At 45.5% G+C, this 144,179-nt stretch overlaps 3 protein-coding genes across 4 annotated transcripts; 1 reads left to right on the plus strand and 2 right to left on the minus strand.

Moving 5' to 3' along the window:
- Nucleotides 1–9,602: 9,602 nt before the first annotated feature.
- Nucleotides 9,603–74,432, minus strand: FAM234A (family with sequence similarity 234 member A). 2 transcript variants are annotated; one of them, XM_040441302.1, is made up of 12 exons: nucleotides 74,325–74,432; nucleotides 66,525–66,816; nucleotides 45,378–45,491; nucleotides 36,140–36,331; nucleotides 35,027–35,157; nucleotides 33,581–33,713; nucleotides 33,301–33,448; nucleotides 30,137–30,277; nucleotides 28,535–28,613; nucleotides 27,539–27,691; nucleotides 25,731–25,824; nucleotides 9,603–10,646 (listed from the first exon to the last, which is right to left on the minus strand). In XM_040441302.1, the coding sequence occupies exons 2-12, from the start codon at nucleotides 66,790–66,792 to the stop codon at nucleotides 10,441–10,443; spliced, it is 1,659 nt and encodes a 552-aa protein (XP_040297236.1). In that variant the 5' UTR covers nucleotides 66,793–66,816; nucleotides 74,325–74,432; the 3' UTR covers nucleotides 9,603–10,440. The 2 variants fall into 2 exon arrangements, with proteins under 2 accessions (XP_040297236.1, XP_040297238.1); XM_040441304.1 differs by having other exon boundaries at nucleotides 66,525–66,812; nucleotides 74,325–74,405.
- A 15-nt stretch (nucleotides 74,433–74,447) lies between these two features.
- LUC7L (LUC7 like) lies at nucleotides 74,448–91,849 on the plus strand. Its single transcript, XM_040441305.1, has 9 exons — nucleotides 74,448–74,612; nucleotides 77,354–77,448; nucleotides 81,572–81,670; nucleotides 83,632–83,742; nucleotides 86,027–86,170; nucleotides 87,454–87,630; nucleotides 88,108–88,205; nucleotides 88,808–88,993; nucleotides 91,557–91,849. Exons 1-8 carry the CDS (start codon nucleotides 74,552–74,554, stop codon nucleotides 88,968–88,970), a joined length of 948 nt encoding a protein of 315 aa, XP_040297239.1. The 5' UTR covers nucleotides 74,448–74,551; the 3' UTR covers nucleotides 88,971–88,993; nucleotides 91,557–91,849.
- Nucleotides 91,850–106,901: 15,052 nt separating this feature from the next.
- On the minus strand, nucleotides 106,902–108,718 carry LOC121008069 (hemoglobin subunit beta-2-like). Its single transcript, XM_040440359.1, has 3 exons — nucleotides 108,627–108,718; nucleotides 108,212–108,434; nucleotides 106,902–107,030 (listed from the first exon to the last, which is right to left on the minus strand). The coding sequence occupies exons 1-3, from the start codon at nucleotides 108,716–108,718 to the stop codon at nucleotides 106,902–106,904; spliced, it is 444 nt and encodes a 147-aa protein (XP_040296293.1).
- Between the last annotated feature and the right edge of the window lie 35,461 nt (nucleotides 108,719–144,179).

Below are 144,179 nucleotides of genomic sequence, written 5' to 3' on the forward strand. Positions count from 1 at the left end.
GGTACCACTCATCTCCACTACAAATAGGAAAAAGAGGCTACAATTTCCACGAGCTCACCAAAATTGGACTGTTGAAGACTGGAAAAATGTTGCCTGGTCTGATGAGTCTCGATTTCTGTTGAGACATTCAAATGGTAGAGTCCGAATTTGGCGTAAACAGAATGAGAACATGTATCCATCCTCTGATGGCTACTTCCAGCAGGATAATGCACTATGTCACAAAGCTCGAATCATTTCTAATTGGTTTCTTGAACATGACAATGAGTTCACTGTACTAAAATGGCCCCCACAGTCACCAGATCTCAACCCAATAGAGCATCTTTGGGATGTGGTGGAACGGGAGCTTCGTGCCCTGGATGTGCATCCCTCAAATCTCCATCAACTGCAAGATGCTATCCTATCAATATGGGCCAACATTTCTAAAGAATGCTATCAGCATCTTGTTGAATCAATGCCACGTAGAATGAAGGCAAAAGGGGGTCCAACACCGTATTAGTATGGTGTTCCTAATAATTCTTTAGGTGAGTGTAGTTCTGGCAATGTGCGGATCCGCAAAATGCGGAAAGCACATTGCCGGTGTCCGTGTTTTGCGGATCCGCAAAACACATACGGACGTCTGAATGGAGCCTTACAGGGGGGTGATCAATGACAGGGGGGTGATCAGGGAGTCTATATGCGGTAATCAGGGGTTAATAAGGGGTTAATAAGTGACAGGGGGGGGAGTAGTGTGCTTGGTGCTACTTACAGAGCTGCCTGTGTCCTCTGGTGGTCGATCCAAGCAAAAGGGACCACCAGAGGACCAGGTAGCAGGTATATCAGACGCTGTTAACAAAACAGCGTCTGATATACCTTTCTGGGGTTAAAAAAATCGCATCTACAGCCTGCCAGCGAATGATCGCCGCTGGCAGGCTGTAGATCAACTCGTTTACCTCCCGATCCTGTGAACGCGCGCTCCTGTGTGCGCGCGTTCACAGGAAATCTCGCATCTCGCGAGATGACGCGCATATGCGTCTAGGAGGAATAACCCGGCCGCCGGCAGGACGCGTCCCTGCGTTAGGCGGTCGGGAGGTGGTTAATCAATTTTTTCCAGTTACAAAGCAAGGGTTACCAGCCAAACAAAACTTAATATTTATGGCCCTGATTCTGTAGTTTACAGAAACACCCCATATGTGGTCGTAAACTGCTGTACGGGCACACGGCATTGCGCAGAAGGAAAGGAACGCCATACGGTTTTTGGAAGGCAGATTTTGCTGGACTGTTTTTTTGACACCATGTCCCATTTGAAGCCCCCCTGATGCACCCCTAGAGCAAAAACTCCAAAAAAAAGTGACTCAGTTTTGGAAACTACGGGATAAGATGGCAGTTTTGTTGGTACTATTTTAGGGTACATATGAATTTTGGTTGCTCTACATTACACTTTTTGAGAGGCAAGGTAACAAGAAATAGCTTATAATAAAACTTTATAGGGGTTATCCAACTCCATATAGTCCTTTTTTTTTTAAATGCTCTACTGCTACCCAGTGGGACCTGTCCTTCTCCATGGTTCCACCAGTGTCCTGACTGCATCCTGGTCCCCGCATGCAAACCTCCGGCATGGATGGTTTCACATATGCTGCTGTAGCCAATGACTTTTTGCAGTGGTGACATGTCCTTAAGTGGCACACCACTGAGGCCAGCAGTGGTACACGTGCCCCTGCCCATGCCAGATGTTTACATGCAGAGACCAATTCACAGTGAAGACAGTGGCCAACCCAGGGAGCCGAAATGAAGTTTTTGGAAGAAAGTATGTATGCTTCCATTGGCCGTTCCCACTGGATGTTGGGAGGGGGGGGGGGGGGGGAAACCCCCCTAAGCTTGTGACCTTATTTAATTAAATGAGTTGCCCAATCAAAAATCTAATTTAACCTAGTAGTAGTAATGCATTTTATCCCCCTGTACTTCCAGCACCACTGTTCTAGTTTTCTGCATTGGGCTTTGATTGTTTTATTTGACTGCAGTGGTGATGCGCTCGTATAATCCATGTGACCGTGGCAGCAAATAATTGACTTCAGAGGTCCTATGGACTATATAATGGTGCGGAGAGTAATTGGGGAGTAAATGGGTGAGTAACTTCTTTTATCATTTTTATTTTATTTTTTGTAAATACTTTATTTTATTTTCAATATTTTTATCAAATTTGATAAACTTTTCAAATACAATCTGATAATGTTCATAAAATCGACATAGGGCTAAGGTAGCCGTAAATAACAGTTGTTACACAATAAATATGATGTACAGATATGTTGAAGAGGAGATCTCTTTTAGCTACAAACGTACATGTATTCTATCTTTTAACATCAGATATAATAAACTGGGTTGGCCCAGATGTCGAGCTTATTGTTGCCCAATAGAATCAGAACCTTGAGAGGGAACAAGGGGGGGTAATGTAGAAGGGGGGGAGGAAGGCCAGCCAAATCTTCTTAATCTTTTATAGATATCTATAACCTGCTTTTCAGTTATTTTTAACTTGATTTCATACTTCTCACGTTGAGTCAGTAAATTACATCCAACTTACTCCTCTGTGAATTCCTATTCGTCTGTTTTGACAATTTTCCAGAATCTCCAGACTTTTAGGAAGTTATCATGGCTTCTATTTATCCAGCTAGTCATTTCCTCAAAGTTGTAGATTTGCTCTACCTTTGCTTTCCATTCTTGGAAGGTGGGAGATTCTGTGTCTAACCAATGTAGTGGTATGATAGTCTTAGCTATTGCTATCAGGTGGGTTATTAGGTTCTTCTTTTTGGGAGTGTATTGGCTAGAGGGTTTTGATAGAACTACTATCTCAAGGGAGATGTTAAAGTCTGGTAAGGCTATTTTCTTGACTGCTCTGTTTACCTCTTCCCAAAACTTTGTGATCCGGCGGCATGCCCACCATATGTGTGATAGAGAGCCCACTCCTTCACCACATCTCCAGCACCGCTGGGAATCAGATAGACCTCTTTTGAATAGGAACTCCGGTGTTCTGTACCATCTAGAGAGAAGTTTAAAATTGTTCTCTTGTAGGCGGACACATTGTGAAAACCCGTGTGAAGTTGCTAGTATCTTTTTTGTCTCTTGTTCTGATAGCTCTATATTTAGCTCCTTTTCCCATGCCAATAAGTACGGTGGTTTTGTAGCCTCACCTCGACCTCCCAGCACCAAGCAGACCTCGGAGATCTTTCTTTGCTTTGCATGAGTTGTTGTCAAAAGAGTCTCTAGATCGGTAAGGGGTCTTTGAAACAGGAATTTCCCTGCCGCTCTCCTGCACACAGTGTTTATATGTGAGTTGGCCAAGAAGAATGTTGGAGATTCTCTAATTGTTTCAGTAAGCTTTTCTTTTAGGTAATGATCTACGTCTCCCATAAAATCTCCTACTCTAATCTTTGCTAAGGTAGCCCATAGATCTGGGAACATTTTTATCGGGATTTCTAGCAGGTCTGGGACAAGATTCGTTGGCATCAGAGGAGATGGAGGAGGAGCTAAAGTACCCCTCTCAGAGCTCCATGTCATATATACTCCCTTAAACAAAGGATCCATATCTTCTATTGGATCTTTCTTTATTTTTGGGAGCCAAAGGTATTTTTGAAAAGAAGGCCCAACACTATATTCACAAAGGTCTCTGACCTCTTTCTGTCTTAGTGGGTGCGCTAACTCAAGCCATCTTTGTATCTGTATTGCTTTATAGTATGTACCTACGTCAGGTATTCCTAGTCCACCACTCTCTCTGCTTTTTATTAGGACTTTATATGATATACGCGGCCTCCTCCCTGACCATAGAAAGCTGGAAAACAGACGCTTAATATCAGTAAAGAATCGCGATGTAATGTGTATGGGCACCATTTGCATAGTATACAGGATCTTGGGCATTACGTATGCTTTTAAGATATTTTTCCTGCCCATCCATGACAGAAATGGTATGTTATATTTTTGAAGCAGATGTTTAATGGTGTCCCTTAGTGGTATATAGTTGTGTTTGAATAGCTCTCCCAGTTTCTGCGGAATTTTCATTCCTAGGTATTTAATGGGTCCATTGGACCAACAGAATGGGGATACTCTTTTTAGTTGTGTTACCTCGTCCTCTGAGAGTGTGATGGTAAGGATCTCCGATTTAGTGGTGTTTACTTTAAAGTCTGAGAGTTTCTCGAATTGCTCCAGTCTCTTTTCTAAGTTATTTAATCCCACAGTAGGGTTTGTTACAAGAAACAGTGCTGTGCATTTTAGTTCTCTCTCTCCAAATTTGATTCCTGCTATATCTGGGTCCTGTCTGACCACTTGTAAAAGTGTCTCAGCTACCAGGATAAACAGGGACGGGGACAGGGGGCAGCCCTGTCTAGTGCCATTCGTGATTTTGAATGTTGGTGAGAGTGTGCCGTTAACTTTCAACCTGGCATTTGGTTGTTCATATAAAGTGAATATAGCGTCAAAAGGCTCTGGAAGGGCAAATTTATTAAGGGTTGCTCGCATGTAACTCCAATTCACTCTGTCAAACGCTTTTTCAGCATCAATTCCTAGCAATATTAATGGCAGTTTTCTTGTTTGAGCAATATGGATGGAGTGAAACACTCGGTGAGAGTTGTCCCTACCCTCTCTCCCCTTTACGAACCCCGCCTGTTCAGGGCCTCTGTGCAGGAAAGTTAACTGCAGAGAAAGTCTCTAAGTGAGACCTAACCTGATCCGAATTCTGCTTGCTGTTTAGAAGTGATTCATTCAGCCTCCAATTCCAATCTCTCTTGGGCAGGGAGGCCAAGGAGAGGCTCGCCGTACATGGAGCATGGTCTGAGATCGTGATGCTTCCTATCCCAGCGGCGCTAAAGAGGGGCAAAAGAGAGGCAGAGGTTAGTATGTAGTCAAGTCTCTGATAGGATTTGTGCGGATTTGAGTAGAAAGAGAAATCTTTAACTGTGGGATTAAGACATCTCCACACGTCTACTATATGTAACTCTTGCAATTTTTTATGCACTTTACCTATATGTTTTTGCGAAATGTGTGTTTTTGTGGTGGAGGAGTCTACAAGAGGATTAAGGGTCAGATTAAGATCTGCCCCTAAGATTATCTGTCCTTCTGCAAAAGTTTTATTCGTGTCTAGACTTTTTATTAGCCATGGGACTGTGGATGTGTTAGGGGCATATAGGTTGGCAAGTGTGAATCTGTGATTGCCTATGTCTCCTTTGAGTATCAGCAACCTGCCTTCTGCATCTGATAGTTGTTGTTTTATGATGAACGGAATAGTATGAGGTATGGCTATCGACACTCCTTTTGAGGCAGAGTGTGTGCCATGAAACCATTGTTTATATGGATGAGTATGCATTTTTGGTATTTTGCCCTGGCGAAAGTGTGTTTCTTGAAGGAATATGATGTGTGTATGTAGTTTCCAAAGTGTGAGCATCAACTGACTACGTTTGGCTGGGGAGTTTAACCCTTTGATGTTGAATGTTGTGACTTTCATTTCACTCAGTGTGCTGCGCCTGAAAAGTTGGTAGAATAAATCCTATATAGGACGAAGTCTGGCTGGTAGGAATAAGGAATTAGGAATGGATGGGAAGGAGAACAAATACAAACATTGAAACAAATTATGAACAGCAATGTAAAAGTAAATTAAATATAGCAGTGGAAATAAACCAACTACGTAGTTCTTTGCCAGAGATTATATTGGTGTCTCTACGCAGCCGGCCTCAATAGACACAACTATGCCTATTTGAGTAAAAGAAACCCCTATATATGTTATATATTAATTGTTAGGGGGAGGGCCTGTCAGAAAGTAAGTCAGCTTCTAATACTGACTCCTAATATTGGATGAGTAACTGTCATACAGTTACCTGATGTGTCTCCGGGAGGTAATCTGAAGCAATCTAGCCATTATAAAAATATAATTAAGCTACGTAAATATCACATTTTCTGAGGGGAAATAAGATTTTTTTAATTTATTTTTTTAGGTTGGTGATGAGTCTTGAGGTAATACAGAATGTTACCTCATGTTAACCTATCAAACCCTGGGCCTGTCGCTAAATCCCTACCCTGAGCAAGTCAGGGGGAATGAGCATAACCAGGTGACCACTTCTAACTGGAGCACTGAAGAACCTCTATTTCTTTAGCTTGTCACGGCGGAGGTGAAGAAGGTTGGCTCATGCTTCTCATCGTTTTGTTCACTTTGTTCATGGGAACCTTCTTCCAGGACTCGATTTTCGGTAGGCGTGGTAGTGATGTAGATTGTACGATGGGCATCCAGGTGGGTACCTCCACAGGTTGAAGACCTAGGACCGACCACGCTTTGTTTAAGTCCTCCGGTGTATGGATTATTATTCTTTTCCCGTTCTTAAGGATAGAAAGTCCAAATGGGTACATCCAGGAGTATGGTATTTTCTGTCTCCTTAGAACGTCTAGCAGCGGTTTCATGATACGGCGTTTTGCTAGTGTGGAAGGTGCTATGTCCTGGTAGATAGCTATTTCTGCACCCTCATATGAGATTTGATCTTTTTCTCTCGCTGCAACTAGAATGCGGGCTGTGTCGACGTATGATAAAATGCCACATACTACGTCTCTAGGCCTCTCTGAGGGTTTTGGAGCTGGCTTTAGGGCCCTGTGAACTCGCTCAATTACAATGAATGAGGCTGCTTCCAGGCCAACTAGATCAGCAAAAATTTCCATTGTTACCTTGTGCAGCGATTCATTCGCCCAAGTTTCTGGTAAGCCCTTTATGCGCACATTTCTCCTCCTGCTGCGGTTCTCTTGATCTTCAATTAGGATCATGACTCTGTTGAGCTCCGCTGTGTGCAGCTCCACATGTTCCGCCATTCCTGCTGAGTGCGCTACTACTTCTTGGGCCATTGTTTCTAGTGCCTCCACCCTGTGGCCTATTTGCTTGAGCTCTGTTTTAATATCGGACAGTTCATTGAGGACAGGTTTAATAGCTCGTTCGAGCGCTTGACCCAGTACCTTAGTGAGGAAGGTTTTTAAAAAGGGGGAGCGGTCTTGGGTCTCTGTGTCCTCTCCTCTTGTGCTGTCTGCCTCCGATTCTTCTTCCTCTTCAGCCCGCGCTGCAGCCGCCGCCATCTTGGCACTTAAGCCCGGTGAGTGTGTGGATTTCTTGAAAAATCTCTGCATTTCCTGCTGCCCCTTATGCGATCTTGGCGTGTCGGAAGGGTCAGTGCCCCTGTCTCTACCATATTTAACCATTTTCGTTCAGGTAGTGCTTCTTTTCTGGCTTTCTTATGCCTAAGTGTGGAGGAGCTAAAGCTTCACGTAGGTAGGGTATGATTTTTGCCGGATGAGGTGACGGTTTGATTGGCACTATTTTGGGGGTGCATATGACTTTTTGATCGCTTGCTATTACCCTTTTTGTGATGTAAGGTGACAGAAAAATAGCTTTTTTTACACCCTTTTTTTTACGGTGGTCATCTGAGGGGTTAGGTCATGTAGTATTTTTATACAGCAGGTTGTTACAGATGCGGCAATACCTAATACGTATACTTTTATTTATTTAAGTTTCACACAATAACAGCATTTTTAAAACAAAAAAAACAATGTTTTAGTGTCTCCATATTCTGAGCCATAGTTTTTTTTTTTTTTGGTCGATTTTTCACAATTTTCCCCCCCTTTATTTTGCCAAAAGGATTTTCTTTTACTTGAAACTTTTAATTTTTGGGGGGAAAACTTTATTTTTTAACTTTTTTTTCACTTTATTTTTTGTCCTACTCTGGGACTTCAACTTTTGGGGGTCTGCTCTCCTTTACAATGCATGACAATACTTCTGTATTGTAATGCATTGGCTGTAAGTGTATTACACAGTGTAATACACTTACAGCTTCCTGCCTGTGAGATCCAGGGGGCTGGATATCACAGGCTCTCCCGGAAGGCAGCCACATGCTTAAGGAAGGCATCAGGCTGCCTTCCATGCCATCGGGTTCCCGTCACAGCAGCACGGGGACCCGATGGGTGCAGGGGTTAATGCGCCGGCATTGGTGATTTTACCGATGGCGGCGCGTGCAGCAGGGGTCCGGCTATCAGTGACTGCCGGACCCCTGTCGCTGATCGGGCAGGCGCAGCTCCTGCACCCGCCCGATCACCATGACGTACATGTACTTCTCTGGTCCTTAAGTCACGGCCAGAGATGCCATGGGTCCTTAAGGGGTTTATTCTTTCCTTTTTACACATACACAGTAGGTCAGATCCCTCTGACTAGTAGCCAAAACAACACAAAGAGATATGCTCTGCTTAATACCATGGAAAATCATGAATACCAGGTGTTACCATTTGGGGGGGGGGGGTCCCTTCACAGTCTGATCCTCTTCAATCAGTGCTGCCAGTGTCAGACTGCGCAGGGACAGATCTCCATTTGGTAAGACCTAGTTGTACATTTATTCATAAACTTCTAGTAGGAATAACACAACATAGATTCATAAGAATAAATGCTCAACACTTGTTTTTGCGTGGGGAGGGCAAGCAGTTACTAAAACAGACATGTCCTCTTTAAAAACAGAAACCTTTCAACTTCCTTTACTCTCAGGAATGCCCTCTATTCAACATTAGCCTGCCAGTGCGTTCTGCACATTGTTGGTTTGCCAACTGCAAAAATTAGACAATGTAAGTTTCCTTGGGAACTGATTCTTCTCATGTGAACACATCTCAAAATGAATATATTGTTGGCCCTTGGTCCTACCCCTTTCTGGTTATCCAGCTTTAGCTCAGACAGTACTGGAGTAGAAATCACACACATGAAGATGTACAGTCACAATCATTTATTATACACAGCAGATGTACAGTAGTCTTGTAAATCCTCAGGATTATGTGCCCCCAGGATTGTTCAGCAATCATCCTCAAATAGCCTTTCTTCTGCTCATTTCCTCAATCATGTCATAGTCACATAAAATATGTCAATTTCTTAGCTTATTAATTATACAATAGCTTGTCAAATGTCTTCAAATTGCATAAAGGAATTAAAGGGGTTGGACACTTTGCTGGTAAATTACAGTAACGTGTGCTAATTGGCCTCTGGGCTTACCTTCGCCCTGATGGAGATGCCTCCCCTCAGTGTCCAGGGTAGCGGTGCTGTCCATATTATTTTCAGGCTTTCTTCTTCTTGTGCACCTGCTCTGAAAGCCAGCAGCGCAGGCGCAAATACAGGGCATCAGAGATGCACCAGGCAGGGGCTGCCCACTTTCAGTGCAGAATAAAATGCTCCATCTTGGAAACAATATGGATGGTGGTAATTGTTAACACCACTACCATGGACACCAAGGGGCAGGGGGCACCTCCATGCGGGCTGAGGTAAACTGAGAGGCCAAACAGCATCTGCTGCTGTCATCACGAGCTAGTGAATGGCATTACTGTCACTTAGCAGGAAAGTGGTCATCTCCTGGAAAAACAGAGAGTCATCTTCTTTGGATAGATGTGTAATAACTGGCAACAAAATCACTTAAATAAAAATAATTAAAACCCGTACCTGCCATCGCTGCCCATCTAACTGGAAATACTAACTAACTGTTTGTTGGCAGCACACATAAAGATGAGATCAACGAACAAATAAAAATTGATAAAATGCCATTTGCATGATAAAGTCACTTGCATTTCCCCTTTTTTACAGATAGTTAAGACTGATATTAAGTTAACGTCTGATGTACAGTTTATGTTTAGAGTCAGTCCTAACATGGTTTATCCAGCTGTCAGAAAGCAGGCATAGTGCTACATCGATGGCTCGGCGCAGCATCCTTTTCAAGGATCCTCTATCACTGGATACAACCACAATGCTGTTACATAATTTACCTGGTAGGGTCAACAATCATTAAGAAAACAATTAGTATACGATAGGATTAGATTGTACCTAGTTCTGGAGAGTGGTGTTTGGAATTATGAAGCACAGCAGATATAAGATTCACCTTGTCAACCACCACAGCAAACGGAGATCATAATCGTAAAAGATCACTAAGTTTTCAAAAGTTTAGATTGGTGGAGGTCTGAGCGCTGAGACCCCTACCGAACCCTAGAACAAGGGGAGAGAAGTGAACACATAGCATGTGCTTGTTGCCGAGGACAGATTCGAGACTCGGTCCATAGACTTCTATGCAGCTCCTCTTGCAGGGAGGAAAGTGAGTGCGCTATTAGTGTGGGGATCGTGGGGGTCTCAGCGCTCAGACCGCCAAAGATCTAAACTTTTGATAAGACTCTATGACACATCAGATGTTTTTTGAAAAGTTAGTGACCCTTTAAACACCGTGTAGAGTCTCTGGCTATAGATGCCAACCTCATCAAAATCTGAAAAAATGAATAGTAGAATGCATAGCCAGGACTTAAGGAGGACATCAGAAAAAGAGCCAGTAGCTCTTCCAACAATGTTTCTGGCCATTTTCCTTGCATCTGATATTGTAAAGGAAATGCATGTCTTCAAGATGTGAGGAATGAAGAGACCTCTACATTGTTTTTTTCATGCTAGTGAGTAGAATATCTCATTCTAAAAAAATCATCCCTAATCCCCTCAGTGTTGGTCTCTTCAGTGCCGAACCATATGACTTTTCCATTACTTAGGTCTTCTTTTAACTTCCGCTTAGACACCGTCAAAGTGCCAGGGTCCTCTGTTGTGTTGGGACCTGTCACCAAAACGTAACAAGCATGCCGGCTGCGCTCAAACAGGGCGGCTAAGAAATATAACAAAATGAAAGATGGTTAGAAACTGGAAAGACAACATGATTTCAACCTAGCTTTATCAAACCTGGTGTATATAACTTGGATAGGCAAACAAGACGACAAAGAACCACAAAGCAGTATGAAATTAAAGTGACCCTTAGGTCTCATGCACACAACCGCGCCGTGTTTTGCGGTCCGCAAATCGCAGAACAGAACAGGTTGCCCCTAAATAACAGAAATGCCTATTCTTGTCCACAAAACAGACAAGAATGGGACATGTTCTATATTTTTTTTGCACCCCCACAGAACGGATGCAGATAGCACACGGAGTGCTGGCCACATCTTTTGCAGCCCCATTGAAGTGAATGGATCCGAGCCGCAAAAAAATACGGCTTAGATGCAGAACCAAATAACGTTCATGTGCATGAGCCCTTAGGCTAGTCACTGATTACATGCCGCGGATTACGCAGTTTTATTGTGTAGATTCTCATGTGGAAAAACTGCAGTGTAATACAGTACCAGCAAAGCTCATGCACAATTAGCTTTTTAATTTTGGGTGGAAACTGACTCGCCGTGCAAATTTTGAAATCCTCAGCATGTCAATTGTTAGTGCCATTTCTTGTATGGATTTCACCATTTGCAATACAAGGGTGAGATCTGTGGCAAATCCGCACAAAAGCTGCAAGTAACACAAGCGGTTTTGGTCTGCTTTTGGTGCGCAAACACTCAGAAAACTGCAGGGAAACCTGTACAGATTTTCCGTTAGTAAACCTACACCCATATGCAGGTACCCTAAAGGGGAACGTTAGCTTTCTCCTATAACGTGTTTTTGAAGTAAAAAAGTCGCAAAACCCGGTGACGAAATCTAATTGCAATTGGTGTTTTTATGCGGCCCTCACCAGTTTCTAAAAGAAGGGGGCATGGTGAGAGCAGAGTGGGGGCCACATTTATCACCATTTATAACAGAAAGTGAAGAAATTGATGACTGAAATCTATGCCAGCTAGGAGCTGGATTTCAGTCTGGTGCATGGACTGCTGGAGGAGACATTTCATGTTTAACATGGCCTGTGCCTCATCATAAATTAAATGTCTGCTCCGGCAGTGCCGGGCCCATCAATGCCGGTCTTGATAAATCCAGAGGCTGTGTGTCCTATTACACTGCCTCATCGACAATAAACTCCTCAATCGGTGCTCCTTTGCGGCAGCCTATTACACGGGCTTGATGAAGTGAAGTATATAATGGGGGAATGGCTGCTACCACAATCATGCTTCCTCCATTCAGTTATACTGATTATTGGCAGCACATCCCCGATTACACAGGAAGATGTGCTGCTGCTAAGCGGACAGCATTAATTCTGAATGAAAGATGCCTTCGCTCGACTGGATAGCTCAATTATATAGGCCAGTTATCAGATACAAGCATTCCTTAAACACTTGTTCTCAACAACTGGCCTGAAAATCGGTAAAGCCTGTATTACAGTGCCTTGCAAAAGTATTCACCCCCTTGACTTTTTTCGTATTTTGGTTCCTCACAACCTTGAATTAACATGGATTGTTTGAGGATTTGCACAATTTTTTTTTCAATCAAATCGTTTTTATTATTCAAATAAAATTGGCATATTACAAGACAGTTTGTGTCTACAATTTATCTGTTATTTTCTCCCCTCCACGTCTCATATACAAAGAATTGTATAAAACATTATCACATATCCAGATATTTGATACATCTCCCACAGTTATTGTACATAATGTATATACCAATAAAAAGAAAAAACAGTTACAAGATTATTTGACTGTTAAAACCCAACAATCCCCTCCCCCCCTCCCCCAACTACCAACCCCCCCCCCAGATCAGAGCATAAATTTTCAAGACCTTTTTATATTACGACATGAGTGTGAGACAACCATTCATTCCACAACTTTTCAAACTTCTGAGGACATCCTCTCCTAACAAACACTCCCCTCTCTAAAGTCAACATATCATGCACCTTTCTCACAAATTCCTCCACTGTTGGCGGACTCCCCTGGATCCACCTAAAAGCAATCAACTTCCTGGCCACATACAATAGTCTCCCAACTGCCACCTTGACCGCCTCTCCCCCACCAATCTCCTTCACATATCCCAGCACACAGATCTTTGGGTCCTTCTGCACCCTCAACTCCAGGTTACGATTAATCACAGTCAACACCTCATCCCAAAAGCTACTTAGCACTGGACAAGACCAAAGCATATGAAACAGATCTGCACCTTCCACCATACATTTTGGACAATTGTCATCAGTTCTAACCCCAATTTTCCGTAAAAACACTGGAGTTTTGTAGACTCTGTGGATGATAAACAGTTGTGACAACTTGCCCTGTTCACTTACAGACACTCTCGGGACTGCCTCCAATATATCTTCCCACTGTTCCTTAGGGATGTCCCTCAAATCCTTTTCCCATTTCCTCATCCTTGTAAGAGGGAATCCTATCAAAAATTTGTCTAAAAGCAGAGTATACACCTGTGATATCAGACCTCTCTTTCCTCCAGCTGGAAGAACCAGTTTATGGACCACATCCATTTTTGCAATAATGCAACCCTTCCTCATCGTGACATCATAGGCGTGTCTCAGTTGCAAATATTGATAGAACCACACTTTAGGAATGTTGAATTCCTGCTGTAGGCCTTGAAATGATTTAAATACATTAGTCTTGATCAATTGACCTATCCTCATTACTCCATGGGATTCCCAATTTCGGACTCCTGATAGAGAAATGAACTCTGGCATCAAGTTATTGTTCCATATTGGGGAAAGCTCACCTACCCCACCAACACCCCTGATCAATTTCACCTTTGTCCACACTTTTTTCATAAGCTCTATAAGCGTTACTTTCTCTCTCCCCCCATGCATCCCTGCACCCTCCAGAATACCCATAAGGTCCCTACTACCCAACCAGTGTTGCAGTATCTTCCCCGTCACATCTGGTAGCTGAAATTCCATCCAACCCTTAAAATGTTGACACTGAGAGGCTAAGAAATAAATCCAGGCGTTAGGGACAGCCAAGCCACCTTCAGACTTGGGATATTGCAGCGTCTCCAGCTTAATCCTAGCTTGACCATATTTCCAGATGAGATCTCTGAATATCGAATGTATTTTCCTAAATCTCTCATACAGGGGCATTATTCAATATGTATAGTAACTGAGGCATCATTACCATTTTTAAGAGATTCACTCTGCCCACCACCGACAAAAAGAGTCTACCCCATGTCCTTGCCTTCAGCCTAAAAGTATTTAGCAAAGGAGTTAAATTAAGTTCTTCAAAATCCAGCAGTCTAGGTGTTATATATAGCCCCAAATATTTAAACTTGCCCACCCAGGGTATCAAACTATCTGCCTGCACACCAGAGAGTGCCTGTCCGTCTACCGGCATCAAGGCAGACTTCTGCCAATTTATCCGAAGCCCAGAGAAGCCACCAAATCTATCTATTAAAGCCATGGCCGCATCCAAAGAGCCCCCAGTGTCACCCAAAAATAACATAGTGTCATCAGCATACATTGCCACTTTATTTTGCGTCTCACCATATCTAAACCCCACAATATGAGGTGACAGGCGGATAAGGGCTGCAAGTGGTTCAATTGCTAAAGCAAACAACAAGGGTGACAATGGGCACCCCTGTCTGGTGCCTCTGGTCAAAGAAAAGCTATCTGACAGCCCCCCATTAGCTCTGATCCGTGCCTTTGGACTTGAATACAACACTTTCACCCACTGAATAAATCGAGCACCAAAGCCCATGACTCTCAAGGTTTCCCATAGGTAGTTCCATTCAACACTGTCGAACGCCTTGGCGGCGTCTAACGCAAGTAAGGCCCTATCTCCTCCATTATCAGCTGGAATATTCAGACTAGCATATACTCTACGGATATTTATAGCAGTCGATTTCCCAGGCATAAAGCCCGTTTGATCCGGGTGCACTATAGTTAGGATTACCCTGGACAGCCTGTTCGCCAACACCTTCGCCAGGAGGTAATAGCGAAATTGGTCTATAGGAATCAGGAACTTTGGGATCTTTCCCAGGCTTAGGAATGACTACTAGGATAGCCTCCTGCATAGAATGTGGTAGCGAACCCGTCTCCAGAGAATGTTCAAGAACCTTAAGTAATTCAGGAAGAAGTACCCCCTGCAACTTTTTATACACCTCCACTGGTATGCCGTCTGCCCCCGGCGCCTTACCGTTCGCCATCCCCCCAAGAGCTACCTCTAACTCCTCCAGCGTGATCGGCTCTTCCAGTCTCTCTCTATCTTCCTCTGATAACACTGATAGCTGAGCCTCAGCCAGAAAGGCGGACAAGGCCTCCTCCGAGCTAGACGCCTTGGAAGCATAGAGAGAGACATAAAAACCTTTTAGAATATCTAATATCCCTTTTGTATCCTGGCTACTATTCCCATTTCCATCCATTAGCTCTTGTATACAAGAAGAACCCCTCTGTGCCTGAGAAACCACTGAGAGCAGATGCCCAACTTTCTCTCCATCCTCAAAAGATCTTTGGCGGTAAAAACTACGTTTCCTCTCTGCAGCCTGTAGTAGATGACACCTCAGTTGTTCCTGAGCTACCTCCAGCGCCTCACTATTAGCCATGGTGGGGATTCTACCAAACTCCCTTTCAGCCTCTGTTACTTGTACATGAGCTTTAACATCTGCCTCTCTGGATTTAGATTTATGCTTACTAATTTCTTTGATCAGTACCCCTCTCAAAAACGCTTTCATGGCATCCCAGACTCCGTGTATTGAAGCCGTCCCTCCATTAATAGAAAAGTACTCCCTGACCTCCAGAGTAATCTCAGACAAATCACCAAGTACATTCAACCAATGCGGGTTACATTTCCACAACCTCGGTCCCTGCCTAAGCACGCCCAGGCACAAATCGATCTGCACCAAGGAATGGTCAGACAACGACCGAGGGTGATAAATAACATCTCTTATCAGTGGTAGCATAACATCATTAACCAAAGCCAGATCTATGCGTGATAATGAATGATGCAAAGCAAATCTACATGAAAACACCCGCTTATCCGGGTTGCGCAGCCTCCAAGCATCAAGTAAACCAGTTTCCCTCATAATATTCTTAAGAGCCACACTCCCCGGTGATCCACTGGCACCTTCTACCCGACATCTATCTATGGAGTCATTCAATGTACAATTGAAGTCCCCCACTAGCAGCCACGGCAGTCCAGGGAAGTCCGCCACAAAGGTCATAATATCCCGTATCAAAGGGGAAGCAAACGGTGGAGGCACATACACAGACACAGATAGGAGTTGTTAGCCAGGTTCGAGGACAGGGGGGCTCCACCATTAGGGGCCGCCCCTGGGCTTAGGGCCAAGCTTTAGTAAACGTTACTAGGGTCAACTACCCCACTCCCTGGCAGTATCCTCTGGGTGGCCTGGTATGGGTCTGGACATATAGGGACATGGTTGCTGTTTTGTTATATTAAATTTATTTATATTATATTTTTGTAAAGGGTTATGCTGTAGCTGGACCTCAATTATTTGACCTCTGACCCAATAGATACGTATTTGTAAATGCTGGATGTTGATTTTCTACTATTACTATGGCCAGTTTTTTGTCAGGGACACTTTTCACCGAGGCTCTAGCTATCGAAGCAAGGGATATCTTCTCTGATAGGGATGTACCGGGTCTAGGCCAGCAGGCCACAAGTAAGCAGGTCTTTAATGAATTATATAATGGTTATAAAGAAAATATCAAAGGCTGGTGGGAGATTAAGTCGTTGGAAAGTTATATTGCTAACAAAATTGTCCCTCGTGGGCTCCGCCTTCGAGTTAAACCAGCAGACAGAATATCCTCACCCTCTCTTCTAGCTAGGTGGGAGGAGTTACTTACACAGAGTTCATTAAATTTAATGCATCTACTTCTCGAAGAAGAAAGGCAAGGCTTTGAACTATCGTCCAAAAAACTACATGAACAAATTGAGAACGCCCTTAAGTTAAAGGAGGATCCTGACTTCTCTAGGCGCGAGGTATCCCTGCAAACTGCCGTTGAACGTTTCCAGGGATTGATCAAAGAGCGTAAACATAGGCAATTTGTTAGGGACCTTAGTGAGTTCAAGGAGAATCGTGCCTACACCGTCACACAGGGACCAGTAGGGGGACCAGAACCCTCCTCCTCAGAATTCGACTCTTCAGATACTGACTCCTATTCCAAGCCTTACGGTAGTTCTTCCTACTCAGGTCGCCAGGGAACGAGGCGACGCGGTGGTCGAGGATGGCAAAAAAGGGGGGGTGGCTATGGAGGCAGGGGACGAGGTGCACGGGGATCGGGGTATCCGAATGCCTCCTCCTCATCACCTCCCTCTGGCTACTCCAATACCCAAACTCAACAACAACCAGGTTCATCTTCTTTTTTAGAAAAGAATGTAATGCCATATCAACTACGCGATCGGGGTCGCCCGGACAAGGGTCAATGACAGACCTTCAAATTGTGAATCTGTCTTCACGAGTTCTCACTCCAGTCGAGGTGGAGGTCCTTAAGAGGGGTTTATCATTTGTACCTACCTCTAATTTTAGTCTATTTACATGGACCAAGGACCTCCACCTCTTCTGCAGGAGGCTCAAGTGGCGTAAATTCTTTAAAGTCTCAAATAGAGACACATGCAGTAGATTGGGCCTTGATGAAGAGGACTTTGATGACCTTCAGACCCTAACCGACCTAAATAGGGACCATACCCGTATCACCGGTACAGGCCCTTTCACTGCATTAAGACCAAAAAGTAAGAAAATGCCCCCCCCAGCTAATTATGAACATGTAGATATTTTCCTACAATTGGTGACTAATGACCTTGAAGAACTTGACCGGGCAACCCCTAAATCGTATAATCTCTCCATCCCTGAGATGCAGGCTCTGCAATCTCTTGAGAAAGATCGCACCATCATTATAAAGCCCTCAGATAAAGGGGGAAATTTGGTTGTACTGGACAACGAGGTCTACATGCGCATGTGCCTTGAATTACTCAGGGACCAGGAGGGTTACAGTATCTTACCATCGAATCCTACTCCGACTTTTCTTGCTGAGCTTAAACACATTCTGCTTGTTGGCCTTGCGAATAAAGTTATTGGGACTTCGGAATTTGAATTCCTCCTACCTACTAAACCACTGATAGCGACCTTTTATGGGCTTCCCAAGATCCATAAAGGGACTAATCCACTCAAGGGTCGCCCCATAGTGTCTGGTGTCGATTCACTTACCCAGAACTGTGGGGTGTACCTGGATAAGGTGTTGAGGGAGTTCGTTGTGTCCCTCCCAGCATACACGAGGGACACAACGGACTTCCTCAACAAAATAGATGCTTTGACTCTTGACCCTGACTGCATTTTATGCAGTATTGATGTCGAGGCGCTTTATAGCTCCATTCCACACCAGCATGGCCTTAAAGCCATTGAGTATTTTCTTTGTGCTAGGGGCACTCAATATAACCTACATAACCAATTTATCATCAGGCTCCTCGAGTATACCCTGACTCATAATTTTTTTCTATTCAATTGCAAATTCTACCACCAGCTCAGGGGGACGGCGATGGGGAGCCCCTGTGCCCCCACTTACGCCAACCTCTTCCTGGGCTGGTGGGAGGATACCCTCGTTTTCCCTGACTATGATGTATGGTGGTCCGGAAACATACAGTTCTGGACTCGCTATATAGACGACGTGTTCGTCGTCTGGAAAGGAGACTCTGTTGAGCTTAAAAGATTCATATCTGAGCTCAATATGAATGAGATCGGTCTCCACTTTACTTTTGAACACCATCAGTCTAGCATTACATTTCTTGACGTCAAGGTCACTATAGTGGGGGATTGGCTTTCTACGAATATCTATAGGAAAGCCACGGCCACGAACTCCCTCCTTCACTGGAGCAGTCACCATCCTACCTCCCTCAAACGCGGTATCCCAAGAGGACAATACTTGCGGGTGCGGAGGAACTGCTCCAGTGATGAGGCCTTCTTTCAAGAAGCGAGGGCCCTTCGTGACAGATTTGCACTCAGGGGGTATCCCCAACCAATACTCAGGGAAGCCTTTAAGCATGCACAGAGGAGAGAACGGAACGTTCTTCTTATCCCTAAAACAAGGTGTCTGGATAGCCCTCAACCCACGAGAATCATCTCTAATTTTGACACAGCCAATCAGAATGTTAAGAAAATCTTAAGTAAATATTGGCCCATCTTGAGAATGGATCCCGACCTCTCCGAGGTCGTTAGTGATCGTCCATCCGTCTCGTACCGACGGGGCAGAAGTCTTAGGGATCGTCTGGTGGCCAGCCACTTTATGCCTCCCGCTATGACGGGGACTTGGCTTGATCGTAGGCCAGTAGGCCTTTATAGATGTGGAGATTGTAAGGCTTGTGCATTCCTGAATACAGCGAGAACAATTACAGGATCAGTCTCGGGTCAGACCTTCCAGATACGTGATTTTATCAACTGCAAATCTAGGGGTCTTGTCTACCTGTGTCAATGCACCTGCCCCCTTGACTATGTCGGGAAAACCATCAGGGAATTTAGAAGACGAATCCTGGAACACGTTAATGACGTTAAAAACAAGGAAGTCACCCCGATTGCAACACACGTTAATGAAGTTCACGGGGGTGATCCGGGATGCCTCCGATTTACTGTACTTGAATTGGTACATCCATCTCCACGTGGGGGTGATTGGGACAGGAGGATCCTACAAAAGGAAAGCGAATGGATCCACAGACTCCGGTCCCAATCCCCCCGCGGGTTAAATGAAAGATTGACTTTTTCATGCTATTTGTGACCTGTTTTACTTTTTGGCCTTCTGGCCTGCTCTCGATATTTCCTTTTTCTTCCCTTTTCCTTTCCTCCCCCCCTCCCTCCCCTTCCCCCATCTTGCCCTTGCTACAGGTGGACTCGGTGGTTATTCTTGTCCCTTTACTGGACCGGGTGCGTGAAGCACCGAAATCATAATTATCTTTAACAGTGATGATAAATGGCTTCACTGTTCTCACTGTATATCGTTCTATAATTATATATTCTTTATCGATGCAGACAATAATCCTCTGTCCTTTCTATATGTCCCCTTGATCATCCACTTCATATTATTACTGTTTTATGGGGCTGGATGACATTGTTGCCACTATTTGGCAACTTCTCTATTCATCTTTGATCTTCATTGAGCCCTCACCGATTTATCTTACCCATATAGATGTGTCAGATCCGGCTGTTTGCGCTCCATGCTGGAACGCAAGGGCTCGGGGAGATGACGTCATGACTGCACGTCTCCATGTGATTGTGTTGCTGTATAGATGCGCTCCAGGCTGGAGCGCATATGCCGATGACGCCACTTCCGGGGGCGTATACCGGAAGTCGCGCGGCGTGCGTTCCACTGTGGAACGCACGCTGACTTCAATGGTATGTACATGCTCCCCAACATGATATACGGATCTGACCAATGAGGGGCATTGATCTGGGCCTCCGCCCAGACACAGATGTGTACAATCAGTGAACTTTAGGTGTTCACTATAAGAGGGGGCACTTCTGGGAGATTCATAGTTGGACCCTGGGAGGGGATACATGTCCTTGACTACTTGACCAACAGTAAGTAAACTGATAATTTCACCCCTAGACATGAGCTATTTTTAGTGGTGTCTTTGTAACACATGCCTTTCTGTTATATAGTGGATCTTTATCTATCAGTCTGACCTTGCCTTAGTGGTTGATACGATCCAGCCTATACTTGAAGGTATGCCTACCTCCCTATTTATCTATATTATCTTATGAGGGTGGAGTGCAGTGTTTTGGCATGAATATTCTATTATGTTTTTAGCTCACTTTATTGATTGATACGTGTGTTACGCCATGTGAACATCACTAACACGATTGGCAGCAGCGCACTCCATTATCTACATAGGAGTTTCTGTACTATTTATGAGCCTGATCGTGACTTTATCAATACATTGAGTTTGCCCTATACACTGTGAGTGATTCCTCTCAATATTATCTATGCCGGTGGTGGTTCGTCACATTTTTAACCTGGTGGTGCGGTATAGACGTACGCATATTGATATATGGATATCCTCCTTTCTCTTTACAGATATCTACCTCTCTTACGTATGACATACGTGTGTGATACATCAGGACTGTTGGTATAGGTTTATTTGTCCCTCCCAGGATTATTATCTGGTCCAAATAATTTTTTATGTTGATTACTGAATGTCACAACTGACACTTTTGAGCGGCTATGTTACGGATGTACCAATTGTATCTGGGCCTTCGTCCGTTTATCCTGTATTCCGCTCAAATCGGTTTATCTATATTTAATATTTTTTCCTATCACCCCCTGATGATCCCACACCGTGGGGGAAACGCGTTGGGGTTTACCACGGTTTAATTTCTGTGGCATCTTCTGTATCTTATTTAAGTGATTTATGTTATTCTGTAGTCGTGTGCACCGTGTACCGGATGGTAGTTCTTACCATCAGGGCTGTATATACGGTGCCTCATTAGCATCCTTCTGATCCTCTCTGTCCATGCCCATACCAGCCCACCACTATTTGTATCACTACCTATATTCATCACCCTAGGGCCTAATAGGAGTTGTTAGCCAGGTTCGAGGACAGGGGGGCTCCACCATTAGGGGCCGCCCCTGGGCTTAGGGCCAAGCTTTAGTAAACGTTACTAGGGTCAACTACCCCACTCCCTGGCAGTATCCTCTGGGTGGCCTGGTATGGGTCTGGACATATAGGGACATGGTTGCTGTTTTGTTATATTAAATTTATTTATATTATATTTTTGTAAAGGGTTATGCTGTAGCTGGACCTCAATTATTTGACCTCTGACCCAATAGATACGTATTTGTAAATGCTGGATGTTGATCACATACACAGACACCAACACCACCTGAATCCCATCAATCTTGCACACTACACACACATACCTGCCCTCAGCATCCACACATTGCTTCAGATGTTCATACCTTATACTTTTATGCACAATCACACTTACGCCCCTGGAGTGAGAGGAATGGATTGCATGTACCACATGACCTACCCAATTTTTGTTCAGCCACTGCACATTATCATTGGACAAATGCGTTTCCTGCAGGCAGCAGATAGCCGGCTGAAACCGACCCAAATATTGAAATATACATTGTCGTTTTCGTGCATCAGCCATTCCCCTCACATTCCAGCTCAACACTTTAATCACCTGTGTCATGATGAAAGATTACATCATGTTTGAATCTCACACCCCATACTAATGTCACTCTCTCATAATTCACGCCCCTCACCCATCTCTGACCCGTCACCCTCCCCCCCATCCCTCCCCCTCCCCAGTGATCAGGCTACTTTGAACATTAACCCCAACCCCCCACTCCCAAACATCCAACTCTAACTCAGGGCAATCTGTAAGCACCATGCCCAATGCTGAACAAAAATCATTTCTGATTCCAACACTCTCCCTCAGGTAGAGAATCCTCTCCACAACTGGGAAATACATTTCTTATCCCAACTTCCTACTCCTGCATCAGGATCTACCATGTGGTAGCAACACTCAATACACTTTATAACAGGTATAACGTTCAAGTGACATTAGGGTGCAATCCTATGCATATAAAGTGAACACAAACTGCAAACTATTTCCTTCAAGTGTCCAGGGCTCCACTTCTCAGTTGCCGCTCATGGACGTCCAGCCACTGTGTTGCTTCATCAGGGTCCTCAAAAAATTTGGTGGATCCCAATGCCACCACTCGCAATCTAGCCGGGAACAACATGGCGTACGGAACTTGTAGCACTCTGAGCCTTTTCTTTATATCTATAAATCTGCTCCTCCTCCGCTGCACCTCATTGGAATAATCCGGAAAAATGGACACTCTGACCCCATTCAGGACCATCTCATCATTGTCCCTTGACTGGCGTAGGATAGTGTCCCGATCTTTAAAGTGTAGAATCTTCGCCAGTATGGGGCGAGGAGGCCTGCCTGGCGGGAGCGGCCGCGAAGGGACTCTGTGCGCCCGCTCAACCGCGTACAGGGAAGATAGGCCCTTCTCATGGAATAACTGGTGCAACCATTTCTCCACAAACTCTGTAGCATTGGCCCCTTCTGTTTTTTCTGGCATTCCAACAATTCGCAGATTATTTCTCCGCGATCTGTTCTCTAAATCATCCGCTTTGGTGTATAAGGCAGCTATATCTTTCCCATTCATTTTTGACGCCATTTGCAGAGGTTGAATAACGTCTTCCAGTGAGGACACTCTCTTTTCCAAATCAGAAGTGCGCTCAGAAATCTTGTGCAGGTCGTGCCTGATTATGGACACATCTGATCGCAGGCTGCCAACTTGTACTGTGAGCACTTTAAGGGTACTGTTGCAGCTTGCCACAGCCACCATTATATCTTTCAAAGTGGGCTCCCTTGTAGAATCAACCCGCAGGTCTACTGGAACTATTGCAGGGGCTGCAGATTTGAGTACCGGCTGACCGGCAAAAACCGGGTCATCACCGTCCATGGATCCGTCCTCCTGATCAGAGGAGGTAGGTATATCAGTCCCTTTATCGCTAGCCGAATTGCCCACTCCACCGTCCAGTCTGGGATACTTGCTGAGTTTAGCAGCCGCGCTCTGGCTCACCGTCTCCTGCAGCGCCGACACCTCTCCACCTCCGGCGCCATCTTGGCCCTTCTCCAGGCGGTCTTGTTTCGCCAGTTTGGACGATTTCCTCGGCATTTTCAGGCTCCCGATTTTGACACCACAGTCACCGGACACCTTCCTCTCCCCAGGTAAAGTATTTTCAGGCAGTTTGAGTGCGCTTCCAGTGTAAATGAGCAGGATTCTAGCAGGAGCAGTGAACAGTGCGTCTTACTCCATGCACTCACAGGCCACGCCCCCCGAGGATTTGCACAATTTAATTTACAGAACATACCCACAACTTTGAAGATGTTTTTTTTTTTTTATTGTGAAGCAAACGACAAACAGGACAAAATAACAGAAAAGGCAATATGCATAACTATTCACCCCCCCTAAAGTCAATACTTTTGTAGAGCCACCTTTTGTGGCAAATATAGCTCCAAGTCGCTTTGGATAAGTCTCTATGAGCTTTCCACATCTTACCACTGGGATTTTTGCCCATTCCTCCTTGCAAAACTGATTCAGCTCCTTACAATTGTATGGTTTGCGCTTGTGAACAGCAATCTTTAAAGTCTGACCACAGATTTTCTATTGGATTAGGATCTGGGCATTGACTAGGCCATTCCAACACATTTACATGTTTCCCCTTAAACCACTCAAGTGTTGCTTTAGCAGTGTGTTTAGGGTTATTGTCCTGCTGGAAGGTGAATCGCCGTCCTAGCCTCAAATCACGCACAGAGTGATACAGGTTTTGCTCAAGAATATCCCTGTATTTAGCACTATCCTTCATTGCCTCAACTCTGACCAGTTTCCCAGTCCGTCCACAGCATGATGCTGCCACCACCAGGTTTCACTGTGGGAATGGTGTTCTTTGGGTGATGTGTTGGGTTTGCGCCAGACATAGCGTTTTCTTTGATGGCCTAAAAGTTCAATTTTAGTCTCATCAGACCAGAGCACCTTCCTCCATACATTTTGGGAGTCTCCCACATGCCTTTTCACAAACTCACAATGTGCCTTTTTGTTTTTAGCTGAAAGTAATGGCCTTCTTCTGGTCATTCTGCCATAAAGCCCAACTCTATGGAGCGTACGGCTTATTGTCGTCCTATGTACAGATACTCCAGTCTCTGCTGTGGAACTCTCCAGCTCCTCCAGGGTTACCTTAGGTTTCTGTGCTGCCTCTCTGATTAATGCCCTCCTTGCCCGGTCCGTGAGTTTTGGTGGGCGGCCGTCTCTTGGCAGGTTTGCTGTAGTGCCATGTTCTTTCCATTTGGTTATGATAGATTTGATGGTGCTCCTGGGGATCATCAAAGATTTGGCAATTTTTTTTATAACCTAACCCTGACTTGTACTTCTCAACAACATTGTCCCTTACTTGTTTGGAGAGTTCCTTGGTCTTCATGGTAGTGTTTGGTTAGTGATGCCTCTTGCTTAGGTGTTACAGCCTCTGGGGCCTTTTAATAAAGGTGTGTATATGTAATGACAGATCATGTGACCCGTAGATTGCACACAGGTGGACATCATTTCACTAATTATGTGACTTCTGAAGGTAATGGGTTGCACCAGAGCTTTTTATGGGCTTCCTAACAAAGGGGGTGAATACATACGCACATGCACATTTTCTGTTTTCTATTTCTAAACAATAGTTTTATTTATATATTTTTCTCATTTCACTTCACCAACTTAGACTGTTGTGTTCTGATCCATCACATAAAATTCAGATTAACAAAACATTGAACTTAAGGCTGTAATGTAACAAAATACAAAAAAAGTCAAAGGGGTGAATACTTTTGTAGGCACTTTTGCAGGATTTTTAAGCAGATGATCGCTAACAAGCATTTGTGGTGTCAATGTAATGCATGGTCATTAAATGTCCTGAAGAGCAATATATACTCTTATCTGCTCTGGCTAATGGATGAGGGTTTATTTGGAAATTAAAAAAACAGGGTATTCTAAGCCAGGAAACGTAAAGGGATTGTCTGGGTTCAGAGCCTGGATATAGCCCCTTCTTCACCCAGGCAACCCCTCTGAGTTGAGCATCAGAGCATTTCATGCTCTGATGCTCTCCCTTGCCCTACGCTACATTGTGCAGGATAAGGGCTTTTTTGTTTACATTTTTACACTGCTAGGTAAAGGCTTCCGCCTAGCAGTGTAGCCTGTGATGTCACCGGCAATAATGGCCCGTTTTACAGGCTAGGGCAGTGCTAAAGCCTGCACATTAGTGCCAGTGACATCACCGGCAATATTGCTAGGTTGAAGCCTCCGCCCAGCAGAGACGCAGTAAGTCACTGGATCTTCTGAAAAAGCCCTTGCCTTGCACGATTCAGTGCAGGACAAGGGAGAGCATCGGAGCATCTCAGAGGGGCAGCCTGGGTAAAACAGGGGATATGTCCGGGTTCAGCTCTGAACCCGGACAACCCCTTTAACAGTGAAAGTAGTGTGATGTCACATTTATTATCATTTGTGACATGAACTTACCAGTAAAGAGGATTATATTTTCAGTATGATTGTTCAGTTGGAGAAGGGCATCCGGATGTGATGGGTGAAACATAAAGAGGTTTTCTTCTATTGCCTTCAACAGAAGAAAAATATTAGATTTCATTGTATACCTGCTTTATGGAAACTGCAGACATGGAATAAACAATAAAAAGGGAGGGGATCATACGGCTATAAGAATAGAAATAAACTGTGATTAAGACATTGGCAAATCTCCGCCATGGATCGGATGGATATGCAGCTTATTTTCCCCACTTAATAACTAGTTATTGTGAAGTTTATGAAGAAACATCCTGTTGCCATCTGGAGCTATCAGTGAGCTGGTGTGGACACATCTATTGATTTTATATGTGGATGCACATTAGTGTTTTAACAGGCAAAATGGCTCTGTTTAAATCCTAGACAACCCTGCAAACCCAGCTCACTAACTCATGAAAGTCTCAGAAAGAGAAACCAACCTCCCCTAAAATTTAACCTTCAATCAAATTATTTTAAAAAGACGGTTAAAATGCACAGTATCAAGAACAAGGGAATGGTCTGACCCCTAGTAAGTCCCTAGGTAATCCTGCCTGCAGGAGGCAATCCCACTATCTGGAATGCAGCATATGTCATCCTAGCCTTGGTGTAGTAGTAGTAGTAGTAGTAGCAGTGGGCCAAATAGTGGGACCGTAATACCTCATTGGAGACCAAGGGCTCTTGGGGATTGTTGGAAATTTCAACAGCTATCTTTCTAATCTCTAGTATATGCCTAGATAGCCCTGCCTGAAGGGACACCCAACATGAAAAGCACAATCCCACCATCTAGAACCTGGCCTCTACAGCCCTAGAATATTCTTATAAGGGGAATAAAGGTATAACGGTTAGAGAATAGGACAACACACAACAATTAGGCCCCAAGTCTCTGAGGGGTTTACTAAATACAGAGAGATACAGAGGCCGATATACACAGTGATACAACGCCTTTCCCTCCACTAACTTGGTGGGGTTCATCAGTACCTACTGGTGGTCCACATCTTTTTGTCGCAGTTGCCTCACCGCATTAGTTCCCTAACAACCTCAATGGCTGAGAACTTTAAGTGTTGCTGAACTTTCCAAAATGTTTGTGTCATAGCGACATATCAAAGGTTATGATCAGTGAGGGTCTGTGTGTTGAGACCCCCACCAATTACTAGAATGAGGAGAGATAAGTGGTCAGATATAGCACTCTTCTTGCTGCAGGAGACGGGTTCAATAGAACGTATATAGGCCTGTCTCGATTCAATCGAGGAGGGAGAGTGCACTATGTGAGCACGTTAATCCTGTTCTGGCGATCGGTGGCACTCAAACCCCACTGATCAAAACCTTTCATATTTCACGATGACAGTTTAGTGACACTTTGAGTACATTAAAGTCATTATTATGGCAATCCTTATCTGTCCAGCCACAGGTTTCTCACATTTATTACTGATATCCTCTATATGCTCAAGGACATAAATACAGAATTCTCCGTTCATCTTGGGTGTGGGTGGTCTTATTAGCGATTGACAGCTATCTATGTAATCACACTCCTACAAGGAGGGCTGTCAATCACTGATAAGACCGCCCGTTTTGGCTACTGAGCTCAGACGTTGTAGAGATTTTGATGCACAAATTCCTTTGCTGTATTTTTTCCCACAAACTTTATATAAATCTGCTCTGCTCCTCCTGCTCTATAGTATGCTGCCTGTAGATTGCACAGCGTTTGCATGGTGAGTGCAAAGCAAAGCTGCCACAAACTAGCTTTATGCCATAGTGAATAGACAGACACTCACACTGTTGTTGAAATCTGGAGAGTTCACTGCCCAGAACAGAAACGTTGAGCGATGGTCTCCTGTATTCAGCACGGCAGGGTTTTGTCTGGCAATACCCAAATTCAGTTCATACTCCCACTGTAAAGCTCCACTGTTGCTGTCTACAATAATGACCTGAACACAAAGAAACGGCGTAGAGACAGATAATAATGAGAGTATTACGGATATAATATAGCTGAAAAAAGCATTAAATATAAAACAGGCAAAAAAATGGCAAACAGAATAAGGCTACTTGTACATCTGTGTTCTCCGTTCCAGTTTTCAGATCCGGCAAAGGATCTCAAAACCAGAGGAAAACGCTTCAGTTTTGTCCCCATTCATTGTCAATAGGGACAAAACTGAACAAACCGGAACAGAGTGCACCAGAATGTATTCCGTTCCAGTTTGTTGCGTTCCCATGATGCACACAAAACTGCTGCTTTTTTGTGTGCGGCATGGGAAACTGAAAATAAAAAACCATGTAAGTCAAAAGGTGCTGGATCTGTTTTTTTCAGACACAAAAAAACGGATCCGGCGTCCATTGACTTACAATGGTTTTAGTATAATACAACCGGATCCGTTCAGAACGGATGCAACCGGTTGTATTATTCAAATGGATGGGTTTTCCTGCGGTTTTGAGATCCTCCTCTGCCAGATCTCAAAACCGGAAAGGAAAATGCAGATGTGAAAGTAGCCTAACCATATTTCATACATTACATCCACGTTAGGAAGAGGTACCTTTCAATAATACATATAGTTTAAGAGGTCTGGGCTTCAAGACAACCTCTCAGAAATAAGAGCATGAAATAATGCTTCTTAAACAGCTACAGAATGAAATGAATTATGCATTTTGGGCGTGTAGAATTAGCCTTCACTATGAGCCCCTCTGCACTGTAGCTGGGAGTATTATAAATACCCACACAGTGAATTCCAGCTATATACAGCATAGTGTTGTATCGGTAAAATACCTACACGCACCTTTTTTTTGTTCATTCCAGTTTCAAGCTCCATCATTATAGAGAAGACATCTCTCTTGAAAAACCCCAGTGCTGGCTTACTAAAAAAAACATAAAATCCACTAGTTTACAAAACCGCAGTACAAAAGCAGTGAGTGTAAATTGTGTGTACAGAGATAGTGAATATATTAAATATCTGTCCTAAATGCAAGAAATAATTAGTATCACTGACAACCTCTATTTCATATTACTACATTATAGTATATAGCATGGTTGAAAAAAAAAAGATGTTCTCTGGGACCTAGAAGCTGAGGCTTATCCTTAATGCTTGATCAGTGTAATGAGCTGCCATAGCGGCCTACAGTAGGGGTACAGTGCGGATATTGGAGGCTGGACTCTGATCAAACATAGAGGGCCTATCCTGAGGGGGTCAAAACTGCTGACAAACTCCCTTGAAGTTCTAGAGAACCTCTTCTCTATCATGCATGAGAGTGAGTGCAACTGTCTTATAATTGTTACGAGACATCGGAGCTGCAGTCACATGCACTCTAGGTGCAATCAGAGGCTGCAAATGCACTGAATAGTGAAAACTCTGCAAATCAATGCATTCCTGTGTGACCAAAGTAGCCATGTGGCCTCAACTGAGCTCTTAGCATCTAATATAGTTCAAACCTGAACCATATGGTTAAACTGGCACTTAGGCTACTTTCACACTAGTGTTTCTATTTTCCGAAATTGAGATCCGTCATATGGTCTCAATACTGGAAAAAAACGCTTTCGTTTTGTCCCCATTCATTGTCAAGATGGTCATGACCTATAATGCAAGTCAATGGGGACGGATCAGTTTTCTCTGACACAATAGAAAACGGATCGGTCCCCCATTGACTTTCAGTGGTGTTCATGACAGATCCTTTTTGGCAATGTTAAAGATAATACAATCAGATATTTTCATAAAGGATGCAGACGGTTGTATTATCAGTAATTGAAGCATTTTTGCTGAACCCTGCCGGATCCAGCAAAAACACTAATGTGAAAGTAGCCTTAGGCCATTCTCAGATACGTGTATAATGTTATGTAAGCCTGTTTTGCCTTTCTGACCTGAGCCTATGTTGGAGGTTTGATTATTGTACTGTAAATCTATTAAGTATCTTTATTTTGCTGTGTACAATGTGACAATGATTTTTTTAATTCTCTAAATAACTTTACTTTAAAAAAAAAAATACAGAATACAAAACTTGAAAACTAAGGGTGTCATTTACTATCAGATATACGCCAGTTTTCTGGGGTGTATATGTCGCAGATTGTGGCAGAAAGGTTACTTGCACTGCAATCTGCTACTTTTCCCCACTCACACCAGGTGTAAAAAAAGGGTTGTGACGTGGGTGGGGAAGGGCCGGCAGGCTCACCTCATTTATCATTTTCTATGTCTGTTTTAGGGGTAGAAAATGGTCTAAATTTAAGCCAGCAGGGAAAGTGGCTTACATTTAGACCGGTAGTGGATGCACTGAAGTTATGTAGAGGCCTGCGCCTCTTCATAACTTCGGCGATCCACCGCCAGCATAGGGGTTATTAAGACCGACATCTAAAAGGCTGGTCTTAATAAATGACCCCGTAAATATCTTACCTTAAAATGTTGGTCGTATTCACTGTCCACAATGTTTGAAATTTTTGACCATCTAGCAATTCAGAAACCTCAGATCTCACAACTAAAATGTTGTTATAATATCTTCCAGGAATATTTAATATGTAGAGAATGTTACCGGAGCTAAAATAGAAACAGAACAAAGACAAGAACCATTAGTACAGAGGGAAAATAAAATGTAAGCAGTGCAAATACATGGCATATCCGACACCCTGCCAGCAATACACGCAATCCATAACCAAATAATAACATTCCTCAACATGAAGGAAATGTAATGTTCTGTTTCCCTACTACTCTGGTTAGGAGCCATTAGTTTTACAGCTACTCTGGTTAGGAGCCACTAGTTTTACTACTACTCTGGTTAGGAGCCACTATTTTACTACTACTCTAGTTTAGTGCCACTAGTTTTACTGCTACTCTGCTTAGGAGCCACTAGTTTTACTACTACTCTGGTTAGGAGCCACTATTTTACTACTACTCTAGTTTAGTGCCACTAGTTTTACTACTACTCTGGTTTGGAGCCATTAGTTTTACTACTACTCTGGTTTAGTGCCACTAGTTTTACTACTACTCTGGTTTGGAGCCATTAGTTTTACTACTACTCAGGTTTAGATAATAACATTTGCAAAGACAGGTGCACTCTGCGGTCTACTAAACCCTCAAACTGATGTCAAAATTGAGAGATTTGAGAGTGCCCATCTTTAGTTTTGATACAAAATTGAGAGATTAGCCAACATATCCTACTGTGGAGGACATGTCTGAGCCCGAGCAGCGCGCCAAGCTTTGTATATAGAGATGCTTGGAGGTGTATGAACTCCAATTTAAATGTGCCTGTTTTCCATCAACAGGCTACATTTAGGTGCACCTGCGAGGCCTGGGCCATATCAGCCAGTCTTGAGTGGGACTCTCAGACTCCTCCCATTGCAAGCATGGCTACATGCTGGAGGTAACTGGTGAGTTGGCTATGAGTCGGACCTTACGCTCCTGTAATTTGCCCACTGGCTCAGGTATTGCCCATACGGCACAGGTAAGTGAGTGTTAGGTCCCAAGCTATTTGAGAAACCTTGGCACGGTGCTCGGGCTCAGACATGTCTTCCAAAGTAGGATATGTTGACTAATCTCTCAATTTTAACATCAGTATGAGGGTTTAGTAAGACCGCAAAGTGCACCTGTCTTTGCTATTATCTTGTTATATTGGTTATCACCTCCACATAATTTCTATCTTGTATAGGATGTCTATTATGGTACTTGTGGTCCGCTGCGGGCATCCTCTACTGTATGCATTTGTGCTGGGGATCGCCATTAGCAACGAGCTACAAGTGCAGTATTTAATCCCCTGTATACACATGCACAACTGCATATGGGTTTGAGCACTTCCTGCTTGCTTAACACCACGCCATTTTTTCTGTTGGTTTGTATACTCAGGTTTATAGCCACTAGTTTTACTACCACTCAGGTTAGGAGTCACTAGTTTTACTACTACTCTGGTTTAGTGACACTAGTTTTACTGCTACTCTGGTTACGAGCCACTAGTTTTATTACTACTCTGGTTGGGAGCCACTAGTTTTACTACTACTCTGGTTGGGAGCCACTAGTTTTACTACTACTCAGGTTTGGAGCCACCAGATTTATTATTACTCTGGCTAGGAGCCACTAGTTTTACTACCACTCTGGTTAGGAGCCACTACTGTTACTACTACTCTGGTTTAGTGCCACTAGTTTTACTGCTACTAAGGTTTGGAGCCACTAGTTTTACTACTACCCTGGTTAGGAGCCACTAGTTTTACTGCTACTCTGGTTGGAGTAGTCTCTATTTGATTGTGGATGAGGGATTAGGTTTCACTAGGAGAGCCATGTAAGAAGTCCTGTTATATCCATGCCTACAGGAGTGTTTTTCACTTAAGTGCTTCCATACATAGATGATCTGTTTAACAGCAAGTGCTCTTAACCTTACCACTCACAAAATTGCAAAGACAGAATTTGGATGGAAGTGATTTTGAAAACATTATTCTGATTCCAGTATTTGATTATATTGTAAGAACTATAATTCCGATCACTGCTGTGCAGGCGCCACAGAATACAACAGGATTATCCTAGAACTACAGGAGACAGTATCCTCATGCTTCACTGACAGACATTGCTCTGGTGCTATCAGCAGACAGAATACAGGCTACTATAAAAATACTTGTGCTGTTGGCGGATTATAAAGCAGTGGTTGGGACTTTGACTTCCATGAAGTGCAGCAGATAAAGGAAGCGTTTCCTAATATCTTATATACTAAGGAATAGTTCATAAACCAAGATTCCAAAATATCACATCTAAATGATAAAACCCATTGCAATGTACACAGTTTAAAGATTCCATCTCTGAGCTGAGGTCACTGGAGTGATGTTGCATAGGCAATGTGTGTAAGATGGCCATACACATTAGTTAAATGTAGGCCAAACCGTGCCCAATTCCTCAGAATTAGCCAACTATCTAACGCATTTGAGGGTGTCCCTACTTTCCCACCATGGCTGATGTTGACAGAAAGAAGGATCACGCAGTTAGATTTCAACATGCCCAATCGTTTTGTTCTCAGAAGAGATAAACCACCTCCACAGGTGTCTGGCAGTGACTTACTGGCCTCTCCCCATTCAGAAAACATGCACGCTCAGCTGGACTGCATGCATATATATGGGGTAGTTAGGAGAAATAATGGGATAGCCAACACTCATCTAAAGTGTACAGCCAGCTGCTCCGATCCTCCTGCTATTGCAGCAATGACATCATGTTCTTGGCTGCAGCGATGATGTCTCCTATATCATACTCAACCACTGCAGGCAGTTACCATCCTCAGCAGAAGGCCAGTGATTGGCTGCAGCACTCATATGCATGTCTCCGCTGCAGTCAAGTAGGCCAAAGCCTAGCTGGGCGGATTGCAGTGGTGGGGCTGGAGAAGTGGGAGTCTGAAAGGAGGAGTATAACTTCTTTTACAGTTTTAACATTTTCTTTGCCTTAAAGTTTTTTATTTACCTTAGAAAACTCATTAAAAAATATAAAACTTGAAATAATAAGCAGCTGAAGCTTTGTGTTCAGAAATATTTAAACAGTTTCTAGATTCATTTACAGTAGAACGTCACCAATGCTTTGTCACATATACTTACCTGGAAGAAGCTATGATGGGAATAAACCCCGCAGTAGTATTCCCTTGTGCCTCCCAGTCAGAGTCCTGCACGATAGGTAACGGTTTTGCTTCAGGGTCCGCAGTGTGAGAACACAGGTCGCTGACGGAATAAGCAGCAATGGACCTACCTGTTTGAGGAAGGTAAGGTTTGTTACCGTGTCAGTACTGTATTGTAATATGCATCTATCAATCGCTTAGATCAGAATTAGACAGGTCAGAGCTGTAGATAGAATGTTTTCATAGCAGTTTAGTTATTTCACCTTGGAAGAACAGGACATACGGTGCCTTTGACTTTGTCACATGTGTGTAATAACCACTTGGTTTCTCAGTTCCAATCCTCCACTTTTCTCCGATACGATCTCCATTTTTTCCTGAGAATATAGCACTCTGCAGCTATAAAAACAGAAGACAAAAAGAATGACCATTGTCTATATGTGACGTTATATACATAATCTTACGCTGGATTCCTGTCACTATATAGCTGGCTGTCCGTGGAATGACTGCAGAAGGAGATAAACTGCTGTCTGCCATGTGACCTGACAGTTGTCACTGTGTATGGCCATCTGGGCTCCCAGTTCTGGTTAAAAAGGGTCTTCCAAGACTTTAATTCTGATGACCTATCCTCAGGATAAGGGTCCATTACCACGTCCGTAATTTGGGTCCACATTCGTTCCACAATATGCGGACCCATTCACTTTCAATCAGCTTTTTGAGAAGGCCATGGGGCTCCTGTGAGCACCGCGGCCTTCTCTGTGCTTATAAAGCACAGCGCTGTACATAGTATAGTGAGCCTCGCTGCCTTCTCAAACAGCTGATCAGCGGGGGTCACAAGTGTTGGACCCCCACCGATTGGATACTGATGACCTATCCTGAGGATAGGTCATCAGTATTAAAGTCTTGGAAAACCCCTTTAAGTTTAGAAATGAAAAAAGATAATAGAAAAATCATACATATCAAGCTTCAGCATAAGATGAGTGATGCTAAAGTAATTTAATTTAAAGTAATTTAAAGGGGTTGTTGAGCCAAGAAAAAAAGATTTAAAAACAGGACAACATGGCTTGAAAAAGTAAAAGAGAGCAATAATCACCCAGCCGATTTCATTCTGATGCATCCTGAGTCCCCACCTGTCCTTACTGCTCGATCAATGACTGAGGCTAGTGACTGGGTAAGCAGTCACATTTCCTGGCTTTAGAGGGACCAGGAAGTACAGGGACCCAGGAATCTTAGGAACAGGAGTGGCAAAAAACTTGTAAGCCTTCATTTTGTTTTATAGATTGATTCCTTAAAGAGGTTATCTGGTAATACCTAACCTTTGACTGATGCCTGCAGCCTCATACTTATCTGCCCCCTGCCACTCTGGTCCTTTGTGCTGTGGGGCACAGGCCCCCTTTTCTCATGCTTAGTTTTTATTGAAACATATTTAAAGAAACTTTAGTTTCCATCATAACTCTGAGGGTAGGTCATAGAGCGAACACAATATCACATACAAGGATGAGTTACATAAATCAGCCTGACAGACATTAGAGACTGGCGAGGACTAGACAGACATGAGAGGCAGACTAGGGCGAGGGACCTTTCCAGATTGTAGAAAATGTGTTCTATTCACAACCTTTGGTGAATATCACAACTCATTTGCTTTGTGTTACTACAGTATAATAATGAATCATAGCCTGTACATTATATTGGACATAGTTACATATTTTTACCTCATCTTCCACAAAAAGAAAAAACATAAGATCTTCTACACCATCTTTATCCACATCTGGAATTTTCAGCACTGGTTTTAGAACTGTGGACTCAGCTGCAAACTTCGTTGGCTTTTCCCACAAGGTGTGTCCTGCAAGACATGAGCTGATGTGTGCCAGGCAAATATGGGGACTCCATGGAGACCGAGCGCTGAGGACGGCTTTCAAGAGGTCTCCAAGACAAATTAAATGATCACACTTTGAAATAGTACGGGTAGATGTTTGGTGTCTGAGCTCTGTTCTCAGGGACTGGAGGACTCAGTGCTGCCATACTTACATTCATTACTAAGAACTGACACCGATTCATTCATGGAGAATATTCTCCAATATTTCATCTTCAGCAAAATTGTGTGGCATGTATCTGGTGCTGTGACATGTGCATCAGACTGCGGTCAGGTCAGGAAAGTTAGTGGCCGAGCTGTTGTACCTATGTGTGGATTACTGCAAGTACGGGGAAAACACATAAAAACCATGTACTCCACTTGTATTTCCACAGAAATTAGTAGTGATCTGCAGCAGTTACAGCAGCTCGACCACAATGTGTACTGAATTTTGCGGAAAAATGTTGGCACACATTGTTACATGTTAGGCCACACCCATCCCAGAAAGCCACACCCTTTCCCACTAAGCCACACCCACTGGCCGCACAAAGTGACAAAAATGTCTAAAAGAATAAATGTGGTGTGCGGCATAAATACTCCCTGATGTTGCAGATTTTTTTGCTACAAAAGGGAAGAAACTGCTTCCCTGCGCAGAGAACAATCCGGGTAAGAATCCCGTTTCTGCTGTGTCCAGGATGCCCACACAGGACGTATAAGCTGAGGATTATGTGGCAAAGCTGTTTTACTGTACCTGCAAAGTGAATGAGATTTTAATGTGCTCATCTACATGCTGCGAAAAAAAAGGGTCATCTTTCTTTATTTGCTTTACAGAGAACCAACCTTGAAGATGCACTTACTGGTAAATGTCTTTTACAGGTGTAATAAATCCTCCTATTACTCTCACCAATACTAGATTTTCACACTAGATAATTATTATTTAGATACCTGATAAATTGCACATAGTGAATCTTACCTGTTTTCGAATCAATAGCTAATATGAATCCGGATTTCCTTATAACCAGACAGCCACCGCTGTCCTCACCACCAAGGTCCTGGATATTGCACTCCACTAACTGCACATCATCATCAGAAACAGGTCTGATCCACAGGGTACTTCCATTTGTCCCAGACAGGGCAGATAAGAAGAAGCATGGTTTCTGGAAGCCTGCAAAGATTGAAGATACCCTTCACATTGATGCACAAGTTAGCTGTCGCTGAAGGGGAGTGAGAAAGTTACATCTTTAAGGGTACGACCACACGGCGGTTGTGGCGTGTCCATGCTGCATTCGCGTACCATGTGGCCGAAAGGGTCACAGTGGGCTCTAATCACACTAATGAAGACCGCACCGTTCAGCGGGCCGTGCGGCCACTAACAATACAGGCCTGCTGAACAGTGCGGTCTTCATTAGTGTGATTAGAGCCCACGGTGGCCCTTTCAGCCGCATCACAACCGTGCGGTGTGGTTGTACCCTTAGGGTGTATTTAGATGGTGTGACTGGGTGCGGTTTTTGCCATGGTTTTTGGTATGGATGTGGTTTTCACAAATGAAACATGCTGAATATTTTGTACATGTAAAAAAATAAAATAAATCACATCATCAAGAAAATCACAGCTAAAATGCGTATCATTTTTAAATGTGGTTTTAACTGCATCTAACCACACTGTCTTAGCACACTTTTACACGGCACATGGACAGGGGTCGTGATCATTTAAAAGGGTTGACATGTCAGATAGGTGTGGTTCCACCTCTGAGACACACTCCTATCTCCAGAAAGGGCCCCCCCAAAGTAAAGGAGAGCATGCCACGGCCAAGCCAGCGTTTCAGGGGGCCTGTTCTGGAAATAGGAACGCATCGCTGAGGTGGGACCAGCAGCTGACATTGATAGCATATCCTAGCGACAAGCCATTAAATGCTTGTACGAAGAAAGCTGTTCACATTAAAATCAGTCTGAGAGATGTCTGATGGCCTGCTCGCCATCCCCTCTCTTTCCTCTCCTGAACAATCTTCTAGAATTATTTACGACCAAATCAAGGTTGAACTAGAGGGAGCTTACTGCATACAGTGTTATTAGGAGTCTGATGCATAACATTATGCATTAAAGGGATATTCCCATATTAGACATTCATGGCATATTCACCTGATAGGTTCAGGTCTTGAAGGTAAGATACAAATGTATTTCAAGATCAGGGGGTCCTGACCACTGTACTGCCTGGTAAGGGGGCCCCTGTATCTGGACAGATAATGGAGTGGTAGTTGAAGATGTGCTTCTATAGGAGTTAGAAAAGCAAGTGTAACAGACTTTTTTCATGACTTCCATAAAAACAAATGGATAGAGCACAGCCGCCTCTATTATTTTTCACCTGATGCGGGAACAACTGTTCCAGGTAGGTGAGGGTCCTGGAGCTGAATCTGGTGTGGGACCTGAATCTTTCAGACATTTATCGCATAACCTGTGAAAATTTTGTAAATATCTAAGATGAGAATATCCCTTTAAGCTCCCATGCTGCCTCTAGTGGCCACTGTAAGGCCCCTTGCAGACAAGCATTCCTCCCGCAGCGAGTCCGCGACACAGATCCGGGCCTGACCTCCCAGTGTTATCCAATACATTCCAGAACTATAAGAGTTACATAGCATCCTAAATCAATATAATGCTATGTAGATCCCGTCAGTGCTGGGAGGTCAGGCCGGGAGCTGCGTTGCGGACTTGATGCGGGAGGAACGCTCGTCTGCAAGGGGCCTAACTATCTACATTCACAAGTATTAAAGGGGTTTTCCCATCTCAGACAATCGCTAGGATATGCCCCCATTGTCTGGTAGGTGCGGGTCCCACCGCTGGAACCCGCAACTACAATAAGAACGGAGCTGGGAAATGAACGGAGGGCGCACTGCGCATGCGCAGCCGCCCTCCATTCATTACTATGCGGCCGTCAGAAAATAGCCGAGCGCTGGCACGGCTATTGCCGTCTGCCCCATAGAAATGAATGGGAGCATGGGCCGCGCATGCACGGTGCGCTCCCATTCACTTCTATGGGAGCAGCGTTTGGTGGTGGACGGACCCCGGGAAATCCGGGGTCCTCCAGCCACAGCGCTCCCCGCTTCGTTTTAGGTGCATATCCTAGCGATATGCCCCCATTGTTTGAGATGGGAATACCCCTTTAAAGGATATGGACACCTTTGTTAAAAAAAATAATATATATATAACAAGGAAAAGTGTGGCAGCACCAATGCACAACAATGTAATGGGTGCTATGTCCAGGGTTGTCACTGCTTACCCAGGGTATGTAGATAGAAATGGACAGCACATCCAGTAGAAAAAATCAAATCAAAATTTATTCAGCCACAGTGGCACAAAGAGGCGACGTTTTGGCTCAAAACCGAGAGCCCTGCTTGAGAAAGGCTCTCGGTTTTGAGCCAAAACGTCGCCTCTTTGTGCCACTGTGGCTGAATAAATTTTGATTTGTTTTTTTCTACTGGATGTGCTGTCCATTTCTTTCTATCTATATATATATATATATATATATATATATATATTATTTTTTACACTAATTAATTAATTTTGTGGAGAAAAGCATTTCTCCAATTGGTTCTATTTATCTATCTTTTTTCGTTTTTGTTCTACAGCCTGCTGTGCTTCCTATCCGGACGGATTTTCTGTGACTCCTACTGTGTGCACACAGGAGCGTGCACTGTCTCCCCCCCCCCCCCCCACCCCAGTCAGTACCTGTATCAGAACCTGCCTCTCTCGAGAAGCCCTGCCCCTCACGGACATCTCTCTCACCAGGAGCAGCTCCAGACTACATTGTGGTTAAAGGACCTGTGGTGATGTCACTGTGTACGGCAGCGTCAGGCGGGCACTGTGTAGGGCAGCGTCAGTTGTTAAGAGAAGAATTTTTACTCTTCTGGAAAAAATGTAGTGCGACCTCTGTTGTCAGCTGTAACATACAGCTGACAGTCTGCTTCAAACTGCAGACATAACCCCTTCCTTGCCATGGTCCTTGCAAGGGGCTAACCTCTCCCCCCTTCCTCCGCTGTGTAGAATGGCCGTCCTCACCTCCATACAAGCTGTCACCGCCCTTCCCTTAAGGATGGCCGGCGTGGCGACAAGCTCCCCCCGCCCCCTCCCTTCAGGATGGCTGGTGACGCAACAAGCCCCCCTAGCCCCCCCCCCCCAAGTTAAGGTTTGCAGAGCGGCAGCAGGGCAGAGTGTTAGCTACAACATACAGCTGACACTCTGCTTGAAACCTTAGATACCGCTTCATGGAGGGAATAACCATCGAGCCGCTGCTATGCTGTGGCAGCGGCCCGATGCTTGAAGGTTAAACTGAGGGAGGGAGCTCCCTCCCCCATCGGGCAGTTATGCTGCTGTGGCAGCGTCCCTATGGTTACCATACCATCCGGATTGCCATGGTATAGCTGAGCCTGATCTGGCTTACTGTGAATGACAATACACTGCAGTACACTATACAGTAGGGTTGTTTCGATACCAAAATTTTGATTCGGTTTCAATACCACAAAAAAGTATTGTGATACTCGATACCATTCGAAACCATGCAAAAAAAATTGAAACACCAAAAAAAGCTGCGTGCATTCCGCATTTTATGGAACGTCCGGCCCATAATAGAACAGTCCGATCCTATTTTTTGGAGGGACGAGGTGACAATAAAAATGACGAATCGCGCATTTTTTATTTTATTTTTTTCTGTTATGGCGTTCGCCGCATAGGACATTTTTTATATTTTAATAGTTTGGATTTTTCAGATGTGGCGATATGTAATACGTTTATTTATTTATTGTTTATATATAAAATTGGGAAAGTGGGTGATTTATACTTAATATTTTTTTTGTTTTTACTTTTTATTTAATAACCAGGCTAGAACCTGGGATCTTTCAATCCCTTGTCCTATTCACCCTAATACAGCTCTATCAGGGTGAATAGGACTTCCCACTCTCCCTGCTGCCCTGTGCATAGTACACACAGCAGCAGGGAGCTGACTATGGCCAGGGCTTCAGTAGCATCCTGGCTGCCATGGTAACCAATCGGAGCAGCAGGATTACACAGCTGGGGCTATGATCAGAAGCTGCCACTGCACCACCAATGAGGAGGAGGGGACCCTGTGGCCACTGCCACCAATGATTTTAATACTGGGGGTGGGGAAGAGGGGGCGCACTGCGCCAGCAATGATTTTAATACGGGGGGGCGGTTGAGGGGAGGGGGTGCACTGCACCACCAATGATTTTAATACTGATAATTATCATTTAATACAGGAGGCGGGTGCAGCACCTGAGGGGTTGCCTGCCGCTGATCACAGCTCCCCGCCAGCCCCCGCCTCCTGGATTTGTATTAAACGTTTACTTTCATTGGTGGTGCAGTACGCCCGCCCCTCTCTCCTCATTGGTGGCAGCAGCGGCACAGAGGGGAGGGAGAGATTGCTTCCTTCTCCCCTATGCTGCTGAAGAGAACACAGAGCGTGCAATAGACTGTGCAATATCGAAGCCGAAAAGAGGCAAATCCCGGTATCGAGGTAGATACCAGACAAAAGTATAGGATTGGGTATCGAAAATTCAATACCCGAAACAGCTCTACTATACAGTGTACTGCAGTGTATTGTAGAGGCATCAGACCCACTGGATATTCAAGAACCAAGTGGGTCTGAGTGAAAAAAAGTAAAAAATAAAAAATAAAAAAAAGTAAAAAAAATATCTAACTTCTTCCTATATCCACACATATAATTGGTTTAAAATGTATAAGAGGCACTTTTTTCCCCCCAAAAGGGGGGGAAAATAGCACTGCGTCTTATGGGGCGAATGCTGCAATTTTACACTGATACATCGCTGCTGCACAGCGCGGCCGGCATGTGTATCAGCGGGAGGGGGGAGGGATTGGGGGCCGGCATCTTGTTTTGTAATGGCAGCGGGGCTCGGTGCAGTCACTGTATTCTACTACACCGGGCCCCGTTCACTGTAGTAATCATATAGGCAATGTTAAACTGTAAATTCATTCATCCAGACTGTACTACGGTACTTACGACTAACTTCCATAGCAGGTAGGAGGCTGGGTGAGCGGGCGGGAGCCGGCAGCGTAACGCACTACGTCACGCGCCTGATCCGCCCACTTTATGAATGAAGCAGGCGGCGCAGGCGCATCAGGGGTGTGGAAATAAAAAAAAAAATACTTGTCGAAGGACTAAAGTGGGGGCTCAATCTACTTGTCCCTCATTACCATCTACTTGTCCTGAACTTATACTAACGTTATACTGTATGGGGGCGGGGGCCACAAGGCGATGTTATGCTGTATGGGGCGGGGGCCACAAGGAGACATTATGCTCTATGGGGCGGGGGCCACAAGGAGATGTCATGCTGTATGGGGCGGGGGCCACAAGGAGACGTTATGCTGTATGGGGGCGGGGGCCACAGGGAGATGTTATACTGTATGGGGGTGGGGGCCACAGGGAGACGTTATATTGTATGGGGGCGGGGGCCACAGGGTGACGTTATACTGTATGGGGGCAGGGGCCACAGGGTGACGTTATACTGTGCGGGGGCAGCCGCTTGGTGACGTTATACTGTATGGGGCACTAGGGCAGCCCCAAGGTGACGTTATACTGTATGGGGGCCACAAGGAGACGTTATACTGTATGGGGGCAACAGGGAGACATTATAGTTTATCAAGTGCCACGTGCAGTGCAGATTGCAGGCAGGGCCAGAGCCTCAGAAGACAGACAGCACAACCTTTATTTCTGACACCCCTGCAGATGAGCGTTCCTCCCGGAGCCTGTCCACATCGCAGCTCCCGGCCTGACCTGCAAGCGCTGACTGGGGTCACATAGCATTATACTGATTTCTGACGCTATGTAACCCTTACAGTTCTGGAATGTATTAGATAACACTGTCAGTGTTATCCAACACATTCCAGAACTGTAAGGGTTACATAGCATCATAAATCAGTATAATGCTATGTGACCCCAGTCAGCGCTTGCAGGTCAGGCCGGGAGCTGCGATGTGGACAGGCTCCGGGAGGAACGCTCATCTGAAGGGGGCCCTGGGGTCTCTCACTCCTCTTCTCCCATCTTGGCCTGCAATTACTCAGTCTCTGGAGACGGTGTGCTGACTTACCGTGCGCTCCTGTGCTGGCAGGTGGGCGGAGACTTCGATACAGGAGCCGGGAGGAGCGGGGGCCGCCTGCAGGAAGTGATATGTACAGTACTCATATGCACGATGCAGGGGCAGGCCGACAAAGATGTAGGAGCGGTCAGCTCGCGGTTAGCATATGACCGCTCCTATTACTGCCCAACCGACATGTCCCTGCTACTTGCCCGCACAGGGCTAAACAACTGTTCAAACTACTTGCCTGGCGCCCGGAACTGCATGTCCCGGGCGTCGGGCGATAGGAATTCCACGCCCCTGCGCATGACGTAGTGAGTTACGCTGCCGGCTCCCGCCCACTCGCCCGGCCTCCTGCCTGCTATGGAAGTTAGTAGTAAGTACCATAGTACAGCCTGGATGAATAAATTTACAGTTTAACATTGCCTATATGATTACTACAGTGAGCGGGGCCCAGTGTAGTAGAGTACAGTGACTGCACCGGGCCCCGCTGCCATTACAAAACAAGATGCAGACCTCCACCCCCTGTATTGGGGGTCATTCACTACACAGGGACACTGTTATGGGGGAAATCTGGGGATGACACATAGCATAAGATGCTATGTGTCATCCACAGATTCCCCCCCATAGCAGTGTCATGCCATCCCCAGATGCCCCCATAATAGTGCCATCCCCAGATGCCCCCATAATAGTGCCATCCCCAGATGCCCCCATAACAGTGGCATCTCCAGATGCCCCCATAACAGTGGCATCCACAGATGCCCCCATAACAGTGTCATCCACAGATGCCCCCATAACAGTGCCATCCACAGACCCCCATAACAGTGTGTCATCCACAGACCCCCATAACAGTGCGTCATCCATAGATCCCCAATAATAGTGTCATCCACCGACCACCATTAGTTCAAAACCCACCAAAAGCACACCTTTTGGTTCAAAATATATATTTTTCTTATTTTCCTCCTTAAAAACCTAGGTGCGTCTTATAGGGCGAAAAAAACGGTATGTGCGTCTCATGGGGCAGAAAATACGATGTATATATATAATAATGGCAGCACATCAGGCCAAAATATGGAGGTGCTGGCCAATGGATCCAGCAACAAATCCAGGACAATATGAGAATATAAAAAAATGGCAGCAATCTCACAAAAAACGAGTGAAAAGAAAAACACTTTATTCATCCCTCTGGTCTCAACTAGGGATGAGTGAACTTGTGTTCCCCATTCGCACTTCCGTTCCGCGGCCCCACAAAAAAAATAGAGCATGTCCTATTCTTGTCCGCAGCCACGGACAAGAATAGGCATTTCTATTATAGTGCCGGCCATGTGCGGTCCACAAAATGCGGAACGCACATGACCGGTGTCCGTGTTTTGCGGATACGCAATTTGCGGACGGCAAAACAGTTGCGGACATGTGAATGGACCCTTATGGTCCGTGGTAGCAGAATCCATAATGGAATTCTTAGATAACCTGAACCTTGTACGCCAATCTTGAAACACAAGTTCACTCAACACTAGTCGCAACGCTTAAGCTCAAAGGTTGAAAAGAGACTCTGTGAATGAGCTAAAAACAGTGCGAACACAGGAGTGAATCAAGTGTTTGAGAGTGTGGAATTTTTTTTTCTTATATATCAAACTGGTGTAAAGTAGAACTGGCTTAGTTGCCTATAGCAACCAATTAGATTCCACCTTTCATTTTTCACAGCTTCATTGGAAAATGAAAGGAGGAATCTGATTGGTTGCTATGGGCAACTATGGCAGTTCTACCTTACACCAGTTTTGATAAATCTCCCCCCCTGTGTACTTCTATGTGTACATAGCATTGTGCTGTCACACTGTACTAATCTGATTGGGACAAGTGACAGTTCATTGTGCGGACTGCACACAATACTATATTCAGAAGAGAGTGCACGTAGTGAGCGCTGTCAGTAATTAGATTTACATCCTGCTTATAACGCCATGGTTATGACTGTAGATCGCTGCACTAATGTTACCAGCAGAAATATCTATTGTGTCCACAAAGAATGGGCTTTCTACGGAATGGAAAGTGAGAAATAGATCTGCTGAATACAGGTTGTACCATACTGTAAGACTCACCATGTTGTGGATTGGAATTAAATCTTACAAGTTCCAGCAGCCTATATGTAAGTGGCTGATAGCTGTGCTGTGTAACAGGATATGTGGGCGGGGCAGCAGAGCTGTGCTGTGTAACAGGATGTGGGGGCGGGGTAGCAGAGCTGTGCCATGTAACAGGATGTGGAGGTGGGGCAGCAGAGCTGTGCTATGTAACAGGATGTGGGGGCGGGGCAGCAGAGCTGTGCTGGTGCATGTGAAATCCACAGGAACGCCCACAGATTCTCACAGGAGATGAGAGCATTAAGCAAAAATCATCAGAGCATTTCTGATAGCATGTGAAGCAAAGCTGATACCAGTAAGCAAACAAGTGCAATTTTATTATGCGCTGCATTACAGTAAGGCTACTTTCACACTTGCGGCAGAGTGATCCAGAAAGCAGTTCCATCGTCGGAACTGCCTGCCGGATCCACCGATCTGGATGTGACTGAAAGCATTTGTGAGACGTATCCGGATGCGTCTCACAAATGCATTGCAATAACGGATCCGTCTCTCCGCTTGTCATGCGGACAGTCGGATCTGTCTTGTATCTTTTTTTTACATTTTTACCAGTCTGCGATGGATCCGGCATTCCGGCATTTTGAATTCCGTATCCGGCACTAATACATTCTTATGGGGAATTCAGGCATTCAGGCAAGTCTTCAGTTTTTTTCGCCGGAGATAAAACCGTAGCATGCTACGGTTTTCTCTTTTGCCTGATCAGTCAAAATGACTGAACTGAAGATTACTCTCCATTCAGAATGCATGGGGATATACCTGATCAGTTATTTTCTGGTATAGAGCCCCTGTGACGGAACTCTATGCCGGAAAAGAAAAACGCAAGTGTGATTTTTTGTGCACAAAGGTGTCCGTAGCCTTTAATGTCTGGTTCTAATTAGAAGTGTCCTCATCATCCTTCACTGCCTGCACTACTGAGGTAAGCATTTTATAACCTGGCAGCTTGTCTGTACATCGGCATCAGATGTAAGATAATTTACCTTCATCCATACAGGATACATTTAATTTGTTGGCATCGTCGGTTTTAAAAATGAAGAGAACATCTTGCACATTATCTTTGTTCACATCGTCTGTAGCCAGAAACGGATAGCCAACTGTTCCCCAAGGAAAGAGAAGAAGGACAAGGCTGTTAATATACATGCAACACCCAATACACACAAAAATTACAATCAACACCCAATACACACAAAAAATACAAGTCAAAGGGTTTTTAAAAGAAATATCTAAATGCTAAAAATGATATGTTCCATAGACTTACATTCCCAACCCTGCTCTGCTCCCAGTTACTGGTGTCCTCGGGCCCCTGACACTCTAAGTTTGGCCACTTTTTATAACATGTTAGGGGATTACTTATAAAAAGGGGGATTGCAGCTCTGATTAGGCGGTTATCTGATTTCGAAAACCCAGGTCTCTTTGCACTCACCTGAAGAATGCTGTATTAGGGCTCACGCACACCAGCCGGGAGATCCGCCTTCAGATATGAACTAACTGCTTCATAAAACACATCGTGACTATGTTTCCTGGGCCGGTGATGGCCGTCTGCTTGAGCCCTTAGGGCTGTTGTGGATTTTGTCACAATGCCATGGCAAAATCTGCACGTGAGATTTTAAATCAGCAGCGTGCAAATTCATTTTTTTTCCCTTTACTGTGCACAGAACATTTGCACTGCATGGCAATTTATCTGAGGGATTTTTCAGCAGTGTGTGGATGTAAAATGATAAAATCCTAACCTCTTTGCCGCAACTGTATACAGCTGTACATCTTCCACCCGAGAATCCACACCATTACCACCATGTGTGAACGCACCCTTATCCCTTTCCTCCTCAGGATCAATAGTTGTAGGGTTAAGATCCAACCGTATTTGCCGCTTCTTTTTAATCATTTTCTACCATTGGTAGAACATCAAACCGCTTCCCTCAAATACAGTTGTAAAATATTTGACTCCTTAAGGCCTCTTTCACACGACCGTATGGCTTTTTCAGTGTTTTGTGGTCCGTTTTTCACGGATCCGTTGTTCTGTTTTTTGTTTCCGTTCCATTTTTTTTTTTACAATGAAACTCTATGGTGAACAGATGCCACAGTATGCCATCAGTCTGAGGCATCCGTTTAATGTATACGTTTTTTGTATACATTAAACGGATGGGAAAAACACGATGTGAACCCGGCCTAAAACTCTGCAAAGCTGGAAACACAAATACAGCTTTGAATCCACTTCTGGCTTTAGTTCAAAAGAACTGCGACAAAAACTGCATGTGTGATTCCATCAGTGTATGCTAGATTCATCCATTAGGCTACTTTCACACTTGCGTTCGGAGCGGATCCGTCTGGTGTCTGCACAGACGGATCCGCTCCTATAATGCAAACGATGGGATCCGTTCAGAACGGATCCGTCTGCATTATATTTCACAAAAAAATCTAAGTGTGAAAGTTAGTCAGACGGATCCCTCCAGACTTTGCATTGAAAGTCAATGGGGGACGGATCCGTTTGAAAATTGCACCATATTGTGTCAACTTCAAACGGATCCGTCCCCATTGACTTACATTGTAAGTCTGGACAGATCCGTTTGGCTCCGCACGGCCAGGCGGACACCCGAACGCTGCAAGCTGCGTTCGGGTGTCCGCCTGCTGAGCGGAACGGAGGCCAAGCGGAGCCAGACTGATGCATTCTGAGTGGATCCGCATCCACTCAGAATGCATTGGGGCTATACGGATCAGTTCAGGGCCGTTTGTGAGAGCCTTCAAACGGAGCTCACAAGCGGAACCCCGAACGCAAGTGTGAAAGTAGCCTTATCAGTAAAAATAGGAAAGGAACACAGCAATAATCCATGTGGTGAATAACTGGGCGATAAATATCCCAAAATGTATCACACGGATACATGTGGTCCGCTGCCGACATCCTCCATTGTATGCATTTTTCAGGGGATTGCCACTAGCAACGGATCACATGCGGAGTAATGGCTCCCCTGGTTATAAACACGCCACAGTGTTTGGGGTTTTGAGCATTTCCTCCCATTTAGGCCACTTTATTTTAGTGATTACAATGTGTCATTGCGTACTGCTGGTAGCATTCTGTTGCACCTGGAAGCCAGTGTCACATGGCCTGTTATAGGTGGGGCAGTGTCACATGGCCTGTTACAGCCTTATCATCTCTCCCACTACCTGAGTGATCTCACTATGGAGGTATGTGGGAGCTTGGCTGTAAGTTGTATCTTAGCAGCTCTCAGACCGGGTTCACACTCCGTAGGTAGTGTAGTGGTCGGACTCATGCCACACTGAGATACCTTGACGGTGGTGCAAAATGTATCACACGGACATTATTGTGATAACCTGTAAAGCCTCATTCACACATCAGTGTTTCACGTACGTGTGCTGTACGTGTTCTCCGCTGACAGCACACGTCCCAATTAGTGATGATCGAGCATGCTCGGCCGAACACCAGTTCAGCTCGAGCATTGAGATGCTCGGCACATGGCAGTGTTCGGCCGAATACCGCGTGTGCTTGAGCGCCATGCTCGAGTCTCCTCCCCGCACGTTTGTTGGCTGCGTAGCAGCCAATAAACATGCAGTTAAGTACTGCTACTCACTGTAATGCCGGTAGCCATGTTAGTAACTGGCATTACAGTGATTGGCTGGCTATAAAGCACCAGATGATACGTGGCTTGACCAGTTATAGTCAGAGAGAGCTGTGCTGTAGAAGGGACAGATAGTGTAGAGAATGGAATTTAATTTTTTGGTTGGTGTTAGAGACCCAAAAGTCCTTTTAAGGACTAATGTTTACACTGGCAGCAATATATATTTTTAGCGCAACCTGCGCTAAATAGCTTGCAATTGTTTGGCCGCTGCAGACAGCGAAATTATCTGCGCTACATCTCCTGTGTAATGTGTGCGCAGCCTAAAAATATCTGCGACATCCAGCATATTTTTTCTTTAGACGGTGTCCGCTGCGGACAGTTACATTAACTGTGCTACATCTCCTGTATAACGTGTGTGCATCCTAAAAATATCTGACATCCAGTACTTTTCCATAGACGCTGCAGACAGCGACATTATTTGCGCTACATCTCCTGTATAACGTGTGCGCATCCTAAAAAAGGAATTTTTTTCTGAAACTCACCTGTAAAATCTTTTTCTCGTCTTTTCCATTGGGGGACACAGACCATGGGTATAGCTTAAGCCACCACTAGGAGGAGACAATATGCAAATAAGAAAAAACAGCTCCTCCTCCACTGGCTATACCCCCATGCTCCAACAGGAGGACCTCAGTGCGTGCAAAAGCAGTAGGAGAAGGAGACAAAAACCAAATATTAACAAAGAAAACAGAACTGAGGAATACCGCCATCAGGCCGTAAACCATAAGGTCCCAATAGAATAGAACCAACCCCTCCTGTAACAGACAAGAATGGGTGGGAGCTGTGTCCCTCAATGGAAAAGACGAGAAAAAGATTTTACAGGCGAGTTTCACAAAAAATCTCCTTTTCTCGCCCATTCCATTGGGGGACACAGACCATGGGACGTCCTAGAGCAGTCCATGGGGTGGGAAGACCAACACCTCCAGAGGGAAATGTCCAACGGTTAAACAGGAACCACCGCCTGCAATACCTTGCGCACTAGGGCAGCATCAGCCGACGCCAGAGAGTGCGGCTGGTAGAACTTGGTAAAGGTACAGTGGCGGAAATAATTATTTGACCCCTCACTGATTTTGTAAGTTTGTCCAATGACAAAGAAATGAAAAGTCTCAGAACAGTATCATTTCAATGGTAGGTTTATTGTAACAGTGGCAGATAGCACATCAAAAGGAAAATCGAAAAAATAACTTTAAATAAAAGATAGCAACTGATTTGCATTTCATTGAGTGAAATAAGTATTTGAACCCTCTAACAAAAAAAGACTTAATACTTGGTGGAAAAACCCTTGTTTGCAAGCACAGAGGTCAAACGTTTCTTGTAATTGATGACCAAGTTTGCGCACATTTTAGGAGGAATGTTGGTCCACTCCTCTTTGCAGATCATCTCTAAATCCCTAAGGTTTCGAGGCTGTCTCTGTGCAACTCTGAGCTTGAGCTCCCTCCATAGGTTTTCGATTGGATTAAGGTCCGGAGACTGACTAGGCCACTCCATGACCTTAATGTGCTTCTTCTTGAGCCACTCCTTTGTTGCCTTTGCTGTATGTTTTGGGTCATTGTCGTGCTGGAACACCCATCCACGACCCATTTTCAGTTTCCTGGCAGAGGGAAGGAGGTTGTCGCTCAGGATTTCACGATACATGGCTCCGTCCATTTTCCCGTTTATGCGAATAAGTTGTCCTGTGCCCTTAGCAGAAAAACACCCCCAAAGCAAAATGTTTCCACCCCCATGCTTGACGGTGGGGACGGTGTTTTGGGGGTCATGGGCAGCATTTTTCTTCCTCCAAACACAGCGAGTTGAGTTAATGCCAAAGAGCTCTATTTTGGTCTCATCAGACCACAGCACCTTCTCCCAGTCACTCTCTGAATCATTCAGGTGTTCATTGGCAAACTTCAGACGGGCCTGCACATGTGCCTTCCTGAGCAGGGGGACCTTGCGAGCCCTGCAGGATTTTAATCCATTGCGGTGTAATGTGTTTCCAATGGTTTTCTTGGTGACTGTGGTCCCTGCTAATTTGAGGTCATTAACTAACTCCTCCCGTGTAGTTCTAGGATGCTTTTTCACCTTTCTCAGAACCATTGACACCCCACGAGGTGAGATCTTGCGTGGAGCCCCAGAGCGAGGTCGATTGATGGTCATTTTGTGCTCCTTCCATTTTCGAATAATCGCACCAACAGTTGTCACCTTCTCTCCCAGCTTCTTGCTAATGGTTTTGTAGCCCATTCCAGCCTTGTGCAGGTCTACAATTTTGTCTCTGACATCCTTGGACAGCTCTTTGGTCTTTCCCATGTTGGAGAGTTTGGAGTCTGCTTGATTGATTGATTCTGTGGACAGGTGTCTTTTATACAGGTGACTAGTTAAGACAGGTGTCCTTAATGAGGGTGACTAATTGAGTAGAAGTGTCTAACCACTCTGTGGGAGCCAGAACTCTTAATGGTTGGTAGGGGTTCAAATACTTATTTCACTCAATGAAATGCAAATCAGTTGCTATCTTTTATTTAAAGTTATTTTTTCGATTTTCCTTTTGATGTGCTATCTGCCACTGTTACAATAAACCTACCATTGAAATGATACTGTTCTGAGACTTTTCATTTCTTTGTCATTGGACAAACTTACAAAATCAGTGAGGGGTCAAATAATTATTTCCGCCACTGTATGTAAGGACGACCAGGTGGCCGCCTTACAAAGTTGTGATGTAGAGTCTCGATTGCGCCTAGCCCAGGAGGCCCCCACCGTCCTGGTGGAGTGCGTGGTAACCCCCGCTAGGGGAAACCCTACCCCGGGACCGATAGGCCATGGCAATAGTCGACCGAATCCACCGAGCCACAGTGACCTTGGAGGCCGCCAGACCCTCACGAGGCCCCTCGGGAACCACAAAAAGGGAGTCCGAGCGGCGAAATGGGGCAGTAACCGACAGGTACACCCGCAAAGCACGGACAACATCCATAGAATGGAGAGCGCGCTCCTTGGGATTCGCCGGAGCGGGGCAAAAAAAGAAGGGACTGGGGCAGTACCACCCTATCCTTATGGAAGACCAAAAAAGGGTCCCTTGGAGGAAAGGGCGCCCAGCTCCGATACCCTCCAGAAAGAGGTGATGACCACCAAAAGACCACCTTCCAGGTGAGAAGACTCAGGGAAATGTCCCTCAGGGGCTCAAAGGAGCCGCCTGTAGAGAAGACGGGACCAGGTTCAGATCCCAGGGGGGCAGGAGAGGGACAAAGGGAAGGACCGAATGCGCCACCCCCAGTAGGAAGGTCCTCACCGGACCGAGCAGAGACAGAGACCGCTGAAAGAAAATGGCCAGAGCAGAGACCTGACCCTTCAGAGAGCTCAGGGACATTCCCATCTCAAGACCCCGACTGGAGAGAAGAGAGGATCACCTGGACGGAGAAACGAAGTGAAAAAACACCTAACTTCTCGCAAAAAGGCAAGAAAGGCCTTCCAGGTATGATAGTATAACCAGGAGGAAGCTGGTCTCCTGCTCTTATCATGGACTTCAAGACAGAGTCTGAGAAGCCCCTCTACTTCAAGATGAAGGTCACAACAGCCACGCTGTTAAACGAAGCGGCTGTAAAATCCGGTGGAAGAGCGGTCCTTGAGACCGCCGGTCCTCCCTGAGAGGAAGAGGCCAGGGAATGTCTGCCAGCATCCGAGTGCCTTCCGAGAACCAGGCACGGCGAGGCCAATCGGGGGCGATGATTATGGTCGGGAACCCTTCCGCCGCGACCCTGCGAAGAACCTTTGGGAGTGAGGCAGTGGTGGGAAGACATAGAGGAGCGCGAAGTCTCACCATGGAGACACCAGAGTGTCCACCCCGTACGCCTCAGGATCCCGAGCTCGGGCCAGGAACGTGGGAACCTCGTTGTTGAGCCTGGACACCATCAGGTCCACGTCCGGGCGGCTCCAACGGCGACAGACGTCCTCGAATACGTCCTGATGCAGAGACCACTCACCCGGATCCACCCTGTTGCGGCTGAGAAAGTCTGCCGTCCAGTTTTCGACCCCTGGGATGTACACTGCAGACCATATTGGAACATGAGCTTCCGCTCACTGGAGGACTCTTTTCACCTCTTGCATCACCTGTCCGGCTCCGGGTACCGCCCTGAAGATTGATGTAGGCCACAGCTGTGGCATTGTCCGACTGGACCCTTATCAGGAGACCCGCTAGGAGGGGGGTCCAATGAGACAGAGAGAGAAAAATTACTCTGAGCTCCAGTATGTTGCCACCCCAACCCCGGAGACTAGCATCGGAGATTGGGAGGAAGGATCTTCCTGAAGCCAGATTCTGAGGGGACAGCCACCATGGGAGTCCCATGCGAACCCGAGGCGGTAGGCGGATCTGAGAGTCCAGACCCCTCGATGTCCTGCCCCAGAAGGACAGGATCGCCTGTCGCAGAGGCAGAGTATGAAACTGGGCAAAGGGAACAGCCTCGAAGGAGGCCACCATAAGCCCCAGAACCTGCATGCACTCCCTGATGGAGATACACGGAGAATGCAGAAGGCGAGACACCGACTCCCGTATCCGAGAGAACTTGTAATCCGGAAGGAATACCCGGGCTGCAGTGGTGTCCAGAATCATCCCCAGGAAGGTCACCCTCTGGGCAGGTTGGAGAGAGGACTTCGGGAAGCTGATCAGCCAGCCGAACTGCTGCAGGCCTTTATCAGTATGTTGTCCAGGTAGGGCACCAGAGATAATGACGGCCGCCAATGGTGAAGCGCAGGAATCTGTGGTGAGATTCTGCGATAGGGACATGCAGATAGGCGTCCCGGGTGTCCACTGACGTGAGGAACTCCCCTGGAAGAAGAGAAGCAATAACGGAGCGGAGGGATTCCATCCGGAACCTCCGCACCCGACGGGACTTGTTAAAGAGCTTTAGATCTAGGACCAGACGTAGAGATCCCTCCTTCTTTGGCACCACAAAGAGATTTGAGTAGAACCCTGTACCCTGTTCCTCCAGAGGAACTGGGGCAACTACTCCCCGGACCAGAAGAGAAGAGACCACTTGTAAAAGGGCCGAGGCTCGGGCCGGATCACCCGGAACCCGAGAAGGGAAGAAACGTTCCGGAGGTCGGGAAGCGAATGCTCTCTTGTAACCAGAAGTTACAATTTTCAGGGTCCAGGCGCCTCACGTGAGGTCTCCAAACCTGCTGAAAGGAGAGCAGACGGCCCCCTCACAGCAGGCGGTGGGGGCGCCCCTTCAGGCGGAGAACTGCTTGTGAGCCGCGGGGCGAGCAGAACTCCCCTGGAATTGTGGCCGCGGACGCCAGGGAGGCTGAGGTGTAAAGGAAGGCTTCTTGTGGGAGTCCTGAGAGCCACCGGAGGAGTGGGCTGTGTCGAAAGGACTGGTTTCTAGAGCCAAAGGGGCGAGCTCTGAAGTCGCGCTTGGATCTAGATTGGGGCAGGTGTGTGCTCTTGCCCCCCGTAGCGTCAGAGATAACCTCTTCCAGCGTAGCACCGAAGGGCCTGGAGCCCGCAAAGGGGAGGTTAGTGAGGGAGCGATTGGAGGAAGTGTCGGCGTCCCAGACCTTCAACCAGACCTCCCTGCGCTGCGTGACCGAGAGGGCCGAAATCCGCGCAAAGAGAGTGCTGAAGTCCAATGAGGCCTCACAGAGAAATATTGTCGCTTGGACATCTGGAGGGCAAAGCTCAGGGTGTCCGCAGAGGTATCCTACTCTGCGAGGTCCTGATGATGGCGCTGCAACCACACCGAAAGCGCCCTGGCTACCCAGGCCGAGGCGAACGCGGGCCGCAGATCAGTGCCTGCCAGAGTGAAGATGGCTTTGGAAAGAGAGTCCAAACGCCTATCAACGGAGTCCTGTAGGGAGAACCCGTCCAGGACTGGTATTGCCGAATTCTTAGCCAATCTGGCCACCGGCGGGTCGACCATAGGAGAAGACCACTGCTGCGCATTATCTGCCGGGAAAGGATACAGAGTATCCATGCGCCTTGTGGCAGAAAGAACAGTGATTAGGGCGCCCCCAAGCCTTAGAAAGGACCTTGGCGAATCCCATGAATGGGGAATGTCACTGCCTCTGGTGCGTCACCCCTTCTGGAGTGGAAAAGGGGGAATTCCTGGCTACTAGAAGAAGGAGGTTCCCCCTGTATGTCAAAGGTGTCACGGACCGGCGTGACCAAGTCTTCCCCCATGGTGGAGAGCTTAGGCGAGGGTTCCGGTTCCGTGTCCTCGTCCGAGCCGGACCTTTCCTTTTCAGACCTGCAGTCCCCGCGAAGGGGAGAGGCTGAACACGCCTCCAGGCGAGAAAGAGAAGCAGAGTCATCCAAGGAGGGATGCTGCTGCGCACGCTGCCTCTTAACGGATGAGCGTCCTCTGTGGGGGGGGGGCACCGAGAGGTGGAGCGGTGCTAACCACAGGCATCGCAGGCGGTGGATCCGAGGCCGCCATGCGTTCCATAAAGGTCATGGCCGCGCGCGAGACTTGGAACAAGTCCGCGGCTGCCCTAGCTATGGCAGAGGCCCAGGAGGGCTCCGCGGGCTCCGAAGGGACGGAGGAGGGACTGGGCTGATTTGATGGAGGGGGAGGAGGAGGTGGATGATCCTGTCCCGAGGCAGGGCAAGAGTCACAGGAGCCTGTAAACGATAGTGGCAAGCAGCATACCTTACAGGATCCCAGTGGGACCTGAGGTGTCGCTTTAGATTTTTGGGGCGCCCCCGGCCTGGCATGACGGCGGCAATCCCGGAGTCAGGGTCTCCTACAGTTTTGAGGAACACTATCTGTCCTACTGTGACCTGTGAGGAGCTGGAGTAGTAGCCAAGCGTGGAGAAGCACTGAGGCAAAGTGGAAGAGCCTCAGTCGCGTCACAGATCGCGCGAAAAATTCGCACCAAATATTTGCGGTAAAAAATTGCGCGAAAAAAGACTCGCTAAAAAAATGCGCGCGCATGGGAAACATGAAGAAAGGCAGACCCCGGCTCCGAAAATGGCGCCCGCCGTCAGGATGCAGGGGGAAAATATTTTAGAGGCTGAAAGGGGCTTTGAACACTGAAAGTCTGGACATGGGGTAAGAGCATTACAACAGAGCTACCAGCTTCCCTTGTATAACGAGTCCTCCGAACAAAATGGGAAAAGGGCACAGCAGCATGGCGCTGTGAATAGCCACTGCCCCAAGAAGGAATCCCTCCACCCTCAGATCCACAGGTAAGCCCTGAAGAACCGTGTCACAGTGTGAGCACGGGGGAGGGGGAGTGGCAGGAGAGCTGATGTTACTTATCTGAGTCCTGCAGTCTTCACCCTCTGTTCCGGACCAGCATGGGGCACCTCTTCAGTCATCTGGCACAAGGAGTGGCAGTGCAGTGGATAGAGAACAGGACTAGGTGACCCCGGATCTGGTAGGCCACCGGAGCTGCAGGTCGAGCCCGGTTCAACTTATCTTCTGGGGGGAAAGGGAGGTAGCCGGGGACAGCCATTCGACCCCGGCGCTCGCTCCGCTGAGAGACCAGGGACGCACCATGCGACCCTGCGTCCTCTGTTTAGAAAAAATCAAACAGGAGAAGAGAAAACCTACAGGGACAACCCTGCATGAGCAGGAGTGTCACCTCCTTATCCGACACTAAGCTAAAACTGAGGTCCTCCTGGTGGAGCATGGGGGTATAGCCAGTGGAGGAGGAGCTGTTTTTTCTTATTTGCATAGTGTCTCCTCCTAGTGGTGGCTTAAGCTATACCCATGGTCTGTGTCCCCCAATGGAATGGGCGAGAAATATCTGTCACATCCAGTGTACTTTTTATGTAGACTGTGTCCGCTGTGGACAGTTACATTACCTGCGCTACATCTCCTGTATAACGTTTGCGCATCATAAATATCAGTGATATTCCCTGTAGTTTTTATTAGCTGCTGGTGACAGCGACATTATCTGTGCTACATCTCCTGTATAACGTTTGCGCATCCTAAATATCAGTGACATTTAGTCTAATTTATTTGCGCATACACTTACAAAACCTGCGCTACTGTACGTGTGACATACTTGCAAGCATATATACCATTTAATATGCAGAAGGCGAGCAGTAAAAGACAGGGAAGTGGCTGTGCTGCTGAAGGTGCACGCGGAGGCCGTGGCCCTGGGCCCGGTGAAACTGTGCCTGCTGCCAGAGCACAAGAAACACACTCATCCACAATACCTAACTTCATGTCCCAGTTTGCAGGGCAGGACAGGACACCACTCTCGAAGTCAGACCAGTGTGACCAGGTGGTCGGTTTGATTGCAGCAGATAATGCTTCCAGTCAGTTAAGCACCACCCGGTCTTCCACAAAGTCCAGTCTCAGTAGCCAAGAGTCTGGTCAACAGAATCCTCACCCTGTTCCTCCTTCCTCCCACCATGGAGAGTCTTGCCAAACAAATGATCCCACACTCGGATATTCCGAGGAGCTCTTTACATCGCCATTCCTTGATTTGGGCCTCTCACCAAGCCCGCTTGAAAAGGGACATGAGGAGATCGTGTGCACTGATGCCCAAACTCTTGAGCATCCACAGTCACAAGAAGATGACGGTGGGGAACGGCAATCAGTGTTTCACGAGGTGGATGATGATGAGACACAGTTGCCAATAAGTGAGGTTGTTGTTAAGTCAACAAGTCAGGAGGATGACCAGAGTGAGGAAGTGGAAGAGGAGGTGGTGGACGATGAAATCACTGACCCAACCTGGGAAGGTGGCAAGCCGAGCAAGGACCGCAGCACAGAGGGGGAGGGATCCGCAGCACTGCAACAGGCTGGAAGAGGCAGTGGGTTGGCAAAAGAGAGAAGGTGGGCCACACCAAATAGGCCCGCAACTGTTCCCCAGAGCACTCCCTTGCGTCAATCTCCCATGCCAAGGGCTAGGTATTTCGCAGTCTGGCGCTTTTTTGAGGAAAGTGCGGACGATAAAAGAATTGTCATTTGCAACCTCTGCAGTACCAAATTGAGCAGAGGCGTGAACACTAGCAACCTCATCACCACCAACGTGATCCGCCACATGGCATCAAAGCACCCTAATAGGTGGGCCGAACGCCTGGGTCCACAATCAGTGTCAGCAGGTCACACGACTGCCTCCTCTTCCCCTGTGTTACGTGCTGGCCAATCTCCTGTCCAAGATGCAGGCCCGGATGCCTCCCGCCCTGCACCTGGACCTTCGCAAGCACTATCAGCTAGCACATCCACTTCTGTGTCCCAGCGCAGCGTACAGATGTCCATACCCCAGGCCTTTGAACAAAAGCGCAAATACCCAGCCACCCACCCACAGGCCATAGCACTAAATGCGCACCTTTCCAAATTGCATACCCTGGAAATGATGTAGGCATGTGGACACTGAGGCTTTCCGCAGCCTGATGGCGGCGTCGGAGGTCCCTCGTTACTCAGTCCCCAGCCGCCACTATTTTTCCTGGTGTGCCGTCCCCGCCTTACATCAGCATGTTTCCCGTAACATCACCCGTGCCCTGACCAATGCAGTTATTGGGAAGGCCCACTTAACGACTGATACATAGCCAAGTGCTTGTGGCCAGGGACGCTACATTTCCCTGACGGCACGCCTAAATCAACGGGGGACAACAGAAAAAAAAAAAAGTGCAATGACATCAGTGGGGGCCGCCCTATAAGGTAAGACCCTAATTAGACTAATATTTAGGTGACAAACAGCACACCGCCGCAGAGCTGTGGCAGGGTATAAGGGACCAGACTGAGCTGTGGCTCTCGCCACTCAACCTACAACCAGGCATGGTTGTGTCTGATAATGGGCGTAACTTGGTGGCGGTTTTGTAGCTCGGCAACCTCACACACATACGATGCCTAGCCCACGTGTTCAACTTAGTGGTTTAGCAGTTTCTCAAAACCTACCCCAATTTGCCTGAGCTACTGGTGAAGGTGCGCCGTGTGTGTGCCCATTTCCGAAAGTCATCTACAGCTGTCGCAGGTCTGGCAATGCAGCAGCAGCGCTTGCAATTGCCAGCTCACCGGCTGTTATGCGACGTGAGCATGCGCTTGAACTCCACGTTCCATATGTTTTGCACAGGCTTTGTGAGCAGCAGAGGGCAGTAGTGGAATACCAGCTGCAACATGGTCGTCGCCTTTCCAGTCAGCTTCCGCTCTTCACAAGCGACGACTGAGCATGGATGTCTGACCTCTGTGAGGTTTTACGCAACTTTGCGGAATCAACACAGATGGTGAGCGGCGATGCTGCTATTATCAGCGTAACCATCCCACTTCTGTGTCTACTGAAACGCTCACTGCTCACAATGGAGGACGCTTTGCATGTGGAAGAGGTGGAAATGGGGGAAGAAAGTACACAGGGTGATAGTCAGACCACCCTCTGTTTGTCTTCTCAGAGCGAATTGGATGATGATGATGATGAGGAGGAGCAGGAGACGGTTGCCTCCACTACAGAGGGTAGTAGCCACAGCAGGTTTATTCCATCTGTTCAGCGTGGATGAGCCAAAGAGGAGGAAGATGAGGAGATTGAGAGTCATCCTCCTGACTCTGGCACACATGGATGACTTTATGTTATGCTGCCTTTCCCGTGACCCTTGCGTTATACGCATTTTGACGAACACCGATTACTGGTTGTTCACCCTTCTCAACCCCCGCTACAAAAATAACTTCTCATCTCTCATTCCTGTGGTGGAGAGGACTAGCAAAATGGTGCAATAACAGAAGGTCCTTGTGGAAAAATTGCTCCAAAAATTTCCAGCTGACAACGCTGGCAGCAGAGTACGTAGTTCCATGGGCAACCAAAGAGAGGAGACGAGGGGAACACACAGCAGTTCCAACAGAAGCAATGCAACACTCTCCAAGGCCTGGTATAGTTTCATGACACCCCGCCAGCAACCTTACCCTGATGCGTAGCGTAGTGTCACAAGGAGAAAAAAGTTTTGGAAGATGGTCAAGGAGTACGTAGCAGACCGTGTCAGTGTCCTCAGTGATCCCTCTGTGCCTTACAACTATTGGGTGTACAAGCTGGACACGTGGCACGAACTGGCGCTCTATGCCTTGGAGGTGCTGGCCTGCCCTGCCGCCAGCGTTTTGTCTGAGTGGGTATTTAGTGTTGCTGGGGACATAATAACTTATAAGCGCATCCGACTGTCAACTGAAAATGCTGACAGGTTGACTTTTATCAAAACAAACAAGGCCTGGAGTGCCCCTGACTTCTCTACTCCACCAGAGGAAAGCAGCTGAACATAAAGGCACAAAGCTCAGCAGCAGGCCCTCAACCATAATTTTTTCGATGGTCAGCTCAGCAGCAAGCCCTCGACCCTAATGTTTTAGAGAGTCAGCTCAGCAGCAGACCCTCAACCCTAATGTTTTAGATGATCAGCTCAACAGCAGGCCCTCGCCCATAATGTTTTAGATGGTCAGTTCGGCAGCAGGCCCTCACCCATAATGTTTTAGATGATTAGCTCAACAGCAGACCCTCACCCCTAATGTTTTAGATGGTCAGCTCAGCAGCAGACCCTCACCCCTAATGTTTTAGATGATCAGCTCAACAGCAGGCCCTCGCCCATAATGTTTTAGAACAAAATAATTTTTTATTAGAATTTTCAAAGAAATTTCAATATAACATACAGAAAAATTTAATTTTTCACATGTAATATTGCCCATAATGTTTTAGATGGTCAGCTTGGCAGCAGGCCCTCGCCCCTAATGTTTTAGATGATCAGCTCAACAGCAGGCCCTCACCCCTAATGTTTTAGAGAGTCAGCTCAGCAGCAGACTCTCAACCATAATTTTTTCCATGGTCAGCTCAGCAGCAGGCCCTCGACCATAATTTTTTCCATGGTCAGATCAGCAGCAGGCCCTCACCCCTGATGTTTTAGATGGTCAGCTCAGCAGCAGACCCTCACCCCTAATTTTTTAGATGGTCAGCTCAGCAGCAGACCCTTACCCCTATTTTTTTGGATGGTCAGATCAACAGCAGGCCCTCGTCCCTAATGTTTTAGAGGGTCACCAGCAGGCCATCAATCATAATTTTTCAAGGGTGTGAATGATGCCCTCCTTTATGTGTAATAAAGGGTGTATTTGGAGTGCCGGTTCCTTGTAATTTTTGACTGCCCTTTCACTTAGTGCATAGGCTTTATGAGTGTAGGAGTCCCACTACCTGAACAATTGTACCACAATGTGAATGAGGCCCTCCTTTCTATGATATACAGGTTGTATCGGAGTGCCTCTTCCTTGTAATTTTTGGCAGCACTTGCACAGGAAAGAATGTTTCCTAACAATTTTTCCTCTAAAATCGATTTTATCTTCAGTTTTGTGCGTATTTATTGTCAGTCTGTAAAATTGGCGTACTACTCGGACATCGTTCCCAGCAGCAACCTGGGAGTCCAAGATGCATCCAGACATCCTCCCCATGCTGTTCCCGAACCATTTCAGTGGTGTTTCCATCAATTTCTGACCTTTTCCTGTGAACCAGACACCCTCCCCTCTTCAGAGCAGGGGTGCATGGTTTAATGCTCGGGTTCTCCCATTGACTTCCATTGTGCTCGGGTGCTTGGTAGAGCACCCGAGGTGTTCTACTTGAGCACCCGAGCACTTTGGTGCTCGATCAACACTAGTCCCCATTCATTTGAATGTGTGTATTCACACATCAGTGTTTTAGCACAGTCCGTGGGTCTGTGTTTTCTGCATGGATGCATGTCCTATCTTGGTCTGTGTTCTTGGATTCCTCACGCCCATTATAGTTTATGGGTCAGTAAAAACCACGGATCAACACGGATGCCATCCGTGTTTCACGGATCATTAAGAAGAGATGCTTTGAAAATTATTTTTTAGCTGTTCCGTGTCAGTGAAACATGTATGCAACACGGACAGCTTCACGAATGCATCACTGACCACCTGCTCATGGATTTGAGCACGGACAGACGTGTGAATGAGGCTTAACAGACGAGTGGTGCTGTCCTGTTTTACTACTACAAATGAACAATCAAGCAGAATTGCAGATCATTGTTACGCAGCAGGTGTGGATCCACTGTGTCACTTGAACATATTTGGCTTGGGACTAATCCCAAGGATGTTATCCAAGTGGTCACTCTGGTATTCGCAGGGGACCCACTTGGCTGCTACCAACTGGAGTAGTCTCTGTTCAAGTGATGGCTAACTTACAGGGGCCATGAAACATCAGTGTGGAATATGAAGGGATTAGGCAAAACCGTAGTCAGGGACAGGCCGAGGTCAGGGCAGGCAGAGTACGTGGGATCCGATAAACAGTCTGAGGTCAGGACCGACAGCTCAGGGTCAGAATGTAGATCAGGAAGAAGGGATCAGAGTAAAATCTTTTTTTTTTAAAACTGTCAGAAGTCAGGGCCCCAAGGTTGCCAGCCATTGCCTGGTGAAAATTAGGGCGAGAACTGTCCCTTTAAGAGCCAGAGGGGGCATGCACGTTCCCTACGGGCAAAGCGAAGGACGTCTAGCTAGCCAGGAGGGAGGGAAAAGCGAAAGGCGGGTCCAGGCCTTTGGAGACTGGAGCGCTGGAGCAGGTGAGCAGAGCAGCAGCAGACACGAGCTGCCGCTGTAACAATCATAACTACAAAACCGGTAAATGTGGAAACATTCATGTAAGGGGCCGAAATCTGGAAGTCGTCAAAAGAGATATGTAAATGAACTGGACCTTACTGACAAAGCAATTCATTTTATTGTTGCCTTCAACAATTGCCTTCATTGAGCTCTAACTTTTTTATATTTCTGTCGATGCAGCCGTATGAGGGCTTTTTTTTGCAGGACAAGTTGTAGTTTTTAATGGCATCATTTTGGGTACACAACTTAGTGATTAACTTTTATTAACTCTCGATGGGGGAGGGATGGAAAAAAACAGCAATACTGTCACTAAGTTATTAGTACATTATTTCATTAGTTCATGTCTCCATTAATAACATAACTTTATTCTTAGGTCAGTAGGATTAGTGATACCAAATACATATAGTTTTTTAAAATTATATGATAATTATGTAGTACAGGTGGGTATGGACGTGGTGATACCAAATATGTGAAGATTTCATTTTTGCAATTTTTTCCATTGAAAAGCTTTTTTTCCCAGTGCATTTTTTAAACTTGGAGATATTTTTTATTGTAATAAAACTTTTTTTCAACTTTTTTAACAATTTACTAGTCCCAAATGATCTTTTGTTTGCTTCTAAAATACATTGCACTGCTTCTGCTGTCAGTAATCAGAGGGCTGCATCAGGAATACACTGCAAGCACGCCTAGATCCCAAGCTGCCATGCGAGGAGAACGACACCCCGTGACCGAGAACAGGGGACAGGGGGAGCACATTCACATCATAATTACAACGAAACATACTTAATAATAATACCGACACCCAGGACCCCCACCAATCAGCTGTTTGAGAAGGCGTCAACGCTCCTATGAGCACCACAGCCTTCTCAGTGCTTACCAAGCGTCATACATGTGTAGTGTCTGTGCTTCGTATCCCACTCAGCCCAATTCACTTCTATGGAGCTGAGCTGCTCCTAGGCCACGTGGCTATGAGAAGGCCGCGGCACTACTGCGAGAGGTGGTGCCTTTTCAAACAGCTGATTGGCGAGGGACCTGGGTGTCAGACCCCCCACAATCAGATACTAATGGTCTATCCTGAGGACAGGCCATCAGTATTAAAGTCTCGGATGTATCTTTTGCCGGGCGTTAACAAAATAAACATATCATGGTCTAGGTGAGTTTAATCCCAAATGATATGTCCTGCCCTCAGGAGCCCACAATGCTCTGTGCAGTGTTAACTATCCTAGCTATATCGCTCCTATTTTCCATAGCAGAATTACCATTAAATCCTGAGATGAAAACCTAGCTTTCTTCATATTCCCCAAAAAAAAATGCTCAGGTCTTCTGTAATATAAAGCCCCAAAAACCTCAAATCAGTCACTCTTTCTACTTCCGCTCCATCTATATAGAGAGTGGGGGGCGTCTTCCTAAATTGTGACCGCTTTTGTTTTTGTTATATTGAGGACCAAATTGCTCTCTGAACACTTCCTGACTATCCCTGTAATAACTCTCATCATTCCCTGATATCAATCCTATCACTGCAGTGTCATCAGCAAATTTCATTATAGTGTCTGATGAGTAAGGAAATTCAAAATCCAGAAACAAAGACTAGTCTCTAAGCCAAGTTTCCCAACTAACTTCTGAGGTATTATAGTATTAAAAGCAGAACTATAATCAATAAATAACGCACTGGCATATGGATTTGGTTTTTCTACATGTGATAGGACAGAATGGAGTTCAATCAAAAGTGCATCCTCCATTGATCTATTGCTCTTATAAGCAAACGGTATTCCCATCACAGACAATGGGGGCATATCGCAGCAGGTAGAGTTTTGGCTGGAGGACCCTGGGTTTCCTGGGGTCTGGCCACCACCAAGCGCTGCTCCCCGCTGTCCCCATACAAGTGAATATGAGCGCACCGCATTTTCGGAGGCCCCATAGAAATGAATGGAGGGCAGCTGCACATGCGCAGTGCGCCCTCCACTACTTTTCCCTCTCCGTTCTCCGTGTAGATGCAGGTCCCAGAGGTGCGGGACCCGCACCTATCAGACAATGGTGGCATAGCAATATATTCCCCCATTGTCTGTGATGGCAAAACCCCTTTACCCAATCCAACCGGAATACTGGCTTTAATATGGGGAAGGACAAGTCTCTCAAAACATTAGGGTTAAGGGGTTAAACGGGCCAGTTAGAGCAGGAGCCTGGCTCTCGTGTAAGAGCCAAGACCCATGCAATGCTTAGACTAGACTGACTAGTCTAAGGCCCCGTAGTGACTGCCATAATAAGGCATACTGGTGGTAACTAAGGGATTAAACCAGTCATACTGCCAGATAGGGCTGTTCATGGTTACCTAAATGAGCCCTTTCCTTCTGCAAACGGTATTACAGCTGCAGAAAAATTCTTATTTTTAGTTATATGTTAACGTGGTGCTTGGAGCACTATGGGGCTATCCTAGCCCCTCAGAGAACTGCCTCAACTCTGCATTTCCCTGTTGCTACTCCCCCTCCCAGTGAGACTGACAGGGCCAGGCATCCTTAGGCCCCTTTCACACGGGTGAGTTTTCAGCGCGGGTGCAATGCGTGAGGTGAACGCATTGCACCCGCACTGAATCAGGACCCTTTCACTTCTATGGTGCTGTGCACATGAGGGCTGATTTTCACGCATCACTTGTGCGTTACGTGAAATACGCAACATGCTCTATATTGTGCGTTTTCCACGCAACGCAGGCCCCATAGAAGTGAATGGGGCTGCGTGAAAATCGCAAGCAAGTGTGGATGCGGTGCAATTTTCATGCATGGTTGCTAAGATGATAAGATGACAGTCTATTCACTGTATTATTTTCCCTTATAACATGGTTATAAGGGAAAATAATAGCATTCTTTAATACAGAATGCTTAGTAGAAGGTCAATTGAGGGTTAAAAAATAAAAAAATTAACTCACCCCCTCCTCTTGATCGCGTAGTTGCCGATCTCTTCTTACTTCTTTAATCATGAGCTGCCAGCTAAAGGACCTGTGGTGACGTCACATCACATGGTCCAATCACATGGTCCATCACTGTGGTGATGGACCATGTGATTGGACCATGTGATGAGCTCAGTGACGTCACCACAGGTCCTTTGACAGGTCCTGAAGAAAGAACAGGAGACCAGCAGCTACGCGATCAATTGGAGGAGGTGAGCTAATAAAAAAAAAATTTTAACCCTCAATTGACCTTGTACTAAGCATTCTGTATTAAAGAATGCTATTATTTTCCCTTATAACCGTGTTATAAGGGAAAATAATTACATCTACACAACACCGAACCCAAACCTGAACTTCTGTGAAGAAGTTCGGGTCTGGGTACCACATTCAGTTTTTTATCACGTGCGTGCAAAACGCATTGCACCTGCGCAATAAAAACTGAACAACGGAACGCAATCAAAACTGACTGCAATTGCATGCCACCTACTCGCGCGGGTTTGCCGCAATGCGCCCGGGACGCATCCGGACCTAATCCAGACACGCTCGTCTGCAAGGGGCCTTTCACACGGGCGTTGCGGATTGGGGCCGGATGCGTTCAGTGAAACTCGCACCACTTTGCAAGTAAGTTCAGTTAATTTTGTCTGCGATTGCGTTCAGTTGTTCCCGCGCGGGTGCAATGCGTTTTGATGCGTTTTTCACGCGCATGATAAAAAACTGAAGGTTTACAAACAACATCTCTTAGCAACCATCAGTGAAAAACGCATCGCACCCGCACTTGCTTGCGGATGCAATGCGTTTTTCACGCAGCCCCATTCACTTTTATGGGGCCATGGCTGCGTGAAAAACGCAGAATATAGAACATGCTGCGATTTTTACGCAACGCAGAACAGATGCGTGAAAAACAACGCTCATGTACACAGACCCATTGAAATGAATGGGTCTGGATTCAGTGCGGGTGCTATGCGTTCACGTCACGCATTGCACCCACACGGAAAACTCGCTTGTGTGAAAGGGACCTAACTGTTCTGATGCCAGGCCCTGCAATCTAATGCCTGTGCCAGCAGCCATACCACTGGTGCATGTGCAGTGAAGATCTCAGCACTGATGACCACAAGTGATCTTTGCTGCCTTGGCACATGGCATAGTCCAAAATCAGGAAAGAGAGAAAATAGGGAAAGAAGGGGGAAAAGGGGGAAGTATTGGACATCTAATCCCATCAAAGAAATGACCGACCCTGTCATAGAGGACTGGATCTATCTGAGCAGGAGCCGCTGCCAAGGTGAGTACTTACTGTTTTTTTTAAATTAACATTTAGGGGGCACAGACAGGGCATATCTACTATCAGGTGGGGACAATAAGGACATAACTACTCTGAAGGGAGCACAGAGAGGGCATTACTACTGTGAAGGGGGCACAGGGAGAGAGAAGTACTATTGTGAAGGGGCACAGAGGGGGCATTACTACTGTGAAGGGACAGAGAGAGGGAAATACTACTGTGAAGGGGCATAACAACTGTTATGGGCACAAAGTGGGTATATCTACTGTGAGGGGGGCACAATTAGGGCATAACTACTCTGACGGGGGCACGGAGAGGGCAAAACTACTGTGAGGGGGAACAATGAAGGGATAACGACTGTTTGGGGGGCAAAATGTTGGGATAACTACTGTGAGAGGGCATAATGTGGGCATAACTATCGTCGGGGGGGGGACCAATGTGGGCATTACTACTTTGAGGGGGCACACTGTGGGCATAAGTACTGTGAGGGGGAAACTGAAGGCATAACAACTGTGAGGGGAAAACTGAAGGCATAACAACTGTGAGGGAGGCACAATGTGGGCATTACTACTGTGAAGGGGCACACTGTGGGCATAACTACTGTGAGGGGGCACAATGTTTGAAAGTGGGGGATGGGGGGAGGGTGCCAGAGAAAGGACCCGACCCGGGTTCCAAAAACCTTAGGTATGCCACAGGACATAGGTAACCACCGGGATTAACTCCATCACAGGAAATAAAGCAGTTGTTAAAACTCGATTTACACACAAGACTGATATACGGAGAATTGACAGACTTACCTGAGTTGTTATAGTGTATGCTCCAAGTTCTCGCAGAGAAAGGTCTCACGGGGCAAGGAATTATGAATGAAAAGGCAAACACTACGGTAAGGCAAAGAAACAGTGCGCCAAAAAACACAGCAGTGCGAATCTTGGACAAACGTGAAAGGCCGCTCTGCTTTTTAATGCACACATCATTTTCTCCACTGGGGTCATTATTGTTCTCTAGAGCCTTCCCTTCATTGTTTTTTAATGGGTGGTCTTCTCCATCCGTATCCTTGTTGTTCATGGTAGTGGCACGAGGCACAACTGTCTGGGAAGAGAGAGATTAATTATCATAAAATCCTAAACTTTTTCATTTTAAAATGCTTAATTAAATAGATTTAGCAGAATCTGAACATCCGCTGCCAACACGGCCTGTGGTGAAGGTGGCAGCATGACATGTCAGGCAGCAACACAATGGTCTGTGCCCCTCTGTAACAGTCAGTGGTGGACATCTCTGCCGCAGCTTTCTCAATTGAATGGGTCCGCAATCCGGAAGGAGGTTTCTCTCCGTGCCTCACCGCAAAAAAAGTTTAATGGGTCTGCATCCGTCTGCGGCAAGTTCTTGGATGGTGCCCATACATTGGGAAGCTCGAATTGCAGCCCCCAATACACGGAACGGCCGGCATGAGGCCTAATTGTGGTGTCTCTTCTCCGAGAAGTATTAGGTTAGGTTCACATACAGCATTTTGGGCACAGGTTTCAGAGTGGATTCGGTGACAAAAATAACAGGCCCAAACCGTCTCTTCGGGAGGCTGCGCCGCTCTTCTTGCGACTCAGGGTTTTTGCAGTGCGTTTTTTCAAGACTTTAACAAGAATGTACAGGTCCATTCTTGGCGCAGGTGTTGGCCATTCAATGGCGCTAAACCTAGAAAGGGTCCACTTAAAAACCATGCCACAAACCACAGTGCAGCGGTTTCTGCCATGGGATATGCAGAGGATAGTTGTTAGCACCCGATGATGTGACCCAGAAAATGCAGATGCTGCTTCTTAGAGACTTTTCATTAGGTTTACCGGCCAAGCTGAGGACAGAGCCCTGATCAGATTGGACAGGCCCATACACATCAGAACGAATGTCACCAGTACAACCAGAAAAGACAAGTGGGGAGAATAATTCATCTTCTGGAGAAAAATCCTGAATAGCCAACACCTTGCAGGATGTGCAGAATATCTGAGTATGGCTGATGATCATGGGGCAGAGAGATAATGAAGCAGTGGTAATGGGAATCACAGGCCTCTCCCAATTCTCCTAGTGGTGTAGGGCTCTCTACCGTCGGACCACTGAGGGACCCTTACAGCGTTTAGGATCCACTCCCGAGCTGATGTGGGCCATGGCTGCGGCTAGTGATTACCTCCAGCAGCGTTTACAGTCAAGACAGTAGCAGAAAGTGGAGCGCGGCAGGGACACTTCTGCTGTCGGGGGATCGGTTCCAACTTTCATTTTCCAAAGCTACTTTGGAAAATGAAAGGATCAATCTGCCTGATTGCTATGGGCTAGAGTTGAGCGAACACCTGGATGTTCGGGTTCGAGATGTTCGGCCGAACTTCCCGGAAATGTTCGGGTTCGGGATCCGAACCCGACCCGAACTTCGTCCTGAACCCCATTGAAGTCAATGGGGACCTGAACTTTTCGGCACTAAAAAGGCTGTAAAACAGCCCAGGAAAGGGCTAGAGGGCTGCAAAAGGTAGTTAAATCCCCTGCAAACAAATGTGGACAGGGAAATGAATTAAAATAAAAATAAAATAAATAAAAATTAACCAATATCAATTGGAGAGAGGTCCCATAGCAGAGAATTAGGCTTCATGTCATAGCAGAGAATCAGGCTTCACGTCACCCAAAACTGGAACAGGCCACTGTCAGATATCTAGGCCCAGGCACCCAGACAGAGGAGAGAGGTCCCATAACATAGAATCTGGCTTCATGTCAGCAGAGAATCAGTCTTCATGTCATAGCAGAGAATCAGGCTTCACGTCACCCAAAACTGGAACAGGCCACTGTCACACATTTAGGCCCCGGCACCCAGACAGAGGAGAGAGGTCCCATAGCAGAGATTCAGGCTTCATGTCAGCAGAGAATCAGTCTTCATGTCACCCACCACTGGAACAGGCCATTGTCAGATATTTAGGCCCAAGCACCCAAGCAGAGGAGAGAGGTCCCATAGCAGAGAATCTGGCTTCATGTCATAGCAGAGAATCAGGCTTCACGTCACCCAACATTGGAACAGTCCATTGTCATATAATTTAGGCCCTGTCACCCAGACAGAGGAGACGTTCATTCAACTTTGGGTCCCATAACAGAGATTCAGGCTTCATGTCAGCAGAGAATCAGTCTTCATGTCATAGCAGAGAATCAGGCTTCACGTCACCCACCACTGGAACAGGCCACTGTCAGATATTTTTAGGCCCCGGCACCCAGACAGAGGAGAGGTTCATTCAACTTTGGGTTGCCCCGCAATATAATGGTAAAATGAAAATAAAAATAGGATTGAATGAGGAAGTGCCCTGGAGTACAATAATATATGGTTAAGGGGAGGTAGTTAATGTCTAATCTGCACAAGGGATGGACAGGTCCTGTGGGATCCATGCCTGGTTCATTTTTATGAACGTCAGCTTGTCCACATTGGCTGTAGACAGGCGGCTGCGTTTGTCTGTAATGACGCCCCCTGCCGTGCTGAATACACGTTCAGACAAAACGCTGGCCGCCGGGCAGGCCAGCACCTCCAAGGCATAAAAAGCTAGCTCTGGCCACGTGGACAATTTGGAGACCCAGAAGTTGAATGGGGCCGAACCATCAGTCAGTACGTGGAGGGGTGTGCACAGGTACTGTTCCACCAGGTTAGTGAAATGTTGCCTCCTGCTAACACGTTCCGTATCAGGTGGTGGTGCAGTTAGCTGTGGCGTGGTGACAAAACTTTTCCACATCTCTGCCATGCTAACCCTGCCCTCAGAGGAGCTGGCCGTGACACAGCTGCGTTGGCGACCTCTTGCTCCTCCTCTGCCTTCGCCTTGGGCTTCCACTTGTTCCCTTGTGACATTTGGGAATGCTCTCAGTAGCGCGTCTACCAACGTGCGCTTGTACTCGCGCATCTTCCTATCACGCTCCAGTGCAGGAAGTAAGGTGGGCACATTGTCTTTGTACCGTGGATCCAGCAGGGTGGCAACCCAGTAGTCCGCACACGTTAAAATGTGGGCAACTCTGCTGTCGTTGCGCAGGCACTGCAGCATGTAGTCGCTCATGTGTGCCAGGCTGCCCAGAGGTAAGGACAAGCTGTCCTCTGTGGGAGGCGTATCGTCATCGTCCTGCGTTTCCCCCCAGTCACGCACCAGTGATGGGCCCGAGCTGCGTTGGGTGCCACCCCGCTGTGAACATGCTTCATCCTCATCCTCCTCCACCAGTAGTGGGCCCTGTCTGGCCACATTTGTACCTGGCCTCTGCTGTTGCAAAAAAACTCCCTCTGAGTCACTTCGAAGAGACTGGCCTGAAAGTGCTATAAATGACCCCTCTTCCCCCTGGGCCACCTCCTCTTCCATCATCGCCCTAAGTGTTTTCTCAAGGAGACATAGAAGTGGTATTGTAACGCTGATAACGGCGTCATCGCCACTGGCCATGTTGGTGGAGTACTCGAAACAGCGCAACAGGGCACACAGGTCTCGCATGGAGGCCCAGTCATTGGTGGTGAAGTGGGTCTGATCCGCAGTGCGACTGACCCGTGCGTGGTGCAGCTGAAACTCCACTATGGCCTGCTGCTGCTCCCACAGTCTGTCCAGCATGTGCAAGGTGGAGTTCCACCTGGTGGGCACGTCGCATATGAGGCGGTGAGCGGGAAGGCCGAAGTTACGCTGTAGCGCAGACAGGCGAGCAGCGGCAGGGTGTGAACGCCGGAAGCGCGAACAGACGGCCCGCACTTTATGCAGCAGCTCTGACATGTCGGGGTAGTTGCGAATGAACTTCTGCACCACCAAATTCAGCACATGCGCCAGGCAAGGGATGTGCGTCAAAACGGCTAGTCCCAGAGCTGCAACGAGATTTCACCCATTATCGCACACCACCAGGCCGGGCTTGAGGCTCACCGGCAGCAACCACTCGTCGGTCTGTTGTTCTATACCCCCCCACAACTCCTGTGCGGTGTGGGGCCTGTCCCCCAAACATATGAGTTTCAGAACGGCCTGCTGACGTTTACCCCGGGCTGTGCTGAAGTTGGTGGTGAAGGTGTGTGGCTGACTGGATGAGCAGGTGGAAGAAGAGGAGGAGGAAGCTGAGTAGGAGGAGGAGGAGACAGGAGGCAAAGAATGTTGCCCTGCGATCCTTGGCGGCGGAAGGACGTGCGCCAAACAGCTCTCCGCCTGGGGCCCAGCCGCCACTACATTTACCCAGTGTGCAGTTAGGGAGATATAGCGTCCCTGGCCATGCTTACTGGTCCACGTATCTGTGGTTAGGTGGACCTTGCCACAGATGGCGTTGCGCAGTGCACACTTGATTTTATCGGATACTTGGTTGTGCAGGGAAGGCACGGCTCTCTTGGAGAAGTAGTGGCGGCTGGGAACAACATACTGTGGGACAGCAAGCGACATGAGCTGTTTGAAGCTGTCTGTGTCCACCAGCCTAAATGACAGCATTTCATAGGCCAGTAGTTTAGAAATGCTGGCATTCAGGGCCAGGGATCGAGGGTGGCTAGGTGAGAATTTACGCTTTCTCTCAAATGTTTGTGAGATGGAGAGCTGAACGCTGCCGTGTGACATGGTTGAGATGCTTGGTGACGCAGGTGGTGGTGTTGGTGGTACATCCCATGTTTGCTGGGCGGCAGGTGCCAACGTTCCTCCAGAGGCGGAGGAAGAGGCCGAGGCGGCGGCAGCAGCAGAAGAGGCCGAGGCGGCAGCAACAGAAGAGGCAGCAGGGGGAGCCTGAGTGACTTCCTTGTTTTTAAGGTGTTTACTCCACTGCAGTTCATGCTTTGCATGCAGGTGCCTGGTCATGCAGGTTGTGCTAAGGTTCAGAACGTTAATGCCTCGCTTCAGGCTCTGATGGCACAGCGTGCAAACCACTCGGGTCTTGTCGTCAGCAAATTGTTTGAAGAAGTGCCATGCCAGGGAACTCCTTGAAGCTGCCTTTGGGGTGCTCGGTACCAGATGGCGGCGGTCAGTAGCAGGCGGAGTCTCTTGGCGGCGGGTGTTCTGCTTTTGCCCACTGCTCCCTCTTTTGCTACGCTGTTGGCTCGGTCTCACCACTGCCTCTTCCTCCGAACTGTGAAAGTCAGTGGCACGACCTTCATTCCATGTGGGGTCTAGGACCTCATCGTCCCCTGCATCGTCTTCCACCCAGTCTTGATCCCTGACCTCCTGTTCAGTCTGCACACTGCAGAAAGACGCAGCAGTTGGCACCTGTGTTTCGTCATCATCAGAGACGTGCTGAGGTGGTATTCCCTGGTCCTCATCATCAGGAAACATAAGTGGTTGTGCGTTAGTGCATTCTATCTCTTCCACCGCTGGGGAAGGGCTAGGTGGATGCCCTTGGGAAACCCTGCCAGCAGAGTCTTCAAACAGCATAAGAGACTGCTGCATAACTTGAGGCTCAGACAGTTTCCCTGGTATGCATGGGGGTGATGTGACAGACTGATGGGCTTGGTTTTCATGCGCCATCTGTGCGCTTTCTGCAGAAGACTGGGTGGGAGATAATGTGAACGTGCTGGATCCACTGTCGGCCACCAAATTGACTAATGCCTGTACCTGCTCAGGCCTTACCATCCTTAAAACGGCATTGGGCCCCACCAAATATCCCTGCAAATTCTGGCGGCTACTGGGACCTGAGGTAGTTGGTTCACTAGGACGTGTGGCTGTGGCAGAACGGCCACGTCCTCTCCCAGCACCAGAGGGTCCACTAACACCACCACGACCATGTCCACGTCCGCATCCCTTACTAGATGTTTTCCTCATTGTTCCCGTTCACCACAATAAAAAAAATATTATTTGGCCCAATGTATTGAATTCAAATTCAGGCCTTTTTTTTACAGACACCTAACACTATCTGGCTATCTATTTAAGTACCGTATTACACTAATACAGGCACAGCAGTAATGACAGATTTAGCTGAATATAAATGTGAGGCCTATTTTTTAGGCGCTGGGTGACAGGTATACGTTTAATCACAGAATTAGACTTGGAATTGCACAGTAGCGTGTGTGTGAAGTTATTGAGAATGACCCTATCAGCACCTTGAATCTAATATACCCTTTTAGGGATAGATTTAAAGGGACTCTGTCACCACTTTCTAACCCCCCCTTTTAAAAGTATTGTTATCTCCATGGCGCCCCTGTGATTACAAAGGTGTTGTTAGAAGATAAATTCGCCGTCTCCTTTTGATAAAAAGAGCTTTTATCTAACCTGTCAATCTTCTTGATAAGGTGCCCAGGGCGTTTCTGTTGGTCTCAAGCTGCCGCCCGCCGCCGCCGCCGTTGGTGCCCAGCTCCTCCCCTGATGCTTTCAGCGCCGCCTGAATGTAATGAAATCCGCCTCCGGCTCTCGCTCAGTGCCCCCTCCTCCTTTTCAAAGATCCCGCGCGTGCGCACAGGCCTGTGCCTGATGCGCCCGTGCGGACATTTACAATCAGCCTCATTGAGCGAAGTGCGCATGCGCGCACTTCGCTCAACCTCCTCATCAGACGAGCACTGCAGCCAGCCACTCAGAGCCTGCGGCTCTATACAGCGCTTGGCAGGCTCTGAGTGGCTGGCTGCAGTGCTCGTCTGATGATGAGGTTGAGCGAAGTGCGCGCATGCGCACTTCGCTCAATGAGGCTGATTGTAAATGTCCGCACGGGCGCATCAGGCACAGGCCTGTGCGCACGCGCGGGATCTTTGAAAAGGAGGAGGGGGCACTGAGCGAGAGCCGGAGGCGTATTTCATTACATTCAGGCGGCGCTGAAAGCATCAGGGGAGGAGCTGGGCACCAACGGCGGCGGCGGCGGGCGGCAGCTTGAGACCAACAGAAACGCCCTGGGCACCTTATCAAGAAGATTGACAGGTTAGATAAAAGCTCTTTTTATCAAAAGGAGACGGCGAATTTATCTTCTAACAACACCTTTGTAATCACAGGGGCGCCATGGAGATAACAATACTTTTAAAAGGGGGGGTTAGAAAGTGGTGACAGAGTCCCTTTAAAGTAGGCCTGATACAGCAGAAACCACTAATTTAGGAAATTGCTAGGTTGGGAATTGTATTTCAACCCAGAACAAAAACTGTGCTTTGACGGACACTAAATAACTTGACCAGCTACAGCAATAGCCACAGATTGAGCTGAATATAAATTTGAGGCCTATTTTCCTGACAGGAATATATTGGCAAAAGTCTCAGCTTTTAATATCTGCATTTATGACTAGCCAGTATAGTCAGTGGCATATCCGTTTGGTGCATTTTTTCTGTGATTTACTTGTATAGAGCCAGGAACTGGACAGCAGTTTATTAATCCCCATTCACTTCCCTGGTCACAAAGAGGGACATTTAAGGACACTGTACTTGTCTGCAGCCGCAGTACCTGAGGAGCCCAGCCACAATCTGGGGGCACTGCACCACAACACTTCCTGTCATTCTAGCCGGTGCTCTGAACAAGTTACTAGGAGAGACAAAGTGCAGTAAGACTACAACTCCCAGCATGGCCTGACTAGCCATGTCTAGGAGTATCGAGGGCATAACCCACACGGTGTTCACACAGCATATGATATCAGAGCGGGTCCCCAGGACTGCCGTCTCCTGTCACATCAGCACCACACTGCGGCCATGCTGAGCTCACCCTTCCTTGTAGACACCTTACATCCACCGTCACACGGACAAGGCTGCGAAGGCGGAACAAATGTTCATGGTATCTTTTGCTGCACGGGCGCAGAAGAGGCTGGGACCACCACTTCCGGTTTCCCACAATCCTCCGCTGAGGGTCGCCTGACTGGTTTGTGGGAGGATAGTCGTCAGCGAGAGGAGAGGGAAGTGTGCCCTGGCCGGAGAAGGCGCTCAGCAGCAATCATGTCGGCTCAGGCCCAGATGAGAGCCCTGCTGGACCAGCTTATGGGCACGGCGCGGGACGGTGAGTGTGCGGGTTCAGCTCTCCGGGGAGCACACGGGCGGGGGTAGCAGGAGTGGCGGGGCCCGCGCCCGGGGGGCCCAGTATCACTAATAACGAGCAGCAGCTGCCCTGTGATAACTCGCACGGTGTAAAGCGGGGCTGCGCTCGTGTATTGTACGGCGCCATCTGGCGGCGGTTACTTTATTACACGTGAGCTGCTCTATTGTGAGCTGACGCTAGGACACAGATGTAGCAGAGCTGGGTTTGTAATGCTAAGGGATTTTCAAGTTTAGAATTTGGCTCACGATTAAAAGCGTATTCCTGCCTTGTCAGTAATCATTCTTTACTGTTTCTAGAATCTGTCCCTCCAGTCGTATTTCTGTGGTAACATATGTCTGCTGTTCTGTGGTGGATGTCCTAGGTCCTCCCCTCATAACTTACCAGCTTTGTAAATATGGCGTGTGGCCTGAACACCGCATTTTCTATGGATTCCCTGGTGTGGATACACACATCACAATGATGACCACCACTTAGGATCCCATTGCAGCTGCCCAGTGGTTTTTCTTCTGAAGCCGTCTATTCTGCTCCTTGTGTCTTGAAGTTTCTTACCCTGAAGTAAGGCTGGGCACACATCACCGTTTTCCCATAACACACTGATGCTATACAGTGGCGCCCGCTCACCATAGAGTTCCATTATAAAAATGTATAACTTTTTTACCAGACGTTGCGTTTTTGTATCCTCTTTTTTTTTCTAATGTATTCGTCAAACGGAGGCATAAAACGTGATGTGAGCCCAGTCTAAGACGTCTGTTCTTGCCAGGTTTGCCCCATCTATACCCACGCCAATAGGTTCAGTGGCTTCTTGTGGGATCAACCCGTGTGTGTGAGAGAACTTTTTACATCTGTTATTTTTGGTGATAAGTGGGGCTTTTATTTCATCTATTTTTTTTCTGTACAATTTAATTTTTTTTTTCTAAAGTGCAACTAAGGCTACTTTCACACTTGCGGCAGTGTGATCCAGCGGGCAGTTCCGTTGTCGGAACTGTCCGCCGATCTGCTGCTGACTGAAAGCATTTGTGAGACCCATCCGGATCCGTCTCACAAATGCATTGCAAGGACGGATCCGTCTCTCCGCTTGTCATGCGGACAGACGGATCCGTCTTGTATCTTTTTTTACCGGTCTGCGCAGGCCGGAAGGACAGATCCGACATTCCGGTATTTTGAATGCCGGATCCGGCACTAATACATTCCTATGGGGAAAAATGCTGGAACCGGCATTCAGGCAAGTCTTCCGTTTTTTTGGCCGGAGATAAAACCGTAGCATGCTGCAGTTTTATCTTTTGCCTGATCAGTGAAAATGACTTGAACTGAAGACATCCTGATGCATCCTGAACGGATTACTCTCCATTCAGAATGCATGGGGATAAAACTGATCAGTTCTTTTCTGGTATAGAGCCCCTGTGACGGAACTCTATGCCGGAAAAGAAAAACGCTAGTGTGAAAGTACCCTAAGATGTAGGCATACATGGGGGGAGGGGGGGAGCTGCAGTGTGGACTAGTGGTAGCCGCCTTCTTTTTTGTTTTCACTCTTTGTGCCCCCTGTAAAATCATACAAGACCTTTGGGGGGCAGTTTAGCATTAGATATATATTTTTATTAGCCGCATTTACAGGGGGATGCAGCCTCTGGGCCCTACTGTAGAGCTATTTGAGGTCTGCAAAGACCCAGCAGCTCCTGCAGTTAGCGGCGATGGCTAGGATGGGAGGAGGAAGCATCATGGGGGTTTCCTGATCTGCTCAGGGGCACCGTGTATAATGAGGTGGTAATAACCAGTCTGTGCCTTCTGTATAGGAACTGACCACCACAATCTCCAGGGATGTTCCGGAATATCCTTGCAGACCATTAGTGGTCCTTTGCACCCCCCCCCCCCCCCCCTTTGCATTGAGCTGTGTGAAAGCACATTAGATGAGCATCGATTGGCGCTCATTTATTGTCTATGTAAGAAGATCCTTAAATAGGTTATCCTGTAAAAGATATAATGATGGGGGGTCCAAGTCCTGGCACCCCCACGATCAGCTGTTTCAGGGAGCCGCTGTGCGCTCCAGAGCTCTGGTGGGAGATGCGCTGTACATCGACTAGTGGCAGTGGTTGGTATTGCAGCTCAGCCCCATTGACTTGAATAGGCCTGAGCTGCAGCTAGCACATGTGACCGGTGTACAGTGATGTCAGTGGCCTAACAGCTGGTCGTCAGGGGCCCAGGTATTGCACCCTGCAGATCTCATACTGATGGTTTATCCTGAGGATAACTGTTCCTGGATAACCCCTTAACCCGGCCATACTGTCATCCGCTGTTCTTAAAGGGGTTACCCAGTAATACATAATGAGGACCCCCCCGGCATGGCTCCCAAGCACAGCGATGTACATTTGGTATTGCAGCCTTGCCCTATTCACTTCAGTGGGGCTGAGCTGCAACCCGGCCGTGTGACCAATGTACAGTGACGTCACATGTAAGAGCTGACACCCAGGACCGCCGCTGATACTGAGGACCTGTCCTGGGGGATAGGTGGTCAATATGTATCACTTGATGACCCCTTTAAATAATATGGGAAGATTTCTCACAATTAGTGCAAGAGAAGCACTATAGCGACCGGTTGGGCTGCTTTCCCTGTGGTCCTATCAGCTATCCGTTTGTTTCGGTGACTGACTTACGGTACCCCATACATATTTATGGTTAAATGCATCTGCTTCCATTTTATCCTGCAGGGGACGAGACTCGGCAGCGAGTAAAGTTTACAGATGATCGTGTCTGCAAAAGTCATCTCCTGGACTGCTGTCCTCATGATATTCTTGCTGGAACGGTAATTGTCAACTGTTTCTATTCCGTGTTTGGGCGGTTACTTGACTTTCCCGCTGGGTTTATGTTGTATTCCACATTTATTACATTATTGTAAAAGATTCATCTGCCCAGTGCTGGTGAGAAGAAGCCGCTTCGACTGGCTGCCTGCACCATAGCAGTATCATCCGTGTACAAGAGGATCCAGGTGGTCTGAGCATGTGCGACCACCGTCACTGTAGACATTAGTTGGATGTTCTGAGAGAGAATCATAAGACCAGCAGGGGGCGCCAGAACAAGAATGTAACTAATATCTGGACACAGGATGATTTTCTTAAAATGAATCCATTTCGATTATAATTTCTAAGATGTAACTAATTAGTAGAGGACGTTAATATGAAATTGTGGAAGAGCCCCTTTAACGGAGGGTAAGCAGCAGACTTGTAGGCCATCTCTGAAATGTAATTTTTTCTCAGACGCAATCTCCCACTTTGGATGTTGAGGAGAGAGAAGAGTATTGTCTTCTACAGTCTAGATGGCCATGAATGAGATAGTTGGGCTCAGCAGGTTACACCACACTCATCACTGAAAGACCCCACCTGATCGTCTTCCAGACGGGGACACTTCCATTCATTTCCCTGCAGTTCCCCAATAACCTGGCCTCACTTCTGTTTGGTGGCAATCCTTTGTGCAGATTTATGCTTGTATACAGGCCTGAGAACTGCAGGTACCACTGAACTTAAAAAGTGCACAAAAAAGAATCCCCACCCTTTCTCCCTTAAAGGGGTTATCCAAGTTCTATATTACCCCTCACAGAGGGGCCAACAGGAATGAGCCTCCTTCCCATTACGGCCTGCAGCTTTCATCTGTAGGTTTAGTGTTCTAGCATTTCCATTCTTAAAGTGATTTCCTGGCTGTTAGGATAGGTCACCCGTATAAGGCTAGGTCTACACGACAACATTCGAAATGGATTTTTCTGCAACGGTCGCGTTGCCGTCGCAGCATGTCGCAGTGCGACACCATAGACTGTCATTATAAAAATTGAAATTGAACTAATGTGGCGCACAGGAGTGACACACAAACCACTAATAGAGGTGCACACAGTATAAGAGGAATCACCCTTCCTCTCAAAAAAAAAAAAAAAAAAGACTAAAATATCAAATGGTAACCAGGCACACTCAATATATTGGGATCATATAGAATTTAATGTGTTCATAAAACCATATATATTCAACAATATGCGTAGCCTAAAAATAAATAAAAAATATGAATAATGTCTATAAAATAGGACAGTGCGATAAATAGATAAGACGGTACAATAGTCCTGTATTGTGCATGTGCACTAGGGACAATCTCCCAAAGTCAACCTATGCTGGTCGCTTAGTGATAAACTTTGCTTCCAATGGTAGTCTATGCCAGCATCCAATCTGTGCTGCTGTTTCCAAAATATTCATGGGTGGTATAGACAGTCTCAATAATACTCCAGATATATACTAAAGTGCACTTTCAGTGAGTCAGTGTAGCGGCGTCCCGCTGAGCTGTTCTGAATGCTGCTCCTTTCCAATGTGAGCTCTTGTTGTCGTCCTGTTTGGAAAAGTGCTTACCGTGCCTGTTGAATACCCCTGTTATCGCTCTATGCGTCCGACTTGTGCGCTGGTGGTTGTTTGCAGGTGTCTACTGCTACTAGAGCTTGTGGTAGAGCAGTAACTTTCCACTCCTCGCGCACTGGACAGTTTCTTGTGGGTAAGTTAACACACGGGCAATTTGTATCCAATAATGTTCCAATTTTTCTGGGGGATCCTTGACCAGACGCGTTTGGGGGGTTCTAAATGACCCCTTCCTCAGTGGTTCTCAGTCCCCCATAAAATCACCCCTTATATAGGGTGTTCTGGTCTTCTCAAAGACCCGATGTGGATTTTTTTAAATGGATAGATTTCATTCCATTTGTGTCATTATATCACGGATAAATATTTTTGAGCACTCCTATGCACCCTATGGATCATCTTATTTAATAATTCAGGCCACTATAATAATACAGAAAATATCACCATTGAAAAAAATCTCAAAAAAATATTCTGAAAAACATAGTATAAAATACATTCAAGCAATCCTTCATACGCATGATTTTCTATACGCTTTCCTATCGAAGGTCCCTGCTTCCTTAACACCTCAAAACGCTATTGGACCCCTGCGATATCAATGCGGTTTCTCATCTCTCAAAGCTTTCTATTTTTATTTAGTTTCATTGTTACATGATGTGGTATGCAATCAACCCAAGTAGTAACCATTCTTTATAATACATGTGTCCATACATCAGATTTGTTACACTATGGGTTGTGTTTTTGTATTATGTTTGAAGATTGTGAAGAGTTCTATCTGAGGCAGCAGAATGACCTGTAATGTCTGAGGTAGAAGAATGAAAGAGTGAACTGGAAGGTGACCCGTCCGTCCGTCCGTGTCATCGGGTCACCTTCCAGTTCACTCTTTCATTCTTCTACCTCAGACATTACAGGTCATTCTGCTGCCTCAGATAGAACTCTTCACAATCTTCAAACATAATACAAAAACACAACCCATAGTGTAACAAATCTGATGTATGGACACATGTATTATAAAGAATGGTTACTACTTGGGTTGATTGCATACCACATCATGTAACAATGAAACTAAATAAAAATAGAAAGCTTTGAGAGATGAGAAACCGCATTGATATCGCAGGGGTCCAATAGCGTTTTGAGGTGTTAAGGAAGCAGGGACCTTCGATAGGAAAGCGTATAGAAAATCATGCGTATGAAGGATTGCTTGAATGTATTTTATACTATGTTTTTCAGAATATTTTTTTGAGATTTTTTTCAATGGTGATATTTTCTGTATTATTATAGTGGCCTGAATTATTAAATAAGATGATCCATAGGGTGCATAGGAGTGCTCAAAAATATTTATCCGTGATATAATGACACAAATGGAATGAAATCTATCCATTTAAAAAAATCCACATCGGGTCTTTGAGAAGACCAGAACACCCTATATAAGGGGTGATTTTATGGGGGACTGAGAACCACTGAGGAAGGGGTCATTTAGAACCCCCCAAACGCGTCTGGTCAAGGATCCCCCAGAAAAATTGGAACATTATTGGATACAAATTGCCCGTGTGTTAACTTACCCACAAGAAACTGTCCAGTGCGCGAGGAGTGGAAAGTTACTGCTCTACCACAAGCTCTAGTAGCAGTAGACACCTGCAAACAACCACCAGCGCACAAGTCGGACGCATAGAGCGATAACAGGGGTATTCAACAGGCACGGTAAGCACTTTTCCAAACAGGACGACAACAAGAGCTCACATTGGAAAGGAGCAGCATTCAGAACAGCTCAGCGGGACGCCGCTACACTGACTCACTGAAAGTGCACTTTAGTATATATCTGGAGTATTATTGAGACTGTCTATACCACCCATGAATATTTTGGAAACAGCAGCACAGATTGGATGCTGGCATAGACTACCATTGGAAGCAAAGTTTATCACTAAGCGACCAGCATAGGTTGACTTTGGGAGATTGTCCCTAGTGCACATGCACAATACAGGACTATTGTACCGTCTTATCTATTTATCGCACTGTCCTATTTTATATAGACATTATTCATATTTTTTGTTTATTTTTAGGCCATGCATTCCAGCCATTGTTGAATGAATAAAAAAATATATATATATATATATATATATATGATCCCAATATATTGTGTGTGTCCGGTTACTATACGATATTTTAGTCATTATAAAAATTGGTGCGACAAAATGTCGCAGTGTAGTTGTGCCCTATGTGTCGCGCGACTTATTTTCTTCGTGTAGACCTAGCCTAAGATTGAGGGGAATCCAGTATCTTGCACACAGAGAATGGAGCTGGAAGAGCCATGCTGGGTTATCAGTTTATATTTGTGGGAAAATCATTAAAACTTGTAACGGTGCCCGCGTTCTTGTGATAGTTGGGGTCTCAGCAGTTTAACCCCCACCAATCTGATAGCTTTCTCCCATCTTGTGTATAGGGGATAACTTATTAGAACTGGAATTCCGCTTTACGTATGGCACCTGAGAAGCTCTGGTATGTTTGCTTAAGCCTGAATATGTTTCTCCGTTGTCTTTTCTTCACCAGAGGATGGATTTGGGTGAGTGCACCAAGATTCATGACTTGGCACTGAGGGCCGATTATGAAATTGCAAGTAAAGAAAAAGATCTGTTCTTTGAGCTTGATGTAAGTTGTTTTTGTTTCTTTCTATGTGTTTTACTGAACTGTGTGGATGCCTGTAAAATCACTGATATAAAGAAGTGACTAAATGCCTGTCTTGCTGTTGATTTCATTTTCACGTAAGTTCCTGTGGGGGCACAGGGGGGGTAATCTACACTTAAGTTATTATTTACTTGTTTTCTGATGAATGATTTAGTCCTAATTTGTTCTGGAACCAGTTTTATGTCCGTTCCTTAAGTCAAAATGTCCAAAATATGGCTGACTTCAGGACTCTGGGGGACATGCCAGTTAGATCCGGAAATAAATAACATGGCTTTCCCTTAGTCAGCGGAGGACCATATTAAAAAATGGCAGGGAATTGGTGTTAAAGGGAACGGACATAGTTTAAAAGGCACCTGTTACTATCTTTAATCTGCGTTCACATCACATTTATATAATCTATTCAACAGATGCCAATGGAAGGGCTTCTGTTCTTCATAGACGTCTGTTAGACACAAAAGCATGGTAGACTGCTAAAAACAGGGATGTGACGTCTGCCGTATCTTGAGCTTGCTCTCTTCTCGCCCACTCGCCGATGACTAGCGGGTGAGCAGGGAGAGAGGAAGCTCATTTATGAGACACGCTGGCAGCACGTGACCCCTCTCCGCCGTGCGCTGGCAGCATTAAACAGCCAGTTCTCAGCAGCGACTTTACACGAGAGAGAGAGACCACTGATTTCAGTGGCTTTATCCCATTTTATGCTGAACTCACTGAGGACAGCATAAAGGAGGTGCCAGATTCCCTTCCTAAATCGACTTTTTATGTTAAACATTTTTGAAAAAAGATTATGGATTATATTTTTCTAACTTTGCACGTCACTATTTAAAAAAATATTTAATAAAAATCCTGAAATCCTGCAGTTTTCAATCTGAGGCTCATAATGGGCTGTCAATTCCTATTCTCTAGAACAGTAGTCATCTCATTATCACAGGGAGGATACACTACGTATACATAAAACAGGATGACACCGTTGACACTGGGTGATGGTCACAGCTCATCTCCTCTACCTCTGCACAGGTTACCCAGCATCCCTGCAACACTCTGCCATTGAAGTCAATGAACCTGTCCAGTCTACAGGTTCCGTATGGTCCTCGTGGCTTCCATAAAGCATATTTCTGTACGCTGCTAACAGCATCTTGTGCAGGGTGACAGCTCCCATATATTTCTACAGGAAATAGAATACAAAAACATCAACAATGAGTAAAATACAAATAGCAGAGGTGATCAGACCTGTCCCCTCTTCTGCACTGCCGGTCAGCCTGTTATCGCCCCTGTAGATGCAGCGCCAGGGAGGGCCTCGCCCTGCAGCATAGAGAACAGCTGGCAAACTGTTAGCACTTTACATTTTTCTTCATTGATTTGCTTTAGGCAGCTTTAAATAATTGCAAGATCTTCCCCTTTTTGGGTCCTGTGAAAGTAATTTCCGTGAGGCCAGTTTTGATCCCACGTTTAGCCGGATTTCTGTTACACCTTTTCGGCAGGATCCCTTCCTTGTTGTGCCATGTTTGTGATGATGTTCAATCATGTTATAACTCCTCTTTGTATTTTGTACAGTGCTGCAGAAGATGTTATCTGAGCCGTGTGCAGTGTACCCAGCAGCAGGCTGGTTAAGTGTATTTATTGGGGGTACAGTGTTGGGGCTTAGCTGCATACCTCCTGCTGTAAAGCAGTTACTTTGTCCTGTGTTCTAATTATGTGCACTTTATGTAGTTCTTTTGGTTGCATGGAGTATGTCATACGATGTACTTATGAGGAGTCCTCCTCTTAGTCCACTGAGTAGAATATATTAATAAAGCTGTCAGTGGATGCATACAGGACCTCATTATTATAAGTAAATACTTGGCAGTCACACATCTGTTGTCCGTCTTTCAGCGCACGTGTTAGACACATTGGAGTACGCAGCATAATGGTGCACACTTATGTTTTAGGCTGTGGATCATTTGGAGTCCTTCATTGCTGAGTGTGATAGAAGAACCGAACTCGCAAAGAAGCGCCTTGCTGAAACTCAGGAGGAAATTAGTGCAGAAGTTGCTGTAAAGGTATTTCCATGTTAATTATAAGGATTTAAAGGGGTTGTCCGGCCAGTTCAAAAAGTGGCTTAAGCTTGAAGAGGTTGTCTCGCTTCAGGAAATGGCATTTATCATGTAGAGGAAGTTAATATAAGCCACTTACTAATGTATTGTGATTGTCCATATTGCCTCCTTTGCTGGTTGGATTTATTTTTCCGGAACATTATACACTGCTCGTTTCCATGGTTACAACCACCCTACAATCCAGCAGCAGTGGTCATGCTTGCTCACTATAGGAAAAAGCTCCAGCCTCTCTGGTGGCCTGGACAGTGGGAGCACACACAGGCTGGTGCTTTTTCCTACAGTGTGCTAGCATGGCCACTGCTGCTGGATTGCAGGGTGGTCGTAACCATGGAAACGAGCAATGTATAATGTGATGGAAAAATGAATCAGCCAGCAAAGGAAGCAATATGGATAATAATACAATAGTAAGTGGTTTGTATTAACTTTCTCTACATGATAAATGGCACTTGCTGATTTGAGACGACCCCTCTCGCCTCTCTTCTGGTAATTCCCGGGTCCACTACCAGTCTCTGGTTCCTCTCAGCATGGACATGTGGCCATTCAGCTAGTCACTGGCCTCAGCAGTGATCCGCTACTACCAGTGACTGTGCAGCATTATGTCTTCAGCTCAGCAGGGACCAGGGGCGGACTGGACAGCATTGGTGAGGTCAGTAGTACTGTTATGCATTATAGGCGCTCATTAGGACGTTAAAGGCCCGTTCTCATCACATGTCTACTGTCATTAGCCTCCATACTTGAAAATATGATGATCTGAGCCCTGAGCTACCGGACAGCTCTGGCCTTCTGTTCCATAAGGTGGTATGTGAGACTGCTCGCCTGCCATATTGTTTTCTTCCTTTCTAAGCAGCTCACAACCTCTTCAATCATTTGCAGTGTGTATTTATTTCCTGGAGTGAATCCCATACTTTCTATTTTAGGATATCCTATATGATAACTCCTATAATAAGTAGTGCATGGGCTGCACTCTGGAGAACTTCATCCAGCTGAGATTATATCTGACAACCACCTCTGAGCTAGAATACAGGCTGTAATTCAGGATCATTATACATAAGTAATGCATATATTTAACTTCTCTTGCAGATAATCCTAATGATTCTCAGTTGAGCAGAATTTTAGTTTCCATTTAAGAAAAAACATGATTGAAAGAATTCTAATATGACTTTTAGATTGATGCATATATTACTGTAGCAGACTGAAATATGAAGACCCCTATTCTGTCAGCAGATCTGTACCGATGACACTGGCTGACCTGTTACATGTGTGCTTGGCGGCTGAAGGACTATGTGTTGGTCCCATGTTTGTATGTGCCAGTGTTGCTGAGAATATAGAAATGTTAATATATGCAAATGAGCCTCTGGGTGCAAAGTGGGTGTTGCTGTTACACCTAGAGGCTGTGTTCTCTGCAACTGCTATGCCCTCTGCACTTTGACAGGGCCAGGCAGTGTAAATGGGATCAAGCATGTCTGGTCCTGTCAAAGTGCAGAGGGCGCGACAGTTGCAGAGAGAGCAGAGCCTCTAGGAGTAATGAGAACGCCCCTGTTGCTCCTAGATACTCATTTGCATTTAGTAAAACATATATCAGCAGTGCGGGCACATATGAACATGGGACCAACAAGGATGCCTTCAGCTGCCAAGTGCACATGTCACAGGTTAGTCAGTGTCATAGGTACAGATACCCTTTAAGGGAGTCTGTAAGCAGCTTGTCATGCCAAAGTGTTGCCAGCACAAGGTAATGGCCGGGAAGAGCCAACCTTTTTTGTGATGTTCTATTCTGCCAAATTCTGCTCTTTCAAGTGCCCAGAGCGGGGCTCTGCTGTGAAGTGATCTCTTTATCTGCTTCATATCCTCTTTTCTCTGCTCTGAGTGACCCCGGTAGTGGTCTCCTGGTTGGATGCTTCAGCTGTCAATCATAGGAGAGGAGCTGTGAAGCAGCTCAGTGCCCAGAGCACTTCACAGCAAGGCTCTGCCTCCAGTGCACTTAAGGATCAGAATCTGGTAGTTAAAAGTTCTATGTCCTCAGTTGTCCTGATAATGGAGCTTTCCCCGACCCTTACCTAGCATAGTTTATCACGGTCAATACTGCTGACACAGTTTTTGTCACCGTTGTAGTTGTCTTTCCCAGCTATGACCTTCCGGGAGTACATTGTCCTTCAGTATGTGTTTACACCAATGTCTGTGTATGAATCCATTGACTTAGGCGTTCTTACTCTACTCTCATGTCATTTTTAAGGCAGAGAAAGTTCATGAGTTGAATGAAGAGATTGGAAAATTGTTGGCAAAAGCAGAACAACTAGGAGCTGAAGGGAATGTTGATGAATCACAAAGAATTCTAATGGAAATGGAGAGAGTCAAGGCCCGTAAACGAGAGGCGGAGGTGGGTCCTTACTACACCTGACACTGCTGTTGACTCTGTGCATGTCACTTATTTGTTTTATACTTTATTTAGAATTTTTGGTCGGCGGTCATGGCTGACATTGATTATGCATTATTTTTTAACAAGTGAAATTCTTCTTACCAGCACTTTAAAGGGGTTTTCCAAGATTTTGATACTGATGACCTATCCTCAGGGGCTCCCACCAATCAGCATTCACTTCATTGGGTCTGAGTGTGACACCAAGCACAGTCGCTATACAATGTGCGATACTATGCTTCATAAGCTGCGAGACAGCCATGGCACTCACGGGAGCGCTGGTGCCTTCTCAGAACGGTGGGGGTCCCGGGTGTCTGGCACCCACCAATCAGATACTGATTACCTATCCTGAGAAATCAGTATCCAGATCTCTGAAAACCCCTTTAAAGAGGATCCTTAACCACTTCTGACATGTCTGGTTTGGTGAATAATTGTATTTCCCATAAAATAACAATTCTGTAGCATCTCTTCTTCTGTGCTGTGCTGTTCCTCTACTAGTCCTCCTAGAAATGTATAGATACATTGGCAACTGGGTGTTCCCTTACACCATCTGTCACTGTCCAATCAGTGCTGGCTGAGTAGTCCAGAGGAATGGTAAAACTGCTGCAGAATTGTCTTGGAATACAAGTATTTACTAGAGCATTATCAATAAAAATATCGAGGCCGAATAACAGAGGAATGGCCTGTAACAGAGTTATCAGAAGATTTCATCCAGAATCACTGTTTGAGCACTACTCGGACATATTTTCTGTCCATGTGCATAGTGGACTGCACATTGATATCGCAGACCACTAGGAGTAAGTGGTGCTATTTACACCACTGTGTTTCTTCAGAGTCTGTGCTGAGAAACTTAGCATGTCTCCAGTTGGTCCATGTTTCAGGGACATGGAGACAATTGTCTCTGGCGGCTGACAGGTCCATGTCTTACGCATGCTCCATTAAAAAATGTCCATGTGACGCAGCCGCAACACTGACTAATACCGATAAGCTGTTAGTTTCACCAGCACTTGTATCTCCGTTTCTGGGGATTTCAGCAGACACACCTAGCCAATCTTTTTGCCATGGCAGCTACATTCTGAACTTCCCTTTTGGGATGACATTCAAGTATTGTGATCGTCATCTAGAATTCAGGCTCTTACTTCTCACGCAGAGGTTTTTGCTGCTCCTGACAATGTGTTCATTCATTTTATTTTGTAACTCAGAAACATATCCTAGTTATAGTTCATGATCCTCCCACGTGCTTTTAGGATGAATACCGCAATTCGATGCCTGCATCCAGCTTTCAACAGCAGAAACTGCGGGTTTGTGAAGTGTGCTCTGCGTACCTTGGATTACATGACAACGATCGGAGACTTGCAGATCACTTTGGGGGGAAGTTGCATTTAGGCTTTATTCTCATCCGAGAGAAACTTGAGCAAATGAGAGTAAGTATTAATTTATCTCTCTGATTCAGAAAAGTTAAGAAATCTCAAATTTGTGGTATATGAAACATAGTAGCTATGTACAGACTGTAGCCCCATAACTTAGTTTGTCACTGACTATGACTGTATTAAATTGTCTGGAGACGCAGCACCTGGGTATAGGTGGTAAAATGACATTGCTCACAACGTTTGATTTCTTGACCGAGACCAGATAAGGCTCATAACAGAGTTGGGTAATATGTGTTCAGTATCCTAGGATGGTGAAGTAATGAATTTTAAGCTTCTCTGTTTATGTGGAGGCATAAAATCTCAAAAACACAACCGTCTGGATGTCTGAATCCCTAGACTGGTCGCTCTCCATCTCGGTGAATGAGAAATGCGAGAATACACATATGAGCACCCAGAGGTTGGACCTCCCTGCTGATATATAATTTATGGCATATCCAGCCTAACATCATTGCCGATTTCCATTTAATTTAGAAAACTGTTGCAAGCAAGCAGGAAAAACGAAACCAGGAACGCTTGCGGAGACGAGAGGAACGAGAAGAACGAGACCGAGAAGAGCGAGCAGGAAAGCGGTACGTGTTTTAAAACAAAGTTGTATCCACTTTCTTGACTATTGGGGTATACAGATTTTACTAATTAATGGCCCTTCCTTAGGTTAGGGCAACACCGACCAATCAGCAGTTTGAAGCAGTCGTGGCGCTTGGGCCAGTGCTGTGGTTTCTTTATTGTTTGCATTTGCTTTAATGGGACAAAGCTGCAATGGCAAGTACAGCCACTACGTCAAGTACGGCGTCGTACAGCCCAGTGTTAACAAAGCAGAACCTGCAAAGCCTGCTCTATTTATTTGGATGGGCTAAAGCTGTAACACCAAGCATAGCCAATACAAATAGTACAACGTTATGAAGTACAGACCCATGTAACCAAAGCCGAGGCAGCAGCATTTGCCCACTGTCCCTTCAAACAGCTGTGTGGATGTCGAATATTGGTCCCTCACTGATCTATTATTATGGCCCATCCTAAGAATACATCTCAATTTATAAAGCCTTGTTAACCCCTTTAATTGTCTGTATGACATTGTTTTGAACCAAGGTGTGTGTGTATAAAGTATAAGGTTCTGGTGTTGGGAAGTGTTTCCTTCCCAGGTTTCCCTCAAATGTGATTGTTTTAATTTCAGGTCGCGGTCCAAAGACAGGAGGAGACGAAGATCGCGATCATCTTCTCGTGACAAACGAAGATCAAGGTCAAGGGAACGACACAGGCATCATCGTAGTCGCTCAGGAAGTCGGAACAAAAGTCACCATGGCAGTTCACGTGATAGGGAGCGTTCAAGAAAATAACTACTATGAAGCAGCTTAAATAGGTATTGGTGGAATGGAGGACACGCCGATTTGTTAAAAATGTAAAAAAAAGTTTTTACTTTCTATCACAGTTGTGGAGGCTTGCTTACTCCAGGCTTCACTGTTATCAAGCAAAGGCGTTTTAATACTTCTACATATACTGTAAAAAAAAAAAAAATTGTGGCTGCTTTAGGCATGGTGATTTCCCTCCATACCAGTTTATGGAAACTGAAAAAGCACCTTTGTGAATACTTGACTAAACTACAGCAGCATCAAAGGCAAAATGGCTTGAAATAAGGGTTTTCTCCCCTTTCTGTTATTATATAGTATCTAGGTCAGACTTCTACTGGTATGTTACCACACCAGTGCAGTTTTTTTTATCGTGTGAATGCGGCCTTACTTTCTTTGCAATCACTCTTGTTATTCAGGGGGTGTTCCCCTGAGAGGAGGAACAATTGTAGATTACAACAACTATTTTATATAAAATGGCCTAGTTTTAGAGCACTTTATGAGTAGCCTGCTTGCTTACTTATACACACAAAATAATTGCAGGCAAAATGTTATTTTTATTTGCTTTAACTTGAATGTCAGATTTTTTTAAGTGCATTGTTGGGGGCTGTAATTCATGGCCTATTCTTAGGATAGGCTTTCCGTGTTTGGTGAGTTGCCTTCTCAGGGATCAGGCTCCCAATCCTATTACAATTGATCTACCCTAAGGATCTGCAGGTGATGGTGCCTGGACAACACCGTTAGCTCCATGTTGATTCATTTCTTAACATTTAGGCCTCCTAGATTTTAGAAGGCTTCTACATACTGGTTTATTAAGCTTAGTGCAGAACAGTATGCAGTGACCGTCTAGCTAGCATGCTGTCTGTGAAATGTATGTCTATGCCAGAGATTTGGAGCTTTGTATCAGAAAAACAACTCCAACCACCATAAAAATTAATCGGCACAGAATTTTAACTATTAAGGAAGTTTGCAAAAATCGAAACAAAGGCAGGGGATGGCGGAAATTACAAAATAAGCATTACATACTTTTTGAGTTGCTTGCCATTCCAGTGCCCCCATTCTGGTACATCCTACTTATCTTTGTTTACAGGCCCCATTGCTAACATCATATCGACAACCTCTAACCGCTACAATCAGAACCTGGCCTCAATATATCTTTGAGGCCATTGATTGCTTGCAGCGGTCACAGCTTGTCGGCAATGCGTCCGAGCAGAAGCTCTGTAAAACAAAGGCCGATGGGTGCCGAAATGGAATAGCTTTTTTTTTTTTGCGCTGGGGGACATGTTTAGCTTTCTTATTTAATAAGGATCGGAGAATGAAAACTTTTTTTTCATGTTTGGGTTAAACTAGTTTGTTCAATCACTCATTTTTACCACAACAAATTATTCCTTTAATTCCTGTGTATAGTGACATCATATGTTTGGACATTGTGTAACGTTTGACATCGCACCAAGAATAAAGACCCAACGTTACTTCTACATTTATCTTACAGCATCACAGCAAGATGAGGGTGGCCAGGTCTGATGGTAACTAACAAACTGTCATCTGGGTGCTGTTGTTGGGACCAGAATTAATCAGGCCCTGATGACTGCACTCAAACTAAAGGCTGTTGGTTGCAGTCATAACTGGAAAGCCTCTGAAGCAGCTCAACCTCCTGGTCCACTGCAAGTTACCATATATTTACCTGAAGTGGTTGGGAATTGCCTCCTAACTGCCCATTGACTAAACGGCCAGGCTTATCTCTGCAAGAACGTCTCTAAAATGCCCTTGCTAATTGTGCAGTTGCGGGAGGCCCAATGTTAGTGACAGATGGACTGAGCATAGAGAAGGCAAGGTTTTTATTTATTTATTTTTTTAAATATACTGTCCCTGCCTTCTCCATCTCTGTATACACAGATCAAGAAGTGAAAATGTGCTTCTGTTCCAGCGTTCATGTGATCTCAGGGGTCTGCATGAGCTGCTGGGTCTTAGCAGACCCAGATCACCTGTGCAGAGAGACTCAACAGCTTTGTGCAACTGTTCTGGGGACTGTATTCCCAGGTCAACACTAGTTATAGGAGAAATCAGCAATAAAAAATAAAAGTAATGTTAAATGTCTCACAAAGGTCTTTTATGACACAAAGTGTAAGATAAAAGAAAATGAGGACAAAATAAAAATCGAACCACAACCACACAACAACTTCTAGTCCCACCCCAGCAACCATAACTCATATATCCCCTATATTAAAATGACCCTTATGGAAAATTTTATATGACTGAACCCAAAAAAAAGTTTTGGCTTTCAAAGATGCATGTACTAAAGAAAATAAAACACAAAATGCGCCTGGTCAGGAAGAGGGGTAAATGGCCCGGTTTGGAACTAATCACTTCAAGGAACAAAAACAACAAACAAGACAAAAAAGGGACTAATGATGTTCAAGGATAGGTTCATTTAAATCAAAAATGCCCCCTTCTTTAATATACAGATCTCCACCTTGTGCCTTCATTTATTTCTTTTTTTGCAGCTTAGTACTTATTACTGTGATGGTTACTGCTTCCCGTCTTGCATTATAAATTAAATATCTTTTTGTCTTTTAGATCTGCTGGAATGACACAACTACGGTGTTTCAGTCATGAAGTCTGATTTTGCATATGGGGAACTTGCAGTACTTCAAATAACATTCTTTGTGTTGTATTTTTAAGTAATCGAGCAATGTTCTATAAATGATAATAAAGCTTTTTTCTTACTGAAAACTCACATTTGATAAACTTAATTTTTTATTTTTATTTTCAAAATAGCGATGTTACTCAATGCAATTCTGCTTTTCTTTCGATTTTGAAAATAGTTGGAAGATAATTAAAGCATTTGTTTAGCCCACAGGGTTTGTTCATCGTGGTTGTGCTTTTTATTTTAGGTGCTGTAAATAGGAGTATATGATACCAAACAACTGCTATATGAAGATAAGCCTATTATCTTGCTACATTCTAGTTATATTTGATCATCAGTTCATCTGTATCAACATTTTCTATGTATGCTAGACGGATTAACAGGTTCATGTGTTGCTATATTGTATTAGAAGACTCAGAACATTGGAACTGGCTAAAAAACACCTATCCACTTGGCACTGGTGTTTATAACGCTACATTGCAAATATTAGAATGGATATCAGAACAAATTGATAGGATGTGTCAAATCTTTTTACTCACTTTTGGTTTACACTTTACAAGTAGTATTGAGCATATAGATTGTGTTCACCAAAGCTAGATAATATGGATCAAAACTGTTTGTATACTCTGTGGTTAATCCTATGTAGACTCAACTGTTGGCTTGGCAAATAAAACAAGAAAAATACTTTTTACTCAGTACAAATCTTTTTTGAGTGCCATCCTTATTTAGACCCATTGTACTTGCATGTCTAGGGAAAAAAATGTAGATGCAATTGAACCCATCAGTCAGTATTCCACTACTTTTCCACGGCTGCATGAGGAACATTTGTCATCAGACAGAGCTCTATATTTTAGGATATCTATAAGATGCTCAGCTAAAAAGAAGATATTAAACCTACCCTGTTCTGTTCTTGGATTGGGGCAAATTTTACCTAAGCTTTTAACTGTGACTCATGTTGGGGCCTCCTACCGTTCCCTTACATTAATTAGTCCTATCTGTTTATTTGAAGCACCAAGTATCTTTACCTAAAATAAAGAACTCTAAAAACTTTAATGTAGACAAACTGGAGTCTAGACATGAATAATAAAAGTTTAAAAGCTGCAGCGTTTGTCCTGTAGGATTTTCTGCATGTCCCTGAATTCCTGAGCTTCCGCCTGATGTTTTTTCTGGATTGCAGAACAGGCAGGCTTACAAGGGTTATCCACAGGATAGGTGATAAATGTACAAGTATGATCACTGGGAATGCAACATCCAAGCCGCCTCTACTGCACCGTTGCAGCTTGAATAGGAGCGGTGGTCACACCTCTGCACCCTTCAACTCTATTTACAAGTCGTCGGGTGGAATTTAGCTCTGTAGACTTATTAACCTGACAATGAATACTTGCAGCCCACAAATGATTTGCTGGTTGTCACGCCACAAGCCTATTTGGACTTAAATGAAATAGTCAATTTTTGACTGCCTCATCTTTTCCATTATGGGGCTGTTGGAATACAGCACATAGGCATTGAATGGACTGACACTCTGTTGGACTCTGCATGCAACTAAAATAAATTCTTGAGACAATTCTTCTCGGAAAGGCAGTTATGTGTATTTTGAGATAAATGACAGCAGGATACAGAATAGAATAAAAATTCTGACACTGCGGAAACCTGGGTCCAGAATGAAATGGTAGAATGTCGGATAAATGGTCTTGGAAGAATGTAATGTCTCTCTCAAACAGTAGACTCTTATACCCCAAATGATGAAGGCGTATAATTACCATGGCTTAAGATGCTGCAGTCTACTGTAATGCTTTCACTTCAATGCGTTTTATATAGTACATCATCGATACATTAACAATTTAACATTCATTCACATTATGAGCTCAGCACATTATTAAAGGGGTTCTACACTTTGTTTTAACTGATGATCTATCCTATGGATAGATCATCCGCTTCTGATCGGCGGGGGTCCGACACCCGGGACCCCTGCAGATCAGCTGTTTGAGAAGGCAGCGGCGCTCCAGTAGCCCCACGGCCTTCTCACTGTTTACCGCCGGCCCACTGACGTCACGACTAGTATCAACTAGCGTGGGCGGGGCTAAGCTCCATTCAAGTGAACAGAGCTTAGCCCCGCCCACGCTAGTTGATACTAGTCGTGACGTCAGTGGGCCGGCGGTAAACAGTGAGAAGGCCGCGGCGCTACTGGAGTGCCGCTGCCTTCTCAAACAGCTGATCGGCAGGGGTTCTGGGTGACGGACTCCTGCCGATCAGAAGCTGATAGTTAAAACAAAGTGCAGAACCCCTTTAAGCATAAAGGAAATTACACCTCTTGTATACTTCACAATTCTCGATTGGACAAAAGTTCTCCAACTTGAACAACTCGTGCATACCTAATAAATTTTGACCTTTTGATCTATCTTTCTGTTAGCTCATTGTCCCTAAAAGCATTTGTTTGTCATAAATTATAGAAGCTGACAATTACACAGTATTGGACATAAATATATCCAGACCCTATTCTAGAAAGATTGATTAAATGCATTGATCTGTCACTAGACCCCATACCCATCTGAAGATTATCTTGCTTTTCTTAGAAATCAATATTAAGAGTTAGCTGGTATTTCTATTAGGTGTTTCCTATAATTAATGACTTAATGTTATACCAAGGTTAGGCAACCTCCGGCACTCCAGTTGTTGTGAAACTACAACTCCCAGCATGCATACTTCCTCTGCTCTTCTCAGAAATTAATGGAGCATGCTGGGAACTGTAGTTTCACAACAGCTTTCCATCTAAAAGGGTCAGAGAACCTAGAGGCGGACTTACTAAGCCGAAGAAAAATAGATCCAGGAGAATGGACATTAAACCGCAACATATTTCACGAGATCACGGCCAGATGGGGACTACCAGAGATAGACCTGTTTGCTTCCAGGGCAAATGCCCAGGTCGACACTTCTGTTCAATAAATCCAAGAGACAGACCATGGGCAATAGATGCTTTATCAATAAGATGGGAGTGTGACCTAGTCTATGCGTTTCCACCCTTTGCGCTGATTCCTCGCTTACTGCAGAAGTTACAGAAAGAAACAACAACGATGATCTTGGTAGCTCCCCACTGGCCACAAAGAAGCTGGTTCTCAATCCTGAGACAGTGGGCATTAGAAGAACCGTGGAAAATACCCTACAGGGAAAACCTGCTCTATCAGGGCCCAATAAACCACCCAAACTCCCAGATCTACAGTTTGGCAGTCTGGATCCTTAGAGTAAATCACTAAGATGACAAGGCCTTTCAGACAGAGTAATCCTTACCCTTCCCTTAAAGCTAGTAGGAAGAGAATTACATCAGCCATTTATCTTAAAGCCTGGAAAAGATTTAGCAGTTGGCTAGGGGAGGAGCATCCGAACACTTCTCCGCTGATTAATAAAATACTGGACTTTCTGCAAAAGGGGCTAGAATTGGGCCTGAGGCCGAGTATCTTTAAAGTCCAAATATCGGCCTTAAGCACCTTTTATGATACTAGTCTCGCAGAGCACAGATGGATAAGGAGATTTATTAGAGCAGCCTCTAGGTTAAGGCCCCTTTCACACGGGCGTTGCGGGAAAATGTGCGGGTGCGTTACGGGAACACCCGTGATTTTTCCGCGCGAGTGCAAAACATTGTAATGCAGAAGTTCGGGCTTGGGATCGGTGTTGTGTAGATTGTATTATTTTCCCTTATAACATGGTTATAAGGGAAAATAATAGCATTCTGAATACAAGATCATGTGATGACCGGAGTGACGTCACCACAGGTCCTTTACCCAGGTCCTAAAGAAAGGAGACAGAAGGAGATGCCGGGCCTCGCGGTCAAGTGGATTAAGGTGAGTTAAATTATATATTTATTTATTTTTTAACCCCTCCAGCGCTATCTTACTATGCATTCTGTATTCAGAATGCTATTATTTTCCCTTATAACAATGTTATAAGGGGAAATAATAATGATCGGGTCTCCATCCCGATCATCTCCTAGCAACCGTGCGTGAAAATCGCACCGCATCCGCACATGCTTGCGATTTTCACGCAACCCCATTCACTTCTATGGGGCCTGCGTTGCGTGAAAAACGCAGAATATAGAGCATGCTGCGATTTTCACGCAATGCACAAGTGATGCGTGAAAATCACCGCTCATGTGAACAGCCCCATAGAAATGAATGGGTCGGTATTCAGTGCGGGTGCAATGCGTTCAACTCACGCATCGCATCCGCGCGGAATACTCGCCCGTGTGAAAGGGGCCTTAAGGCCAACCTTAAGATCTAGGATCCGTCAGTGGGACCTTAATACAGTATTAGAGGGGCTAACTAGCCCCCCTTTTTCTCCCTCATCTGAGATCTCTATTAAACATCTGTCCTTCGAAACTGCTTTTTTGATAGCCATCACTTCTGCTAGACGTCTAAGTGAGATCCAGGCACTCTTCTGTAAAGAACCATATCTTAGAATTTTTGAGGATCGAATTGTACTAAGACTAGATCCTGGTTTTCTCCTCCCAAGGTGGTTTCAAATTTTAATCGTGAACAAGAGATAGTATTACCATCTGTCAACAGCTACCCAGGAGAGGAGATAGAAGAGAAGATGCAACTCCTGGATGTGAGAAACACCATAATACTGTATCTAGATGCAACAAAAAATTTCAGGAAAGATGACAACCTCCTAATCCAGTTTGGTGGCCGAAATAAGGGGAAAAAACTTTCCAAAGCTTCGATAGCTAGGTGGATCAGATCCACTATAGAATGTAGCTACTCTCTTCAGAACAAACCTTGCCTGGAAGGTATAAAAGCCCATTCTACCAGGACTACTGCCTCTTCTTGGGCAGAATGAACTGGGGTGTCACTAGACCAAATTTGCAAAGCAGCTACCTGGTCAAGTCTCAACACCTTTGTAAAACATTATCGCCTTAATCTTACCGCCTCCGCAGATTTAGCCTTTGGCCAAAATATTCTGCAGGCGGCTTCCCACCCTATTTAAAGTATTTGTTAGTTCTCATTGTGGCCGTCATGGTGGAAGGAATGGAAAACCGTAATTAGTCTTACCGGTAATTCAGTTTCCTTGAATCCACCATGACGGCCCATATATTCCCTTCCCTAAATTTTTTTTAAATAATATATATATATATATATATATATATATATATATATACATATATATACTCACCTAAAGAATTATTAGGAACACCATACTAATACGGTGTTGGACCCCCTTTTGCCTTCAGAACTGCCTTAATTCTACGTGGCATTGATTCAACAAGGTGCTGATAGCATTCTTTAGAAATGTTGGCCCATATTGATAGGATAGCATCTTGCAGTTGATGGAGATTTGAGGGATGCACATCCAGGGCACGAAGCTCCCGTTCCACCACATCCCAAAGATGCTCTATTGCAGTGTTTCCCAACCAGTGTGCCTCCAGCTGTTGCAAAACTACAACTCCCAGCATGCCCGGACAGCCTTTGGCTGTGCAGGCATGCTGGGAGTTATAGTTTTGCAACAGCTGGAGGCACACTGGTTGGGAAACACTGCTCTATTGGGTTGAGATCTGGTGACTGTGGGGGCCATTTTAGTACAGTGAACTCATTGTCATGTTCAAGAAACCAATTTGAAATGATTCGAGCTTTGTGACATGGTGCATTATCCTGCTGGATGTAGCCATCAGAGGATGGATACATGTTCTCATTCTGTTTACGCCAAATTCGGACTCTACCATTTGAATGTCTCAACAGAAATCGAGACTCATCAGACCAGGCAACATTTTTCCAGTCTTCAACAGTCCAATTTTGGTGAGCTCGTGCAAATTGTAGCCTCTTTTTCCTATTTGTAGTGGAGATGGGTGGTACCTGGTGGGGTCTTCTGCTGTTGTAGCCCATCCGCCTCAAGGTTGTGCGTGTTGTGGCTTCACAAATGCTTTGCTGCATACCTCGGTTGTAACGAGTGGTTATTTCAGTCAACGTTGCTCTTCTATCAGCTTGAATCAGTCGGCCCATTCTCCTCTGACCTTTAGCATCCACAAGGCATTTTTGCCCACAGGACTGCCGCATACTGGATGTTTTTCCCTTTTCACACCATTCTTTGTAAACCCTAGAAATCGTTGTGCGTGAAAATCCAAGTAACTGAGCAGATTGTGAAATTCTCAGACTGGCCCGTCTGGCACCAACAACCATGCCACACTCAAAATTGCTTAAATCACCTTTCTTTCCCATTCTGACATTCAGTTTGGAGTTCAGGAGATCGTCTTGACCAGGACCACACCCCTAAATGCATTGAAGCCACATTGGTTGACTAGATAATTGCATTAATGAGAAATAGAACAGGTGTTCCTAATAATTCTATAGGTGAGTGTATATATATATATATATATATATATATAATATAATATATATATTGCAGTTACAGATATTGAAAAATTCATATATATATTATCCAATATAAATCTCTATTTTGGTATGAAGTAATACTCAAAGGGGACACACATAATATTGCTCTCCTATGGGGTAATCTGTAAAAGCACTGAGGTGGAGGAGGGGTGGGGGCAATTTAAACTCTCTCTGTGTATTCCTGCCCCTACAGAGGTCAAGGGTCATCTCTCATTGTGGCCGTCATGGTGGATTCAAGGAAACGGAATTACCGGTAAGACTAATTACGTTTTTTTCTCATCAAAGAGTATCTACATGACTCGTTGGATGAGGACAGAGTCCTCCTGTCCCATCTTATAGAATTTGGCCTCCTTTTCATATGTTTAATCACTTCCTGACGGAGCAATTTTTAGTTTTTACTCCCTATTTTTTCGTTCATGTAGAAGAATGAGGGCTTATTTTTTGCAGGACAAGTTGTACTTTATAATGGCACCATTTAATATTGTATATGAAGTAATTGGGAGTTGGAAAAAATCCAAATAGGGTGGAATCGGAACATAAACAATGCAATTGAATACCAATGAGCACTTCTATTATGGAAGTGCTCATTAGTACAGGAGGACCCCTCCTTCCTCCCCGAGGCTCTACTCATCGCTTCCTGGTCTTCTCCTGCAGGGCTTCTCACTCAAGCATTAGAGGTAAGGTGATTTTTACTTATTTATTTTGTCTGCTTTGAGCATGGGGGTCATTCACTTTGGGGGTCTGATCTGAGATCTTAATGGGCGGCTCTTATTCACATCGGGGCACTGATCTGAGTTCTGTTTGGGGGTCATTCACATTAGGGGGTCTGATCTGAGTTCTGAATGGGGGTCTTATTCATATTGCAGGTCTGACTGGAGTCTTATTAACATTGGAGGTCATTCACATTAGGGGGTCTGATCTGAGTTCTGAATGGGAGTCTTATTCATATTGCAGGTCTGACTGGAGTCTTATTAACATTGGGGGTCTGAGCTGAGGTCTGATTGGGGGTAGTAACATTTTACCGCTATGTCTCGTGGCTTCAACGCACCGACTGTACCTCTTTCCTGGCCTGTCTTGTATTCAAGGCCCCAGCTTCTCTTAACTGGGCTGCATCCTTCCTCTGCCCCTTTTTCTTCCTGGACTTTTTTCCCATCACCTCTCCCAACTCCATGGTTTCTTGGGAGGGGTCTTTCTCCTTCTCAATCCTCTCCATGAGTGGGTTTTCGTCTATGGGAGGAGTTTTCTTTCACATGTCTTATAGGTCTCCATTTTTAGTGAATCTCCTTGCGATCGCTTGTCTTGGGTCCATCAAAATAGAATTATCCATGCCTCCATCCGACAGGTTCTTCCAGTCATCGCCACCTTAGTCCCCGTCTTAGCTGCTGCCTTTTATTAGGCCATTCATCCATCACGTGCAAGGAGTGATTGTTCCTGTACTGGCCTCAGGATCCAAAGACTCTCAATCGATTTGTCTGGGTCTCCCGTTTTTGTACGTAATCCCTCAGATCGGTGGTGGCATCTTTGGAGTTGGACGAATTCTTGTCATCCATCGTTATCCGGGATGCCTATCTCCACATCCCCATTGCTGGGTCTCATCAAAACTTCCTTCGCTTCTTTTTCAGTTCTCTTCATTTCCAGTTCATGGCTCTACCATTCAGTCTAGCCACTGCCCCAAGGGTCTTCGTGAAAGCTATGGCTCTTAGTGCACTCCTCTGCACAAGGGGAGTTGCAGTGATCCCCAAATGTCAAAAGCTGTAACGGGTTCCAGTCATCTTAGTGGTGTTAGATTTGCCCCGGAGGGCTTGTTTCCTGGATCTGATATTTCTGCTCGATCATGCTATGTGGCCTCTTACGCTGTGCCGAACCTCCTTTCCCAAGGTCTGCTATTCCACCCCAATTTCTTGGCTACGTTTAATGGTCTGGCTGTTGAAGCCATGATCTTAAGGTTTTGTGGTCTCTCTGAGGCTGTCATTCAGACTTTACTTAAGACACGTAAGCCTCAGTCTGCTAGGCTCTACGCACTTGGAGGACCTATTTTTCCTGGTGTGAATCCAATGATTTCCACCCCCTTCTTTTCTCCATTCCCCAGATTATTTCCTTTCTTCTGTCTGGTTTTGAGAAGGGCTTGGGTCTGGCCAAGTTTCCTCCTTTCTGCAGGGTGTGGCTCACTGTGTTCCCCCTTTTACGCCCTCTTGTGGAATCCCAGGATCTAAATATGGTCCTGGATGCCCTTCAGTTTCCTCCTTTCGAGCACTTGAAGGAGGTCTCTCTTCATTTTGTCTCCTTTAAGGTTACTTTCCTCGCAGGGTTTCTGAGCTAGCGGCCCTCTCTTGTAGGTCTCCTTTTCTAAATCTTCACCAGGACAAAGTTGTCCTCTATCCTGTCCTATCGTTTCTTCCCAAGGTTATCTCCTCCTTTCACATTAATGAATAGATGATGCTGCTTTCCTTTTGTCCCCGAGAGCGGTTTCTTCACTGCCTTGATGTTGTCTGAGCAATCAGATTTTATCTGGCATTAACTGAATCCTTCCATTGTTCAGACTCCCTCTTTGTTGTCTCTGGAGGCCGACGCAAAGGCCTGCCAGCCTCCAGGGCGTCCATCTCCCTTTGGATTTGGTCAGCCATTTGGTCAGCCATCAAGGACGAAATCCTCCTTTTCGGGTCACTTTGCACTCTACTCGCGCAGTCCGCGCCTCCTGGGCGGGTCAGCATCAGGCTTCTGTTGATACGTTTTCTAAATTCTACCAAATTCATTCTTTGGCATCTACCAATACCAGTTTGGGTCTCAAAGTTGTGCAGGTGGCAGTGTGTTAGGATATTCGCATAGCGGTCTTTTCCCACCTTTAGGGACTGCTTTGGGAAGTCCCACTGTGCTGTTTCCCCCAATGCCATTCACAAGAAAACTGGATTTTTGTGCTTACCGTAAAATCCTTTTCTCGTTGGATGCATTTGGGGACACAGATCTTGTTTCTTCCGTATGGTTTCCTGATATTCCTGGATTGGTTGTTCTCTTAGGTTCTTTTCCAGGTTCAGGACATGTTGGTTCTTGTTTTTTTGTTGTAGTTGACTTCTCTCCTACTGCTTTTGTACCAACTGATTACTCCAGTGCCTGTGCAGAGGGTAATAGCCCACCTGGGCATAGCCAACATTTCTTTTTTCTAGTGTCAGCCTCCTAGTGGCAGCTGGGCATATACCCATGGTGCTGTGCCCCCAATGCTTCCAATGAGAAAAGTACAAAAATCCAGTTTTTCTTTGCATCAGCATATTCTGACCGTCGTAACTTTTTCATATTTACATCTACAGAGTTGTGCGAGGGATAATATGCGGAGCGATCTGTAGTTTTTATTCATACAATTTTTGTGTGTTTGATCACTTTTTATTCAATTTGATTTGGAGGAAAAGCAAGGAAAAAATTTAGAATTGGCCATTTAGATTTTTTTTTCTGTTATGGTGCTCAGTACTGTTGAACGAAGCGAGCTTCGGATGCTTCATCCAAAGTCGCTTCATTCAAAACTTTGGAATAAGGTGGAACGCACATGGCTGGTGTCCGTGTTTTGCGGATCCGCAATTTGCGGACCGCAAAACACTTGCGGATGTGTGAATGGACCCTTATACTGTGTTTCCTGATTGTAGAAACACCCCATACATGGCCTTTAACTGTTGTTGTCTAGAATATACAGTAGGGCTCAGGATTAAAAGAGCACCATGTGCATTTGAGGCCTAATTTGGTAATTTACTCAGTATTGGCTGACAATTGCTGAGGCTCTAATGTGAAATAAAAAAGAGCTCCCAAGAAGTAACTCCATTTTGGAAACTGTACCCTCAGGGAATTTTTTAAGGGGTGGAAGGAGCTATTTGACCCAACAAGCGTTTTACAGAATTTTCAAACACTTGTCATAAAATTTAGGAGCACACAACTGTGAAAATTACACGTTTTGTAAGAAAGTATAACGTTAGGCAGAGATTTTTCACTTTCACAAGGGGTAACAGGAGAAAAAGCACACCAGTATTTGTTACTCATTTGTTCCTGAATGTGGCGACACCCCATATGTGCTTGAAAACTGTTGTTTGGGTATACCGCAAGCGAAGAAGTGACATGGATTTAGCAAGTCAGATTTTGCAGACATGGTTTTCAGTTACCAAGGCACACCCGAAGAGACCCAGAGGTACCTCCTTCAGCAGAAAATGACCCCATTTTGCTAACTATACACCATAAATAATTTTTTTAAGGGTTGGAAGGAGAATGTTTGACCCCATCAGAGTAAAATAGTGGTAAAATTACAGGGCACATAAAAGATCAAATTAACAATCTATGGATGAGTGCTATACAATGAAGCAATCCTTTATGCACAGACCTGGTTTTTCAGGGCAGGTTTTGCAATGATGTATGGTATCCTTTTGTATCCCCCTTTTAGAACACATGCTGCATCTCTTTTGGGTCCTTCCCTTCCTTGCTGTTTGGGGACTTCACCAGGGAAATGTTGCCATGGTACAATACGGGCACCAGAACTTCCATAAGTACTGGCACCCTCCCCTGACTGGTTTTGAAAAACTAGGGCCTTGATCACCACCTCTTGAAACTGAAGGAATGTTCCTGGGTGGCCTGTAGAGCGAAATAACACAACCGCATTATATAGTGCCATCTGTACAATGTGCACTGCCAACTTCTTGTACCACACCTTTGTTTTCCGCATGGCACTGTATGCTTCAGCTTGAAAGATCAACGCTTCCCATGTGTCTAATATAGTCCAGGATTCAGTCTGGTTTGGGGTTAGTAGTAGTGGTACCTCGTACAGGGGCAGAGAAGGTGGTATTTACATGAATGGTGGTGAGTACGAGGATGTCCTTCTTGTACTTAACTACCAGCATGTTCACATTGACGAGAGGCCTTCTTCCGCCCTTTTTGAGTGGTTCAGGGATCAGGAAGTTTGATTGTTTGTGTACTGTGCCGCAAGCTACAGTACTTCTGGAGTGTAGGGACTTAAACAGTGTTACACTGGTGTGTAATAGTTATCCACATATAGGTGGTAACCCTGATCCACCAATGGGTGCACTAAGTCCCACAAATCTAGCTTTTTTACAAGGCCCATATGCAGTACGAGCCCCCATAATTTCATCATCTCTGCTGCATTTACAGGGGTCCAACCCAGGAGGCGAGCATACTGTATAGTGATGTGGGGTTCTGGGCAATAAATTGGTGGGCATATAAATTTGTTTGGGTCACCATAAAATTTACAAAATCATCAAAGAAAAAGATTTTGAAATAATAAATTTTTGTGAATCCTGCACAGTCAATCTGAATTCCAGACCTGCCCTCAAACTCATAATCCTCAGGAGGTTGGGTCCATATGGGATCACTCTGGGGGGCTGCCTCCAAAGTCTCGGGTGCCTTCTTGAAGGTCCCTCATCACTGGATGAGGAAGAGGAGAAGAGGAATGTGACATCCTCTTCTCCTTCCCTGGCCAGGTATCAGTGCCAGAGGCAAGAATGGCGTATACCTCCCGTCAGCTGAATACATTGTTTAGGATTGACAGGCCATTTTTATTGGGGTATGATGGGTAAAGTGTGTAGGCATTTCTATCAGGGGTGTTTATGTTGGGTGTAACGGACCGTTCAGCACACAGCTCCGTTCAGACGATATCCTCCTTTCAGATTGACAGGCAGCTACTGCAAGCACCAGTCTGCCGAACTGCAAACTACACGAATCCTTCAACTCGGGAACAGGAAACACACGAACACTGGAAACAGCTGAACAGGAAAAGCATACAATCAGCTTACACTCCTGGCAATCAGCATACAATCCAATTCCCCCAATAACGAGACGACACTTCGTTTTGAGGTCAAGCAGAACTGACTGTACTGGCACATACAGCCTCTTTTATTCACAATCCACAAACATAGTACTGCCCACAGGGTTTTGAAATACAACCAATCAATCCGTACAATAGACACAGACACTCCCACACAAAATCCTCCCCTCTGCCTGTGATATGATTACTGAACACAATGGGTAATATAATTATCACAGGCAGAGAAATACAGTTTTATAAAACATATCACAGGAACCCCAAAACATGCAATAACCCCATAACAAGCATATCCTCGGAACCGGGAGATCTGGGTGAACCACATATCTAAAATTCACCCAGATCCGTTCAGTAGTTTGGAAGATACAGTTTAATGCAGATTCCGCAGAACATATACAGGCTATATAAAAAATTATTACTGTATAATGTGTCCCCTGTTGTATAGTTTAAAACTACTGCCCGATGTCTTTGTGCCCCAAATACCGGCAAGATGGCACCTTGTAGAAAAGTCCAAACAGTGTCTGTGAGTTAAAATGGCCGCCTTTCATTGTTCTCACCATGTGCTTCATCCATTGTTCTCACCATGTGCCTCTGATACATGAAATGGTGGCCATCCAATAACTCCACAGTATGTCCCCAGATGGTTCTTAAAGAGCCGTAATCCAGAGGCAGGAGGCGGGCAAACAGCCCCCTCCAAAACACCGTGGCGAAGTGGCTTTCGCCACATTGGGCTTTGACATATGAAGGGACTTGTAACAAATTTAGGAGAATTGAGAATTTAGAATAGCAATTTTGAATTTAGGAGAAAAACAAAAAAAGAAAAATAATTGTTTTTCCTACATCAAAAATGCCTGGAAAACTGAGCAGACGTGATCTGTAATGTAAGGTACTGATCAGCGCTCAGCGGGTGCAATGCGCACACACACAGATGTTGCGTGTGTGCAAAAATCGAATCTAACACTGCCTGAAAATGACACATCCCCCTGGTGGGCCCCAATACATATATATTCAGAGCTTTATCTGTCTATCTATCTATCTATCGAACTCTTAAGTACACTTTCTCCCACCCCCCAAGAAGAAAGCATCGGTGCAATCAGTAAAAAGTACAGTACTTATTGGTGTTTAGCAGTTGCAGGACTCACACAAGCAGATGCTTTTTGTGCGTCCATGTAAAAATAGTAGTAAATATTTACTACAGATAAAAAACACTTGCTAAAATTAGCATATCTAACTATAAAGAGCTCTAAGAGATCTATATATATGTATATAAACCCCTAACTACTAATTCTTTTGTTACACAAAAAAAAAAAACTGTGCCAAATAATGAGCATGGATTAGGCCCCTTTCACACGAGCGAGTATTCCGCGCGGATGCGATGCGGGAGGTGAACGCATTGCACCCGCACTGAATACCGACCCATTCATTTCTATGAGGCTGTTCACATGAGCGGTGATTTTCACGCATCACTTGTGCGTTGCGTGAAAATCGCAGCATGCTTCTCTTTGTGCGTTTTTCACGTAACGCAGGCCCCATAGAAATGAATGGGGTTGCGTGAAAATCGCAAGCATCCGCAAGCAAGTGCGGATGCAGTGCGATTTTCACGCACGGTTGCTAGGAGACGATCGGGATGGAGACCCGATCATTATTATTTTCCCTTATAACATGGTTATAAGGGAAAATAATAGCATTCTGAATACAGAATGCATAGTAAAACATCGCTGGAGGGGTTAAAAAAATAAAATAAAAAATTTAACTCACCTTAGTCCACTTGATAGCGCAGCCGGCATCTCCTTCTGTATTCTTTCTTTAGGACCTGGGTAAAGGACCTTTGATGACGTCACTCCGGTCATCACATGGTACGTCACATGATCTTTTACCATGGTGATGGATCATGTGATGACCAGAATGACGTCACCAAAGGTCCTGTTGCTGCACAGAGATCAGATGAAGCCAGAAGGAGATGCCGGGTACGCGATCAAGTGGATTAAGGTGAGTTAATTTCTTTCTTTTTTTTTAACCCCTCCAGCGCTGTTTTACTATGCATTCTGTATTCAGAATGCTATTATTTTCCCTTATAACCATGTTATGAGGGAAAATAATACAATCTACAGAACACCGATCCCAAACCCGAACTTCTGTGAAGAAGTTCGGGTTTGGGTACCAAACACGCGCGATTTTTCTCACGCGAGTGCAAAACACATTACAACACCCGCACATTTTCCCGCAACGCCCGTGTGAAAGAGGCCTTAGAAGAAAAAAAACTCCTGTGCCAAATACAGGTGCTGATCAGTGATGAACATGGGCTTCACAGCTTGCACACAGAAAAAGTGGTGTAGAGCTGGGGGAAAAAAAGACAAAAAAGTGAGAAAAAAAAGATCAGGGGGGAGGGATAGGATTAGTGATGGTTTTTCTTTTTCTTTGTTTCACAGAAGAGCACTGGAGATCCCAGTGATGGTGCACCACAAGTCCCAGCAAGCCAATCAATACCACAGAGGGGCACATAACCTGTCTGAACCCAGTCACCAGCTAGAATGGTGGCATGCAGAGGGGTTCCTCCTCTACCTTCTGATGCTGTAGCGTTGCCATTGGCTGGAGCATTATACCAGCCAATCACAGCGCTGGCAGGTGATGTCAAACACTGGCGTCCCCTACCTGACCTCAGAGGTGATTGGTTCAGCACCAATCACCCCCTCCTGAGCACACCTGCAGCCCCCTGACTGGCTTTTGCCGTTTGGGAGCTGCGATCGTGGCTGCAAGCGGGTGGTATAACCTCCCTGGGCCCTTAACTAAGATGGCTGCCTGCTGAACAGAGCAGCCATCTTACCCCGGTTACTGTGCAATTAGACACAGTAACCGAGTTGTGCCATACATGTACGATGCTGGTCCGCAACTCACTGACTGGCTGCACCGTACATCTACGGCGAAGGTCCAGAAGGAGTTAAATAATTACATAGCAGCACGCACCACAATATAAAGACAACCCACGGGACAGTTAGTTTTGTACAATCAGTACTTTATTGGCAGTTAATCATTGTGACAACTATAATAGCCAGTCAAGATGTTACAATCATAGTATATTGTACGTAATGGATTTAAAAGTATCCGTGGCTCAAAGCAGCCACAAGAACAGCAGTGAACTTCTCCCAGACAGCCTGGACTTGAGGGGTGAAAGCAGATGCCAGTTTGCTAGCCAAGACGATGACCAAAACTTCAGTCAGACGCTGTAAATAGATAAGAGATTGTGATAAATTCCTCTAGCATTCTGCTTCAATTACAGCACCATTAGGGTGCTGCCATGCACCGCAGCAAAAAAAACGCACCAAAGACACATGTGGTTTTTACAACAACATATCTGCATTTATGGTACTTTTTCTTCCAGCAAAGGGAAAACACACAGTAACTGAATGACATTAATTACAAAATATTGTTACATTAATGTAAATTAAGTCTACCGCGTGTTTTCCCTTTGCTATAAGAAAATGCACCGTAAAGGTAGGTATGTTGTTGCGGAGACGTGTGGCAGCACCTTATAGTTACTATGAAAGCAACACATATGCTCTCTAGTTTTCCTTACCCCCCTGCCCCAAGAGAAGAACACAACACCAATAAAAACAATTCTATGTGCCGTACTGCCGTTTACTTGAGTTTGCCATGACTATATATTTTCTATATATTTAGTTTAGAAATCCATGGTGGCTCAGTGGTTAGCACTCGTGGGAAAACATCTGCATGAAGTTTGTATGTTCTCCCTGTGTGTGCATGGGTTCCCTCCCACAAAAATAGGCAAATTGGCTTCCAATGAAATTGACCTTAGTGTGTGTTGGGGTGAAGCGCCCATATGGCTGCCACTGACTTCCCAAGGTGTTGCCCCATCCACACAACTATCCCTGCGCTTTGAGTCCCTGTGGGAAAAGTGCATAACAAATGTTTGTCATTGTCATTATGACAACTGTAGGCAGCTTTTCTATCATCTGAACTGCAAATCTACTAAACAATACAGCGCTTTACTATATAACTAGACAGCACTGACAGTCAGTAGACAGCCACTTTCACCCGGGCAGTATTTGGTCTGGATTTTGCATTATATGTAAACCAAAACCAGGAGTGGAACCTAGAGAGGAACACTGTCCTGGAAATATTTGCACTTCTGCATTCTAGAACCACTAGAACAAATACTGACCATGTGAAAGTCACCTTTGGGAGATTTCCTTCAGCCATATTGGTTATCACTCAGCTTCCCCAAAAGCAGTTCTAAGAATCAACTGACGTGATATTTTAAAAAGTCAAGGACATGTAGCTAGGTAGTATGTATTCAAGCCAGTATTTTTTTTTTTTTAATTAGAGATAACGTATTATTTTATATCTCCAGGAATAGCACACTAATAGTATGAATTTATGATACCTTGAAGTTCTCAGGGTCTACATGGAGCTCCTGGGCATGGGACTTGCTGAGGTCATGCAGGTAATGTTTCACATCATCAATGTGTTGGATGGAATTGCCAACAGCTGTGAGCACCTTCTTGCCATGTGCCTTCACCTTGGCGTTGCCAGAGATGGCGGTGACGTTGGAGAGGTTTCCAAAGCTGCTGAAGTATCTCTGAGTCCAGGGGTACACGATGAGCAGCCTAGTCAAGTATTAGGAAAGAAATAATTTACATTTGTAGTGATTCTATTTAACAATAAAAAGTGCAGCTCGTTATAATGAGAAGAAGTGTATAAAGAGATCTATACAATATATAGACAATATTGAACTATTAGAACTACTGTAATAGTTTGTACAATTCAAAGTGTAGCATGACCTGTTGTGGTCTGATTACCTGCTCAGGACTTCATGGCCGTCGGCTTCCACATTGACCTTGGCCCAGGTGGAGTTGATAATGGCCTTCTCTTCAGCTGTCCAGTGGACCATGTTGGCTGTGAATGCAAGTAGCTGCTAAAGATTTTGGGTGAGAAGTAAGACGCTTCTGCCTTTTAGGCAATCGTGACCTGATTTATAGAGGATTTTGCAGAGTCACACCCAGACTTCGTTTTGCTGTGTCATATTTATTCTTCTCCACCCGGCTCACTCCTGCATATCTGATCTGGTGGGACTAACCCATTATTTTTTTTTACAATGGCTTTCAGATAAATTTATGAGTCTATAAATCACCAATATATACAAATTAAGCCGTTTCTATTCTGTTACAGGCTGATTATCAATCATTTTGAGACACAAATATGAAATTATAACAAACTCTAAATATCTGGAAATGTCATTAAACAGTAATTAACCATTTCATTTATCTATACAGGTGAGAAGTCAAAAGTTTATATTTTTTTATCTCAATTTCACTAAAATTGTATATCCATTAGGGGAGGTTTCTTCTTATTATTAATATTATGTCACAAAGTGTTGCAGGGACATCAAAAATAATCTATTTAGCCCAAATCCATATTTTTCTGAGAAATTGTATGCATTCTTTCTCAAATCTGACCCAAAGTGTTTTCCTTCAGCTACTGTGGAACTGCAAATCCCAGCATAAGATTGTGCAAAACTGATATAAAGTCATCTAAATAACATAAATATCCTAATAATTATATCATTGAAATGAAGATCCTACATAGTAGACCTAGCTTTGTGCTCAAGAAAATATTTTAGAGATAGTAAAGAATATTCCTTAGGCTGTATTCATATCTGTGTTGGAGTCCATCAAAAAAGATATTAAAATTCCTGGTTCCCTGGCAGAGATGTGATGGGCCTCATTACAGCAAATGAGGTCCGTCAGGCACTGTTTGTGTCCGTCATTGACTAATCCACAATTTCTGTCATTTTCGTGGTTAGGCTGCTATAACAGAACAATGGTAGCATTAGCACAGATATGAAGCAGTGTTAAATTAAATGATTACAATATTTTTATATAGTTGTTAGACTTGTACTTGCATGAGTCTTTATTGCTTATATAAGGCCAGTTTAACACTGGCATTCATCTTTTCCGGCAGGCTGTTTCGGCAATAGAACAGCCAGCCAGATCGGTAATACAGTGTACAAACGTGTGCTGACGGACGTGCAGCGTGCAGCGGTATTTGTCTGTCCGCCCGCCTCTCTGCATATTTGCCGTGCTGCAGCCGGATTTCCATTGCCCCCCATTATAGTGAATGGGGCTGGGTGGACATCCGTCAGCACACATGTGTACCCTGTAGTGCTGCTCCGGCAGGGGAAAGATAAATGTGTGGGAAACTGTCCTTAACCAGCACACTCTATAGTCATAGTTTATTCTCTGATGGGAAACTGTTTGAATGCTTCCATACAGACATGTACACGATGGACACTATGCATACAGTATTTATCCATTAAGAACTTGTACCAAATCTTAACTGGTTCAGGTACAGGTTTTTTGGTCTTCAGGATCAGACAGTTAAACCATTTTAGTTGTATGACTATAACTTTTATTTGTTGGATTATCTGTGATTTTTGTAAAGCTTTTTACGCTTTTTTTTTTAAAGACTTTTTAGGCTTGTAGTTATAAGCTAAAAATATACCTTCAAAATCTTCTTAAGCTTATTCCAAGCCATTTGTAGGGACCAAGGAATCAATAAGGACTTCCTCACCCCCAAATAGCCAGATTCCAAACATGAGAAAATATTCTCTATTGGTTTCCCCATAACCTGCGACAGATATTGTGCTAATTAACTATCAGTGAATCTACAACACCGCTGCAACTGTGCACATAAATAATATCCCTGAAAGAAAGGGAGTGATAGCCCGCCATCTAATTCTGCCAACCATAGATATTTTTGTTTTATTATCACCCTCTTTCTCCCTCATATTAGATCGTTAATAAGACACTCCAATCTATGAAAGAAAATATCATCAATCCATACTGGGGAAGCACACATCGGGTACATCACAATAGGAAGGACAATCATCTTAATAAGAGCTATTCAATCCACCTGAGCCAGAATCACTTTCTGCCAAGCACATATTTTGGATTTTTACTTCAAGACTGGAGCTAAATTAAGCTCATAAAACCTCTTTATAGGGAGACCAATCTTGACCCCCAAGTACTCCAGGGTGTCATTCGGGGCAAGAACCTTTACTTTACTCCCCTCATCTACGGCCTTGCGGTTAAGCGGGAGGAGCGATGACTTGGACCAATTAACCCGATAGCCCGAGAATCTACCAAAGTCCTCCACTACTGTCATCACATAAGGGAGAATTTTCCATCCCCGGTCCAAAAACAGAATGACGCCATCGGCATAGAGGCTTATTTTATCGCTCACTCCTGTCACCCCAAAGCCGTCTATACTATTATCTGAGCGAATCTTACAGGCTAATGGTTCAATAAATAAGGCAAAAAGAAGGGGAGAGAGCGGGCATCCCTGCCTCATCCCACGCCGCATCAAATAATAGGGGAGGTACAAATACCGTTGATGTTTAACCGGGCTAACGGCCGTTCATATAACATTTGAGTCATCTCTGTAAATACGGTCCCCAATCCTGGACATGTGATGACTTGAGCAGGGGAACCTTCCGTGCAATGCATAATTTGAAACCATGACGGCGTAGTGTTCTACCGACAGTGACCTTTGAAACTGTGGTCCCAGCTCTCCATGTCATTGACCAGCTCCTCCCTTGTAGTTCTGGGCTGATTCCTCACCTTTCTTATCATCTGTGATACCCCACGAGGTGAGATCCTGCATGGAGCCCCAGTCTGAGGGAGACTGACAGTCATCTTTAGCCTCTTCCATTTTCAAAAAATTGCTCCAACAGTAGATCTATTTTCACCAAGCTGCTTGCCAATTGCCCCGTAGCACTTTCCAGCCTTGTGGAGGTCCACAATTTTGTCTCTGGTGTCTTTTTACACCTCTTTGGTCTTGCCCATGGTAGGAGTTGGCATCTGACTGACAGCGGGGTGGACAGGGGTCTTTAAAGAGCTCAGACAGGTGCTACTAAGTTAGATTAATGAGTGGAGTAGAGGTGGACTTTTAAAGGCACAGTAACAGGTCTTTGAGATCCAGAATTCTTGCTGTTTCTCAGGTGTTCAAATACTTATGTTCAGCAGTGCAAGACAAATAAATTCTTTAAAAATCATACAATGTGATTTCCTGAGTTTTTTTTTATTTATTCTGTCTTTCAGAGTGGGAATGCACCTACAATGTTAATTTCAGACCTCTCCATGATTTCTAAGTGGGAGAACTTGCCAAATCGCAGGGTGTTCAAATACTTCTGTTCCTCACTGTATATTAAAATTTAGACCAAGGTCATGTAAATATTGTCTTTGAGAAGCACGATTTAACCCTTTCTACCCCGGGCCAGTTTTCACCTTCCTGCCCAGGCCATTTTTTGCAAATCTGACATGTGTCACTTTATGTGGTAATAACTTTGGAACACTTTTATTTATCCAAGCCATTCTGAGATTGTTTTCTCGTGACACATTGTTCTTCATGACAGTCATAAATTTGAGTCAATATATTTCACCTTTATTTATGTAAAAATCCCAAATTTACCAAAAATGTTCGCAATTTCAGTTGGCATAATTTTGTAAATTTTATTTTATTTTTTTTAGGACGTAAGATGGCTTCGAATTTTAGAAGCAATTCTTAAAAATTTACTTTTTAAGGACCAGTTCATGTCTGAAGTCACTTTGTGGGGCTTACATAGTGAAAACCCCCGATAAATGACCCTATTGTAGAAACTACACCCCTCAAGCTACTCAAAACTGATTTTACAAACCTTGTTAACCCTTTAGGTGTTCCACAAGAATTAAAGGAAAATGGAGATGAAATGTAAAAATTAGAAATTTTACTTTTTGGGCTTATTTTCCATTTTAATAAAAAAAAAAATCTTTAACACATCGAGGGTTAGAGCCAAACAAAACTCAATATTTATTACCCTGATTCTGCTGTATACAGAAACACCCTACATGTGGTCGTAAACTGATGTAAGGGCGCACTGTAGGGCGCAAAAGAAAAGGAACGCCATATGGTTTTTGGAAGGCAGATTTTGCTGGACTGGTTTTTAGATGCCATGTCCAATTTTAAGCCCCCCTGATGCACACTTATAGTAGAAATTCCCAAAAAGTGACCCCATTTTGGAAACTAGGAGATAAGTTTCCAGTTTTGTTGGTACTATTTTGGGGTACAAATGATGAGTTTTTATTTTGTATTTTTTTACAGTGTTCACCTGAGGGGTTAGGTCATGCGATTTTCTATATAGCTGGTTGTTACAGACTCGGCGATAACTAATATGTATACTTTTTTTTATTTATTTCACTTTAACACAATAATAGCATATTTGAAACAAAAAAAAAGATGTTTTAGTGTCTCATGTTCTCAGAGCTATAATTTTTTTATTTATTGAGCGATTTTCTTATGTAGGGGCTCATTTTCTGCGGGATGAGGTAACGGTTTTATTGGTATCATTTTGTTGCACATACACCTTTTTGATCGCTTGGTGTTGCACTTTTTGTGATATAAGGAGACAAAAATGGCTTTTTTTGACACAGTTTTTTTTTTTTTAATGGTGCTTATCAGACGGGGTGGATCATGTGATATATTTATAGAGCCGGTCGTTATGGACGTGGCGATACCTATTACGTGTGTTTTTTCCAATTTTTTATTATAAAATCATCAGGAAATGGGGCGTTTTTTTTTTTTTTACTTGAAACTTTTTTTTATTTTATTAAACACACTGTTTTTAACTTTTTTTATAACTTTATTTCTGACTTTAACTTTTGGGGGTCTGATCCCCTCTGCAATGCATTACAATACATCTGTATTGTAATGCATGGCCTACTAGTGTATTACACAGAGTAAAACACTAACAGGTTGCCTAGGAGACCCAGCCTGAGGCAGGTGCCTCTGCATGGCATCGAGCTGCCTTCTCACCCTTTGGGTCCCCGCCACAGCAGTGCAGGGACCTGATGGGCTCCCTCACCCGCAGCAAACCCCTTCTATGTCGCGGTCAGCGCTGACCGCGGCATAGAAGGGGTTAATGCGCCGTCATCTGGGGTTAATGCCAGCGTATACAGCAGGGGTCCGGCTACCGGGAACAGCTGGTCCCCTGCAGCTGATCTCGCGGGCGCAGCTCCTGCACTTGCCCGATCAGCGGGCCGTAATAGTATAGCGCTGGGCGGCAAGTCACGTCCTGCTGAGCCATACTATTATGGCGCTCGTCGGGAAGGGGTTAATGTGATGTGATTTCCTACAATCCAAATCTTGCAATTATCTGTAAGACAAATGAAACTATTCTAATAACAATTTTGATCTGATGTAGATCTTGAACCTATCCAATTTCCATCTACCTACATTTTTTTTATTAAGGATGAAGCCAATCCTTGTTGAGCAGCCAAGGTGGCTTCTCCTATTCTGAATGAATGGGCAGAAATATTATAGTCTTGATATCCTATATATAGAGACTTTTCTTTAAAATTGCATTAAATTGAAGAGGAGAATGGTCCCGGTGTAGGAATAAAGGACCATCTACCTTTGGCCCAATATACAACCAATTTTGCATAGCCCTTGAATTTAAATACAAGAGAATTAAATCCTTTAGGTTGTATAGGAAGAAGTCTAAATGCGGATTTAATATCGGTTTTGGCTAAGAGGCCCATTTCCCTCAACTTAACTATAGCTAAATCAAAAGAAGAATAAGAAACCATAGATAAGCTTTTGTCTATTTCATTGTTTATTGAATGGTAACATTGGAAAGAAAGGTTGTGAATTAAGCAGAATGAGTTAGATTCTTTTTTTCAGGGACTAGGCCTAAAGGAGAAAAGCAAAAATTTTGAAAAGGATGGCTCGAAAAGGGGCCTGCAACACGGCCTAATTCAATTTCTTTAAAAAATGTTTCCTTAACTATAGAAGTGGTTGAAGAAATCCAGTTCCACTTCGGTAAAGGAAAAATTTATTTTGCTTGCGGTAAAATCACATCCAGTTACAGTTACAAAGTCATCCGACTGCCCGCACCGCAAAAAAGTAGCGCATGCTGAAGTGAATGGTTCCATGATGCGGGCTGCACACAGCCGTGTGCAGCCCGCATCATGGACCCATTCACTTCAATGGGTCCAGGATCCGGAATATGAGTGCTACAGAGTGCTTCCATGGTGCTTCTGGCTGTGCCTCCGCACCGCAAAAAAGTAGTGCATGAGCTACTTTTTTGCGTTGCGGAGGCACAGCCAGAAGCACCACGGAAGCACTCTGTAGCACTCATATCCCGGATCCTGGACTCATTGAAATGAATGGGTCCTTGATGCGGGCTGCACACGGCCAGTACCCGTGTATTGCAGACCCGCCGTATGCGGCCTGCAATATGGCAACGGCGGGCACACAGTCGTGTGCATGAGCCCTAATAGTCCTCACTGGTACTGTTGACGCAATATTTTAGGTTTTAAAAATGTGGCTCTCGAAAGAAATTTCAATCGTGGTTTTGGCGATATTTGGCTCAGTTGACAAAAAAGTTTGCCCACCACTGGTGTATTCTATTGGGAGAGGGGAGAAATCCGCTGGCAGACACCTTGCGTGGTAGAATAAAAGCATTGGGTGAAAATATTCATTTCACCCCTTCTTCCCTGACAGAAAGAGAGTCGGAAGCCCCCCATACACATTAGAGTGTCGGTTAAGGCTACTTTCACACTAGCGTTCGGGTGTCCGCTCGTGCGCTCCGTTTGAAGGGGCTCACGAGCGGCCCCGAACGCATCCGTCTGGCCCCAATGCATTCTCAGTGGAGGCGGATCCACTGAGAATGCATCCGCCTGCCAGCGTTCAGCCTCCGCTCCGCTCAGTGAGCGGACACCTGAACGCTTCTTGCAGCGTTCGGGTGTCCGCCTGGCCGTGCGGAGGCGAGCGGATCCGTCCACACTTACAATGTAAGTCAATGGGGACGGATCCGCTTGAAGATGACACTATATGGCTCAATCTTCAAGCGGATCCGTTCCCCATTGACTTTCAATGTAAAGTCTGAACGGATCCGCTCAGGCTACTTTCATACTTAGAAAATTTTCTAAGTAATAATGCAGACGGATCCGTTCTGAACGGATGCAAACGTCTGCATTATCGGAGCGGATCCGTCTGATGAAACATCAGACGGATCCGCTCCGAACGCTAGTGTGAAAGTAGCCTAATGTGTATGGGTCGTTTAGGTTGAGCACACAGATAAGATAAAGTGGTACCTTGGAACTGAACCGAGTTCAGTAAAAGGTTTTTTACAGTAGAAATGAATTTTTGAAGTTATTACCCGAAGTCTCGTGAGACTTCGCTAAGTAATAACTTTGGCTCATCGGAGCTGATACATTCTAATACTGTATGGAGCTCCTGCTCCGTACAGTATTCTAGCAATGTTTCATCCGAAGTCGATTCGCTCATCCCTAATCACAAGCCTACCAGCCACCAAGAATGTAACAAAAATGAATGGACATTAGGGATAGGTCAAAGTAATCTGCCATATAATAGAAACCTTGCGACTGTGAATCAAAATAAAGGACAACCTTTCATTACCTTCTGGAAAAGTCGCTAATTCTTGAAAACAGCAGTGTTGAGGCCATGAAGTTCTATGAAGCTCGCTCTTATATGGGAAGCACCACATTCATGAGCCTCAGAAATCTTTTCTCTAATAGCTCCTCTTTACAAGTGACCAAAATAAATGCGGCATTGACGTCAGACTGTATGCACACTTTCAAAAACATTTCAAAGGAGGCTTCATGGCACCATTTACATGGGTTGATGATTAGGTGAACGGATGCACTGTTAAGCACTTCTTGATCACTGACACATTTAAGCCTGTCTGCCGATCAGCTGGCAAACAAGCAAATGTTTACTTGTCACCTGATTTCATTGTTTATGTGGCCATCTGCCCCATGTAAACCAGGATGTTCCGCCAACAGTAATGAAACTGTATGTGAATGACAGATCGCATTAATGAACATTCGGTAACGTACAATGATAATGGATAGGTATTATATATTAGTAGGATGCACAGGGTTGCTGGTCCACCAACCAGGGCGCTCACAGTCCAGCAGTGTCACCCCACTACTGGAAGAAAAGCTAGAAAAATGTATAAAAAGGACTGAGCACATCTAGGATAATGGGTCACTAAATTTAATAGAATTATGATACAATAGTATAATACATGGAATAGTGTAAAATATATCAGACAATTCTGGAGGGCGATCTCACAGCAGAAGTGGCAACAATGAAATAACACCCATGAATAGATATCATGAGATAGACATACTGGAGAATGCACCTAAAGAAACATAGCACTAAAACTAATATGGACCATCCAAGGGCAAACATACAACACTGGACTGAACAATTAAGAGAGATTAGTACCTATAAATACTTCAGTTGATAAAACCCTCACTTAAAAAGAATAAAGTTGAATAACGGCATAGACTAAGTGTAGCAGCATAGTTCAACTGTAGCAGCAATGTTGGCGACAATAGTGTCAAAGTGACTTGAGTTCCTCTGATTGCTCCGATGAATCAGTAACAAAGTTTTCAGTATTTTCCCAATAATCAGCAATAATACATAGCCTTAAATCCTTGGCCGGACTTGTTGGAACAGTAGTGTCCAATTGTAAGCGGCAGGGTCCCACTATGTTACTGACCTGGCAGCGTCAGCATCAGTGTTAGGACTTATAATAATTGCACCGGCTTTTCGTATTAAAACAGTCTTACCGGTGTTTGTAAGCTTCTACCGTCCTGCGGACCCCGCTCGGATCTCCTCCTTCAGTCTCGCAAATAATGTATTCACTGCGTCGGTTAGTCCATGCACGTGAGCCCGCTTGTTTGGATCCGGACTCTGTTTGACTACCACCTTTTACGCAGAATTTTAAATCGATTTTGGCACTGTTCCTTTGCTCGGTCAATGTGGTGCACTCACATTTACTTGGGGGGTCTGACCAGACGCGTTTCGGGGTTGAGATGTCCCCTTCCTCATTGTTGCCACTTCTGCTGTGAGATCGCCCTCCAGAATTGTCTGATATATTTTACACTATTCCATGTATTATACTATTGTATCATAATTCTATTCAATTTAGTGACCCATTATCCTAGGTGTGCCCAGTCCTTTTTATACATACAATGATAATGATTGATCTGTATAAATGGATCTAATTGGCACAGATCGACTTATATTGTTATATTGCTGATTGGCACAATCTGCCAGTGTAAATGGGCCCTTAGGTCTTAAAGGGGTATTCCTGTTCCAACCAGTTATCCTTTAACCACAGGATAGGGGATAACCATTTCATCGGTGGGGCTTACAATTGATGGGACTCCCGCGATAACGAGAATGGGGATCGGGTACAAGCACTGCTATTTCCAGTAGTTCCATAGAGATTAATGGAGCGGCAGTGTGCATAACCAACCTGCAGGGTACAGGGTCCCCATTATCAGTATCAGTGGGGCCCCCCTCCAAGATCTAACAATGTCCCCTATCCTTTGGATCAGAAGACTGTTGAAGGGAGCCAGTGCCCCAGGCAGCCGGAACGGAGCTGCGGGAAGCAGGAGGGTATGTTTTTTTTACAGCAGGAATGTGAAGAAAGTGCACAAAGCTGGAAAACTCCTTTACTGGTAACCTGTTTCCTTCCCTTGTAAATAATGACAGAAGAGATGTGAGTATTTGGTGCTTTACAGGTTACACTGTTGGTGATTTTTTTTGTCATTAACCCCTTCACGACCTTCACCATATATGTACAGTGGAAGTCGCATCTGTAAACATGGTGCCCGCTTGTGTGTGCAGCGGGCGCCATAACTGCGTGTCAAATGTGACCATGGCATCTAAGTAGTCCGGAAGCGGGAGCCACGTGCTTCTGCTCCCATAACAGCATTCCCCAGCTGAGATCAGGGAACCTGTTACACTGCACTAATAGCCCGAAGCCTCAAGCAGGTTTCGGCAGCTATTAGTGAAATATACTGATACAAGCCACTAGGTGGCAGCACTGTGTTGTTATATTAAAATAAAGTGTTCAATGATTGCTATATAGCCATCAATGAACACAAAGGGCAATCTAATGATTGCCAGTTATAGTCACCCATGGTGACTTAATAACAGTTAAAAAAGTTTATATAAAAAAATAATAATATATATATATATATATATAAAAAAAACAAAAAAGTTCAGTGGCAGCACCGTCAGAGGAAAAGCTATGGGTGCAGCTGGCCCAGTGTGGATAAAGCCAATCCAAATAGATAAAATTGCAAAAAAGGGCAGCACTCCAGAAAGTAAAAGAAGAAAAAACTTTAATTACCCATATGGGACAGGCGACGTTTCGGCTCGATGTGTGAGCCTTTCTCAAGCCTGGCTTGAGAAAGGCTCACACATCGAGCCGAAACGTCGCCTGTCCCATATGGGTAATTAAAGTTTTTTCTTCTTTTACTTTCTGGAGTGCTGCCCTTTTTTGCAATTTTATATATATATATATATATATATATAAAAAGTTCAAATACATATCCGCTTGCGAAAACGCCCGTACTATTAAAATATAACAATAATAATCCCATACGGTGAATGGTGTAATGGAAAAAAATAAAAACGGGCTATTTGCCATTTTTTGTCACTTCACTTCCCAAAAAGTGATCAAAAAGTCACATACTCTTCAAAATGGTATCACTGAAAAGTACAGATAGCTATCCAAAAAATTCCTCATGCAGATGTGTATGTATAACTACAAAAAAGGTATAGGTGTCAGAATATGGTGCTGAAAAATTTTTTTTTTTTCAAGGTTTTTCTTCCCCCCCCCCCCATATTAAAAAACAAGAAAAGGGGGTGCATGCGTGCGGCTCGCAGGGAGGACATGTTTATGTGAGCTCCGCATGCCGCAGATATCCCGACATTAGCGCCGTCCTCACGGCTCCATTAACACCTATTACCCATGCTTTGGTCCCAGAGGATGACCCGCACCAAGGGCAAAGCAAAACTTGCGGGTACACCAACTCCTTTGCAGACGCTGCCGGAGATATCCGACTCACCAGGAACTCCATCATGGCGGACCCAGTGGCGTCACCTGCTAGCCCTGCCTCATCCACAGAGAGTGGTCACCCGTGGGAGGCTGCAGCCCCGGACCAACGTCAGGCGGACATATACAAGAATATTGTCACACTGTTTCGTTCTGAACTTTCACAGGCAGTGGCAGAATTTTCCTGCCAAATTCAGGACATAGGGAACAGAGTGTCTGACCTGGAGACGCGGACGGAAGATATATTAGACGCCACAGGCACAGACAGGGAAGATATGAACTCCCATGCATCCCAGATGGCTGCCCTTGAACTAAAAAACTAGAAAATAGGTCACGGAGAAGAAATCTTAGGATCAGGGGCCTGCCAGTAACTTTTTCTGATCTACCAACCACCCTGCTCACTTTATTTGAAGCACTACTTCTCCAAGCTGAAGCGGGCCGGCTGAGAATGGATAGGGTACACAGGGCGCTGGATAAACCCCGCTCTCCGAATCTACCGAGAGACATTGTACTCAAATTCCATTACCCAGAGGTGAGAGACCAAATCCTATCGGCAGCTCGGAACTTGTCCAACTTACCTGGTCTTCCATCATCAGTTCATCTTTATGCTGACCTGGTAACCTCAACACTCCGTAGACGCAGGGAGATTAGACTGGTGACACAGGCCCTGCAAAAGGCACAAGTGCGCTACAGGTGGGGGTTGCCCTTTGCCCTCACCTTTCAACTGAACTCTCGCACCCATACGGTGCTCTCTTCATCGGAGGGATGCGAAGTACTTCAGCGTGCGGGAATCCCACTGGAGCTCCCACCTCCATCTACAGCACTGCCTAAACCTCAGCGCACAGCCAGAGTCTGGACCAAAGTACCAGTTACCACCTCTTCGGCATCCCATTCTCCTGTTTCCTGAGTGGTGACCCTTGAAGATCATCGCACACTCCACCAAGCCTGCAAGGATGAAGAGCGGACTAAGCCTACATGGCCTGACGCAAGTCTCTACCTTTTCCTTCTACCTCATGGGACCTACCCACTTCTCTCTTTTCCTCTTTCTAACTTATTCCTATACAGTGATTCAGCGTGATGGACTTTCATGTTGCTCTCTACTCTGAGGCCATCTGCAGGGGTTTGGGTGGCTGGTGATGCTCTCGGCGTCCCTCCATTTTGCACACTCTTTCTTGCTGGCCTAGATAGGCATAGCTGCTTACCTAATTGTTTAGTGTTTATGCTCACTGTGTTAACATTATTTTCTACTGTAAACCAGGGGTATATTCTGCATGTTCCTTTAAATAATCGCAGGTCACGGATGGGGGTTGGCTACAGGTGGGCTCTTGTGGGAGATGTCAGTGGGCACCCCACCACATCCAAGCTCCTCTATGTATTAATATACTATGTGTAAAATCCTCACTCAATGTAAGGGGATTTAACTCCCCACAGAAACGTAATGGCTTTTTCCACTTAAAACATGCGCACGACGTCCTCTGCCTTCAGGAGTCACACTTCACTCCCACCTCTCACCCAACATATATACACCCTCAATACACTAGATTCTTCTCTTCCACATATCGTTCTAAAAGTAGGGGAGTCATGTGTCTACTCCCTGATTTGCGGAAAGATTTGAAATGGACAGGGTGCACAGAGCGCTCAGACCACTTCCAAAACCGCAAGAACCTCCTAGAGATGTTATATGCCGTCTTGCAAATTTTCAAGTCAAAGAACAGCTGATGATCGCAGCTAGAGCAAATAGGTCGGCAGAAATTGAAGGGTCTCCTGTAGCCTTATTTCAAGATCTATCACAAATAACATTGGGAAAACGGAGGCAACTAAAGCCCCTTTTAGAAATCTTGAATCAGAAGAAGATTACATACAGATGGCTACATCCCTTTGGGCTTCTGATCAGTACGCCTAACCGAAAACAAGTGGTCAGATCTCATGCAGATTTACCTAGATTCTGTGAGGTCCTTGGAACACCTAAGTTGGACATTCCAGATTGGTGCACCGCTCAGAATATCGCAACGCTGCCGTCCATTCCAACGTATGATTCGTGGCAAACGAGTTCTTCTAAGCGCTACAAGAATAAGAGACATCAAGCTAATGCTGTGGCCAGATCCGAAATGTCTGCTGCTGGAGTGCCAGGCCACTGAAGATGCAAGATAGTCGAGTATTCAGTGCCTTACCGTTACTGTGTGGACTGACAGGTTTTCTTTCACATATGTCCACCTCTTTTACATGTTAGTAATGTTTGTTATATTATACTATTCCTCATCTCTACCAGGAAGGGTTAAATTTGTCTGGTCATGCAGAAATTTCCCTTGAAATGACATCCCCTGGTATTATGGCGACATCTAGTGGCGAAGTTATGTTACTACTTTATGTGAGATACACGCTCATTAAGCTGTTTACCCATATTTGCTGGCTCGGGAGACTACCCGGTCCCTCAGAATAGTTCCCCTCCCTGAGTTAAGGAGTTAATTACTCTTAATACTGTTTGACAAGTATGTTACTAATGATTTTCATACATGATGTGATCATTCATTTGGGTCCGTGGAAGCGGATCAAGTGTTCCTCTCCCCCTCTTTCCCTGCTCTTCCCTCTCCCCCTCCCTTCCAACATATTCATTCTGAGTTGCTTGACTGGATCTAGGGAATGTACTACTTTTTACAGTGAATATGGCTAGTCTACATGTCTGCTCGTACAATGTGAAAGGTCTCAATGCTCCTCAAAAAAGGAGCCAAATATGTCACTTCTTACATAAAAGCAGAGTACAAGTAGCATGTCTGCAGGAAACACATTTTCGAGCAAATCATGTTCCTAGGCTATCACATATGTTATACAATCAATGGTATCACAGCACCTCACCAGGTGCAGCAACCAGAGGTGTGAGTGTAGCTTTTCATAAAAATATACCCTTCGTTCACAAATCCACGCTGATGGACACAGAAGGTAGATATATTTTTGTGAAAGGAACGATAGGCCCACAAATGTACACAGTTGGTAATGTCTATGCTCCAAATGTTTCACAGGTCTCGTGGCTTGTTACAGCATTAACTGATTTGAGCGGTTTTGAAGAGGGCATTGTTATCCTGACTGGTGATTTAAATCTCACATTAATCCCTAGGCTAGACTCCTCTACAGGATCCTCTGCTCTTTCCAATTCAGCTCTTCAGAGAATTAATGCTGCATTAACACAGGATGGGTATGTAGATGTATGGCGCAGTATGCACCCAGATGACAAGGATTACTCAAGGATTTGCTTCTCTTCAAATATTGGATCAATTCTATTATCTGACCATGCCCCGATATTCATGTCATTAGTGATATCTAATATGCCAAAATCAGAATTCCGATGGCGGCTAAATGAAACACTACTTTACAGCTCCAATATTCCGAAAATATCTCAGATTTTGCTAGAGTATTTTCAGATTAATAATACAGGCGATCTTTCATTTATGACTTTGTGGGAAGCTCACAAACCGGTTATAAGGGGGCATTTGATAGCTTTAGGTGCTTTCACAAAAAAGCAAAAACAAAAGAGAATTGAAGACTTAAATGGAAGAATTCAACTTCTAGAGAGACGCCATAGGCTAGCTCAACAAGAGAGTGTACTATCACAGTTAAATAATCTCCGCTCAGAAATGAAAAATCTACTAAATGCTAACACGGCGAAGCTGTTCCTTTCCACGAAGTATAAATTCTATGCCCACGGTAATAAAGCCACCAAAGTGCTATTGTCCCAGATAAAGAAAAGGAAAGTATCCTCATATATATCTAAGATTAGGACACCTAACTCTGATATAGTACGCAGAACCGATTTGATTGCCCAACAGTTTTGCGACTTTTATAGTCAGCTGTATAATCTCAGGGGTACACTTTCTCCTTCTAGAGAGGAAAACTTAAAGATAGCTACAAAACACTGGCTAGATAACCTAAACTTACCCGTATTAGGGCTCTTTCACACCTGCGTTCTTGTCCTCCGGCATAGAGTTCCGTCGTCGGGGCTCTATGCCGGAAGAATCCTGATCAGGATTTTCCTAATGCATTCTGAATGGAGAGAAATCCGTTCAGGATGCATCAGGATGTCTTCAGTTCCGGAACGGAACGTTTTTTGGCCGGAGAAAATACTGCAGCATGCTGCGCTTTTTGCTCCGGCCAAAAATCCGGAACACTTGCCGCAAGGCCGGATCCGGAATTAATGCCCATTGGAAGGCATTGATCCGGATCCGGCCTTAAGCTAAACGTCGTTTCGGCGCATTGCCGGAGCCGACATTTAGCTTTTTCTGAATGGTTACCATGGCTGCCGGGACGCTAAAGTCCTGGCAGCCATGGTAAAGTGTAGTGGGGAGCGGGGGAGCAGCATACTTACCGTCCGTGCGGCTCCCCGGGCGCTCCAGAGTGACGTCAGGGCACCCCAAGCGCATGGATCACGTGATCGCATGGATCACGTCATCCATGCGCATGGGGAGCTCTGACGTCATTCTGGAGCGCCCCGGGAGCCGCACGGACTGTAAGTATACCGCTCCCCCGCTCCCCGCTCCTACTATGGCAACCAGGACTTTAATAGCGTCCTGGGTGCCATAGTAACACTGAAAGCATTTGGAAGACGGTTCCGTCTTCAAATGCTTTCAGTACACTTGCGTTTTTCTGGATCCGGCGGGCACCTCCGGCAACGGAAGTGCATGCCGGATCCCAACAACGCAAGTGTGAAAGAGGCCTTAACTAAAGAGCAATCAGTATCTTTAGATGTCCCCTTTTCATTAACAGAATTACAAATCGCACTGAAAGAGTCCCCTCTTCATAAAAGTTCAGGACCAGATGGCTTTCCGGTCTCATATTATTCCTCCTTCAAGGAGATTTTATTGCCATTTTTTCTGAACACCTGTAATGAGGCAAGGGAGGGAGGAGCCTTCAACAGTGACATGCTGCAAGCACAAATCTCCATCATTCCTAAACCAAAGAAAGACCATTCACTTTTGCGCAAATTATAGACCTATATCGCTGCTCAATAATGACCTTAAGCTTTATGCAAAAATGTTAGCCAACCGATTAAAAAAATTCTTGCCAGACCTGGTCTCCCCGGAACAAGTGGGTTTTGTTCCGGGCAGAGAAGGCAAAAACAATATTATTAGAGTGATACACCTTATGTAGCTTGGCAAAATGTACATTCACGCCTTTAGTTTTGCTCAGTACAGACGCCGAAAAGGGCGTTCGACAGAGTGGACTGGCAATTCATGTCCCAAACATTGGCCAGGTTTGGCGTCCCTCAGTCCTTTATTGATGGGGTAATGGCAATGTATCGACATCCAACAGCAAAGGTCCTGGTGAATGGCACTCTCTCCCCTGCCTTTAAAATAACGAATGGTACTCGGCAAGGCTGTCCCTTGTCTCCTCTGCTGTTCATATTGACAATTGAAACATTGATACAGGCCTTCCGACAGAACGAAGAGATAAAGGGGATGACAATAGGGAAGCCGGTACATTCAACAGCCGCTTTCGCGGATGACGTACTACTTATAGTCACCAACCCAAGGGAGGCTTTCCCGGTGATTATGTCTATACTGGGACAATTTCATGACGTCTCTAATTTCTCGGTCAATTTTGCAAAATCAACAGTTTTGAATGTATCCTTACCGACACAGGAACAAATTATTTTGCAAAAAACCACGGCCTTCCAATGGACGTCAAAGGCAATTACCTTTCTAGGAATAGAACTTACACCTGAATTCAATCAGTTGTATATTGAAAACTTCCTGTTAATCCCTCAACAGTTAGAGCAGGGGTGTCAAACTCAAATTTATCGGGGGCCGCATCAGCAGTTTGGTCACCCTCAAAGGGCCGGAAAACTTACAGTTACTTGGCTTGGCCCTTGGGGATCTCGGACGCCACTTCCACACTTTGGCCGGGGGCTCGGTGGAGCTGATGAGGTGTTTTATCCTAATGAGAAAGATTTTATAATAAGTATTTGGAGAAGGTGCAGAGGGATAGCAGACCAGGGAGAGGCTGGTGCTGCTACTAGGGGGTCATACCATGGGGGAGTAATAAAGCCCACCATAATGCCTGCCCCCCAGTGCCAGTAATAATAGCCCCCTATGCCAGTAATAGCAGCCCCCCTGTGCCAGTAATAGCAGCCCCCAGTAATAACAGCCCCCAGTAATAACAGCCCCCGGTAATAAGAGCCCCTCTGTGCCAGTAATAACAGCCCCCAGTAATAAGAGCCCCTCTGTGCCAGTAATAACAGCCCCCAGTAATAAGAGCCCCTCTGTGTCAGTAATAACAGCCCCCAGTAATAACAGCCCCTCTGTGTCAGTAATAACAGCCCCCAGTAATAACAGCCCCTCTGTGCCAGTAATAACAGCCCCCAGTAATAAGAGCCCCTCTGTGCCAGTAATAACAGCCCCCAGTAATAAGAGCCCCTCTGTGCCAGTAATAACAGCCCCCAGTAATAAGAGCCCCTCTGTGTCAGTAATAACAGCCCCCAGTAATAAGAGCCCCTCTGTGCCAGTAATAACAGCCCCCAGTAATAAGAGCCCCTCTGTGCCAGTAATAACAGCCCCCAGTAATAAGAGCCCCTCTGTGTCAGTAATTACAGCCCCTCTGTGCCAGTAATAACAGCCCCCAGTAATAAGAGCCCCTCTGTGCCAGTAATAACAGCCCCCAGTAATAAGAGCCCCTCTGTGCCAGTAATAACAGCCCCCAGTAATAAAAGCCTCTCTGTGTCAGTAATAACAGCCCCCAGTAATAAGAGCCCCTCTGTGCCAGTAATAACAGCCCCCAGTAATAAGAGCCCCTCTGTGTCAGTAATAACAGCCCCCAGTAATAAGAGCCCCTCTGTGCCAGTAATAACAGCCCCCAGTAATAAGAGCCCCTCTGTGCCAGTAATAACAGCCCCCAGTAATAAGAGCCCCTATGTGCCAGTAATAACAGCCCCCAGTAATAAGAGCCCCTCTGTGTCAGTAATAACAGCCCCCAGTAATAAGAGCCCCTCTGTGCCAGTAATAACAGCCCCCAGTAATAAGAGCCCCTCTGTGCCAGTAATAACAGCCCCCAGTAATAAGAGCCCCTCTGTGTCAGTAATAACAGCCCCCAGTAATAAGAGCCCCTCTGTGTCAGTTATAACAGCCCCCAGTAATAAGAGCCCCTCTGTGCCAGTAATAACAGCCCCCAGTAATAAGAGCCCCTCGGTGCCAGTAATAACAGCCCCCAGTAATAAGATCCCCTCTGTGTCAGTAATAACAGCCCCTCTGTGCCAGTAATAACAGCCCCCAGTAATAAGAGCCCCTCTGTGCCAGTAATAACAGCCCCCAGTAATAAGAGCCCCTCTGTGTCAGTAATAACAGCCCCCAGTAATAAGAGCCCCTCTGTGCCAGTAATAACAGCCCCCAGTAATAAGAGCCCCTCTGTGCCAGTAATAACAGCCCCCGCCAGTAATAACAGCCCCCAGTAATAAGATCCCCTCTGTGTCAGTAATAACAGCCCCTCTGTGCCAGTAATAACAGCCCCCGCCAGTAATAACAGCCCCCCCATTGCCAGTAATAACAGCCCCGCCAGTAATAACAGCCCCCCCTTTGCCAGTAATAACAAACAGCCCCCCCTTTGCCAGTAATAACAGCCCCCGCCAGTAAAAGTATTGTACATAATAAAAAAAAACAAAAAAAAACACATACTTACCTCCATGTCAGTGATGCGATGCAGGCCTCTTCTGGCCTGTGTCCCACGCTGTATGGCTCAGGCAGCGCGATGACGTCATCGCGCCGCCTGCGCCGGCCTCTGATAGGCTGCAGGCACTAGGCCGGCAGCAATATCAGAGGAAGGGAAAGGGACATGCCTCTCCCTCCCCTACAGCAGCACAGGCAGGCATCTGTATCGCTGTCCTGAGGACGGCGATACAGATGACTGGAGATGAGCGCTTCCACAATGGAAGCGCTCATCTCCCTGTGCCCAGCCGCCGCCGCCAGCTCGCTCGCTGCACGGGCCACATGACGAGGTCTGGCGGGCCGGATTCGGCCTGCGGGCCTTGTGTTTGACACCCGTGAGTTAGAGGATCTGATTAGTTGCTGGGATATCCCCTTTGTCTCCTGGTTTGGCCGCAAATCCCTTATAAAAACAATACTTCTCCCCAAAGTACTATATTATTTACAGGCATTGCCGATTCCTATTCCTCTAGCCTTTTTTAAAAAGGTTCAGAAGATTTTTCTTAAGTTTCTATGGGGAGGAAAGAAAGCGAGAATGCCCTCGGCATATGTAATGCGGCACCCCTCAAGAGGAGGTATGGGAGTACCAGATGTATACACTTACCATAAGACAATCCTTTGTACTAGAGGTTTAGATTGGCTACGCTCTACTCCTACTGGACATCCTGGTAGAGGAAGCGATGTCGAATCTCCCTCTAAGGTCTCTACTATTTTTAGATAAAACAAAAATAAACAAGATGCTTATTACACATAGCTCAATCACTAAACATACAATAACTAGATGGTGTGCGTTGAATATGCTTCAGAAGCTGATGCCTAATTATGCTTTACTCATGCAGGTAAGTCCCGTTCTATGTCAGTCAAATTTATGTTTCTGGAACACAGTTAAAGAAGGAGACAAGAATAATGTGACGCCAATATTGTCCTTATGCCAAAACGCTGACTTACCATCATTGTCAGAACTACAGACTCATTCTGCTTTTAAACAATGTAATACGTTTCAAATTGCGCACTGTTATCATACACTCAAGAAATTAACTAGAGCTCCAATTTGGGGCACTGACCACACTAAATTTGAAAAGATGGCATTACAAAGGCTAGAACCTAGAAAGAAGATCTCTATACTATACTCCTCGATTAATTCCTCCACCGATACAAATAGATGCAGATTCATAGATAAATGGGAAAAGGAGCTTGACATTATATTCGATTAAAAGGGAGTTGCCGAAGGTATTAACGGCCCCAGGGAAAGTTTCTAGATGTGTAAAACTACAGGAGAATAGCTACAAAGTACTCACCCACTGGTATTATACACCACAATGTTTACACTCTATGTTTCCGGAGGTCAGCCCCATCTGCTGGAGGTGTGAGAAAACTATAGGGAATCAGAGCCATATCTTGTGGTTTTGTCCCAAAATCCAAACTTATTGGCAAGAGATATGTGAAATTTTATCAAAAGTGTGTAGGATGACAGTGCGCGCGTCACCAAAATTGTGTTTATTTGGTTTAATGGGAGAGTAAGGCCTCTTTCACACTTGCGTTGTCCGGATCCGGCGTGTACTCCACTTGCCGGAATTACACGCCGGATCTGGAAAAACGCAAGTCCTGGTTGCCATAGTAGTAGTGGGGAGCGGGGGAGCAGTATACTTACAGTCCGTGCGGCTCCCGGGGCGCTCCAGAATGACGTCAGAGCGCCCCATGCACATGGATGACGTGTCCATGTGATCACGTGATCCATGCGCTTGGGGCGCCCTGACGTCACTCTGGAGCGCCAGGGGAGCCGCACGGACGGTAAGTATGCTGCTCCCCCGCTTCCCGCTACACTTTACCATAGCTGCCAGGACTTTAGCGTCCTGGCAGCCATGGTAACCATTCAGAAAAAGCTAAACGTCGGGTCCGGCAATGCGCCGAAACAACGTTTAGCTTAAGGCCGGATCCGGATCAATGCCTTTCAATGGGCATTAATTCCGGATCCGGCCTTGCAGGAAGTCTTCAGGATTTTTGGCCGGAGCAAAAAGCGCAGCATGCTGCGGTATTTTTACCGGCCAAAAAACGTTACGTTCCGGAACTGAAGACATCCTGATGCATCCTGAACGGATTTCACTCCATTCAGAATGCATTAGGATAATCCTGATCAGGATTCTTCCGGCATAGAGCCCCGACGACGGAACTCTATGCCGGAAGAAAAGAACGCAGGTGTGAAAGAGCCCTTAGCAAATGTGAAATCAAAAGAAGTCCCTGCTTTGTGTAAAACACTATTAGCGGCTGCCCGCCTTCTTGTAGCAGTATATTGGCGGAAGACAGATCCCCCGCCACTGCAACACTGGTTTATGAAAAGTGACCAGATTAAGGCTACTTTCACACTAGCGTTCGGAGCGGATCCGTCTGATGTTTCATCAGACGGATCCGCTCCGATAATGCAGACGTTCGCATCCGTTCAGAACGGATGCGTCTGCATTAAAACTTAGAAAATTTTCTAAGTGTGAAAGTTGTCTGAGCGGATCCGTTCAGACTTTACATTGAAAGTCAATGGGGAACGGATCCGCTTGAAGATTGAGCCATATTGTGTCATCTTCAAGCGGATCCGTCCCCATTGACTTACATTGTAAGTGTGGACGGATCCGCTCGCCTCCGCACGGCCAGGCGGACACCCGAACGCTGCAAGCAGCGTTCAGGTGTCTGCTCACTGAGCGGAGCGGAGGCTGAACGCTGGCAGGCGGATGCATTCTCAGTGGATCCGCCTCCACTGAGAATGCATTGGGGCCAGACGGATGCGTTCGGGGCCGCTCGTGAGCCCCTTCAAACGGTGCGCACGAGCGGACACCCGAACGCTAGTGTGAAAGTAGCCTTATAGATTGGAACAAATTGCACATTGGGATTCTAGGACACCTCAACGTTTCTTGGATGTATGGGGTCCATGGAAACATTTTAGAGGGTTCGCCGAATAAGCCAGTAATCCCTTTGAAAGGATTAAGACAAGTTCACGACGAGATAGATTATAAGAGTATAGAATTAAAATTCCCTTTACCTTCATTCCCTCAGACTTCCCTACCCCCTTCCTCTATTCTTTCCCCCCCCTTTTCTTTGGAGATCTCCTCCAAAACCTTGTTTACCAATTATTGCACTGTACGGATTATGTCAATATCTGTATTTATATTGTATTGGTTGATGTTTAAGCATGCCGATATATTTATGCTTTGGTCATTGTCTACTTTGTCACGCCTATCGGCGTATTTTCATTTTTCATTTGTCTATGAAACAATTAAAAAAATTGAAATAAAAGTAGGGGAGTGATAACTATACTTAAAATGTCATTCCCATTTGCTGTATCTCAAACTATTATTGACCCCGAAGGTTGATACAGTGGGGGAAATAATTATTTGACCCCTCACTGATTTTGTAAGTTTGTCCAATGACAAAGAAATGAAAAGTCTCAGAACAGTATCATTTCAATGGTAGGTTTATTGTAACAGTGGCAGATAGCACATCAAAAGGAAAATCGAAAAAATAACTTTAAATAAAAGATAGCAACTGATTTGCATTTCATTGAGTGAAATAAGTATTTGAACCCCTACCAACCATTAAGAGTTCTGGCTCCCACAGAGTGGTTAGACACTTCTACTCAATTAGTCACCCTCATTAAGGACACCTGTCTTAACTAGTCACCTGTATAAAAGACACCTGTCCACAGAATCAATCAATCAAGCAGACTCCAAACTCTCCAACATGGGAAAGACCAAAGAGCTGTCCAAGGATGTCAGAGACAAAATTGTAGACCTGCACAAGGCTGGAATGGGCTACAAAACCATTAGCAAGAAGCTGGGAGAGAAGGTGACAACTGTTGGTGCGATTGTTCGAAAATGGAAGGAGCACAAAATGACCATCAATCGACCTCGCTCTGGGGCTCCACGCAAGATCTCACCTCGTGGGGTGTCAATGGTTCTGAGAAAGGTGAAAAAGCATCCTAGAACTACACGGGAGGAGTTAGTTAATGACCTCAAATTAGCAGGGACCACAGTCACCAAGAAAACCATTGGAAACACATTACACCGCAATGGATTAAAATCCTGCAGGGCTCGCAAGGTCCCCCTGCTCAGGAAGGCACATGTGCAGGCCCGTCTGAAGTTTGCCAATGAACACCTGAATGATTCAGAGAGTGACTGGGAGAAGGTGCTGTGGTCTGATGAGACCAAAATAGAGCTCTTTGGCATTAACTCAACTCGCTGTGTTTGGAGGAAGAAAAATGCTGCCCATGACCCCCAAAACACCGTCCCCACCGTCAAGCATGGGGGTGGAAACATTTTGCTTTGGGGGTGTTTTTCTGCTAAGGGCACAGGACAACTTATTCGCATAAACGGGAAAATGGACGGAGCCATGTATCGTGAAATCCTGAGCGACAACCTCCTTCCCTCTGCCAGGAAACTGAAAATGGGTCGTGGATGGGTGTTCCAGCACGACAATGACCCAAAACATACAGCAAAGGCAACAAAGGAGTGGCTCAAGAAGAAGCACATTAAGGTCATGGAGTGGCCTAGTCAGTCTCCGGACCTTAATCCAATCGAAAACCTATGGAGGGAGCTCAAGCTCAGAGTTGCACAGAGACAGCCTCGAAACCTTAGGGATTTAGAGATGATCTGCAAAGAGGAGTGGACCAACATTCCTCCTAAAATGTGCGCAAACTTGGTCATCAATTACAAGAAACGTTTGACCTCTGTGCTTGCAAACAAGGGTTTTTCCACCAAGTATTAAGTCTTTTTTTGTTAGAGGGTTCAAATACTTATTTCACTCAATGAAATGCAAATCAGTTGCTATCTTTTATTTAAAGTTATTTTTTCGATTTTCCTTTTGATGTGCTATCTGCCACTGTTACAATAAACCTACCATTGAAATGATACTGTTCTGAGACTTTTCATTTCTTTGTCATTGGACAAACTTACAAAATCAGTGAGGGGTCAAATAATTATTTCCCCCACTGTATGTGATTTTGGTGGTCAACTTATAGGGAGAATATTTTATGAATAGTGAATGTATATGCCTCACCTGAAGACTCCAGCCCCTTTTTTTTTCCAAAGTGGGGCAGATTATTGAATCCCTCACTTACCATAGCCTTCTGTGGTGTTGGGACTTCAATTTTGTCCTCAATCCTATTTTAGACTGTGCAGCCAGCCAGAACCGCAGGGGGCGTCACGTGAGGTGCACGGTGGGCCGATGAGGGGCCAAATAATAACACACAGTTCATCGGTTTACTCACGGTTAGCAGAAAGCCTCCCTGGGCTGGCAGCACAGTGTTGAGGAAGACAGCACAAAATCCTCTGGGGCATACTCTGTGGTAGGGAAGCACCAGCCTAGATGGAGGTCAAGTTGCCCTTGATGGCAGTGGTGTTTAGGGTGCTTGTGGTGGCTGGGTCCCTTGGTGTTATTTGTCGTGACGCCAGTACCGTTAATGGTGGTACAACCAATTGTAAGAATGAAGTAGACAGTGGTAGGATACAACTCACAACTTTTACTGATGTTGGTTCCAGTTGTGGCATATACATCCAGACAGAATACAGTCCTTTGCAATTTAGAGGAATTCTGTTGATCCACTGTTAATAGGTTCGGCTGGGTTTAGGCTTAGCTTGTGGTTCTGTATAAGTATTTCTGGTAAGTGACTTTGCTTCAGGTTCCTTGTAAACCAGAGTAATTTGGTGAGGTTGCCTGTGGCTATAGTATCCTTCACCTGCATTCCCAAAGGTCTTTTATGCCTGGATAGTGGCTTTTATCCTTTTTTTAAGTCTTTCCTTTCTTTTGTCCCTTCCTGGACTAGACTTTTACCTGAGCAGAAGTGTTAGATCTGCACTCTCTCAAACTTAACAGCAGACTCAACTACAACTAATCTGTCTCACTAGGCCTGACCTAAAAAAAAAAGTTAACAGGGGAATCGAACCCTAGACACTAGGTGTTACAAGGCTGACACGCTGCCGCTGGACCACCAGGAGTTTTACTTGTTCATATGCCCAAGAAATTGACACACTCTTCTGCAGCCACAGTAGTACTGTAGTGTGACGACAAATAGAAAACAAAGCGTGCATGACACCTAGCGGTGAAAGTGATTTAGGCAGGAATCCAGAGGGAAAAAAAAAATGAATGAGCGACACAGCTCGGTGCTGTCTCACGCGACAGAGCTCACAGAGGGTCAATATCGCCGATGCAAACCCAGTTTTATGCACAATCTCGCGATCACCTACTGTAGGTATTTACATGACCTAAGTGCTATCCCCGTCTAGTGGTGGGATGTATAAATTGCACCAGACCAGGGATACAACAGGTGATTGTAATACAAAATGACATGCAATATGAGAATGCCGTTTTACAGTAATTTTGCAGTTCCCACGTGTCCTGAGTGGGACGCTGCAACTGTTCCTCCCCCCCCCCCCCCCCATCATCCCCGCCTGATCTCTCATTCGGCCCAAATTCGCTGAGTGCTTGAATCTCTCTCCCAGCTGATACATGGAGAGAGTACAATGGTTCACAAAGGAGTTATACCTACTACTCCCCGGCATACCAGGTATATACCATAATTGATATGATCCTTACTTCTACATCTAGCCTACCCTATTTATTATACTCTGGGCATATAGTATCATCTTGATCTGATCATGATTTGGCTTTGGCAGAGTTTGCCTTCACTGGCCCTAGTCATGCTCCGTATTCATGGAGACTGAATGAGTCTCTTCAAACCCGTCCGGCAATATATGATCAACTCCAAGCTGAGCTGCAGACCTTCTTCACTGAGAACGCTACACCTGAGGTCAATCCTATGTTATTATGGCTTACTCATAAAGCTTTTATTCCGGGGCAGACTTGTGGGAGTGGCAACCCGATTAAAAAAGGAACGAGACTCTGCCCAGATAGCGCTGGAGGCTAAGCTAAGTAGACTAATACGAGCACATCAGCGGAAACCCTCTCTCTACCTTCTTAAAACTGTAAAAGATATTAAATTGCAGCTGAATATGCTGCTATCTAATAGCACAGAAAAAGCTCTCTGATGGACTGCCTCCTACTACTATAAATATGCTAACAAACCTGAAAGCCAAGCAGTAGATTAATCAGGTCTTCCAAATCCGCACCAGAAATAGACGTACTACTTCTAACCCTGATACCATTTATGATAGCTTTCTATCAGCAATTATATTCCAGACCCCCAGTGGGCCCTGGGATCACAGAGGATGACTTCCTAGCATCAATCCCTCCCTCAGGTCTCCGCCGATGCGCTGGCCAGCCTCTGTGGAGAAATTAACGCAGAGGAGGTGACATACACCATCAAAACTTTGAAGTTGTGTAAAGCCCTGGGACCAGATGGGTTATCTGCGCTTTAGTACAAAAAATTTGCCCCTTTCTTAACCCCACATATTGCCCAATATTGTAATCATCTTCTACAGGGTACCACACCTTCCTCGGAATTACTTTCTGCTAGGATTACTGTAATACCTAAACCAAATAAGGACCCTTTTTTTGCCCTCCAATTACAGGCCTATCTCTCTCCTCAACCTAGACAATAAAATTTTTACTTCGATTTTGGTTCGTCGCCTTAACAAATTGCTACCAGACATTATATATATACATATATATGCACTGCTCAAAAAAATAAAGGGAACACTTAAACAACACAATGTAACTCCAAGTCAATCACACTTCTGTGAAATCAAACTGTCCACTTAGGAAGCAACACTAAGTGACAATCAATTTTACATGCTGTTGTGCAAATGGGATAGACAACAGGTGGAAATTATAGGCAATTAGCAAGACACCCCCAATAAAGGAGTGGTTCTGCAGGTGGTGACCACAGACCACTTCTCAGTTCCTATGCTTCCTGGCTGATGTTTTGGTCACTTTTGAATGCTGGCGGTGCTTTCACTCTAGTGGTAGCATGAGACGGAGTCTACAACCCACACAAGTGGCTCAGGTAGTGCAGCTTATCCAGGATGGCACATCAATGCGAGCTGTGGCAAGAAGGTTTGCTGTGTCTGTCAGTGTAGTGTCCAGAGCATGGAGGCGCTACCAGGAGACAGGCCAGTACATCAGGAGACGTGGAGGAGGCCATAGGAGGGCAACAACCCAGCAGCAGGACCGCTACCTCCGCCTTTGTGCAAGGAGGAACAGGACGAGCACTGCCAGAGCCCTGCAAAATGACCTCCAGCAGGCCACAAATGTGCATGTGTCTGCTCAAACGGTCAGAAACAGACTCCATGAGGGTGATATGAGGGCCCGACATCCACAGGTGGGGGTTGTGCTTACAGCCTAACACAGTGCAGGACGTTTGGCATTTGCCAGAGAACACCAAGATTGGCAAATTCGCCACTGGCGCCCTGTGCTCTTCACAGATGTAAGCAGGTTTACACTGAGCACATGTGACAGACGTGACAGAGTCTGGAGACGCCGTGGAGAGCGTTCTGCTGCCTGCAACATCCTCCAGCATGACCGGTTTGGCATTGGGTCAGTAATGGTGTGGGGTGGCATTTCTTTGGAGGGCCGCACAGCCCTCCATGTGCTCGCCAGAGGTAGCCTGACTGCCATTAGGTACCGAGATGAGATCCTCAGACCCCTTGTGAGACCATATGTGTCAGCAGTTCCTGCAAGACGAAGGCATTGATGCTATGGACCGGCCCGCCCGTTCCCCAGACCTGAATCCAATTGAGCACATCTGGGACATCATGTCTCGCTCTATCCACCAACGTCACGTTGCACCACAGACTGTCCAGGAGTTGGCAGATGCTTTAGTCCAGGTCTGGGAGGAGATCCCTCAGGAGACCGTCAGCCACATCATCAGGAGCATGCACAGGCGTTGTAGGGAGGTCATACAGGCACGTGGAGGCCACACACACTACTGAGCCTCATTTTGACTTGTTTTAAGGACATTACATCAAAGTTGGATCAGCCTGTAGTGTGTTTTTCCACTTTAATTTTGAGTGTGACTCCAAATCCAGACCTCCATGGGTTAAAAAAATTTGATTTCCATTTTTTTAATTTTTGTGTGATTTTGTTGTCAGCACATTCAACTATGTAAAGAACAAAGTATTTCAGAAGAATATTTTATTAATTCAGATCTAGGATGTGTTATTTTTGTGTTCCCTTTATTTTTTGAGCAGTATATATATATATATATATATATATATATATATATATAGAAAAATAAATACACCGCAGCACGTCCATAAGGTGAAAATGTGGGATCCTTTATTCACCCAAGCAGCGACGTTTCGGTCCGCTTGCTGGGACCATTTTCAAGCTTGAAAATGGTCCCAGCAAGCGGACCGAAACGTCGCTGCTTGGGTGAATAAAGGATCCCACATTTTCACCTTATGGACGTGCTGCGGTGTATTTATTTTTCTGGTTGTTTGACACTGTGGTCGAGTGTCGATACCGCTGGCACCCAACATTTGCTAAAAGGAGTGCTGCCCTGAACTCTCATCTATATATATATATATATATATATATATATATACACTGCTCAAAAAAATAAAGGGAACACACAAAGGCAGAGGTAGCGGTCCTGCTGCTGGGTTGTTGCCCTCCTACGGCCTCCTCCACGTCTCCTGATGCACTGGCCTGTCTCCTGGTAGCGCCTCCATGCTCTGGACACTACGCTGACAGACACAGCAAACCTTCTTGCCACAGCTCGCATTGATGTGCCATCCTGGATAAGCTGCACTACCTGAGCCACTTGTGTGGGTTGTAGACTCCGTCTCATGTTACCACTAGAGTGAAAGCACCGCCAGCATTCAAAAGTGACCAAAAGATCAGCCAGGAAGCATAGGAACTGAGAAGTGGACTGTGGTAACCACCTGCAGAACCACTCCTTTATTGGGGGTGTCTTGCTAATTGCCTATAATTTCCACCTGTTGTCTATCCCATTTGCACAACAGCATGTGAAATTGATTGTCACTTAGTGTTGCTTCCTAAGTGGACAGTTTGATTTCACAGAAGTGTGATTGACTTGGAGTTACATTGTGTTGTTTAAGTGTTCCCTTTATTTTTTTGAGCAGTGTATATATATATATATATATATACAGTACAGACCAAAAGTTTGGACACACCTCATTCAAAGAGTTTTCTTTATTTTCATGACTATGAAGGCATCAAAACTATGAATTAACACATGTGGAATTATATACATAACAAACAAGTGTGAAACAACTGAAAATATGTTATATTCTAGGTTCTTCAAAGTAGCCACCTTTTGCTTTGATTACCGCTTTGCACACTCTTGGCATTCTCTTGATGAGCTTCAAGAGGTAGTCCCCTGAAATGGTCTTCCAACAGTCTTGAAGGAGTTCCCAGAGATGCTTAGCACTTGTTGGCCCTTTTGCCTTCACTCTGCGGTCCAGCTCACCCCAAACCATCTCGATTGGGTTCAGGTCCGGTGACTGTGGAGGCCAGGTCATCTGGCGCAGCACCCCATCACTCTCCTTCATGGTCAAATAGCCCTTACTTTCAACGTTTTCCCAATTTTTCGGCTGACTGACTGACCTTCATTTCTTAAAGTAATGATGGCAACTCGTTTTTCTTTACTTAGCTGCTTTTTTCTTGCCATACTACAAATTCTAACAGTCTATTCAGTAGGACTATCAGTTGTGTATCCACCTGACTTCTCCTCAACGCAACTGATGGTCCCAACCCCATTTATAAGGCAAGAAATCCCACTTATTAAACCTGACAGGGCACACCTGTGAAGTGAAAACCATTTCAGGGGACTACCTCTTGAAGCTCATCAAGAGAATGCCAAGAGTGTGCAAAGCAGTAATCAAAGCAAAAGGTGGGTACTTTGAAGAACCTAGAATATGGCATATTTCCAGTTGTTTCACACTTGTTTGTTATGTATATAATTCCACATGTGTTAATTCATAGTTTTGATGCATTCAGTGTGAATCTACAATTTTCATAGTCATGAAAATAAAGAAAACTCTTTGAATGAGAAGGTGTGTCCAAACTTTTGGTCTGTACTGTATATATATATATATATATATATATATATATATATATATAGAGAGAGAGAGAGAGAGAGAGAGAGAGAGAGAGAGAGACCAGGTGGGATTTATCCCAGGCAGAGAGGCCCCAGATAACATCAGAAAAATCCTGAATATAATCTATGAGGATAATAGGATCCATACCCCCTTGGCCATCTTGGCTCTTGACATTGAAAAAGCCTTTGATACCTTGGATTGGGATTATCTCTCCAGGGTTATGAGTGCTATGGGCATTAGGGGTTCCTTTCTTCAAGCCATTCAGTCCCTTTACTCTACTCCTGAAGCCTATCTAAAACTTCCTGCGACTCACTTCTCACCTATCCTGATTCAGAGGGGCACACGTCAGGGATGCCCCCTATCACCCGCCTTATTTGTTCTTGCTATGGAACCCCTGGTAACCCACATCAGATCTCATCCTGATATTACTGGGCTCCCTGTGGGAGGTCTAGAGCATAAATGAGTATTACGGTTTCCTGGAAGTCTCCATGACAGCACAAACTGAGATTGCCTTCCTCTGAAAGGACAGGAAAAAGCACACAGAGAGGTTAAAAACCCCACCCCCACCCCTCATCGCCAGTGTATTATAACAGGACTAGGACAAGGGGTACAACGTAAAACTAGCCAAATAGTCAATTGACAAAGAAAAACAAGGGCGGGACAAAGTTGTGCTGTCATGGAGACTTCCAGGAAACAGGATTACCGGTGAGTGTAATACTCATTTCCCCAGTCGTCTCCATGACAGCACAAACTGAGAACTAACAAAGTAACTTAGGGGGGACTACAGCACCTAGGACTTTACGTCCAAAGGCCAAGTCCTCGTCAGCAAACACATCCACCCTATAATGCTTGGTGAAGGTGTGGGCCCTCTTCCAGGTAGCTGCCCTGCAGATCTATTCTAACGAAGCAGAGGCTCTTTCAGCCCAAGAAGTGGAGACCGATCTAACTGAGTGGGCTCTAAGGGATGGAGGAGCCTCTCTACCGGAGGCTTTATAGGCCTCGGAAATGGTGCATCTAATCCAGCGGGATATAGAGCTCTTCGCTGCCTTCCTCCCCTTATTTGGACCTGAAAACTGGATAAATAAATTCTTGTCGATACGCCACTCCTCTGTGGCGTGTAAATAATGAAGAACTGAACGCCTAACATCTAAATTGTGGAATCTAGATTCCTGCTCGTCTTTAGGGTTAGGAAAAAAAGACGGGATAACTATGTCTTGCGACCTATGAAAGGAGGAGACCACCTTGGGGAGAAAACAGGGGTCTAATTTGAAAATGAGCTTGTCGTCTAGCACCTTGAGGAAGGATTCCTGTATGGACAGGGCCTGGAGCTCGCAAACCCTCCTTGCGGAGGATATGGCCACTAGGAAGATGGTTTTCAAAGTGAGTCACTTAATAGATAGGGAGAGCAGAGGCTCAAACGGAACATCTGACAGCTCTAAAAGGACGGTGTTGAGGTTCCATGGTGCAACCATATTCCTGACTCTGGGTTTTAGTCGATCTGCCGCTTTCAGGAATCTTGCTACCCAGGGGACCTCGTAAAGACTGGTATTATAGAGGGCCCCCAAGGCAGACACCTGAACTCGCAATGTGTTAGGAGCAAGACCCAAATCCAGCCCATCCTGGAGGAATTCCAGGATAAGCGGGATATTAGGGGTGGACTGGTTGAACCTGACTCCGCCCCAGGAGGCGAACTTCCTCCAAACCTTGAGGTACGCTTTGGAGGTGTTGGACTTCCTACTGAGTAAGAGGGTCTTGACTACTCTTTCAGAGAGCCCTAGCAAGAGGGATTGCTCAGAATCCAAGCGGACAGCTTGAGGAGGTTGGTATTGGGGTGCGGTATGGGACCCTGGGTTAGAAGACCCTCCTCCGGCCGGATACGAATGGGATCTTCCTGGCTGAGGGACCTGAGGAGCCCGAACCAGCTTCTCCTGGGCCAGAATGGGACCACCAGAATCAGTCTGCACCTTTCGGACTGAAACTTTTGGAGCACTCTTGGGATTACTGGTATCGGGGGAAAGGTGTAGACTAGGCCAGTCGTCCAGCTCTGGGTAAAAGCGTCTATTGCCACACATGGGTCTCTTCGATTGAGGGAGAAGAAATTCTGAACCTTGTGATTCTTTGCTGATGCGAACAGGTCTAGGATGGGATTCCCCCAACGGTCCCGAATCTGTTGGAAAGCGGTCTGGGACAAAGACCACTCGCCTGGATCCAGACTTTGCCGACTGAGGTAATCCGCCTGGAGATTCAGGGATCCCTTTAGATGTACTGCCGCAAGGGATTGTAGATTCTTTTCTGCCCAAAGGAAGATTCGGTCTGAGAGCCTCTGGAGATGACCGTGTCTTGTTCCTCCTTGGTGCTGGATAAATGCCACCTCAGTGGAATTGTCCGAATGGACCAGGACGTGGCGATTTTTGGCCTGTATTCGGATGGACCTGAGACCTTCCCACACTGCACTGAGTTCTCTGTAGTTGGAGGACATCTTTCTCTGGTCCTCGGACCAAATCCCTTGAAAAGTCTCCGAAGCCGTGAGGGCCCCCCAGCCCCAAGAGCTGGCGTCCGTCGTGAGGGAAAACACACTTTCCTACCTCCATGGAACTCCCGATTCCAGGTTCTTGGTCTTGAGCCACCAGCCCAGTGAAGCCTTTACCTCCCGGGACACTGACAACCCCTGCTCCAGGGATGATCGACACCCATTCCATTGTTTTAGAACCAGCTTCTGTAAAGGTCTTGTATGGAATTGGGCCCAGGCTACCGCGGGGATGCAGGAGGGGAGATGGCCCAGCATTTCCATGCCCTGCCTTATTGAGCAACGGGACTGCTTGGTGAAGTGGAGGACCCTTGACCTCAGTTTCTGTACCTTTAGCGGAGGGAGAAAAGATTTTTGAAGAACTGAATCCAAGAGAATACCCAGGAATACCTTCCGATGGTCTGGGAACATGTCGGACTTCTCCCGGTTGATCAACCAGCCCAAGTTCTGGAGGCACGAGAGAACCACTTGGATGTGTCTGTGAAGGAGATCTGAGGTTTCTGCTACTATTAGCAGGTCGTCTAAGTAAGGGACGATTATTATCCCCTCCTTGCTTAGGGAGGCTACGACTTCCGCCATCACCTTGGTGAATATGCGGGGTGCCGATGATATGCCGAACGGGAGGCACTTGAACTGATAGTGGCAAACTGTCCCGCCTTGCTCCACCGCGAACCTCAGATATCTTCTGGAACGGACCTGTATTGGGATATGGAAGTATGCGTCGGAGAGGTCTATTGTAGCCATCATAGACACTCTCTTGATGAGCTTCACCGCTGACTTGACTGTCTCCATCCTGAACTTGTGGTAGGTGATGTGTTTGTTCAGGGGTTTTAAATTTATGATGGTCGAAAATTGCCATTCGATTTCCGGACCAGGAATAAGGGGGAATAGTGACCCCTCCCCAAATCTCTGGCAGGTACTTTTTCTACTGCCCCCAGGCGTAATAAGTTTCTTACGCCCTCGGATAAGGGAGACTCGAGGCCCCTGGTGAGCTTGGTCAGGACGAACCTCTGCAGAGGAAGGGAATCCAGTTCTATAGTGTAGCCATGTTCTACGATGTCTAATATATACGGATCCGTGATGGTTTGTTCCCAAACCCCCAGAAAGGAGCTGAGCCTTCCTCCGACCGGGATGATGTCATTGTTTTGATGAAGAGGGAGAGGGATCTCCCCTGTTGGGATTAAGGAAAAAACCTTTTCCTCTCCCGCCTCTCGTAAATCCGCGACCCTCGCGGCTCCTCCTCTCGGCTCTGGGATCCTGCTGGGGCCTCCGAAAAAACTGTCTCCTGGACTTGGATTTGTCCTCTGGAAAGCCCTTCTTACGGTCCGTGGCATTCTCAAGGATCTTGTCCAGGTCGGAGCCGAACACGTACTGACCGTGAAAGGGTAGAGATATCAGCCTGTTTTTTGATACGGTGTCGCCCGACCAGGCTTTAAGCCATAGTACCCATCTGGTGGTATTGGACAGAACCGCCGTGCAGGCAGAAAGCCTAACCGATTCTGCAGCGGCATCGGCAAGGAAGAAAGTAGCCTTCTTCAGAAGAGGAATACTATCCAGGATCTCCTCCCGATTCGCTATATGGTGCTCTAGTTGTTCGAGCCACACTGCGAGTGTACGAGCCACACATGTCGCTGCTACCCCCGGTTTTAGGAGAGCTGCTGTAGCCTCCCAGGTTCTCTTGAGCAGACTCTCGGCTTTCCTATCTAGAGGGTCCTTGAGCTGCGCTGCGTCCTCAAACGGAAGGACCGTTCGTTTCGCTACGTTAGCAACGGGAGCATCCACCCTGGGAATAGCCTCCCAGTCGGCACAGTCCGCTTCGTTGAAGGGGTATCGCCTTTTGAGGCCCCGTGGGATAAAGGAACCCTTCTCTGGCTTCTCCCATTCTGCCCGTATGTCATGGTCTTACCTTCTTGCTGTTCTCCTTCGTTTGACATGTGCTGGCGGCCATCTTGGTTTCTGGGTTTCTTGTAGCCTCCCACCCTGCGGCTCCTCCTTCCCACTGGGAGGAGCTGGATGCCTAGCTCATATATATAGGAGGTCTGTGGCTTCAGTTCCTTGCTTGGTCCTCCTGTGTTCACATGCTTCTAGACTGCTGCTGCCTCTGGTTCCTGATCCTGGTTTCGTCCGACTACCCTGCTGGTTCCTGATCCTGGTTTCGTCCGACTACCCTGCTGGTTCCTGATCCTGGCTTCGTCTGACTACCCTGCTGGTTCCTGATCCTGGCTTCGTCTGACTACCCTTCTGGTTCCTGACCTCTGGCTTCGCAAAGACTCTGCTTCGGTTTCGCCATCCGTTTGGACTTTTGCTTTACAGCTTTATTTTCAATAAAGCCTTCTTATTTTCACTTATCCCTTGTTGTACGTCTGGTTCATGGTTCCGTGACACCGTATCATCTTTTGGATATTGTCCGGGACCGGGAACACCGATTTGTGCCTCTCCCCTAAACCCCCGAAAATCTCCTCCTGGACTGACTTGGATCTCTTAGGGACCTCCATCTTAATAGTAGCCCTGATGGTTCGGATCAATTCTTCTATATCCTCTGGGTTAAAGAGGAATCTCCTGTACTCACTACTTTCCTCCAATTCCTGAGATCTAGCTGAAGTCCCCGCATCTGACAAGACAGAGTCGGCCGAGTCCAGATCACTCCCGGAGTAGTCCAGGCCTCTGGAAGAGGGTGGTCTGCGGCCCTGACCGGGCTGGTTTCGTCCGACTACCCTGCTGGTTCCTGATCCTGGTTTCGTCCGACTACCCTGCTGGTTCCTGATCCTGGCTTCGTCTGACTACCCTTCTGGTTCCTGACCTCTGGCTTCGCAAAGACTCTGCTTCGGTTTCGCCATCCGTTTGGACTTTTGCTTTACAGCTTTATTTTCAATAAAGCCTTCTTATTTTCACTTATCCCTTGTTGTACGTCTGGTTCATGGTTCCGTGACATTAGGACCAAGCCATGAATTCTGACGGTACAGGGCCATCCTCGCTACCCACGCTGGTTGCCAGACTTGATCAGCAGGATCACCTGTTGGGTCGGTTCGCTGTGGCGTTGCAAACCCTGCTTGAACGCATGGCTCATTTCGCTCCCGTTGCCGATGGGTCGGTTGTCGCTCCTGGGCCCGCTCCTACTGCCGCTCCGGTTGTTGCGCCAGAGTCTACCCCGACACCTGTTGTTGCACCTGCGGTGTTTCGGGGTATGACCGGTTCTGCCCCTCTTCCACAGCGCTTTGGGG

The sequence above is a fragment of the Bufo bufo genome, chromosome 7 (assembly GCF_905171765.1).
Source record: "Bufo bufo chromosome 7, aBufBuf1.1, whole genome shotgun sequence".
In the NCBI taxonomy this organism is placed as follows: Eukaryota; Metazoa; Chordata; class Amphibia; order Anura; family Bufonidae; genus Bufo; species Bufo bufo.

Bases quoted from the DNA above. Each gene is read 5' to 3' on its own strand.
- FAM234A (XM_040441302.1), bottom strand. From the start codon at position 66,792: ATGAACAACAAGGATACGGATGGAGAAGACCACCCATTAAAAAACAAT. The intron at 27,692-28,534 runs GTGCGTGTAGGT...CTTTGTGTTCAG, and splicing joins CTGGAATGAACAAAAAAAAG to GTCATTATTGTAGACAGCAA. The intron at 10,647-25,730 runs GTAAGTTCATGT...TATATTTCTTAG, and splicing joins AAATATAATCCTCTTTACTG to CCGCCCTGTTTGAGCGCAGC.
- LUC7L (XM_040441305.1), top strand. From the start codon at position 74,552: ATGTCGGCTCAGGCCCAGATGAGAGCCCTGCTGGACCAGCTTATGGGC. The intron at 81,671-83,631 runs GTAAGTTGTTTT...CTTATGTTTTAG, and splicing joins ATCTGTTCTTTGAGCTTGAT to GCTGTGGATCATTTGGAGTC. The intron at 88,206-88,807 runs GTACGTGTTTTA...TTTTAATTTCAG, and splicing joins GAAGAGCGAGCAGGAAAGCG to GTCGCGGTCCAAAGACAGGA.
- LOC121008069 (XM_040440359.1), bottom strand. From the start codon at position 108,718: ATGGTCCACTGGACAGCTGAAGAGAAGGCCATTATCAACTCCACCTGG. The intron at 108,435-108,626 runs GTAATCAGACCA...ATACTTGACTAG, and splicing joins GGCCATGAAGTCCTGAGCAG to GCTGCTCATCGTGTACCCCT. The intron at 107,031-108,211 runs GTATCATAAATT...ATCTATTTACAG, and splicing joins TAGACCCTGAGAACTTCAAG to CGTCTGACTGAAGTTTTGGT.